This window comes from Callospermophilus lateralis, unplaced genomic scaffold, assembly GCF_048772815.1.
Source record: "Callospermophilus lateralis isolate mCalLat2 unplaced genomic scaffold, mCalLat2.hap1 Scaffold_122, whole genome shotgun sequence".
Lineage (NCBI taxonomy): Eukaryota > Metazoa > Chordata > Mammalia > Rodentia > Sciuridae > Callospermophilus > Callospermophilus lateralis.
Window position 1 is genome coordinate 529,943 of NW_027512409.1, and position 144,179 is coordinate 674,121.

At 37.1% G+C, this 144,179-nt stretch overlaps 1 protein-coding gene, 1 non-coding gene and 1 pseudogene across 2 annotated transcripts; 2 read left to right on the forward strand and 1 right to left on the reverse strand.

The window, feature by feature from the left end:
* Nucleotides 1–16,171: 16,171 nt before the first annotated feature.
* Nucleotides 16,172–56,443, reverse strand: LOC143637790 (transport and Golgi organization protein 1 homolog). Its single transcript, XM_077108045.1, has 28 exons — nt 56,311–56,443; nt 53,405–53,538; nt 49,539–49,625; nt 44,870–47,678; nt 43,081–43,284; nt 40,549–40,697; nt 34,543–34,674; nt 32,296–32,317; nt 31,297–31,385; nt 30,979–31,056; nt 30,782–30,892; nt 29,473–29,544; nt 29,174–29,275; nt 28,580–28,702; nt 28,373–28,481; nt 27,279–27,334; nt 27,100–27,190; nt 26,789–26,927; nt 22,002–22,103; nt 21,093–21,153; nt 20,943–20,978; nt 20,800–20,867; nt 20,588–20,688; nt 20,267–20,404; nt 19,423–19,491; nt 19,243–19,319; nt 17,483–17,645; nt 16,172–16,473 (listed from the first exon to the last, which is right to left on the reverse strand). Exons 1-28 carry the CDS (start codon nt 56,441–56,443, stop codon nt 16,172–16,174), a joined length of 5,757 nt encoding a protein of 1,918 aa, XP_076964160.1.
* On the forward strand, nt 37,412–37,518 carry LOC143640129 (U6 spliceosomal RNA). The gene has a single exon (XR_013154882.1). It is a non-coding gene; the product is annotated as a U6 spliceosomal RNA (small nuclear RNA).
* A 13,277-nt stretch (nt 56,444–69,720) lies between the features above and the next one.
* LOC143640115 (TATA box-binding protein-associated factor RNA polymerase I subunit A-like) lies at nt 69,721–81,710 on the forward strand (annotated as a pseudogene).
* Nucleotides 81,711–144,179: the final 62,469 nt, after the last annotated feature.

Here is a 144,179-nt window from a genome sequence, read left to right on the forward strand (position 1 = left end):
ATTAGGCTTTAGTAGAAATATAAGATAAGTGTGAGTTTTGCATTTTGTGTCCAGAAGATGATGTGATGAAAAGAATACATGAAGCAGGTGACATGCATATTTCTTCCACCTTTTCTGGGAGCATGTTTTGAAACCCTATCATTCAGAGTTTGGGGATAAAAATAGGTGTACCCTGGGTCTACGTATATAGAGATGATGCATGAATAGACCATACGGTGAATAAAAAGTATAATAGTTTACTATTTTAAATAATGGATTGAAATGATATTTTCAAAAATACATGAAATCTGGTATTCACATGCAAACATTCAATTCAACTAGTCATACATCTACTGGTAATATTAGGGTTACTAATTACAACAAACTGTGTTTGAGTTTTGCTTCGAAAATGATATTAGGACAGTACGTGGCACATCAAAAATGCTCACAAGTGTTAGCTATTTCTTATTTACATAGCAATTGCATGTGGAAGAACATTTCTTCTGATCTTTGCTCTAGATCTGTGAGCAGATGATCTAGCTGGAATAGCACAGTTTACACTGGATTGTGTGTAGTGATTTCTTTCTTATCCTTGTTAGTCTTCAGATTTTATGAATTTACTTGACTTGTTCTCATATTACACTATGAAATTGGATATGTTAATTCTTCACTTAGAAATCTTCCTTTTAATGCATTGGCTCAATTTACAACTATCATGGTTTTATCTTTGATGCAAAAACATGCACCCTTTTTCATCTAACCTAAGAGCTATAGATGGTATGGTGTTATTTTAGTATTTGATCTTCTTTTATGTTTATTATTTCTTCACTCATTGATATAGATTCTCTAGCCATTTGTTTACTAGAGCATGATAACCTCTAGAACAGAAATTCAGTCATTCATTCAATAAAATATTTCTTCAACAAAGATCTGTTTATTCCTTGTGCATACTACAAAAGGAACAGTTCCCACACCTTTCAGGATGCTTATTGTGTAGTCAGCAAGACAGAGCCAAAAGCACATGATTATGATTAGAGATGTGCACCAATGTCATAGGTTGGCAAAAAGAAGGCCTGAGGGAGTTCAATAAATCTAGCCAGATTTAGGACTCACTGAGTATGTAGGAGTTGACCATGCAGAGAGAGAGCACATCATAGACCATTCTGAAACACCTTAAATAGGCACCTTTCTATGTAATCTATGATCTTAATTACAGCCAGCTTTCTTCATCATGGAGCACAATGTTTGACACTCTACCTTGAATTAAACAAGAAATTCAGACTTGCAATCACTGCCTCCATATTAAATTGTTCGAAGCATAATGATTACATTAAACCTTACTGTGTAGTCTCAGGCAAAAAGATTGTTGGTAAGGAATGCAGCATCAGCCCTACCATTTCAACTGAAAGATCTAGATGATGACAGGTTATAAAATTGACTCACCCCAAAGTAACAACAAGTTTAATATCAACTTGGAAAAAAATAATCTTAACATCAAAAAGACTTTGAAAGCTGTAAAGCAATCGTCTTTTGACTGTCAAAAAAAGGGTAGTAAAGAGGTAAGACATAAAAGAGGTAACATTCTTGGGGGTTTTGGGGGGTGGGGTAGGGTGGGTTCTTTTTTTTGTCTTTTTTGGAACTAGGGGTCGATTCCAGGATTTTGCAAATGCAAGGCAGACACTTTGCCACTGAGCTACATCCCAACCCAACATTCTTAATATATAAAGAAAAATTTTAATTGTAATAACCAAAGTGGAATACATGAGAGGAACAGACAACATGAGCGAGTGTGCATGCGTGTGCACACACACACACACACACACACACACACACATTTAAAAATACCCGTTAAACATATAAAAAGATACTCAACTTTATTTTTAATAAAAAAAACATAAATTAAAGCTACTGTTGGTGAGTCTTAGGGGAAATAGGTACTTATTAATCACTGGTGGAAATAGAAAAATGGTACAGTTCCTTTGGAGGGAAATTGAGCATTCTCTAAGAATATATAAGTACATATTTTTTCCTTAGCAATCCCATTCCTGAGAATTTACTCTGAAGATGCACCCGCAAAATACAGGAAAAAGAGGGGGAAACACTTGCATATATACCAGATTCTCTGTTGAGGTGTTTTTTATAATGATAAAAAGTTAGAAATAATGTAACTGCCATATGAAGATTGACTGAATAAACTATGATACATAGGATGCTGTAGAAAATAATTCAGAAAATCTCCATGAACTAATGAGTGATTTTTCAAAATATATTATTAGCAGAATTTATCAAGGTAGTTCACATTAGCAGATTAAGGGGAAAGATTTCATAATGTTGTCAACAATGCAGGAAAAGTTCTCAGTTAAGTTTGAAATACAGCCTTGATTTTAAACAATTCTTGGCAAAGAACAGAAAAACATCCTTAACTTGATAAAACATGGCTACATGACATTTACAGCCCAAAATCATTTAATGATGAATTTGAACAAAACAAGAGTGTCTATTAATTCTTTTCATCAGAATTGTTTTGGAAGCCCTAGCTACTGCACTAGGATAAGAAAAATGAAATATAAAAGGGGGGATGTTCTTTATTTGCATATTTATGAATATATAGAGAATATGCAAAAAAACCTATTCATAACTCATTAATAAGATAATGCGGTTTCTGGATATAAAATCTTTACAGACAAATCAATTCTATCTCAAACAAGTAATAGTTGCTTAGAAAATGAACTATTATAATATTTATTGTAGTATTAAATAATATCAAGGACCTTATTATAAATTCAACAAAATAAATATAAGAATTTTATGTAGAAAATAAACCTTTGTTGAAAGAAAGAAAAGAATATCAAAAGGAAAAGGAAACTGGAGTAATATTGAAATTAGGGAAAAAGATGGAAGAGTGACTTAATAATTGTTATGGTTGGTGAGATGTTTAATTGTACGTTCTCTTTTACTTTTTTCATTTCTCTTGATTGAATTGTTTATGAGAATGCATTTTATAAAAACAGTGAAGTCATTATTCTTTTTTTCATTTGTTCATAATAGTTATTCTTGACATTAGATTCATTTGGACTAATTATAAATGCATGGAATATAATTTGCTCCAATTCAGTCCCTTCACCCTCCCCATCCTCCCTCTCACTGTTCCCTTTGATCCACTTTACTGATCTATTTATTTACATTTTTAAGAATTAGTATCTTATAGATATTCAAAATGATGAGTTTCATTATAGTATATTCACATATGTGCATTGGAAAGTTAGTTTGGGTTCATTCCACAGTTTTTCCCTACCCATTCCCCATTCCCTTCTTTTTCTTTTATTGATTTTATTTTTTTAAATACACGACAATGGAGTGTATTACAATTCTTATTACACATATAGAGCACAATTTTTTATATCTTTGTATAAAGCATATTCATGCCAATTCACGTTATACATGTACTTGGTTTTTTTTTGCATTACAATTCTTATTACACATATATACCACAATTTTTCATATCTCTGTTTGTATATATAGTAGGTTGACAGCCAATTTGTGTCTTCAGACATGTACTTTGGATAATGATGTCCATCACATTCATTCCACATTCATTAGGAGGCTAATCCCCTGCCTCCTCCCTTTCCCTCACTCCCCTCTTCCTTATCTAGAATCCATCTATTCATCCCATGTTCCTCCTCCCTACCCTATTATGAGTGAGCCTCCTTATATCAGAGAAAACATTTGGCATTTGTTTTTTGGGGATTGGCTAACTTCACTTAGCATTATCTTCTCCGATGCCATCCATTTACCTGCAAATGCCATGATTTTATTCTCTTTTTAAAAAGTTCATTGTGTATATATGCCACATTTTTAAAAATCCATTCATCCACTGAAGGGCATGTGGGTTGGCTCCACAGTTTAGCTATTGTGAATTGTGCTGCTATAAACATTGATGTGGCTGTGTCCCTGTAGTATGTTGTTTTTAAGTCCTTTGAGTATAGTCCAAGGAGAGCAATAGCTCAGTCAAATGGTGGTTCCATTCCCAGATTTCCAAAGAATCTCCATACTGCTTTCCAGATTGGCTACACCAATTTGCAGTCCCACCAGCAACGTATGAGTATGCCATTTTCCCCACATCCTTGCCAACACTTATTGTTGTTTGTCTTCATAATAGCTGCCATTCTGATTAGAGTTGTATCTTAGTTTTGATTTACATTTCTCTGATTGCTAGAGATGTTGAAAATTTTTTCATATATTTGTTGATTGATTGTATATCCTCTTCTGAGAAGTGTTTGTTCAAGTCCTTGGCCCATTTTTTGATTGGGTTACTTGTTTTTTCACTGCTTAGCTTTTTGAGTTCTTTATATACCCTAGAGATTAGTGCTCTATCTGATGTGTGAGGGGTAAAGATTTTCTCCCAGGATGTGGGCTCTCTGTTCACCTCACAGATTGTTTCTTTTGCTGAGAAAAAACTTTTTAGTTTGAATCCATCCCATTTATTGATTCCTGGTTTTAATTCTTGTGCCATAGGAGTCTTATTAAGGAAGTTGGGGCCTAACCCATATGATGAAGATTAGGGCCTACCTTTTTCTTCTGTTAGACACAGAGTCTCTGGCTTAATTCCTAGGTCCTTGATCCATTTTAAGTTTTGTGCATGGTGAGAGTTATGAGTTTAATTTTATTTTGTTGCATATGGATTTCCAGTTTTCCCAGCACCATTTGTTGAAAATGCTATCTTTTTTCCAGTGCATGTTTTTGGCACCTTTGTCTAAAATAAGATGATTGTAATTTTGTGGGTTAGTCTCTGTGTCCTCAATTCTGTAACATTGTTCTACCAGTCTGTTTTAGTGCCAATACCATGCTGTTTTTGTTACTATTGCTCTGTAGTATAGTTTAAGGTCTCATATAGCCATACTCCCTGCTTCACTCTTCTTGCTAAGGATTTCTTTAGCTATTCTTGGTCTCTTATTTTTCCAGATGAATTTCATGATTGCTTTTTCTATTTTTATGAGGAATGCCATTGAGATTTTGATTGGGATTGCATTAAATCTATATAGTGCTTTTGGTAGTATGGTCATTTTGATAATATTAATTCTGCCTATCCCAAGAGCAAGGTAGATCTTTACAGAAATAGTAAATGAATTTGGCAAAGGAGCAGGATATAAATCAACACCCATAAATCAAAGGCATTTCTGTATATCAGTGACAAAGCCTCTGAGAAGGAAATGAGGAAAACTGCCCCATTTACAGTAACCTCAAAAAAAAAATAAGATACTTGACAATCAATGAAAGAAGTCAAAGATCTATACAATGAAAACTACAAAACCCTAAACAGAGAAATCAAAGAAGATCTTAGAAGATGGAAAGATCTACACATTCCCTTCTTAAAAGGAGAAAGGGAGAAGGAGGGAGGGAGAGGGGAAAGAATATGATAGCCCAAAGGGTGGGGTTTTGGCTTGCTGAGAACTTCTAACTGAAGGAGATTGGAATCCCGAAAGCAACCTCAGAAGCAAAGCTTCTGCCCTCCTCCTGCCCTCCTGTCCTTCACCCTTCTCTCCCAAAGCCTTCTCTCATAAAACCTAGAAAGCGCTCTCTCTCTCTCTCTCTCTCTCTCTCTCTCTCTCTCTCTCTCTCTCTCCTCTACCCTCCCTGCTATTCCCTTCCTGTCCCCTTACCCTCCCTTCCCCCCTCCCTTAAAAACCCTCATTCCAGACAGGACCTGCCTTAGGTCCAGAAGGAAAGAAGGCTATACAGAGAGGCCAAGAAGAATCTGACCAGACAGGGCTTGCTAGGACCCTGGCAGCCTTTTACCATTAGCTCACACCCCCTTTCCAGTCATTTCTACATGGCCATCCATTCTTCATGGAACATAAACATAAAAACAGGAGTTTTCCCTGCATCTGTAGGTCTTTATTTCTGAAGGCTTTTAGGTCAAATAAACTTCTATTAAATAAATGTTATGATTTTTAATATGTAAAGATATATACTAGTTCATAAATTAGAAGAAGTAATTTATAAAGATAGACTCTTTCTGAAACTCATCTGAATTTTTATTGCAGTTCCTGGACCTTTTATACAGCTATAGAATTAAGATACTGTATTAGTGATAAGAGGATAAACAGTTCGGTAAGACAGAAAACTCAGAAAGTGATTGCCACATGATTTATGATTGAGGTGGGACTGCAGATCAGTGGTGGAAAATGTCAGTCTTTTTAATAAGTAGTGCTGAGACAATTGAGTATTTATGTGAAATTGAATGAAATTAAAGCTCCTACTATATACCATAGACAATAATTCTGTGTGACATATAGAACATATAGAATTAAGTGTGAATGGCAAAACAATAAAATGCTTTCAAGATAATACCTTTATGATTTTGGAGTGGGGTAAGTTTTCTTAAATATAACATAAAAAGCACTGATTGTAAAGGAAGATATTAAGAAATTTGATATTACTAGCAGTAAGTATTTATCATAATCAGAAGAAACCATGGCAGACAAAAGTCATTCTTAACATTCAAAACTAATACTTGGTGTTAGAATTTAGCAACCCTTGCTATCTTTTGGAAGAGTGAATTGGATAGGGTGTGGGGAAGGACACTCCCAGGAGCCTGATCATATCTTTCCTAGATCTGATGCTAGTTATACAGGTGTATTCACTTTGTGAAAGTTCAGCAAACTGTGCTAACAATTTGTACATTTTAAAATGTATATGCTCTACTTCAACAAAAAGTCTTTATAAAAGAAAACTACTAAGAAGCTATTTGTAAGACATTTGTCTAGCAAAAAAATAGAGACCTCCTACAGCTCAATAAGATAGACATCTCAATAAAAAATCGAGCAAAATATTTGAACACACTTCAGAAAAGAGGAAATCATTTATTTGACTTATTCAAAAAGGTGCTCAACCTTATTAATCTTCAGAGGAATGCAAATTAAAATGATTGATCTCTTTATACCAAAATTGGCTAACATGAAGAATCTGAGAAAACAGTACCTAATGAGGAAGTGGAGCAATGGGAACACTACTGCACTTGGGCTAGGAATAAAAATTGGCACAACCACCTTGGGAAATGGATTGTTGTTACATAGTAGGTATGGAGGTAACATGCCAGGTGACTTAGTGATTCCTCTGTTTCAGAAATGGGTGCTTATGGGCACCAGAAGATGTTCAGAAGAGTATTTATAATAGCCTTGTTAACTATATCCAAACAGTTGAAGTAATTCAAATATCTATCAACACAAGAATTTGTACATAAACTGTAGCATATTTATACAGCCATGTACTACATAATAGAATGAACTTTTCTGCAGAAAAATTCATATATAATATACATACACGTGAATATGTATGTATATAAATATAAATGTATACATATTCACATTTTTCATAAAATTTCAGAGGTGTTTCTTAGCTCTCTGAAGTTCATCCCAGATGTCCAGGTATAAGCCCCTCTTGGAAAAGTACCCTCATTTGTCAATCAAAGAAGATGCATAAAAGGTATTATGTATATATTTAATGCTATCAGCCTGAGCTCATTTAGGTTTGTTAATGCAACAGTGGAATGCAGCCTCCAGGCCTTCCCATTCTTGCATTTGTCTGTATTGTTTTCATATTTGTTTAAATTAGAAAGTAATACATTTTTAACAGCATTGTTGAGGTATAATTTGTATATCATAACATTTCCCTTCTGTAAGAATAAAATTCATTGATTTTTGACACCTCTATAGAGTTTTGCATCTGTCATCACTATACAAGTTCAGAACATTCCCATCACCTCCCAAAATTTCCTCAAGCCACATTTGCCATCAATCAAATGTGTATTTTCAAATATAGTGTGTTGATTGCTTCATTTATTTCAAATAACTCATCATTAAAAGTAGCATAACACATTGATGAATAGAAACTTGAAAAACATTAACCAAAATCTTTTGTTAAATGTATTTTGAGGTTCTGTATGCATACTTGATTAAAATCAGCTTATTTGCATCTGTTCTCTATTGGTAGTTTCGAAAAAGGGAACATACTGAACAGTTGATTTCTTCCTTCATATGTTCTTGGTGGGTGAATGTTGTCATGTTGTTCTGGGTGGGTTTTTAGTTTTAAAAATTTTAGTTGGTTTTGGGGAAAATGTTCAGTTATACAAATGGCCCTTTTATATGGCAGTCTGTATAGTACTAATTTCTGAGAATAAATCATACAAAATAGAATGAAGAATAGAAGTTAGACTATATAGTTAAATTAAAACATAAATATCAAATTGTAAATTATTCTTTATTAGGAGTAACTAAAGGAAAGAATGTATTGATCAACTCTGATATTAAATGTCTCAGACTTTAGAACAGAATAACAAGTATTTTAAAAGCTTTTCTTGTCTTTGTTCTACCACTTCATATTAAGATGCTGAGTATAATATAGAAGTACATATGGAATATAAATATTATGTGAGCATATTATACTATTATGTATAATTGGGCTTCCTCAAGTGATGTTTTTAACAAACTTTTATTATACATACTATACACTATTATTATAGAAATTATTATTTCTGCTTAAAGGTGATTGTATGGTTGGGAAATGCAGATATATTATGTGTAAAATTAAATATTTTTCTAAAAAAGTATAAATCAGATGTTCATGAATTTTGGAAATAAAAATACATAATGCCTAGCTAGTTCTTAAGAGGTAGGCTATATCTTCTGTTTGTCAAAGTATTTACTCTGAATTATTGGTGGAGCTAACTTTTATTGAGGTTTCTCTGTTGCCAGGTACTTTATTACCAAGGTTGCCATCAGAACCGGGAATGACATTACTCACTATCAGGATTGAGAAAATTGGTCTGAAAGATGCTGGACAGTGCATTGATCCCTATATTACAGTTAGTGTAAAGGGTAAATAACTGGCAAATTGCATTATGCTTTTTCTCATATGGGACAAAGTTTTTGACAGGGGATGGTCTTGTATATGTGACAACTTACTTTAATGCATTCTATAATGAGGCAAAATCCTAGAAGAGATCATAACAGAACATAGTTCTGAAGACTTACAAAATATATTTCCTACTTGCTTTTGAGTTTGTATAGATTTTTGCTCTTCAGATTCCAGCTAATGTGCGGACTAAACATACACATTGTCCTTAACAGCAGCTACAGCCTTCAGGATGTAGATTAACAATAGCACTTCTCACCTTCCATGGGTGTGTAGTTTTCTACACAAAGCCCCATGTCCTGTTTTCCCATCTCTCCTGCTTCAGCCCCTCTTCTTCCTGTGCTACTGAGGTATCTACATAGGTGAGTCCTACAGAGGCAGATGAAAATCAGGGGACAGGGAAGTAGGGTGCGTCCATAACATCCATGCCCTGAAAGCAATCCCGTGGGATGATGATGTGATTAAGGAATAAATTATACCATTTTACAGAAATAACTATAATTAGTACTAATGGCTTATTTTAATCTGTAGTTTTGCACCAAAGGAACAGATCGGTGCTGAAATTAAATGGAGGAACTTTTATCAATTGCAGAAATAAAGTCAGATCCATGGGTTAATTAGTGCTAATTAAAAGAAAAATATGACCACAAAGAAAAAGATTTATTTAAAGGACATAATCCACAGCACTAATACTGGTACACTTTTAAATTCCGATGTTACCACTTATCAAATATATAGTATACTGGAAAATATTTACATTGTTTGATAGACCATTTGTAAAACTGCATACTCATTCAGAAAGTATACTTAAAACACAAAAATATTTAATGATGTTGTAAATGTTAAGTTACCTTTGCATATGTTAAACTGAAATATTTTTATGTAAATATTTTTTAACTATTAAATGTACTAAATTGTTTTTGAGCTTTTTGAGACACATAAATGAATAACACATAAACACTGAGGAGTTATTAAATGAGTCCATGTTGAATTTCATTAAACTGAGATTTTAAAACCCAGAAAATTAAAACTATATATAACGTACCATCTGGTTGTTGTAAATTCAGGGTATGTTGTAAACAGTATAACCAGAATTTAGATAATATATATGAAAAATTATTCATTAACAAAAGGGTTTTTGTTGGCTGTTCTCATCCATTTTTGGTTCTTAACAGGGAAATTATGATAAGGTTAGGTTTAAAGGCTTTTCTAAATAAGCCATATACTTGATCAAAGTTAGAAATTGGTGGCAGAGCTCCATTGTGGCAAATTATATACTCCAGATTTTTTTTTTTTTGCATAGAAAAATATAGTGGGCTATTCCCTAAGGAAAACATGTTTGTTCTTTTTACCACTTCACTATGAAGATCAAGTTTTGTCCACTTGGCCATGTAAAGGCTTCCTTGTCCCCTTCATGAGATCTCCTATCCAGTCTATATTCATTTCTCTCCACATACCCCATGAACTTCAACAACTCTCACATACTTGCTCACACCAAATAGGAATCTCTTAGCCTGAGAATCTCCTCTCAGCTCTTTCCATGCCTCTTTAGGAACTGTAACCTTTGCAGTTTCTAGATTTTCCATCTGTATATGTGAATGCTCATAAGCAGAAACTTATTTGTTTCTCCAGATCTGAATGGCATAGATTTAACTCCTGTGCAAGATACTCCTGTGGCTTCAAGAAGATAAGATACATATGTTCATTTTAATGTGGACATTGAGCTCCAGATGCATATTGAAAAATTAACCAAAGGTTTGTAATTATCAGTTACTGACTTCTTAAGGACTTCTTAAGGACAGTACTTATCTGGGTTTGTGTTGATAGTGTACTTAAAACAAGATCTTATTTCACATAGTTATGAATATTGACTTAAAGTCAAATCAACAATTTTTTTTAAATATGAGAATTAGCAGTTGCATTATCTAGTTGTGTAATAATGTGGTTAAATATTATTTGACAGGGAAGTATTTCTCATAATACAGAGTTAAGGAAGCAGGTTCTCTAATAATTACCTTAAGTCCTTTTAGGAACCTAATGATTACTTTCTAACAGTTAAGGAATTATTTTTTTTCTTTCAATAAGATGCATTGGGTAAAAAGATACTATAACTGGCAGTTAGTTTGTAAGAATATGGAAAGGACAATCTGGGCATGGTGGTTTCAGGAGGGAGAGAAATAAAATATCAAAGGAACTCTTTTAAATTTCTATTGTAATATAGGTGCTTATTGAAACCATTTCTATAGGTACTGCTGATACTTAAGTAACTTCTGTTTTTCTTGTGGTATTTAATATTTTATATTCTTTGGTAGTTAATGATTCTACCTGTGTACATAACTTACATTCTTGCTATACAATTTTGTTGTACTTTGTAGAATTAAATGATATGGAGAAATGTCACTCAGACATGGTAGAAGAGCTTGGAGTGACAGCCACAGTGAGTTATCAACAGTTGTGTCATCAGACTGTTTGACACATGTTACTTTGTAAAATCATAGGCTTCTGGTGACACATAAGAAATGTGTGGTCTCTGGCTTATGTGGTTTGTTTTAATTCCTTAGGTGCAGCTATCTTCTTTGAATTCAAACACTACAAGCCTAAAAAAAGGTTTACCAGCACCAAGTGTTTTGCTTTCATGGAGATGGATGTGATTAAACCTGGGCCAATTGTAATAGAACTGTAAGTGACATACATATAGGATTCATACTGTACTAATGGTTACTAGTTCATGTTTCTTCTTAGTCCCTCTTATCTAGAATGTAACATTGGAGTAAATCAATCATCAAAGTATTTTAAACAATCATCTTTCTATTGTGGTTACAAATACAAGAAACCCACTGACTTTAAAAGAAAGAAATTGCAGTTATTGAGCAAGAAACCACTTTATCTTCATCTACATCAAACTTTGCACAAGGAATGATTCTGACATGAGTAATGTGGAATTTCTGTGAATTATACCACTCAGTAGAAACCACCATAGTTCTGGGTAGCATATTCATCCTTCAGGAGGCAGGAAGTGAGCCGTACCTATAGGCCAGTGAGTCCATTGCAAAGCTGTACCACAGAACTAAAGTCCAGCACCTCATTGTTATGACTCCTTTGGATACAAGGTTTATTGTAGATTTTGAAACATGTTTTTACTTTTCTATTAATTGTGCAATTAATAGTCTTTTTCCTAATTTACCACTGTTCCTACCCTGCTTCCTGGAACAATACTGCTGTAGTAGGTATGCTCATCTTCAAACTTTAAAATACAGCAATAAGAATGTGCTAGAGTTTACACATTTGCTCACTTTTGCTCCAATATGGTCTTTTGATTTGAATTAACTTCAAACTTTTGAATTGAATTGGGTAGGATAGTACCAGATTGCTTTGAAAGGAAATTGGATCAGTTATGGTCTATCTCATAGGCTGTTCCTTAGAGCTGGCCTAAATTCACCCTTATCTGATAGTTCTACTTAGAAATAGTGTGCCTTGACCAGATCAATATCTTATAGGGGAGTGCCCCCCAGATTGTAGCTGTGATTTTTTTCCAGATGACCAGATTGTTTTTCTGAAAGTAAGCATATTTTTAGTCATGTTGATTAGTTGTTCTACATCACATTGCTATTGTTTCTAGGGTTAACATTAATGATTCTAGGGTTAACATTAAAACCATCTCTCTCAGAATAATTACAAATTTTTGGGTGGGTTTAAATCATGTCATCTAAATATAATTGAGTCAGATGCTAATGAGATACTGCAGGAACAACTGCTGTTTTTCTGACAACTGATTGTGAAACCTTAAAACCTGCATACCTTGTCTTTATAAAGTGATGAGTATGCAAAATCTGGAAAGATATTCCATTTTTTTTAAATATAGGTAGATACAACTGCCATTTATTTCCTATTTAGATATATTGACATTCATATGAAAATATGCAGGTCATTAGCCTATTGTAATTTCACCATTTACATTACTTTTAACTTAATGATGAGACATAAATAAATCTTTCATAGTACACAAGGTGGATATTTGATACACAGAACATAAAGTTTTGTGAGGAGCTTTTTTGTGGGTTACATGTAGAACCCATGTATTTTAATATTCACTATTTTAAATGAACAATGCATGAAGGGAATGCAATACTTGGCCTATTTTTAAACAAGTGTAAACCCTAATCATACCATCTGTTTGCTTTTTAAAACGAATAACAGTTATTTTAGCCCTTACACTTCAAGAGATCTAGTCTTTAATTTTTCAGTTGTCTGTTAGGTCAATTTTGTTTACTAGATGAATGTTAATAAAACTATATGAGCCTGAAAGAATTCTCAACTAAATTTAGTCTTTTCTTTCATCTGGATTGGGTTAATTTCACAAGTGCAAAAATAGTTCGCTCTACAGTAGTTCTAGGAAATGAAGAATTTGCCTTAATAAAATGTTCACTCAACTGAAACTTTGAGTAGTCAAAATTTCTAGACTGTAAACTTCTCAAGAGAAGAGCCTCATCTTCTCCATGTCATGTAAACTTTCCAAGGTGCTTGGCAGCACTCTGTACCCTGTGGAGTACTCAGTACCTTTTTGTTTGATATTACTGATGTTGAAGTTGCTCCCTTAAAATCTACTATTAAAATGTAGCAAAACTGATACATTGTCCTTTGTTTTTTCATAGACTATAAAACATGTATATCAAAGTGATAATTTTAAAAAAAACAAACCTTTTTTTTTTTTTGGTTGTAGATGGACACAGTACCTTTATATTTATATGTGGTGCTGAGGATCAAACCCAGTGCCTCACACGCAACCCCAGCCCTTCAAAGTGATAATTTATATGAAGAAACATTTAGCATCCTTCACATAAGAATGCATTTTTTTTAACCTCTATTTATTTATGTGATGCTGAGGATTAAACCCAGGGCCTTGCCTGTGCTAGGCAAGAACTCTACCACTGAGCCACAACCCCAGCTGCCACCAAAGAATGGGGTTATATGAAAAAAAAGAGGATGCTTTGTATGAATGTCTTTCATCAGCATTAAACAAACTTAAATTGAACATTGTCATTAGCTTAGCTTCAATTCAGACCTGAATGACCAAACCTCCCCCGCCAAAAAAGGTGGTTTTATCTTGAAGCAATTAACACAAAACAGTCTGTATCTCACAAATTAGTTGTTTAAATTTACTTTCTAGTGTGGGAGGGGATGAGTCACTGGACAATAATTACAACTATAGCAGTAATACTTTCAGGTTGAAACACTACTGCTTCACAAATGAAATGATTTTAGTAACTAAACTCAAACACAATTTGCTGGAGAGGACTTCTAAAACTTTTGAGATACAAAAGTATAATTGAATCAAGGGACAGTATTCTCCCACAACCGGTATATGGGCAGCTACCTTGGGCTTTGCTACAGAAGTGGTACAATCAGATGGATGTAAGGAGAGGCAACTATGGGTGGGTTCAGAACTGTTCAGATAAACTATGTAGAATGCATTATAGCTTACTAATGGAATAAATACAAAAAAGGCTTTAGAGGGAAAACTACTGTTGCTTTGAATAAAAAATAAATCTGCCTTTCCTTGAAAATCTATCTTCCTAGCTGATATCACCTTTATTTAAATGCTATTTTAAAATTAGAAGTTATAGTAACTTCAGCATTGCTTTGTGTCCTGTAGAGGTTGAAAGATACATTCAAAATTGGTGTTTGTGACTTAAATTTTATTTTACATGGTTAAAAATGGCATAATCTATTATATGGTTTTCCTCTTACACACAGCTGCTGCTTCTGATATTAAATGGAGGCTATGTAGATTGAATTCTTCCTAACGGACTCAAATTCTTTTTGATTCTGAGTCATCTTCAGTAGTGTAGAGATTTTGTTTCACAGAGATTTTGTTTCACAGAGATTTTGTTTCACACTGAAGCTTTTGCCCCTATTTTGAGAATACTTAGGGGACATAAAAAGAACAATGATACGTTCTAGGTTCCAACAATCCTATTACTTTCTAGAACTTTAAAGAATGGAAGAATATGGTCTAGCAGTAAACAAAAGTACCAGGCTTTTATAATTTTATTTAAACTAGTGTAAACCTCTCAAAATGTACTGTTAAAATTGCTGTAATTAAAATTACAGCTCTGGAGAGCTAGTTCTTAGAAACATTGTTTTAAAGACAGTAGTTACAGATTCAGGACTTGCTTTAATTGATTTTTAAATAAAATATATTTGAGTATCTGTAAAAAAAAAAGAATTTAATTCAGCCCATAGTTGCTGATTAAAGACATTATAAGACTTAGAGTTTCATTCATTCTTTCTCAGAGGATTATACTTTTCTATTTTTTTTATCATATTCCTTGAAAATCAGTGGCAAGGTATGGGAAAGAGAAGAGTGTGTGTATACATTTTTTTTAAAAGAAATTTCCGTATTTTTTATAGACACAACATACCACCCTATATTTTACTGTTCTAATGCAATAATGGCAAAAGCAGTAGAACCTTCAGGTCAAACAACTCTTGCTACTAATGTAAACTCATTCTCAGAAAACCATTCTCACATGGACAGTGGTTAGAAAAAAAGTACATGAATGTGCTACAAAAATAGAGCCACAAGACTTTTCACAAGTAAAAGAAATTCCTCTTTTACTTGTGGACTTGACCAAGGTCCAGCCTCCTTAACAGTGAGCAACAGGAAATATGCTGCCAAGTCACCATCTTCAGTTCTGAGAGTGAGTTTACATGCTTCCCCAATGGCACAAAGTCTCATGACGATCCAATGAATCAACAGACACTTGGGAAATATTAATAAACAATTTTTATGAACTATTGCAACAAAGAACTTCAGCAAGAAGGGAAATAAAGTTTATGATCTTTGAGTAAACATTTTTAGCGTAACAGTCTCTGTGACCAGATATTTAAAGAGAAAAATCAAGCTTATAAAACACCATTTCTCTGTTTTCAACTGGAATACACTAAAAATAGGATAATGGAAACACATGTTCTTAAAGCATTTCCACAGGAAATGTCCATAATTATGACATTCTAAATCATTTAGCAATTGTATATGCTATATTAACTAAAACAAAGGTATTCCTTTTGCACATTTTAAAGTTGGAAGGATACTCTAGTTTAAGTGGGGGATATTTAGGGGAAAAATATTTTGGCTCCAAATGTATACTGCACCAAGGCAGCTTCATTCTAAAAACATAAACCATTTAAAATAAACTTTTATATTTTGAAGCCAATAATCCTTCAACACAATGAATAGTTCATAGTCCACTTTCTGACTAAGTGTCAGAGGTTAATTTTATGGGCCCTGTTTTAAGGCCTGTGAACAGCCCTCACTACTCTGAGAATCGGGTGTAGGTGGAGGTTCATCTTTAAAGCCTGAAGACATTAAGTCTTTTGCAGCAGGTGGTGGCCCATAGTCTTGGGGACCATGAGTTGGAGGTGGTAATGGGGCACCAGGAATGAAGTACTCTCTTGGGCCAAATGAGCCTAAAGGTCTAAATGGTGCAGGTCCTGGAAAAAAATCACAAGGGTCAAAAGGCAAATCCCGTTGTCCAGGTGCATATTCTCTGAAGCCTATTGGTGGACGCATACCAGGACCTGGAAAATAAAAAGGAAGTTATGTAAATACCCAGAAATTTCTGAACTTGGGTGATTTCAAGTATGTTAATATAGTCTTTAATTTCTCCCAAGCCTAGAACATCAACTGGTGAACATCCTGACTTGCCAGATGAGGCAAACTGAAATGGAACAAGTTTAGGTTACAGCCTGGCCAACCAGCCATGAAGCAACATATTAAGGATTTAAACATGGCTCTACCTAGCTCCAGGCTTATCTTTTTTTTTCCCTACTATATAATTACAGAATTATTTCTATCTCACAAGAGCTCCATTTATATTTGGAAGTACTATATTACCATGACAAGATGATAGATTATGAAATAAGAACTTTACTACATCAAAGAAATTTTGATAAAAGGAAATCCCACTATTTATTACTGTATCCATTAAAAACTCATGAAGTATTTCAGCATGGACTTTACACATGCCATCAGAATCAAGGTGCATGCCCTCCTGGAAAAGGTCTTCCACAGCCACCTAATTAAATCAGCAACATTTATTAGGTCACTGTTAAATCCTCCTCTTTAACACTTCCCTCTGACTGGTCTCAAGGTAAGGAGGGTTTGACTTTTCCTTTTCTATATTCTATAACTTACTGCTTATGCTTCCATTATGGGTGATTACAAACTTTGTGTTATAGGATTTTCATATCTGTGACAAAATTTTAAGTTATGGCATGTGTCTCATCCACCTTTCCATCTATTGCAGTGCATATCAACATATTTTCAACAAACATCTGCAGAAGTAATATTTCTGGCTTTTCTCTATATAGCCCCTTATCCTTGTCTATGAGATAGCTATTGCCTATCTCAGTATAAGATTATGTAGTGTCCCATATGTCCCAGAAAACTGGAGGAAAAGTTAAAATGTACTCAGCTGTATCCTTTCATTGTTAAGACCTGAGATAGCAACCAACTGTTTTAGCAAGCAATAGAAATGAAAGATGAATGTGATTTATAAGTCAATAACTACTGTTCAGATCATCATACCAAATGGTGGAGGAATTGGCAGAGGCCCAAAAGGCCCACTGAGCTGAAATGGCAGTCCATACCAAAAGGGAGGTGGTGGAGGCCGTCCCATCGGGGGTCCCATAGGGGGGCCCATGAAGGGTACCCCTGAGAAAGGAGGGGGCCCTTTCATAGCCATATTAACCTGCAATTTAAGATTTGAAAGCAGTTAAAAGTTTTAAAATTTCTATGTATTAAGACAAAGTACCAACACCGATAAAAGCTAAAACCCAAAACAGGCACCTGTCCAGAGAACACCATCAGTGCAACAAAACTCTACCCACCCCTCCTGTGTATTCCCACTGACAGCTTACAGAAGTTAGAAGGATTCCACAAGAGGGAGCAGTTTGTTACTGATTATATCTGCACAGGAAAGGGAAAGGCAAGAGGACTGGCAGAGGTTATTAACAGAGGTGATTTCTGACCAGTATGTCATGCTGTATTCACTACAACCTATTTCAAAGGGAGTTCCCCCCATCACTTCCCTTTCATCACAATAGCTCATTACTTCCATATTAAGAATGAACAGAATAAAATGAAAAATCCATTCTCTACCCATGTAATAATAGCTACTATTCAGAGTATCTTCAGTAAGTCTTTCATATATTATTCAACCTCTGAGATCTTTAAGTAGACTGTCTTGTTTTAAATAAGAGGGAACAAAGGCAAATGGATAATCATAATTTGTTGAAGGCCACACTGCATATTAAAGGATCTCAATCCTAGGTTTGCCTCCAAGCCATGATTTTCCCACCTCTACTCCTCTCTAACAACGGGTCTTTGCTCTCTTTTAAATCTTCGACTACAAAGGGGTTTGGGGGTCTTATCTAAGCTGCCCTTGGATTGCTCCAGAGATGTATATTCCTGGAATATACACTGGAACTTGAGAAGTATTTTCCAACACAATGCTATATACACAAATTAGGAAGAAAAGGCTTTAATATTTACTTTCATTTACTGTACACCATTTGAGATATTGATTTATCATTTCCTATGAGTAGTGGGTTTGAAACTAAACAATTAAAAATTTATTTTATTATAGAGCTGCAGAAGACCTACCAGATATAATAGCAACAGAGTTAAAAGAGAATGCACTTATGTGAACAAATGAGACCATTGCTTGGGACTGGCTCAAGAGGTCATTTCAGATTATCATTGTTGCTCTGAAACAGTATTACACTTTCAAAAAATCTGGTACCAATCTAATTCAAATCATTCAAAATAGGGTTTGCACAAATGGAGGAATTCTTAAATAGCATTCTTCCAAACAAAAATAAAAATGATGAATTATATAATTTATAATGAATTTACTTTGCCTTAGAACATTCAACACAAGACACCATATAAAGTTAGAGTGATAACTTTTCACATTCTGTAGTTCATTATAGTTGTACACACTTAAACCACATTTCCAAGTTAAGGAGAAAAGTAAGCTCAATATTGCATGCGGTTTAAAGCAAACAAGATCAGTGTCATGCTCTGAATATCCTTCCCAGAAATGCACAGAATAAAACCCAATTCAGTTCTCAACCTCTAAGTACTTACTCCAACTGGATGCTCAGTCAAAGAAGTAATGGTAGAAACTGAGGGGGTCTCAGGTTCTTGGGGAACAGTTTGCTTTTTAAAAAACAAATGGGATAGTACAAATAGAACACAAAGAAGGATAAAGCAAAGAGCAAGTACTGTAGGAAAGCTACATGTTCCTGCAAGACCACGTGATTCACAGTAACTACAGAACTTACCTTGCCCTCATCCGTCACCTTAGCTGGAGAAGAACTTCTGGAGCTGCTGTTCATGTGAGCTGAACCACATCCTGGGTCTGTTAGAGATCAAATAATGGATTCAGACTTATTCTAACATGAAAAGAATAAAAATCCTGCATCCACAATTACAGATTCTTTGAAATTACTTGGTCTCTTTACCAGAGGCAACGGGTTTCCCAGATGCCTCAGAAGACCATTGAGTACGAGGTAAAGGTCCATCCATTGACCCTTTGGAAAGAAAGATCAGAGCCCTTGTAAGTATTTTTCAGAAGAAATAAACCACTGGTGGACAGGTCAGGGTTCAACAATAACTAGAAAGCAACATTAAAAATGGGTTGTCCAGGGGTTGGGGTCATAGCTCAGTTTTAGAGTGTTTGCCTAGCATGTGTGAGGCACTGGGTTTGATTCTCAGCACCACACCATCTACAATTAAAAATATTTAAAAAAAATGGGTTGCCCAATACGTAAATCACAATTTATGAAGAGACTTAAGTAAAATAAAGAACTGCCTTGGGTTGATAGAACAGAAAATTAATACGTAGTGATCCTAAACTTTAAGCTACAGACTTGGAGTATGTGTAGGTTGGCTTTTCTTTAGTCTGTATAACCTGACTTCCAATCTTACCAAGACTACAGTCCTATTTAGAATTGGAAATAAGACTCAGTATTTCATATTGGAAATATGTATGCTACATAAAGTTTAAGGCTACTTTTATAATATTTGGGAAAGGAACACCATAGAGATTTAATTTAAAGATAAAGGTTTACACTTCAGTGTAAAATTTAAAAGAAAAAAACAATACAGGGACCTCCAGGAAAAAAAAAATAAATGTTTTCTATTCTAGAACAGATTTTACAGAAAACATTCACTAAGATAAAGTAAGAAATTATCTTCTATATATTGTACAGGCCCAAATTCTATGTTTTCATTAGAATATTAAAAAGGGAAAAAAAACCCAAAACCTTGAAGCAGTTTACTATAAAGCAACATGTGAATGCTCACCAAATCCATTTCTAGGCATATCTCTTTGATTAAGAGTAGCAGAAGGAGGTCTCCCAGCTGGCTCTGCTGTTAGTGGAGGGGAACATTCTCCACCACTCATGGGGGATGGACCAAAAGAGCCATTATGGCTCAGTGGACCTAAAGACAACAATGCCTTGTTACTACTTTAAGGCAGCCTTCTCCCTGACACCAACCCCCACACCTCCCGCTTTAGCAAATCATTCAGATTATTTCATAACCATTACACACAGAAATAAAAAGTAATTTACATACATTCTGCACCAAGAAATAAAATAGCTCCTTTTACAAAGTGCCCCCTACCTCTCTGAGGAGGATTTTGTAAATTTGGTCTCCCCGGCATTGGTTTTACAATCACAGGTTCATCTTGCCGCATTGCCATCTTTTGGGTCATTTCCAGTAGTCTTGAATATTGAGAAAGAATGGGCTGAATTATGAAACAGCAATCATAGATAATATCTAGCATAACCTTAAAACACTGTAAAACATACAGTAAGATACCAAAAATCACATACTTCTGTCTCAAATTAGCAGCTTCCCTTTTCTCTTCAGCTATAGCTCTTTCTGCAGAACGAGCTTTGAGCTATTAAAGAGAAAATATTCAAATTCAGTTGTGGTAGGCTATGCAAAAAATAAAGAAAAGGGGAAAAAATCTTACCCAATTATCATGAGCTTTCTTCTCATGCATAGCAATCTGAAAAAGACAACACATTAAAAAAATGTTTTTAGGGATTCATTATAATAGCCTATAATTGTCTGTATTAGATATCAAAGAATTCTGCAACTACAGGACAGTATTAATTACTACCTGGTTTCTAAATGAGCGCTCGGTTTTCTGTAATTCTTCTTCCATCTCTTCAATTCTCCGCCTAAGAATTACAACAATTGAATAAAATTTGAAACATTCTGACCATTTTCCCTTTATTCCATCAGCTATACTTTTAAAGACTTTTATCATACATAAGAAAAACATTTCTATAGTTATATGAATCCAGTGTGATCAAAACTAATACTACAGGCCAGGTGCAATGCCACATGCCAGTAATCCCAATGATTGGGAAGCTGAGGCAGGAGGATCACAAGTTCGAGGTCAGTCTCAGCAATTAAGTAGGAACCTATGCAACTGAGACCCTGTCTCAAAGTAAAAAAAAGATCTAAGGACGTAGCTTAGTAGTAAAGCACCAAAAATAAATAAATAAAATAAAAACCTAATACTAATAACTTCCTTATCATTTAATTGCTAGAGATTCTGAATTGATAAATTATAATTTCCTTAACTGTTCATCAGTGTGTTCTCAAGTAATTCTGCTAGAAATATCTTCCTCCTTAAAACTTTTTTTCTTTTTTTTTTCAAACTATATCCATAGAAGATTTCCAAGGTCTATCAAATGCCACACTTTTGTGGGTCTTGATATAACACACAGCAAACTGATTTCTTAAAGAATTACTACAACATACAAAACCCCCAGAACTGTTTGCATTGACCAAGTTCCCTATGGTCTTGCCCATTGGGTACAAGTAAATTTTTGTTAACATTTTTAATTTGTTAAGTTGAAATTTATTTTTTCTCCTGTGTGAATTGAATGTGTTCATATCCTCTTGTTATTTATACTTCCATGCTATTTTCTTCTATCTACATAATGTAAAAAAAGGACTAAAAAGAAAGCTAACACTAATTCATTAGACATTGACACCCTCCTTTAGAAACTGAACTCACTTGTAATTTTTAACTTCCTGTACAGGAGAAACCACCTTTTTATCTGCAGCTGACAGCTGCTGCTCTTTTTCTAGTCTCTCACATTCTTCTTGACTCAGTTTCCTAAAATAAAGCCAGTTATCAAATCAAAAGTTTCTCTTTGTGAATATCACTTTCCACAATTCTATAAAATGCTTAGGCACATAAAATAGGAATTCAAACCTGCAATTTCATAAATCAAACTCTGGCAAATCACTTACATTTTCTAACTTCTCCTCTTAATTCTCTACTTACCAGTAAATAAAATAAATGTGAAAACAACATGTGCCCCAAGGGCAAGTCTCCCGTGTGTAAGATAATAAAAACTCACTTTACTTCAATGTGGAAGATCAGGACTGATCAACCTAACATAATTAAACATATTAGGATAAAGCAGGGGATAATTCTTTTCTCGTTTCTGCCATGGGTAGGACACTAAGTATATCTTTGTCATGGAGGAACTCTTTTCTCAATCCAAGACTGGTACCATAATAAAGATATAGTCAGTCAAAGAAAAAAATCTTCTAGAATATGTCTTTTAGCTATGCAATTAACCACAGAACATTTTTCACACTTTAGATATCTATTTCAAAAGAATTGTAAATTAAGCAAAAAGACAAATCTGAGTTTTGATAATGTCTATCAACCAGAAAAAGAAGCCAAACTGACCCACTATCAGAGTATTATCTACTGACAAGTTTTAACTCTGATCATGAAACTCAAGATGTTCATCTACTGACACAAAGGTAACCACATTTAATGATTTAAAAAATACTATTTTCTGCTATCCTTGTACTACTTTAGCCATAGTTCCAATTCAAAAGATAATAAACTTGAAACTTAATTTTCCATAAATAAGAAGAACTACAGTAAAAAAGGATTACTGATACCAAATAGAAAAAGGGGATTATATATTCTTATATAGCTTCTCATTTAATTCTTCAGCAAGTATTTTATGAGTGGCTATAATATACTAGTTACCTTGTAAGATGCTAAAGAATAAAAGAGCTCACTGTTTCAGGTATAAATGATGCTTAAAGGAATATAATAATTTTCCCCAGTGGCTTAAGAAGGATTATGGAGAAAACTGAATCTTGAAGGACAGAGAGAATTTTGTTTCCAATTATCAAAGAGTTAGTCTGAGAGCACTAAGAACAATCAAAACATCTTTATAAAAATATAAAATTGTGTTTGAAGGGATCCAAGCTAAAAAGTCAGTGAAGATATATGTATGTGGCCAAGATCCATTAGAAAAAGGAAACTCAGAATTACAAGTAAGGCTGGCACTTTAAGGTACTCTTCTCCTATTAAAGATAACACAAAGATATGAGTCTGAACCAAGCCTTCATTAAATTCCTGGGCTTAGAGGAAAAAAAGAGGCTACCAATAAAGGGACCCTTAATAAAAGCCCTAGCCTTTGAGTTTAGATTAGAAAGTACTGCACATTTAAGTGATGAACAGGCAAAAAATCCAAAAGGAACAATACTGAAACATTGAAAAGACAAGTCATTTTTGAATTATCTTAATTGCTGACTAAGTTTAAAGTGACAATCTTACTCAAGTAACCTCAACACTTTTCTATAAGAAGATAACTTCGTCTTAGTCCTCAAATTTCATCTATAATTATCACAACAATGTTGGCCAATCAAAACTGACCAGGCACTCCATAAGACAAAATTCTGTGAGAAAAAATCCCACAGAAAAGGAAACCAGCTAATGGGGTTATCCGCACATGTTTTAAAATCACTGTGCTTTATATAGTCAAAAAAGTAAAGTCAAGATTATGAATTTCAGGGCTGGGAATATAATTTAGTTGGTAGAGTGCTGCCTTGCATGCACAAGGCTCTGGGTTCAAACCCCAGCACCACAAAAGAGAAAAAAAAAAGATTACGAATTTTGTCAAAGGATTAGAAACTATATAACCAAGAAATAGTTGGATGTGGTGACCTACCTACAGTCGAAGATACTCAGGAGGCAGAGGCAGAATTATGAGATTAAAGATAGCTTGGAAAGCAGTAAGACCCTAGTCCCTTATGAGAAAGAGCAAGGAGTCTGGGGAGGTAGCTCAATAGTAGAGCACATGGCTCAAGGTCCTGGGTTTGAGCTGTAGTACTGAAATAGGACTGGGGTTGTGGCTCAGTGGTGAAGCACGGGCCCCACATGTGTGGGGCAATGGGATCAGTCCTCAACACCACATAAAATAAATAAAATATTGTGTCGGGCTGGGGATGTGGCTCAAGCAGTAGCATGCTCGCCTGGCATGCGTGCAGCCCGGGTTCATTCCTCAGCACCCCATGCAAACAAAGATGTTGTGTCTGCCAAAAACTAAAAAATAAATATTAAAATTCTCTTTCTCTCTCTCTTAAAAAAATCCTATAAAAAATAAAATATTGTGTCCATCTACAACTAAAATAATATTTTAAACCCTGAATTTTTTAAAATCCTAAACTCAATGAATGATTTTAGCAGCAGATTTGGGAAGTAAAATAAATCCTAGCGCTTTTAACACAGGTCAGAAGAAAATATCCAGAAGAAGTAAATCCAGAATGTATGAGGCAGGGGAAATCAAATTCTAATATGCATTATTATAATCAGAAGAGAGAATGAGGTAAAATCAACATTTAGAAAAAGACTCGAAAATTCAAGAAGTGTTTAATGGTCCCAAGCAACATAACTGCAAGAGGAAAAGTGGGTGGGGTGGGGAAAACTACACCTAGGCACTTCCCAATACAACTGTTAAAAAACAGAGAAAGGACTACAGAAACTAAGGGAGGGATAAGACCAAACAACAATGATAATGGACACCTTAAAGAAAAAATTTAAAACAGATGGTAATTAATTGGATATTTTTAAATTGCTAAAACTAAGTAACAGTCAAAATTCAGTAGCCAAAAGAAAGATCCTTTAAAAATGGAAACTGGTTTTAACTCTAATCATGAAGTTCATGTCAACCTAATACAGATTATAAAGGTAGCAATATTTAGTGAATAAAATACTATTCTCTGTTTATCCTTGTACTACCTTTGATACACTAATCAAATCGATCATTAAAGGACAATGTTCAAATAGAATGAAAATAATTTCAAATAAGAAACCAACAGTGTAGAATGCAGAACTACAGAAACTTTAAATATGTGTATAAATTGAATGAATGTCTTGTGGAGTTCACAGTATATGAAGTACTAACATACAATGCCACAACAGTTATCTGATTCAGGAGCTACTTAAAGCCCATAAAAAAATAATAAACCTATTAATCTATGTCAGGTTTTTATTAAATCCAGAATATATACCATGGCCTTTAAATTATGAGATGATGAATAAAATTATAATTATATAATTATAATTCCACTATAATTTATGATTACATCAAGCTTATACAGGGGATGAGGAAAATAATTAAAAATATTTAAACTGTTAAAAAGATACAAGGAAGAAAAAAAGAAAAGGTCATCAAATAGAAAGCAAATTCTTCATAAACCACAGGCACATATTGACATGGACAGACTTATATTTTAGAAAGTCCACTCAAGCAGCTATAGAGAAAACTACTAAGAATTTGAAATAAGTTATATACAAATATAAAAAATGGAGAATGAAGACAGATGATCTAGGTTAGAAACAGAAAAGATGACACAGGCATGAACTAACATAGTACCTGGGGATGAGTAAACAGAGTACAAACCATAGATGATGACTGAATGAATTTTGGAGGAGTTGAGAAAAATAGTGCTACAATTTAATTGCATTACAAAGAAAATTAATTGCCATTTAGGTCATTCAGATTACTAGTAGGGACAGAGAAAACAAGTGTTCTTTTAAAAAAAGTGATAAAATGAGAAATGTTTCTTTGAAACAGGCCAGGAATTTAGAACTAGCCTGAACAAAAATTTGAGATTCTAAAAAGGTCACTTGGAGACCACAGAATTTTAGAAAAGTTAATGGAAAGGTTTCAATATTTAATGCATTAATTAGGCAACAGAAGTCAAAATACCTAAAAATAGTTAGGTCTGTAAGAAGGTCTGTCTTTGCTTTACAAGATATATATATGCCGAAGAGTAAAATCAGGTGCAAACATAAAATCTGACACAACCTATTTTTAGAGAATTCAAGTATTTTTGTGGGTTAAAAACTTCAAATGAACTTTCAAAAAATAACTAGCTCTACACTAAGAAGATTAATATATAAATATATACTACAAACAACTACTTCTGTAATCATAATTCCTAAGGTCCTTGCCACAGTTCAATTTTGTGTGAACATCTGAGATATTCAAGTCCAAAACTTGTACCATCAATAAGTAAATATTATTCCTTTTTGAAGTTTTTATTCTACTGAAACATGTCATTCCAAATCACTCAGTATTTTTAAAGGTCCAGAGTTAGAGATACAAGTTCAAACATTAGAATTACATAACTGATCACAATGAAAGGTAATTAAAATAAATAGGGGGATCATAGAAAGGGTCTAGAACTTTGAGAAGTATTTCCACATCAGTGACTGTTAATACCATTTTACCACTTCCTGCCTTCATATGAATTTGACAATTGATTACGATGTCCACACAGCCTTAGTTTATGGTTCCAACTACCTCAGGACTCTTAAGACTGACAATGAAAAGAAAAATGCAACTTATAGGAAACAAAACACAAAGGAATAAAGACAAATCTCTACTTATTACAACTAGAAGAAATTGTAAATAATCTTAAGAAAAGATAAAATTATCTAATAGTTCACACAGTGATAACAACAAACAATGAAAATCTTACTTTTGTAGTGCCATCTCATTTTTCTGGTAGAGTTCATTTAAAATCTCCACTTTCTGCCTTAGAGTTTTGCATTCCTCTTCCAGTCCAACTTTAGAAGACTGTAGTGAATTGCAGTCACCTTCTAATTTCTTTATTTGGTCTGTAAAGGATAAAACAGCTTATCTCTATATGTGTACAAGGACTTAAAAACTTGTTTGAGGGAGTAGTGCCAAGAAAAGTAAGAAGCTTGAAAGCAAGAAGCCATTCTTTATCTTTCCAATAAAATTTTAAGTCTTTCCATCATGGCAATTTTTTTCTCAAGAAGAACCCACCTTCTAGATTACATTTTGTGGACATCGAGGCTCTTAGCTTAAGTTGTAAAAGTTTTAGATCCTCTTCAACTACTGATATTGTAGTTTGTGTCTAAAAATTTCAGAAAAGAGAGGTATTCTTAAAAGTGAGGCACAGGAAGATTTCACAGGCACTTTGGGACTCTTACAAAGAACTATACCTGAGAGACATCCATCATCTGCTTAATTTGATCTTTGATCTTCTCATTCTGATCACCTAAAAAACAAAAGACTTTAGCTTTTTCTTTCCTTACTTTTAACTCTATATTCTCCTAACTTCCCCAAACTAAATAATGATTGTGTTCAAACACCAGAAGAAAAAAAAATCAATTAAATAACTAAACTGATTAGACTAATGAGTTTTAAGAGAATTGCAAGCTTAGATTTTTTTAAAAAAAAGAGAGAGAGGTGAATTTCAGGCTGGGGTTGTGGCTCAGTGGTAGAGTGCTCACCTAGCATGTGTGAGGCACTGAGTTTGATCCTCAGCATAAAAATAAATAAAAGTACAGTGTCTGTCTTAAAAACAAAACAAAAAAAAAGGTGAATTTCTAGTTTGCACAACTAAAATGTCATCTATGCTATTCTTGTAAGATAAAAGCTTTTCTTCTCTCTCAGCTCTATCTTCACCTGGGCAAGTAAGTGTCTTATTTAGAAAGATTCAATCCTCTATTTTCTCCCTGAATCTACTACCAGGTGTGGTTTGAAATACTTGCTATGTAAGCAATATCCAACTTGGGAGAAAACATCTGGAAATATTTTCCTCATCAGTAAACACTGTTACACTCCCTCTCTCTAGCTTCCTGATAGTCTCTTGCCTCTGTTCTCACAGCCTTAGTTTATGGTTCCAACTACCTCCGGACTCTCAAGACTGACTGTGGACCTTAAATCCACAGAGCCATAGAGATGATGAGTATCAAAATCAACTATCATCTGCATAAGTTAAGAAATAAATTTCTCTTACTGTACAATGTTCAATACTTAGAGGTATAGGATGTGACTATTGTAGCTACAGTGTACTTGCTAGTTTTCAATGGGATAGAAAAAGTCAGTGTTCTTCACATGCTTATTGCTACATTATACCCCAGCAACCCACCTCTGCCAATGCAACAGACACATCTATAGATCCAGTGGTATGTGTCTACAACCCTGAAGCTTAAGAAGAAAATCAGCCAGCTGAAACGTGGCATCTGTATAAATACTTAATTAAAGACAGGAAAGCAAAAAAAGGATTCAACCTTCCTGAGACTGATCTTACCTGCTACCTCTCCATTGGTTAATTCATCTGACTCATCTTCTCTATTTTGATCCTCAGATTCAAATTCACATTGTAACCGATTCAACTGGGTGATATAATTAGTCAAAGCCTAGAAAAGAAGCAAAAGGTTGGAAGACTCTCGATTTTAATTCAGAAGATTTCAGGAGAATTCATGAGATGAAACATGTATTTGGAGTATAAACTTACATTAATAGTATCATCTTTGTGATTAAGAGCTACAAGTAAATCTTTCTGGGACTTCTCAAATGATTTGATTTGTTCACTGAGCTCAGCATGTGATGTACTCCAGTCTTTGACTTCCTGCTGCAACTGAAAAGTCAAAACACATAAATTCCTATGGGTTAGGGAGGGGTTTCTGCACTAGATACATCAGGACTACAAGACTTAGACAAAGAAATAGAGAACCATACTCCTCGGTGGCCTGCCTCAATGGAGGGGGTTGAGACCTTGGTTAAGGAAGAGGGCAGAGTGACCCCAACTCTCACAGCTGCAGTAAGAACATCAGAGCTCTCAGGAAGTTGACCCTGTTTATTGCATTCCCCAGAAAATTCCTGCCAATTCAAATAATTTACCTCCAGCAGGAATGGCTGGGCACATATGACTGTCTCCTAAATTTAGACTCCTTATCATGTAATCTTCCCTTGGCCAGTGAATCAGTAACTACTCAAAAGAGGATCATAAAATACTTAATTTTCTGGTTTAAAAAGTTCCTTTGAGGCTATGTAAGTTAATAATTGATTGACATTTGATAAGAAAAGCAACAATACAAAAATCCAAAACAGATGGAGAACATATATATGCACTCAATTTAGGGAGCATGTGACAGCATTCCAACTTCACTTTCCCTTCACGAAGCTTAGCTTCATTAAAGACAATTTGAAGCTAATGCAAAACACTAGAGTTAGTGAATTAATTCCAAGGAAAAAACAAAGTTATACTTTCCCAAACCAGACATCATATAGTTCTCATTTTTTGCACATTTTAGCACACTTCAAATTTTTGGTCTGCAACAAAACTAAGATGTAGTATTAATATCCCATTATGCCAACTATCCCATTAGCAAGAGTTGGCAGCTTTACCTCTGAAAATTCAGAAGTATTCACTGAAATGACATCTTTAAGCTTCTCTATAGATTTCTTATGTTCCATTATCTGCCAGGTGAAAACAGAACACAAAATATGCATTAGGATTTCAGTAGAAATAGTGATATATGTGTGTGTGTGTGTGTGTGTGTGTGTGTATGTGTGTGTGTGTGTGTGTACACATATATATATATACTAAAAAAGATAAACACAACAAAATATTTGTCAAGCCATCCCATTACATTTCAGGTAAATGCAGGGGATCCAGCTTTGGACTAAGCAAAAAATCAAGAACTGAAAGAGATGAGGGAAAATGAAGTCATAAATATTTCATGGCATCCACAAACTTACTGTTTATGAGATAACAAGAAAAAAAGGTCAAAGTATAGAAAATCATAATGCAATAATAAAATGCTTCAAAGCATAGAAAATTAATTAATTACTGTTTCAAATAAACCACTTCAAATTAGTAATTTTTTCTAGTGATAGAGAAAAAAATTTCCCAAGATCATTTTTAAAATTTTCTTATCTGAAGTAAAAAATGATAAAATTTAAGGGAGAATAGACTAATCTCACATACAGAAGAATTCCAAAAAAATTATAAATATATTTGCTCCTTAAGGAAGTGGACATAACTCTGCAATCTTTGTTTGCAATGCCTGGGATTGAATCCTGGGCCTCATGCATGCTAGGCAAGTGCTCTACCATGAGCTGCATCCTGAGCTCATAACACTTCATACTTTAACTGTGGGCTGTGCATGGTAACTTCCAAAGAATATAATATGAAAAGGATTGGAAAGAATTTTTACAGTGGAGAAATCTGATAAATACTACCTCAGCTAGGTGATCAAGCTTACTTGGGGGTAGGATATTTCAGAACACACTCTCTACTATCTTTTGCAACTTTAATGTAATTACAGAAACTTATAGAAATTGAAAACGAAATATGTAAGTAAAATTTTTTTTAAGTACAGAAAATTGATTAATTCATTACTCTTTCAAGTAAAAAGTAAACAAATACTGTTCAATTGAACAATAGTTTTTTAGTTGATCTGCATGTTTCCAAGGGCAGAGCAAAGCAATATGAAAATTATCCAAGGTTGAGAATAAAAATATTTCCTAGGCCCATAAAAATAATTTGTTGTATCAGTACTTAAAAGTTCCACAAAATGGGCACAGAAGTGGGTTCAACTTCCTTGACTCATAATCTTACTTTAGTTAACAGCTGGACTAAGTTCAACTTAACCAATTTTACAAAATATTTCAAAAGCCAAATTACAGCAACACTTAGCAGCAAAACTCTTACCCAGTCGTGATTCTTAGCATTCTGTTCTCTTTCAGATTCTAACATAACATGAAGACTTTTAGCTCTCTCATCCAGAAATTCTTTAGCTTTTTCAAAAAGCTTTATTTTATCCTGGGAAAAAAGGTGTCAAGATTACTCACTCATTAGATTTACTTTTGAGTTTAGAATGTAATTCCCCCCAAAGAAGGAATTTTTACCTTATATTTAGTTGCTTCATCAGAAAGAATCATATTTTGTTTCATGGTTTCTTGGATCTGTTTCTTTGATTCCTTTATCTATGTAAATAAAGCATTCAGAATTAAGACACACAAATTATAGTTCTACTATACAAGTTACTTCCAGACAAGTGACCCTTTCCAGAAGAAAGCAGTACTTAATACATATGACTGCTTAGAATTTGGATGATTTGTAGGAAATAATGAAATAAAAATTTTAAAATACGATTTTTAAATTAAAACAGGTAGAAATGATTCAAGCTAGAACCAAGGGAGAAAGAAACAAAAAAACAATTATACCTTCTGTTCATACTTTGAAAATTTCTGTATCAGTTCTTCATCTTCTTTCATGAAATTCATTATCTTTTGGGCAATTTGCTGTTCAGTGACTAAAAGGGGAAAATACACAAGATTATTACAATCACTAAATGAAATTCAATTACTCAATCTACTAAAAGCAAAGACATGTTATATGGTACTATGAGGAAATACTTCTTAGCATAACTATTATGCTTTTAAAAAGCAATCTATGCTTATTAGCAATAAGAGTATAAAATTATTAAAATTTAAGAAAAATATAAGAACAATGGTATTTTGCTGTGCGTGGCGGTGCACACCTGTAATCCCAGTGGCTCAGGAGGCTGAGCTAGAAGGATCCCAAGTTCAAAGCCAGCCTCAGCAAGAGCGAGACACTAAGCAACTAAGTGAGACTTGGTCTCTAAATATAGGGGGTTGGGGATGTGGCTCAGTAGAGTGCCCCAGAGTTCAATCCCAGGTACCCCTCCCATCCAAAATGATATTTCAATTTAAGCTTATTTCACAGATGGGAAATACAGTAAAGTGTTGTAGCTTGATATTCCTCCCTTCTCAAAACACTTTCTTTTCAGAAAATGGAATCATTTAATTCTTTGCAAAGAAAAACAGAAATGAAAGCATACTGATTCACATTACCATTCTTTAAATTATCTACTCAATTACTTAATGCATGATTAAATCATTAGCATAGGAATACTCTTCAAATGTAATATATCTGCATTGCATTAATATTCAAAGTTAATCTGCCCCAAATTAAAACTTATCATCTCCCTATCCACAATTTGTTCCTCCTCTTTATCTCCTATCTCAGAGTTGGAACCATCATCATCTACTCAGTTATCCAGGAATAGTACCTAGGAATAGTAAAATTTTCAGGAGGTAAAAAAGTAATAGACATTAAAAGTTACTGTATCTACTTCTAACATACATAAAACACACATCAAACACCAATACAATACAAGTTTAAGAAACCTTAAAGTTTACCTTGATATACTCTATCTTTTACCTAGAAGAGAGAAAAAAGATTAAATTTGATGTCAAACATCTGCTCAATAGAAACAGCATTCCTAAAACAACAGTCAGAATCATAACCAAGTGAGAATTTAATAACATTCTGGTTCAGAATAATAAATTTATAGGATTAAAAATAAGTAAAGGTTAACAAGCATTTTAAATTTAATTGGTAGTGATATTTCATAAATAGGCTCTGACATAAAAACACTAAGATATGTACCTTATTTCACAGTAAAGATGTGTGTGTGTGTGTATGTGTGTGTGTGTGTGTGTGTGTGTGTGTACTCAAAATCATTTACTTGAGAATTCTAAATAACCAGGATAAAGTCTAGAAACAATGACTATTCAAAAGGAATCTGAGGAAACAATATTAAAGGCATAATCTTTGTACTAAGATATGCCACTTTCACTCACCAGAAAACATCTTAGAACTCCAATTTAAATTTGGCTATTGGCTGAATTTAGAAACTAAGAGGCCACATCATCTTATTCCTACAAACCACTAAATATATAGCAAAAAATCTGAAAGGGAAGACTGCTAGAAGAAAATGCACAAGCAACAAGAGAAATGACAATTAACATATTCTGGAAAGGATAAAAACAATCATTTCCTATAGACAGCAATAAACTGCCTGATAATAAAACCTAAGCAGAAATTTTTTTAAAACATCACTAAATTTCTTTGTAACTTAGCATATACTTGTCCTTTCAAATGTTATAAATGGTGATGGGATACTCAGATGTGTCCATGGATCATCCATGGGATCTTCGTAATAAGAAATTGCATTCAGAAAACTCCAACACAGAAAGAAATGGCATTTCTTTAATGTCATAGCCTTGCTAACCTTTTACTCAAAATGACAACAGAGGAAAATGGGAAGTAGCATTAAAGCAGTCATCTAAGGAAGAGACTAAAGCTCCAAAGTCAAATGCTGAAACTGAGGAGCAACAACTAGGAACCAGATCCCACATAACCTAGTGAAAAGAGAAACAGGTACTGGGGTTCTTGAAATGAAAGAAACAAGAAAGAAATATAAAGTGTTTTCATGTTTTTCCCTTCTCTTTATCCTTCTATTTCCTTCTAGCTGAGAAAAAGTTCAATGAGATTGAACTGTGAAAATTCCTCACAGGAATCCAGGCAAACGATACTTCTATTTAAGAAGGGAATACTTTTTAAGAGATTTTACACTCAATTATACAAGGAGAGGAAACTTATCTTAACAATGATATTTCTGATATAATTAAGAAATCAGAAAAAGAATACTCAGATTTGAAAAGATTTGTATCCAATGCTTTTGGCCTCTTTAACTGTTAGGCTTTTCATATGCAAAGTCCATTTACCTAAAATAATTTTCTTCCAATTATGTTAAATAACTATGAAACAGAATGACCTACAGTACAAACATAAGTATGTATAAGCTTATATATACACGCTTACACATATGTGTACATACATACACAGAGATAGACTAATTCTGCTCAGAAAAAAAAAGACTTAATGAACAAAACATTTAATGGATTTTTGGACAACACATAATCTATACTTCCAAATAAAAAGGTATTTTCTGAACACATGATCAAATCATAAAATCTGGGAAAAATATATATAAAAGACTGGAAAAATTATCTCATCTCCTTTTTCTCATTTTACTGTATTTCTTTGTAGCATTTCCCCTTGTTTATGTGCTTATATTAACATACAGTTCATCAACATTTAAATCTTAGTTTCTGCTTTTCTTTCCACTTCACATTTAATTGTGAGCATTTTCTATACCTCAAAGCTTTGAAATAGATAAATCTGCCTACTATTCCATTAAGCAAACATACAATAACCCCTAAATGAATTATGTTGTGCTAAGTCTTCAATCTAATACACTGTTCCACTGAAAAACATTACCAAAATCTTCAAAGCAAAGTTATTTCTTTAATATAGATTACTAGATATATATGCTACATAAAAGGATATTTATCTAACCTATCCCATCTTTTATCCCACTTTTAAGACTTCTGATACGTATGAAAGTACTGGTCAGGATGGCTGTAAGAATTACCAGTTCTACCAACTGCACCCACACTAAATTATTTTATAAGGTTAGTTTGACTTAAACCACTAATTTGTGTTTTAGCAACTGAAAAGGAAAAAAGTGGGGGGGCAGTGACTATATAAAATAATCCTTGTGCTTACGTGCTAAGGTATAAGTAAGTTAATTTACTCACAACAAGAACAGTTCTCCAAAAGAAAATGACAAAGGATACCAATCCAAAGAAAACAGTGAAAACTACAGGCTCCCATGGTAGTCCATAAAAATCAGGCCCAGGTTGATACTCATCAGGCAATGTAGTAAACAGCTGAAACAGACAAATTAGAAGAAATGGGAAACCTTAAATTTATAACAAAACAGTCACAAAGAATCATGGCAATTCTAAACCAACCTCCTCGTCAGAAATCCACCTCCTCAATATTTTCCAATAGTTTCTTCAAGAGAAAGGATACTGGCAGTCTCATATTTTTTGTTCACTTGCAGTGTTTTCAAGTATAATGAATCTAAATACATTTTTTAAAAATTTATTTATGTATCTTTAGTTTCAGGTGGACACATTATTTTGTTTTTATATGGTGCTAAGGATCGAACCCCTAACCCTAACCCTAACCCTGACCATAACCCTAACCCTAACCCTAACCCTGTGCCTCATGCATGCTAGGCAAGCGCTCTACCACTGAACCAGAACCCCAGCCTGAATCTAAATACTTTAAATTGAGCATACATTTCCAGTTTGTAACAGGCCCTATATCATCACATTGTCTAACACCTGGCTAGAATCCCTCTGGATCATTCTTTTCTCTTAGATAACCTGGTTTTTATAATTAAAAAAATTCATTTAAGACAAAAACTTAAATATATGAAAGAACTAATTAATTTCATGGCAACAAATAAAAACAATGAAACAATAAAAAGATTTCAAGCCCCTTTGGGTATCATTTGATAAGCTAGAAGAATACCTTACTATTCTGAAAAGTGTTTAAATGAAGAAAAGAAAACAAATATTCATCTCTTGCCTTAACTATACAAACCAAATATCTGTGTAAAGAATAATCAATCATAGCCAGGCGCAGTGGCACACACTTGTAATCCCAGTAGCTAGGGAGGCTGAGGAGGGAGGATAGCAAGTTCAAAGTCAGCCTCAGCAAAAGGTAATTGCTAAGCAACTCAGTGAAACACTGTATATAAATAAAATACAAAATAGGGCTGGGGATATGGCTCACTAGCCAAGTGCCCCTGAGTTTAATCCCCAGTACCCCCCCCAAAAAAAAAGAATAATCAAATTTTTATTTGTGTAGGCATCCCAGCCTTTAAATGAAGAAAGAAAAATCCCAGCAACTCAGACCATTGCTATTTTGCAACCTATAATATATTAGCAAATCTCACCAGTGTCACTGTTGACTAGTAGTCAACATCAAAGGAGAGGACATGCATATGTCAATGCAATATTTCCTATTAAGTTTTCATAAGAAACAGAATTGAACCTAAACCTGACTACCAATTTCCAAGAAATATAAAGAAACAGAGAGAGGCTGAGGTTGTTAGCTCAGTACTTGCCTAGAATGCATAAAGCCTGAGGTTCAATCCCCAGCACCACCAAAAAAAAAAAAAAAAAAAAAAGAGGCAATAGAGAAAACAGGTTAAATTGTTGTACCAGGGGAATTGTCATTTATTCACCAAAACTACAATATATCCTAGAAGTTCCACAAACATATTTTTTTCAATTATTGCAAAAAGTTACAACAAAAGGAGAAATCAATAGATAGTAACTTATATGAGACTTGTTCTCCCACTGAAAGTAACCAGAAAGTTGGAATATATATATATATATATTTTGGTACCAGGGATTGAACTCGAGAGCACTTGATCACTGAGCCACATCCCCAGTCTCAGCCCCATTTTGTATTTTATTTAGAGACAGGGTCTCACTGAGTTACTTAGAACCTCACTTTTGCTAAGGCTGGCTTTGAACTCGTGATCCTCTCTCAGCCTCCCGAGCCACTAGGATATTAAGGCATGTGCCACCATGCCCAGTCAGAATATATTTTTAAAGAGCTATTTTTCAGATAGAAAGCCACAAGGGACATGCAACTGTCACCCCTAAGAGCAGGAGAACAAATAGGTGAACATTCTACCTTGAGGCACCCTCTAGACCTCAGTTTGGGAAGGGGAACCCAAATGGGGCCTAACAGTCTCACTGAGGAGAAAGAGACCAGAGTTCCAGGAGATTAAGCAGCCAAAAACATGTAGAGAAAATTACCAGAAAGATGGGAGCCACAAAGAAAAAGAGTTCCAGAAATCTGCATGGAGGTGGTCTTCAGTTTGGGGCTACATTCTAAGCAGTACCTGCGAGGGCCAAGAACAACTATAAGCTAACCAATCCCACAGTTGGCACTGAGTTGGGAGAAGTCTGGATTCCAGCTAGCCAGAGAGAGTTGACATACAAAAACAGTATGGTCAACAAGCTCATGAAGAAGTATTTGATCCAGGCATGATGGCACATGTCTGTAATCCCAGCAACTCAGAAGGTTGAGGTAGGAGGATCCCAAGTTTGAGGCTGGCAACTTATCAAGAGCCTAAGCAAGTTAGTGAGACCCTATCTCAAAAAAAAAAAAAGTTCACTCAATATCATTAATTATCAGGAAATAAACTCACAAAGACATACCCACTAGAATGGCCCAAGTGCTAGTGAAGATGAAGTCAAGTGGAAGTCTCCTAAATTGCTGGTGGAAGTATAAAATGATTGTGGTCATTTTTTAGCATGGCTTGACAGTATCACATAAGATAAAAACATACATTAAATGTAGGAGGCAATTGCACTCCTAGATATGAGTCCACTTATAGGGGCATACATATGAAATAGTACTGTAGGAAAAATGAATCTATAGTTTGAAAAAAAAGTTATCAGTGGTTGCCTGGAACAGGTGGTGAAGGAACTCACTGGGAAGGATCCCAAGGAAACCCCTTTTCCAGTGAAAAAACTGTTCTATATCTTGATAATGGTAGTTTTTACATGGGTATCTACATTTGTTAAAACTCAGAGTGTGATTGCTTTGGCAGCACATATACTAAAATTGGGACAATACAGAAAAAATTAGCATGTTCCCTGAGCAAGGATGACACCCACATTTGTGAAGCATTCCATACTTTTGTGGAAACAACCCTTCAACAGATGAATGGATAAAGAAACTGTGGTACATATACAAAATGAAATGTTACTTATAGCATTAAAAGAGAAAAAAATTATGGCATCTGCAGGTGAATGGGAATATCAGGCTAAGGGAAGTAAGCCAATCCCAAAAACCAAAAGCTGTATGTTCTCTCTGAAAGTGGATGCTGACCCATAATGGGGGTGAGGTGGGTGGCAAGGGGCATGGAAAGAATGGAGGAACTTTGATTGGGCAAAGGGGAGGTAGGACAGGCGAGAGGGCATAGGGATAGGAAAGATGGTGGAATGAGATGAACCTCATTACCCGAGGTATATGTAGGACTACTACACGTGTTGTGCACAACTAGGAAAAGTTTTGTTCCATTTATGTACAATGAATCGAAATGCATTCTGCTATCATGTATAACCAATTAGAACAAATTTAAAAAAAAAAACTCACTGATATTGGCTATCAAGGAATTACTGTTAAGTTGGGTGATGGCCCGTGGGTTCATTATACTATTCTCTATGCTTTTCTTTAAAGCTTTTCTAATTAAATTTATTTTTTAATTAGTACATAGAAATAAACATTATAATTATTGAAGTAGGTAACATGACATTTTGATGCATGTATACACTATGTAACGTTTAAATCAGGTTAAATATATCTACCTCCTCTAACATCATTTATGGTAAAACTTTCACAATCTTTTCTTCTAGTATTCTGAAATGTACAGTATGTTATGGTTACCTATAGTCCCCTACTAATCTCTCTGCTCTTATTTGAAAGTTTCCATGATAAAAACACTAAAAATAATTTTTAAATTAAGATATAACTTCAAATATTTAAAGGATTTCTATGTAGAAAAGAATTCAATTTTATAGAGGAAATCATGTGGAGGAAAATTTGGAGTCAATACAAGGATGAACTAGACAACAGAGGAACATATAGCCTTGTAAGAGAGTGACTCATGCTAGGAAATACTGGTGTACAGGCCTCATAACTACTCATCAGGGCCACAGTAAAGAAAATTACAGCAATGAGTGAGAAACTAGACTAACAGCCTTCCAAGGTTTCTTTTAACACTAAGATTCTACTAAGATTCCATTGATAAATGAATCTGATTGGTGCACATCTCCCAAACACATCAGAGCCTATTACTCTCCAGTCCTATCAGATATCATACTACTTGTTTAAGATTTTACATTGACTTGTTCATAATTTTTGTATATATTTGTTAAGTCCTTTTCTTAAGGCTTTCAAAAATCACAATCATGCCTTACACCTGTTAGACTCTTTTAGTCCTCGCACAATGTCCTGTACATACTGGGCATTCAAAATGCCTTTTTGAAGGCTCCTTTCAAATCAGTCTCGTAACATTGTGCCTCTTCTTTGCCACTCACGTCAATGTCTTACCTATCACCGCAAAATCACTGACCATACCTGCACCACATTCGTGTACCCCAACCTAGACCTAGAGGAGGGCTCTGTGCATACCTAAAAATATGAATAAAGAAATCCTTCCCATATTGTGAGGCTGTAAACTTTCCAAGTGATGTTGATTCATTCTGATAATCAAATTATGACTGTGGAAGACTGCTTTAATCACTGGAAATATCATTATTGTAACTCCCTGGCTTGTACATACTCCTTACCCAGGTGGCTGCCACCACCATGAACAAACATGGAGCCAACTGAAAAATGATTCATTTCTCCCCATCACATGGTGGTCTTTCCTCCCCAGGTATTCATTGTCTATACCACCTCTGACTGCCTACATGAGAATTAGGGGGTGCGTGGGGGTAAAAAACCTACAAAATGCCAGACACCTCACCAGACACTTTACCTTGTCAAATCATTTAATTCTTATGATTGGAGTAAGCATTATCTACATTTTTCAGATGGGGAATCTGATATTCAAAAGTTTAGTTATTTGCCCAAAGTTCTAAATGATTACCTTGGGATTTGAAACCAGATCTACCTGGCTTCAAAATCTATACATTTTACAATGAAAACAACAACATCACTTTTCTTACACAAGTCTTGAAATAACACAACCTACAGGAAACAACTTCAGTTGAGAAGGATTACTGTAACAATGGCCCTAGGACCATCTTATCCTCCAATCTCTAAAAGCTTTCTCATTCCTATAATTAAACTCTAAAAGTCCAATATCAACAAATACCATGAGCGGGAGGTAAGTCCTAAAATGCTTAGATAAGCTTCTAGATGGATTAAATGTCTTGTTTGGATCATGATTTTCTTTAGAAAGGTCAGCCTTAAGTGACTCTTTCTAAGAAACAGATCTAACCTAATTCCTTTCATTCTTAAAACTTTCTAAGGATCCCCACTATTAATGGTCTAATGCTACTTTGGCTCATGACTTCCTTTAAGATTTGCTGGCCTCTCCAACAGACCATCCCCCTCCAACTTCACACTTTATACAACACCAATTATTCACCTTCTCCTGGCCTCCCCAAATATCCTTTTCTTCATGTTTCCATTTCTCTAAACACATTTCTTCTGACTGCCAGGTTCCCCCACCATCCTCCACCCCAGCCTGTCTAATCAACAACAAACCACATGTCACACTCCTGTTTGCCCTTTGCCTGTGCTTCAAACACATCTCAACTACTTTCTGACCTTATTGATCACCCTTCCAACCATAATAAATGCATTTATGGACAATAATGTTCTACCATCAAATAAATACCTCTCTTTCTGCCATTATCTTACTGTGTTTCAAGTGAATGATATTATCTCCTTGCCAGAATGAAAGGTTCTGAGGGGAAGAACCAAGATTTTACAGGTGTACAAATGTCCAGCCTTGGTAGACAGCAAATCTTCTTCATATGCTAAACTAAGTAGCCATTAAGCCACACCCCTATGGCTTTTGTTTTAGGAGCTATCTACTCAAAGGGTCAGGAGTCATTTTCATAAAGACATTTTAAGTTCTTCACTTCATGACCAGAAGCCACTTAAAAACTAATAAATAATCAACATTCTAATTGAAGAAACTATGTCAAACTTACCATCTTAGTGAAATAAAGGAAGAATGAATATAACAAGGAAAGCACGTTGTCCAAAAGGGTGGCATCTGCTGGCTCTTCCACCTTTGTCTCCTTTAGTTGGTTTTCTGTATCAGCATCATCAACAGGAGTACCTTCTGTTATAAGTAGCTCTAAAATTGAAAGGGGAAATGGCTATTTTATTTTATGCTATAGAATAAGAATTGTCTCTCTTCAGTTTCAATATTCATCGAGTGTTTCACTAAATATATGAGTCACAGTGCCTGGAATATGTGGCTCTCCTAAAGACAATTAACACAGAGAAGAAAACTTCAAAATCCTAATTAGAGATGTCAGACCCTTCAATTATAAAATGAACAAACTCCAGTCTATTCTCCACTACTTCCATGGCCATACAACTGCTATCAGAACAATATTTACTAATGGAAAATTTTTAAAACCAGAGATATATAGACAGGGTCACATTCAACAAACATGTGCTGGTGAAACTCTGTGGTAAAAATTTAAGGAAAGCTGAAAGAGAGGGAGTCTTGGTTTGCAGATTTACAGGTGGAATGAGCCAAGGCTTAACACAGCATCTGGCACCTGGCAGAGATACTCAACAACTATTTATTGAGTGGACAGATGACAGCTATTTAAAAAGAATACAGTAATACCAAGAGAGACTAAAGGGAATTGGGTACAGACCTGCATTGAGGCTCTGTGAATGAGGTAGAATTCCAGTTAGACCTGAGAGCTTGTAGGGGTGGAATTTCAATATGAGTTACATGAGCCTGGGGTATGTTTGGTTAAACAGCTAGGAGTCCAACATGCAGTTATTAAAAAGTTGGACCAGTTGGGCTGGGGATGTGGCTCAAGCGGTAGTGCGCTCGTCTGGCCGTGTGGCCAGGGTTCGATCTTCAGCACCACATAAAAAAAAAAAAAGGTGTTGTGTCCGCCGATAACTAAAAAATAAATATTAAAACTAACTAACTCTCTCTCTCTCTCTCTCTCTCTCTCTCTCTCTCTCTCCCTCTCTCTCTCTCTCTAAAAAAAAAAAAAAAGGAAGTTGGACCAGTTGCCTCTAAGTTCTTTCTCAACCCTGAGATTCCATTCACTACTATTTTTTTAAGCTTTTGCCTAATTTTTAATTTTTTTCTTTTAGTTTTTGATGGACCTTTATTTTATTTATTTGTATGCAGTGCAGAGAATCAAACCCAGTGCCTCACATGTTAGACAAGCACTCTACCACTGAGCTAAAACCCCAGGCCCTCCATTCACTATTGGTCTATGAATTTGACTGCTGGTGAAGTCTGCCCATTGGCTCAGCATCTCAGCACCTGAGACACATTAAATGACATTTGGGAAGATTTTACCTATAAAGGTGATTGACATCATTTTGTGGTGGAACCTAAAAGGCCAGGGAAATAATTCATGCTTAATTTTGTAAGCCAAGTTTTCCCTAATCTTGAAAGTTTTGGAGCATGAAAATAACAAATCTTAATGGTGCGTGATTCATTTTCAGAACCTTATGGAGTTAAACACAGTTCAGAAGTCAGTAGTGTTCATATATGGATGCAATGTCTTCTGGAAAATGGTAGAACTGATATGTTATTCCTTCTCAAATTAACTGAATCCCCCCTGCTATGAGTTCTCCTACACTCTGTGTGTGCAGATGGGGGCGGGATCAGGATCAGTGCTGCTAAGCCCTGCACTGGTGCAGGATAATGCTATAGCTATGCTTACAGACCAGAACCTTTAAAAACACAAAATACAGTAATTATGGCTTCATATCACCATACTGGATGGATAAAATAAAACAATTAGTCATCATCTAATTTACTGATAAAATGAGAGTGAGCAACACAAAAGTAGAATGCTGTTGATGCCATTATTGGGGATTTTTTTGAAAAATTGTTTCTCATCTCCCACTGGATACTGTGCACTATGATGAAGTATTCATAAGTGTCAGTCTAAAATGGATTACAGTTCTGTACTGTTTCCTGTAAGTATATAGTATAAAGATCTGGACCATTGACTGCATTTGAAAAAGTTTAATTACCATGTCCAGGAAGCAAGTCAAAACAGGACTTGAGCTATATTACATTCCATTTAGAAGAAAAGGGAAAAAACACCGAATTTATGAGACTATGAACAGTGATTCTCAAGCTAACTTGTACCAGGCCAGACTTTCCTGGAAGGCCTGCTAAACACAGATTGTGGGTCCCACCCCCAGAGTTTCTGGTGCTGTTGGTCTGGTGGAAAATTACAGTTTTAGAGCATAAGGCCTTTGAAGAATAATATTTTAGTTGTAAATGGTTTACACAAGCTAGTCATAGCTAAACATTTGTTTTTAGGTGAGTTATAGTCTCTGGCCTATTTTTGATTTCTAGTCATCTTTATTCTTGATTTTCTCTCACTTAAGAGATTTTTTTTTGAACTCACATGTACCTATATCACTCTCTGCTCTATTTTGTACCTTTGGCAACAAACATCCTTAAAAGCCTTCATTATGATAATGCCTCTACTTTGTAGAGAAAAATTGGCAAGCTTTACCTGGGTCTACTTTCTCAGTATTTGGGATCTGAGACACTTCTAAGACACCCATGTCCTCAGTCACAGGTTGACTCAAGAGGCTGGGCTCTTCAGGATGGTTCACATTTAAATGATGACTCAGGAGGCGAGGCTCTTCATGAAGATTTCTATTAAGATGATTTGTGTTCTCTTTAGGAAAATCATCTTCATGGGGTGGCTGCATCTCTACATGGGAGAAGAATGCATTGAGCCAGCTGGATGACAGTATCTACCCCCACTTAAGCCCAATGATCAGCACTCCCCCTCAGCACACAGCTCCAGATACCTCAACACTGCCCTCCATGTCCTGGCATGCGCCCATGAGAACAACTGGGCAAGGATACGGGAGGGTTAATTGTTTTCATCCCATTTAAAGGATGACTGAACTATACAGTCAAATATATAAAGAAGCCTTTAATCCAAAGTATTTCATAAACAAATACATTTATGATAGAGGCTTCAATAACTTACCTTCCCTTGGCAAATCAACATACACCCACATGAATAAATGTGCAGAAGAGAATTCTGGTCCAGAACAAAAATGTGAAATGTCTATTCTGCTCAGAAATAACAGGAACTCTTTCATCTACAAGTGTGCTGGTCTCACCGAGCCAGTATAGAGAAGGGAATTCCGTAAGTCTAGCTTGCTAATGTGCCTTTCAAATATGTTCAAAGTAACCTAGGAGCCAAATGGTGAACCTATCTCCTTCCTGAGCTCAGGACATAGACCAATAGGATCCAGAGCAAAGATTACCTCTTTACAGCTTCATATTCTACCCTGAACATTCACTTGTACTTTGCATTCTTATCCAAAATATATCTGCTTTGATTAAATGTACAACTGTTTTCTTCCCCAAATTATCAGGTAAAATTAGCATTCTTGGGAAGTAAATTTTTCCAATGGCTTTATGTCCTTCTGGAATTCTTATCATATACTCTCAGTTGAAATATTTCATTTTGAAAAACAATGGATAGAGATGATCAAATATGAAACAAGGAAACAGAAAGCTTTTATCAGGATATTGGCTCATTGTCAGTTTGACGAATATTTAATTGAAAAGCTTCTATGTGTCAAGCACTACATTATAAGGCTTGTCATCCTGGTTCCATCCTTGATTAATATGAATGCAAGGACCTTAGAACCCAGAGGAGTAAAACCAGAATAAGTGACCTCTCCCCCAAGAGACTGGAAATAGCATGGTATCCACAAAAGATAAATGCTGGGGAGGGGAATTCAGGCAAGCTATCCATTAAAAGTTATTCTAGGGCTAGGGTTGAGTGACAGAGCACTTGCCTAGTGCAGGTGAGGCACTGGGTTCGATCCTCAGCACCACATAAAAAGAGATTAAATTCTAAAAAAAAAAAAAAGTTATGCTAGGCACTCCACACCCACATGATCTAGTACAGATATTTTATGATTAAGAAATTATGTTTAATAAAGCCCTTTTATAATTTTAACATAAATTCTGTACTGTTAACAGGTCTACTTTTGTGCATTAGTTTCTCATTTATATCTTTCTCTTTAGCTTTTTATAAAATTTCTCTTTGAACATGCTAACCAATCCCAACTGTTCTAAAGAAAAAAAAGAATAAGCAATGTCCTTTCATGCTCTAGCCCAAAAAAATGAATAAAGGAACATATGGGGCTCCTGAGTCAGCCTTCTTTCTCCTTTAGGCACATGGAAACTGAACAGAACTTTACAATAACACACAAAAACACCTGGATGGAACAACTCCTTTTCTCCAGCTCAAGCCGCAGGCAGGTATTTACCTTCAGCTTTAGCCCAGATTTCCTCTAGAGGAGGCGCTGTTATCAATGGAGCAGTCTCCTCCACTGTGGAGTGCTTGTACCTCACAAAATAGATCAAGTATTGGATATCATCAAGCACTGCAGCCTCTTCAAATATGTTACTTTCCTTTATTCCTATGTCTCTAATATCATTCACATGATTATCAAGCATTTGCTCTGCTACGCTCAAAATGTGTGACTCAGAGGCACGGAAGACCTTATCTAGAACTTTTTCCACGTTATAGGGCAGGCTCTCCTGCTGTGCCGACTTCAGATTTAATGACATTTCCTGCAACATGGCTTCCAGTTCTTGGACATCAAAGTACTTCAGGAAGCGTTGCAAGGACTTTTGTTCTGTAAAGAAGCTGCGGATTATGGGCAAGTCTTCCTCCTGATCGCTAAGCTCTGGCTTTAGGGCTATATGTGGACTCTGTGGGAATATATCATCTTCAAGATCTGCAGAAGCAGGACCCTGGCTCTCTGCGTCCGTGATATGCCCTATGTCCTCAAGGTCCTCTTTTGAGATTTCTTTTCCAGTAGCCTTTTCTGTAGACCCTGAAGTGTTCAGATGTTCTTTAGGGTTGTCTTTTTCAAGATCGTCAGAATTTTTATCCTGAAATACTTCACTTATGCCTGAAGTCTGAGTGTTTTCCTCATCACTTCCGTCAAAGAGTCCCTGGGCTTCCTCATCTGCCAGAGGACTTTCCTCCTTTCCCATTTCCATATCACCTCGTTCCTTGTCTATCATGTCTAGCCTTTTGGCTGTGGTTTCACTTTTCTTAAAAATCTCCCAAATTATACTCATTCCTTGTTTGTTTTCTTTGGTTTCTAGATCAGGATTGATAGTCTCTAAAATTGCTTTCTCAAGAACGTGCTGGTTAACATTCTGAATCCCAGAATGTTTTTCTTTTGACTGTTTTGCACTTACAGCATTTTCATCCTCCAGTAGCTCTTCAGGGGGATAATGATCCTCCTCTACTGCTGCTGGCCTTTCGGTATGGAGACCCGGTACTTCTACCTCGTCAGTTTGCTCTGTTTTTTTAATTTCCTGTGTCCCCTGTGTTGCCTTATGCTGAGTCAATTCTTCAGCCGAGGACTGCTCTTTACCCTCGTCCTTGGAAAGCCCTATCTTCTCATTTACATGACTAACTGTAACAATCTCATCTCTTTCTTGTTGAAAAGAAAGATTTTTTCTGGGACTGGGCACCTCTTCTTCCAGTTCTCTTAACAAACCAATTCCATCTGGAGAGAAGAATCCAGATTGATTTTCAGTTTTCAGAACTAGTCCCTCTTTAATTTCCTGAAGTTGATGCTCCACTGAGTCTATGTGCAGGGTTGGTGTACTTACTGAACCTGGCTCCTCCATTCCATCTTTGGATGCATAATTTTGATTATCTCCCAGGAATGTTGCAATACCCAAGGATTCTGGTGGTTTACTCTGTTCTTGGGTCATCAGACTCCCTACAGCTTTATGTAGAGATTTATTCTCTAAGCTATCTTCCAAAATCTTCTCTCCAGGTGAAGAGAGTTCTTCATTCACTTCTTTTGAGTCTTTTGAGATATGGATAACTGCTTCTTTTAGGTCATTCTCTTTGTTTTCAAAGGCTGATTTTAATGTGTCCTTGCCCTTTTCAACAGCTGGCAATGAGCTGAGCTTATTGCTTTGGGGAGAAGTATATGCAATCATCCCTTCTGTCTTCTCATCCTCTAATGCTGAAACATCTTGCATCAGGTGCTTCTTAGGCTCCTGAACATCTGTCTCTTTTCCTTTAATATGAAGTTCGATGTCCACTTTTGGCTCTTCATCATTATCTGTCTTAGAGGTTTCCACAAAAATACCATATTCTTCACTTTCAGGATAAATATAATCTGTTGCTGCTTGTGGTTTCTTCTGTTTTCTATCTGGAACTAAAGCTTCCTCATCTTCTTTTTCTTCTGAATAAGAATTCCCCAAATCCATCATACATGTTTTCTCGTCACCACCTGTGCCAATAAATAAAGTATCCTCCAAGGTTGTCAGTATATTTTTATCATCATCCTTGATGCCTGGGGGCAGAGTTACCTCAACCGTATCTTCTTCATTTGATTTCTGCTCTTCACCTATTGAATATTTCTCCACTCCAAACTCCACTGGGAATTTCATGCCTTCTTCACTTATAAAGGTTAGTAACGGGAGCTCCCCAAAGCTTTCCTCATTCTCCTCTTCTTCCTTATCAAATGCATAATAATCAGCATCCAATTCCTCATCATCAAAATCATCTTCTAATGAAGTCACCAGTCTGGTCGTCTCATCATCAGACACAAGTGCATCAGCAGTAGAGCCAAATTTGGTTTTCAAGTCTAATGTCATTTCTTTTTTCAAAAGTGTATAAGCATCAGTCTTCTGTTCATTTGAGACCTGAGAACTGTTGCTGGCTTTGTTGTTTTCACTTTCTGGCACTTTCAATTCATCTTGTAGTATTTCTTCAAAGGGTTCAAATGAAGTTTGTTCACCCTGAGCATTATCTGTTTGACTATCTGCATGAGGATGGTTCTTCTGAGCCAAAAATTGTTTCTCAAGATCCATAGTGTTTTCTGAGAATGCACTTTCAATTTGCTCTGAGTTTGCTACTAATGGTTTAGGTTCAGGTTCAACGTCCTGGGAGACTTCAGGAAATTGTTCCACTTTTTCTATAGCTTTCTCAGAATCTTCATTTGCAGAATCATACAATTCCAAAAATCCTAGAAGTTCTTCTAAATAATAATTATCAAAATCATCTCTTCCACCATCAAAACAGACAAAATCTGTCTCCTGTAAGGAAAAGGAAAACATTAGTGTGTCAATAACAAAGTGTCACAAAAGCAAACTCATCCACGCTCCCAAATTCAGGATTGGTTCTAAAGAATCTTTGGGGTCAACCAGATTACCCTCCTCCAACCCCCATTGGCTAACTCCTTCTATGGCTGAGTAAATCTGTCTTTTTCTAGACTACAGTGTTAGAAAGTCTATTCTTTCTTTCTTTCTTTCTTTCTTTTTTTAACATGGGTCATATTCTTTAAAAAGCATAATGAGTAAAAATGGTGACAATTTGGTCTCCAACAGCCTGACTCTTGGGTCTCTCTCAATTTGCTCTGAGCATAAGTAGAAAAAGGCAAGGTATCACTTATAGGATCCTGCAGCTCTTAATATCTACACCTATGTTTCAGAAATTTAATTTTTAATCATTTGCTCAGGAGAAGCTGAAAGATCCTGCAGCATTGAGAAAGATGAATCAGTTTTAAAGTATCTTACTGAGATACAAGTACATTTGATGGAATAAAGAATGATATTAAGGAGGCTCCTCACATTATTACCACAAGAACAAACTGAAAACAAGATTCAACAAGTTATACACCTTCCTCTTCATCAGGGTTACACAGTCACTAAGATCTCTCTCAGGACTATCTATATATTTATCTAGTCTTCCTTCTTGCCACTAGTAAGCAAATTGACATATAAAAGAAGCCATAGTATGAATGAAAATTTTTAAAAAATTTTCCATCTCCTAATTAAATCTTTATAATATTCTGCGGGGGTTCTGGGGGTCGGGGAGCCAGTTCAATGTAGTAGGGATGAGTTATTTCCTCTCCCCATCACATGCATTTCTAAGCCATGAGGGATGCATGTAATGGGAAACATAATGAGAAGGCAGAGTTCAAAACAAATGAGTTCTCTGTAATCAGTGAACTGCTGTCACAGCTTAAATCTCAAGAACTAACTCTCTTTATCAACAATGAAGTACAACAAGCAACAGAAGTGATTTTATGGCCCCTGAGATTATGAAGAAATTTTAGGAACAGCAACAACAAACAGGATAACTTTATCCATTCACCCCATCTAATCTAAGAACTATCCTAGCCTAGCAGCTTGCATATTCTACAGCCACTACAAAGAGCTGCCCAAAGATGTTTTAATGTTGGTGGGCATCAATTACTACATAATTTAAAACTCTAGAAAATAATCAGCTGAAGTGAGAATTCTAGAACACGAAATCCTTTCAGTCACAAAATCAATTTAAGTCAGAGCACAATACAGGAATGCTGTATAAAGGAAGCAGTTGGGGCCTTAAAAGATCTGAGACTGAACATCACCTAAAACGCTCAGGTCCCCTTTTCCAAATCTATAACATGACTATGATCCCATATATGACTAAGAATAAGAAAAACTTTGTAAGTACATATTTCTAGCCTAGTATAAAAGTTAGAGTTTATTAATTTAACCTAAATATACTTAAAATGTCTAATAACTATCTAATGAGTAGTTTTCAAGTTGGAATACCTCCTTTTGCTTGTAAAATGAAATTATTTACCTCTTAAATTTAATAGCCAAGTACAAATATATTAAATTATTTATTTTTCACATATAAAACAGAAGAGAAAAGCCCTATAGTTGAGTAAACAGCCTTCTACAAGAACATCTGTTTCAATATATTAGAAAACTCTCAGATTATAATATGATCACCCTTGAATGCCTTTCAAGGTTTTTTTAATAGGTAGTCTGATTTCAAATGAAAATCTGATACACAAATGTTATAAACACATTATAAAACTTTCAGAAGCAGTTAACTGAATATAACGGATGGATTTATAAGCCAGTTTACAATTGAGAACAAAAAAGAAATCTATAACTTACATCTGTTGGAATTTGTAGCTCTTCTTTAGTATATTCACGAACTACCTTGATGAAATCTTTTGGAAAATGTCCAAAAATATGGCCAACCTATAGTGCAAAAGAGACAAATATCAATAGAAGTGGCAGGATATATACACATAATAAATAGGTATATGGGATAACCAAGAAAGAAAGTTGCTATAACAATTACACTGAGATTATTATTCCAAATAAAAATTAAGTACAGAACTGTTAAAACAACATTTCCAACCACTGAAGTTTTCTTTTTTACATTTAGCTTAATTCTCAACACAGAGCATATAAAGTTAAGACTTCTGAAGTAAATAAAAGATCTGTATAGGAGATTATTGTATATTATATGGTTAAAACTATATAAATCAAAGCTGGTTATAAATGCAATTCCAAATAACCTCTAGCAAGAATTTACCTGTACATTTTGTAGCATTGCTCATAAACCAATATTTATGTCTTTCTTACCCAATACACAACAGTCATGAAAATTAATAAGTAAAAACAATACAAAATCTCTAAAATGTATTACCACTATAGCAAATGTATTGATAGTATATGCTTTCCTAACGTTTTCCAAATCTACTTTTACAAGTACTTGGGAGAAAATAAAATTACAATATAATGCATACTAAACCACATATCAAGTTTCAGTTTCACCCAAAATAAATCCTCTGCAGAAAAGAACCCCATTTATTTTCAGCACCAACAGCTAAATTATATGAAGTTACATAAAGTGTACAAAAGGTATATAAAGTTCCCCTTGAGAAAGACACTCTTATTACTAACTACTGACTAAAAGAAACAGAAGATTCTTGCCAATAATTAAAGGAAACTGATAGGCAAATCAAATGCCCAAAAAAGAAAATTAAAAAAGGCATCTTATCACTAACTCTAAAATATCCCCATTCATGAATGTTCTTGTTATAAATAGAAACCATCTGAGAGCCAGTATTAGTGGTAGAATACTGCCATGAAGATTAGATAAGACGGAGCAATTAAAAGCTTCATCACTGGCAGATAAAGTCTGAGACTCTAGAAAACCAACAACATTGCAGAATGAAAACTAAAAACTCAAAAGGAGTATCATTTTGAAAACTAAAGAGTTTTTAATTTCCTAAGTATAACATTCATGACATGAGAGGCGAGTCTGAGGGGAAACACACTTTTCCCTTCTGATGAAAATTCTATTAAGGTTAACTTTGGAAAAGGAAAAAAAAAACAGAGATGTATGGAGAAAGGAAACACATTTATCTCTTCTTAATCTGTGTCAACTGAGACCATAGATTATATAAAGCTCCATAATTACACACTGGGTGGTATCCTATTTCTTGTGATATGAAAAAAAAATGATGCAGAATTATGGAGGCTCATGACTGGAAATAATTTTTATACCTAATTTTGCTTCCATACATCATCCCTGCCAAGGTGCTGCTGATTTGATTTGTGGGTGGGGAGCAAAGAACTGCCACAAGAGAACAAATTCTGCATAAGCTACTATCAGAACAAATGTACTTAAGTGCCACTGCCCTGAAAGGAAATATTCAAAAGGAAGATGGATTAGACAGGGGTCCTTTCCTAACCGAGTTTTTCACTTTATAGGGAGCAAAGATAAAACACAACCTGACTGAAGGCAAAGAAGACAAATGAATGCCACAGGAGCAATGCAAACAAAGTGCCACCCAAACACTCATCAGTCGGCAAAGATCCTTTCTGGTCAGGTGCTGAAAGCAGGGTTCCTCAGGAAGACAGGATGAGTGTTGCCACCCAGAATGGCAAGAGTCCTAGGGATGAACATAGTTAACAGGCTACAATGTGACAGGAGAAAATGTAAATCAAGCCCATTTATCCAAAAGCTCAAAGAAGGGGAGAAAGATGACTACTGTATGAAAAATGCCACTTAGGTACATGGAAAAACAGTTCCAAGTTTAAAGATTACGAATCCTATTTGGTATACTTGAAAGAAACAATATGGGACTGCAAATTGGTGCGGCCAATTTGGAAAGCAGTATGGAGATTTCTTGGAAAGCTCGGAATGGAACCACCATTTGATCCAGCTATTCCCCTACTCGGTCTATTCCCTAAAGACCTAAAAAGAGCACACTATAGGGACACTGCTACATCCATGTTCATAGCAGCACAATTCACAATAGCAAGACTGTGGAACCAACCTAGATGCCCTTCAATAGACGAATGGATAAAAAAATGTGGCATTTATACACAATGGAGTATTACTCTGCATTAAGAAATGACAAAATCATAGAATTTGGAGGGAAATGGATGGTATTAGAGCAGATTATGCTAAGTGAAGCTAGCCAATCCCTTAAAAACAAATGCCAAATGTCTTCTTTGATATAAGGAGAGGAGCTAAGAACAGAGTAGGGACAAAGAGCATGAGAAGATTAACATTAAACAGGGATGAGAGGTGGGAGGGAAAGGGAGAGAGAAGGGAAATTGCATGTAAATGGAAGGAGACCCTCAGGGGTATACAAAATTACATACAAGAGGAAGTGAGGGGAAAGGAGGAAAAATATAAGGGGGAGAAATGAATTACAGTAGAGGGGGTAGAGAGAGAAGAGGGGAGGGGAGGGGGGAGGGGGGATAGTAGAGGATAGGAAAGGCAGCAGAATACAACAGACACCAGAATGGCAATATGTAAATCAATGGTTGTGCAACTGATGTGATTCTGCAATCTGTATGTGGGGTAAAAATGGGAGCGCATATCCCACTTGAATCAAAGTGTGAAATATGATATATCAAGAACTATGTAATGTTTTGAATAACCTACAATAAAAATTAATTAAAAAAAAAAAGAAACAATAGATGGTTCTTTATATGGAGTACTGCAACTGGGACTCTGTCTAAATATAAAGTTTGTACCTAAAGGCACCACACACTGGGTGGTATCCTATTTCTTGTGATATGAAAAAAAAAATGATGCAGAATTATGGAGGCTCATGACTGGAAATAATTTTTATACCTAATTTTGCTAATTTATACCTAATTTTGAATCAGAAATGGCAACAAAATGAAACTAGTTTTCCCATAGGGATTACTCTTATTTTCTGCTGTGTGGTATTTTATTTAGGGTGAGAACTTTCAGAGATGCAACCCGGAATGTCTCTAAACTGGAACATTCCTACAGTCATCAAAGACCCTTGCTACCATTTTAAGTAAACAATCCACATATCACATTTTTTTAAATGAAAAGGACAATACTCATAAATCTCTCAATGAGGTCACTCCTAGTGAATCTCCCCATTTATCAAAGCATGATATAAACAATGTCATGTCTTTCATCAGAAGATCCATACAACTAGCTAAGTAGAACCCCTGGGGGAACCTTCAGGCATAGATTATAGGAAAAGCAGGAAATGGATGACCCAGAAGTTGCAAAAAAGAAAAAAAAGCACATAATGAACATAATATTCTGCTTTTTTAGAGTAAAATCAGCACAAATGATTAGGTAAAATACACAAAAAAATCAACTTTAAATATGCATGCCTGAGTTACTATATCAGACTTAATTTACAGGATTAACTCTAATGTCCATGAATCCTTCCCTTTTGAAGCAGCAAAGCTAAGAATTGTCAGGTTTTCACCATGACAACCTTTATAATGTGTAGAGCCTTCTGGAACTTGATGTGAGGGGTAGCAACCACAACCAGTTCAGTTCTGTTTCAGAAAGTCTACTGACTTTCTATGCTGTGCCAGGCCTAAGGCATGTTAGGAGCAGAGGGCCTGGCAGAGAGGTCAGGTTAACTCTACAAAGACCCCAAGAAATCAGTCATTTAAATCTACACTGCTGAAAAATGCATCAAATGTAAGAATATAACACCTGTCAAACTTTTACTTACACTTCCGGCCCAAAGTTCTGGTGATACCTCTGCCAGTTTATAGTAGACATATACAGGGTCACCTTTTTTAAAATTCACAAAACGACAATCTGAGCCTCTGAAATCTTCAAGAGCTTCACCTCGGTACATTAACACTGTATATGATCATTGAAAAAAGAAAAGCAAACATTAGGACTTGATTTTTCACAATCCACATTGACCCATCAAGAAATATGAATCCCACTATGAACAAAAATCAAGTTTTTCCAGTACTGGAATCACTTTTAATTCACCTGCTCAAAGTATCTAAAATTCTTAGAGATTTTATTGCTATAAAATACAATATTCCCTGCAATTAGACAAGGGAAAAGGAAGCTTCTCTATTTTTCTCTTTGCTGAGAAATAAAAAGCAATGTGGCTACCACCAACCATGGCTGGTTTCAGTGAAACTCTTGGTTCTTGCAGGCCTCAATTTTTTTGTTTCATAATCATAAAAAGCTTCATTTTGCAAATATGTAAATCCAAGTGTAGACACGGACAGGCTTAAGTATGGCTTCATGCAGAGGTAATAGGGAGGGAAGAGGGAAGAATATCCAGGAACCCACAAGGGGTTAATTAACTTGAACTAACCGCTAAAAGACATTACCTTTAAGTGGCTGCAAGTGCTACCATGCAGCCGTAAACACTGTCAATTTTATTTGCAGCAGAGTTGCTGTCTCTGTGTTCAGGATCTGGGTAAATTACCAGGAAATATATTTTCTCTGAGCAAATATTGTTGACTATATCCAACATTAAGATTGTTTCAAAACATCCTCATTCGTATTTTTTTTAATAAACAAAATCAAAAGTGGGTATCCTATCTGACAAGGAACAAGTTTAATCATGAGAAAAGGTCAGGCAATACCTTCATGCTTAAAATGCAGGACTAGAATCACAATTAATCTAGAAACTGGTAGAAGCAACATTTTTCTTTTGGTTGACCAAATACACAGTTTCTGATTTAAGATGAAATGCACAATAGATGTATGTAAAAAGCACAAAGAAGAAATGGAAATAACACTTTTTCTAAAAGCCAATTAGCAGTAAAATACACAAGAATGTGTGTTTTATAAAAATATATGTCTGAGGAACAAACACAGATTTGGAGAGGGTAACTTGTTTTTTTTGAAGCTAAAATAGGACTATTTTCAAAACTGTCAGCATCCTAATTCAAATATAATTAAGAGGCCAAGTTGAAGGTGAGAGACACTTTAAGGTGGGGAATTCTCATCACAAGTGGAAATGGCAATGTTTCTCTTGTTCCCCCTTAGGTCATAGAGGGTTTACAAATCTGTAATATATTAGGTGACAACATAATGCATACTATGGAGCACCTATTTAGTTCTTATTTTTTTTTTTTTTTGGAGCACTTATTTGGAAGGCACACAAGGACACCTGACATACACACCTCACTACTTCCTACAACACAACACAGACCCACCTGTTGTGTTTGGTCACATCTGTTTGGACACAGGCCATTTCTCAAGTTATGTTACCCCACTGAACCTTACCAACACCATGTCTTAGTACTGAGGAAGCATCAGTGATGAGATTGTCCAGGTAGCCCACGTAGGATAGCGCTTGATAGCAAAGAATAGCAAACATTCTACCATGCTGGAAGCCTGATTTTGTTCACCCAAAACTGAAAGGAAATATCATGGCAGCTGCTTTGCTTTTCTGAGTGTTTATTTACTCCAGCCTTAGAGTTACCTCTAGGAACTGCTTAACATATATTGGAGACATCTTTTTTCTTTATTGGAGTGGAACAAACAATTCAAATTATAAAACTTGTTTTTGGTAACACCAATTTAGGCATAAAGAGCTCAATGATAAACTTCTTGGCCTTTTTATCATGAATATTTTAAAATATGTACTGCTTACAATTTATGGACAACACGGTCATCAAGTTACAAGGTTACTAGAAACCAAGCGGGAGGCCATAAGAAGTATTATGGGCCAGTAAATATATAGAGGAAAGAGGTTCCAACAACACTAGCGACTGAGTCTAAAACTGAATTGGCTTATAAAAATCTTGGAGTATTTATTATTGTTATCGCAACAAACCTCTCCGTCTCAATCTGAATGGCTACATCCTCCCCACCGCCCACCTCCAATCCAGGACTGGGAAGCAATTCTGTCTGCTTCCTGCGCACAGAAGAGGCTGCAGTTCCCAGGTGGCTGGTGCAGATCCTTGGCCTCTTTCAAAAGCAAAAGATTACTGGCCCACCTGCTACCCTACCTCAAATATGAAGGGAGGCTTCTATGCACAGAAATGACAGGATTGAAGCAGAGTCAGGGCCGAGACCTCGGAACACATTGTGTGCCTGGACTCGGTGCTCTTCCCAAGCCTAAACTCTAGTCCCTGTTAAAAGGCAAAACCAGCCCAATCCCCAGTGCAGCAAAAGGACAAAGGGGCCAGTGAGCCTTTCCCAAGTAGCCCCACCATCAACCTGCCGCTGGGATTAGGGCCACCGGGCCCTGGAGAGCATCTGTCCTGATACCGCACCGGCCCAGGTCCCTGTGGCGGGGGCAGAAAAGCGCTCTGCTACAGCGTGGGGAGCCCCAGGCACGCAGGGCGCAACCCCATTACCCACTGAGATCCTAGTCAAATCCTGGAAGGGAATAAACTGAGAGCTGTCCCTGAGGAATCCTGTTCCCAACCCCCGCCTCAGTCAGTAGAGAAAAATAAAACACTGGCAACAAGTGGGAGTCAAAGCCGGAGGGGACACGCAGGGTCCCGAGGCTCTTGTCAGTCCTGCGCCCCACCCGTCGTCCTGCGATCCCCTAGCCCAGCCCACGGGGCTGGGGACTGGGGGGGATCGGAGCCCCATGCAGCCCCGAAGAGCCACTGCGGAGACCCGGGGCCGCCCGCCCGCCTGCGCACTCACTGCTGCATTCGTGGTCTGCACAGAGTTTGTGCTTCCAGAAGCGCCGGCCGGTGCTCGGGTCCGGTTGGCCCAGCACTCGCCAGGTCGGACAGAGCACGAACAGCCAGAAGAGCAGCCCTGGCGCCGCAGCCATGTTGTGGTCACCTCAGGGAGCCTGTGACGTGGTGGAGTAGGCTGCAGGGCTCAGGGGGCGGTGGGTAGCGAGGCGCGGAGGGGCGGTGCCCGGGAAGGCCTCAGCCTTTCCCGGTTGACACGTCAGCAGGGATATATGGGGGTCGATGCACTGGCTCTACTGGGGAAAGCACGGAGCCGGAGCTCCCCGTCCTTCTCTATTGGAGACCTTCTCCTCAACTGAAGACCTTCTCCTCTAGTCGCTGCCGTGGCAACTAGGACTCTTTCTCGTCCAATCACCTGCCTTTGCTTCTGTACCCTCACAAGCCACCCTCCGCATGATTCCATTCATCACCCACCCATCCCCCGCCACTCCACCAACTGGTCCTTTCTGGCTTTCCTCAACGTCTCATTTCTGGTCCATCCTGAACTAGCCTACTCCACTTCACCATCATTCCCATCCCCCATTCCTGGTCTGGTACCTCCTTTTCTGAACTACCAAATCCCACCCATGATTTGTGACAGCTAGTCTATGGTTTCAAGCTCCCTCCCCTTCAAACTCCTAGAGGTTCCTTGAAGCCCCACCCCAAGATCCCTCTGATTAGGAAAGGGGAAAGTGGGAAAGTGAATGGAACTGTGAGTGAGGGTGTAAACTGGAGACTATGGCCTGCTTTTTTTAAGGCGGGGACAAGTGAGGGCAGAGAGATGGACAGTAGTCTTTGGGCTAAGATCTTGAGATTCTTGTCTTTATCCATAAGGGAAGAAATTATTTAATTCAACAGCATATTTTTAACTTTCATTTTGTGCTACCATTCATGCCAGACGCTGGACAAAGCCCTAGCATGGTGTGGGAGTGGATGAAAATCATAAGACAAGATATCTGGTCCTGGTCCAAAAAAGTCCACAACATAGTGGGAACCAACAGTCAAAATTGACTGTCAGAGAAGAAAGCTATTAGCTAACATTTCTTGAACACTTTCTTTATGTCCAGTTGTTATTCTGAAGGTTTTATACATATCAATTCATTTAATCTTCATAACAATAGTACCTTACAGTAGTAGTAGGTCCTATTCCAATCCTTATTTTAGAGTAAATTGAGGTAGTCACACATCCAGTGAGTAATGGAGCTAAGTTTCAAACCCAAGGAGTAGACTCCTTTTCATCACAACCCATCAACTAACAAGCAAATGTTGTACTTTCTGACAAGAGGAGCAAAATCTGATTTAAATCATAATATAGCTGAATTACTGATATGTACAGTTAAGGGGGGGAAAGGCACAAGCTAGCCAGCCCAAGGAAGAATGTCTGCAATGCTCCCATCCTTGGTGGAGCCATTCTCACTTGTCTGTGACCAAGGGCTTGTTACTATAGTCTCTGCTAAAGTTATTCATCAACCTCCAACAATGAACCCATCAGTTGTTTCCCCAAATTAACTGAATCTTTAAAACTTAGAGAAAAGAATGTAGTCCACCATGTTCATAATGTTAAATAAAGAAAACAATGGAAAAAAGGTGTGTACAAACATTTGTCTACAGGGGTCATGAGAGGACCCCATTGGTCCAGTGTACTTCTGTGCTTTCTGGAGAACCAGTGGATCATAGAGAGAAACTGTCATTCTTCATTTCTTTTCTACCATGTATTTATTATGTTATAAAATGTATCTAGTAGGCATCTCTAACAACATGTTGAAAACTGAACTCATTTTTCTCTCAAAATCTGCTCCTTTCAGTCTTCCCTATCTCAGAAATAAGAATGACAATTTAATTCCCATTATCCAGGTGCTCAAAACCCAAAACTTACAAACCATCTTTGATCTCTTTTCTCTCACATTCCAACTCCAGTCCATTAGACAATATTATGTCTTTATTTTTATAATTTTATTGAGATATAGTTGACCTACAATAAATTGCAAATGTTTAAGGTGTACAATTTGATAAGTTTTGACATGAATATACCCATGAGACTATCACCAAAATCAAAAGAGTCTTTCATCCTTCTTTGTAATCCCTCCCCTCACCTTTTCTGGCTGTCTCCAAACATCTCCTGTCATTATAGATTTTTTTGCATTTTCTAGAATTTGATATAAATTATATAGCATTTTATTTATTTATTTTTCTGACTTCCTTCTTTCCAAGTAAGCATTTGAAACATGCCCAGAATCTGACCACTCCTCTGCATCTGCTAAGCCAATATACAGTCCAAACCCACATCATAAGTCACCTGAATGATTTCCATAGCCTTCTTCTGTCCTTGCTTCTGCCCTCATTTTCCCCAATATCTATTGTCCTGATGGCAACTAGACTGATATTTTTAAATATAAATTTGATTGTGTCTCTCTGTTCAAAATCTTCCTATAGCTTCCCATTTCCAAATAAAAGGCAATGACTTTAGCCGGGCCTGGTCGTACTCATCTGTAATCCCAGAAGCTCAGGAGGCTGTCAGAAGGATTCTGAGTTCAATGCCAGCCTCAGAAATGTAGTGAGTCCCTAAGCAACTCAGTGAGACCTTATCTCTAAATAAAATATTTTAAAAAGGACTGTGGGTGTTGCTCAGTGTTTAAGTGCCCCTGGGGGTTCAATCTCTGGTATCAGGAAAAAAAAAGCCATGACTTTATTATGGACTGCCCTGCCTTATTATGGACTGCTCTTAATCAATGTGACTCCCCTCATCCTTTTCTCCCCATTTCCTAACATTCTTCTCTTGCTCTGTTAGTTCCATTTAAATACACCAAGCCCACCCCTGCTTCAGAGCATTTACACTTGCAACTTTGCCTCAACCTTAACTCCCCAAATCATCTGACTAGCTAACTACCCCCTCACTTTATCATGTCTTTGTAACAGTGGCATTTCATGTGATAAAGGCCTTCCCTGGCCACCCTACACAAAATAGAGCCTCTTGCCATGACTACCAAGCCCATCACCCTGCCTTTCTTTCTCTTCAGACTTGCCTTACCACTTTAGACTTCTCTTACTACTTGCCTTACATTTGTTTATCTACTTGACTGCTCCAACCCAACCTCAAACACAATTTCCAACATGAGCAGGAAATTAGTTGTTTTGTTCACTACTGTTACATCAGTGACTAGGGAAATGCCTAGAATGTATGAGAGAGTTAACAAATGATTTGTTGGATAAACTCATGGTTCCAATGATATTATAAATATACTACAATATTAACCTAAACACATATATTAACTATTAAGCCCCCATATATAAATAGTACTGAGAGGAAATAAGCTATGGGAACAAGGCATTTAAGGTCCACCTCTCAGCAGCATGCATCCTCAACTCCAGGAATGTACCCCTGAATGTTTGTGTTGAATAAAAACATAGTTGTTGTGGAGAGTAGTTGTTTGGTTACATGATACTGGAATATTTAAGCAGATCTTTAAAAACTAGTTTTAATTTTTTCTTATTTTTCTTATTATAGAATATGGTATGTTGTAGAATTTTTCTTATTATAGAATAGAGATTAATGATAATTCATTGGTGGAAAAATCAGAATAGCAAAATGATCTAATTGCATATTATCTTCTTGATATTTACTTTGACTCATAATCAGATATAATTTTATATGCATAGTTAGTGCTTCCAGTTACTGAAGAACTAGCTGCTTAGTTTGTAGAGTTTTCAATATTTTGATTTATCAGTATCATTTTTTAAACTTATTGCCTTAAAGACATATTAACTAGTCTGGTGGATAATGAGAAGAAAATTTCTCAACTGGCCACAATAAGGTAGTGGTAGTTCTTTCTACCAGGATACATACAATTAGTGGATGAATCAGCATTCACTTTTACTCATAGCATTTAAATATGTGGCATTGATGTTTAATATAAGGTTATGTTAAAAACCTTCAGAAAAGTAACAGGATAGAATGTGGTGGTGATTGTTGGCATGGAGATAAATAATCTCAAGTGCATTATTCTTTAATACCTCAAAGGGAATTCTTATGGGGAAAGGGTTGAGTAATTGTTAAAGGTAAATGTATCCAGTTTGGGTGGAGGGGACATAAAATTCTAAGTATGAAGGGTTTCTAATGTCAGAGTACAATCTAAATGAGACAAGAAAAACATATCTGCAACAAATAATTGGCAGCATAATAACATATTCCATTGGAAACTTGTGAAGGCACTTGCCTAGGAGCATTCAGAAGGCCTAACGCTGCCGTTACCAGGAAGAACCTCATCTATTGTAAATGATGTGCCAGAGAATAGTGTTAAACATTATGGAGGACTAAATCTCTCCAAGAGGGGCAAGAGATTTACCCTCGCATATGAAACATTGGAAAAAAGTGGACAAAATACAAACAACAACAGTTCTCAGATATTAGATAATAAGCAGCATAAGAGTGACCTCTAAGATAAAGTTAAGCATGAGAGATGAGTGCTAGGATTATCCCAATTTATTCCCCGGAAAGAATTTTTCAGGCCACATTCAGAGAAGGGAAACTCAAATAGAAAATCTCCTGAGTTGAAGAGATGGATTTTAAACTCTGAAGAGACGGATGCAGCTAGAAGTCACAGATCAGAGTAAAGAAGAGAGTAGAGAACTGCAGAGGGAGAGAGAGTGTGTACATGTACTAGCTCTCTAGAAATCTATGGAGAGTTCCCCTGAAGTCTGTGGTTAAGTAACAATGGGCACACATGTAAGGCCAGAGAAAGAATCTTCAGAAAGGAACAGGATGGAAGGTGGTGGTGATTGTTGGCATAGAGATCAATTTTTTTAATCACCAGCTGGAATGGAAAATCTATAATAAAAGGGCATCAAGTAACATAGTCAGTAAAAGGCAAAAATTAGCCCAAAATTGAAGGTAACGCCTGTCTAGCAGAATCTTAAAAAAATAAAAATGTTTCCAAGATAGTTCAGAAAAAAGCTGTACACATCTCAAGAATATTTAAAAGAATACAAAATATGTTTCCAGGATAGTTCAGCAAAAAGCTGTACACAGCTCAAGAATATTTAAAAGAATACAAAATATCCAATACTCAACAAGGTAAATTCACAATGTTCGGAATCCAATAAAAATGTATGAGGCATGCAAAGAGGTAGGAAAATATAACCCATGTTGAAAAGAAAATTAATAGAAATGATCATTAATTACACTGTGATAGAGTTATTATACAAGGACATTAATACAGTTGTATACCATATGTTCAAGATGCTATGGAAAATCATAAGCATGTAAAGGAGAAAAAAGAAGATATAAAAGTGATCTAATTCAAACTCAGATAAAACAATGGCTAAGGTGAATCTGGGATTACAGACTCTGCCACCACCTCTCAGCAGATTCAGTTATATTTAAAGGTAGAAAGTTATAAACCAGGTGAATCCAAGTAAAGGTCTTAGTAAAAAATTAATAAAAATAAGAGCACTATGCTTGGTCACAATATGGAAAGTCAGAAAATGACAACAAATATCCATTTTCTCTCAGGTTGACCAGAACAATATCATTTCTCAATGGATTTCAAAGGGTCTCCTTCCTTCTTTCCCGGCCCTCCCTCCCTCTCTCCCTCACTTCCTTTCTGAGTTTTGGTGTGTGTGTGTGTGTGTGTGTGTGTGTGTGTGTACATCATCTTCTGTGCCAGTGTAAGAGGTTTAGGCAATGGATCAACCTTTACACCTGTGCCTAAGGACCCCAATCTTGGATCTATCTCCAAGGGTGGAGGTGACTCTAGATCCTCATTATAATCTCGAGAGTGGGAACTCCTAAAAAATAAACAGGTCTTTCTTGGTAACACCAGTTTCCTCTTTGGTAAGAGTTAGTGTAGTGGGAGGGTGGCAAGGGCCCTACCCTGCCACAAAATAAATGCTAAAATGTATTTTGGTAAAAATTGTAAACACTAAAGAGTTAAAAGTAAGATATGAGTCTTGGGATTTGAGTTAGACCTGGATAAGTACATAGGATTCAGATTCTAAAAAGAGAATAAAAGGCAAGTGAATTAAACAGCATAAGAAAGACTCAGCAGAAAGAAATATCTTTAAAGGACAGTAAGGACACCTCATTTTGCTAAGAGGAAAGGATTCTATAAAGGATGACATATTTGTGTGCTTAGGTAAGATTATGAAATTCCTTGAAAATCAAGCATAAGGATTTAGACTTAATAGAATAAAAATGCAGAAAATATTAAACTTTAAGTAAAGGGATAATATAACTTAAGTGGAATTTAAACAAGTATCTTGTCCTTAAATCCAGGGAAGATGGAGGTTTAGGCTGGGCATGACCAGTAGGGCTGAGGCATTCCCCACAATTAAAAAGTCATGTCGAAGTGTAGTGAACTAATGGGAGTGAGTCATATACAAGGCAAGGTCTTCTGCCAGCATCTACTGTTTGTCTAGCCTTGACAAATATTATTCCACTTTCAACTGTACAAAGAAAGAAACTCAAACATCTGAAATTGCCACTAATATATGGCATGTATATGAGTTCCTGTTTCTGGTTCTGCCTAATTTACCTTGGCATTCTTTTCATGGAGGTCAAATATTTGGTGTGTTGAAATAAATGCAGAACAGATATTGGGGACATGTGGCCTATACATCTCAATTTCCACAGTGCACTGTTTGGCTTTTTTAATATTTATTTTTTAGTTTTCAGCAGACACAACATCTTTGTTTGTATGTGATGCTGAGGATCGAACCCGGGCCGCATGCATGCCAGGCGAGCACGCTATCACTTGAGCCACATCCCCAGCCCCGCACTGATCCATTTAGTTTTCAGAAATATAAATTACTTCCTTACCAGAACAACAGCAGAAGTAAGGAATATAGCCAAAAGGATTGTAGTAAGAGTCAGAAGTTAATTGTGTGACTATAGGCAACTCATTAACTTTTCTGAGTCTCAGATATTTCATCTATACAAATATGGGTCAAAGTTAAAATTGTATAGTTCATTTTTTAAGAAGAAAATGAGATAATATATGAAAGATTGCCCATTTATGTGGTTTAAATAATTAAACAGCAAAATCCTGGCTGTTACAGCCAATATGGACAACTGACAAAGCAACAAAAGTCTTGGAAATAAATACTTTCATCACTAAGGAGCCATTTTTAGATAGTGCCTACTCTGGAAACTGTTCTCTTCTCACTGAAACAAAGTAAGGCTGATAACATCCTCCCAAAGTGTGCTTGGAAGATCACAAGCACCTCTTGGAGGAGACAGGGAGAGTGGAGGAGAAAATATGTTCTTTGGGATAACATATAGTCTACCAGAGCATACATTGAAGCAAAGCAAGCCCTCCTGAATCTTCAGCATTTTAACTGATGCATGCAGTATAAAATTAGAAACAGGATCATAAACACTATTATGAAGACTATACTTAGTGGGGGACACTGATCAAACATATATGGGAAAGTAAGTTCTCTGCGATTAGTATGAAAGCTCAGTCTTACCCAAATCCACATGAATTTTGAAATGGTTTGGAATACATAAGAGGATCAGTGAATGACATCAAACCCAAATGATGAAATAGAGAATCTGAACATGATCTTTCTCTTATTTCTCACTGATCCCTTAGAACCACCAATAGAAATATAATATTAACTCTACATGTTAATTAGAGTATGTAAATTAAATTTACATGTAAATTAAATTTTCTAGAAGTCATATTTTAAAAAGTAAGACAGATGAGCTTCATTTAATAATACATTTTACATAATCCAATATATTCAAAATGTCATCCTTTTAACTTGTAATCAAAATAAAAATATAACTGTTATTTTACACTCTTCACAATAAGTCTTTGATATCTGACTCATGGCACATCTCAGTTCAAACTGGGCACATTTAAAGACACAGTCATAGCATAAGAAAGTAGGGATTATAAATTAACACTAGGCCATATCATATATTTGCACTTATTTTAAAGAAAAGCCAAGTTTAAAAGTATGTTTTAGGTTTTAAAATATTTTTGGCCAACCTCTCTTGGTACTTACGCAGAAGTGAGAAAAGATGATTGAAGGTATCTCAACATCCATCTTTTTTTTTTTTCACTCAGAGGTTAAGATTTCTGTTGCAATAGCTAGGGATTGCATTGTCATTTCAGATGAATCTCAAGTCTGTAATCAAAAAGTGTAAGTCATCATTAGGTTCCTACACTTGTCATTCTTTTATTACTTTTCATTTTTTATCTTAAATATATTTACTTCTTGACAAACATAAAGAAATAAAGAATTATATTTAAATGGATAATAAAACAATTTGACTGCATAAAGTTCCTTTTCGTTTTAGGTAGACCTACTGGTACAAACAAGTCACCTGGGTGGTCTATTTTTCTTTGGTAACAGGGATTTAACTCAAGGGCTCTAGACCACTGAGCCACATCTCCAGGCCTATTTTGTATTTCATTTAGAGATAGGGTCTCACTGAATTGTTTAGGGCCTTACTTTTGCTGAGGCTGGCTTTGAACTCAGGATCCTCCTGCCTCAGCCTCCAGAGCCACTGGGATTACAGGCATGCAGCACTGCACCCGGCACCTGCTCTGTTCTCTTACTTTACTGCAACTGTGTTTTCCTTGCAGTTAAGTAAGAGACCTTGGTAGATTACTTCTTTGCACCAGGGTTTCTTGATAGAACTCTATTGGTACTTTGGTTTGGACTCTTCCTTCTAGCTGAAGGTTATATACTATCTATGGGCCTGGCCAAAAAATGCTAGTAGTTTCCTCAGTCATGGTGAAACAACAACAAAATGCCCCCAGGCATTTCTAAACTTCTCTTGATAAGATAGTATCACTCTCCCAGTTTGAGAGTCACTGCTTGAAACTTAAGTTAAACTCTGATCATTTAACAAAGCACCTTTAGTTGTAAGTATCCTATATTTTGTAGTTTGCAAGTATTCTGTATTTTGTAATTTCTCTTATCAGCTAAAAAGAAAGGATTATAAAATCAACATTTAAGGCCGGGCTTCATGATGCACACTGTAATCCCAGTGGCTCTGGAGGCTGAGGCAGGAGGATCTTGAGTTCAAATTCACCCTCAGCAATTTAGAAAGGCCTTTAGTAATTATGGATTCCCTATCTCAAAATAAAAAAATGTAAAAAAGGGCTGGTGATGTGGATCAGTGGTTAAGCACCTAGATTCAATCCCCTGTGCCCATCCTCCACAAATCAACATTTTAAAAACCAGAAGCACTAAAACATCAAAGAAACCCAAAGGCCCTTGTAAACACAACTGACTTTGCTTCAAAGGTTTTTTTTCTTTTTGTTTTCCACTTCAAGTTAACACTACCTTTAAAAAATAATCACATTTTTGAATTTACTTTTTCTGACATCTAAGAGGGATCTTACATTTTTCTACTTCCCTTTCCAAGACTATTCCCTCTTTTGCACTGTATAATCTTAAATTTAGATCTGAATTAGTTGCATTGATTTCCCTTTGTGTTAATAGTCAAATTATGATACAATTTGAATTATTGAAATGCATATGGAGGGGTTTATTTTCTTATTTTTAATGAAAACTCATGTTTTTAAAATTAGCACCTAGGGGACTATAGGTGGAGACTTAATATGTAGAGTCATCAGCATGATAATTGTAATTAAATAAACACAAATCAGTTCATGATAGCTGATTTCATTTACCATTATAATCAACTTTCTCCTCTATAAAACAGCACAATTAGTCCTAAATTGACATTCACTAATTGTATATTAGAGTTTCAAGGAAAACACTGAAGAGTTAGTGACTATCATAATGACTGAGATGTGTTTTGACATCAGTAATTATTATTATTTTTAAGATGGGGGTTTTGCTATGTTGCCTAACCTGATCTCCAACTCCTGGACTCAAGCAATCCTCCTGGCTTGGCCTTCTGAGTAGTTAGGACTACAAGTCACCAAACCAGCCCAGTAATTATTGTTTAGTAGATCTCTTTTTGGACACTAAAATCACTACTAATATGATTGTATATGTTTGAAATTGGTTTTATGAGCAACATACAGATTTGATGTAATTCCCATCAAAATACCCACAAATTGGTGTAAACATACTTTGTATACAACCAGAGATATGAAAAACTGTGCTCTATATATGTAATATGAATTGTAATGCATTCTGTTGTCATATATATATTTAAAATAATAATAATAATGATAATAAGTGTCATTTTTCCAGAACTAGAAAAAACAGTCCTGAAATCCATTTGGAAGAGCTCCATCCCCCACTGTTTTCATCTCCCATAGCACCACACTGAGGCCCAAGCCAGTAATCATAGTGTGTCTTTGGGTAACAAAAACCATGGCAATATATAATATGCTACACTCTTTCCAAAGTAGTACCATTTATATTCCACTGGTAATCTGATTAGGGTTTTCTTTTGTCAGTATGTTCCTTAACATTTGTTAATTTCAGAATTTTTTTTATATCTGCTAGTTTATTGGGTATAGTGGTCTCATATTTTTTTAAGAAAATAATAGCTTTATTGAAAATTGAGAATATAGTTTATATGCCACATAAATATACCCACTTAAAGCATATAGTTTTTAATATATTCATAGAGTTGCCCAGTAATCATCACCATCATTAAATTTGGAACATTTTCATCACCCCAGAAAGAAACACTGAACTCTCCATTTCTTCATAAGCTTCTAGGCAACCACTAATCTACTCTCTGTCTTTAGAGATTTATGTATTCTGGGAATCTCATGCAAGTGGAATCATCTATACAATATGTGCTCACTTAGCATAATGATTTTAAGGTTGCAAGTACTGTATTTCATTCCTTTTTTTGAATAACATGCCATTGTATAGAGATACCACATTTAACCATTCCATGTTTATCAATTTATCGACATTTGGGTGGTTTCTACTTTTTAAATAATATTGCTGTGAATATTTATGTTCAGTTTTATTTTTCTTGAATATGGTCTTAAGAGTGAGATTTCTGGATTATATAACTATGTTTAACCTTTAGAAGGAGCACTAGATTGTTTTCCAAAATAGCTGCACTATTTTATTTATTTATTTGCATTTTATTAATATTTAAAATTAGATTTATTTTAATGTAAACCTTCTTAACTTACAAATGTAAATTATTATTTAAAAATATTACACATTTACATGTGTAGTGTTTGCTCCCCACCAGTCTTGAGAGATCAAAGTCAAATCATGTACAGAATGACATGGAAACTGCATGAAAAGCTGAGACACCAGCGCTCACCGAACTTTAATAATGCACATTACAAGTCACACTTTGGAAAGCAAGCCCTAGAGCTCAGGCAACATCGTTCCATAGAAATGGCAGTTCAAAGGCACAGCACGTCTGAGCAGAGCGTGGAGCATTAGATCTAGAGCCAATATGATCTGCAACCCTTCCTTCTAGGAGTCCTTGTTTCCTAGCTCTACCTCCAAATGGAAATGTCAGGGACGGGAAAAAAGCCTATTTGATCATTACTGTGTCCATTCTGGGCAGCTCAAAGGTCATCCCTACAGTCAGGTTCCAGGGCTTTGCAGAATGCAGTTCTAATCGTCTCAAACACGGCTTCCTTCACTCGGAGAGACTATTCCATGGTTAGCCTTTCAGTTTGGGCCCCAGAAGTAGTGTTGCCCGAGCGGCAGGGACATCCCAGCACCCCGGGGAGAGGGAGGGAAGCGAGCGGGCAGCAAACACCCTACAGCATGTACGTCGCCCTTTCCAACCACACACCCAGCCGCCAGCCGGCCCTCCGCAGGCCGGGCGGTGACACTGGAAGAGAACCCGCGGCGGCCCAGCCCCAGGGACGCCGCTGCGGCAGGGTGTCGGCAGCGCGGGGCCTCGCCCACCGCCCGGGTACTGCTGGCCGGGGAGGCCGCAGGCTAACTCGCGGGGTCCGAGGGCGGCATCGCGAAGAACAGCGCGCTCCAGGCGGCCGCCGCATGGCGCCGAGTGCCGCTGACCCCACGGCTCCACCGCGCATTGTGGCCGGCGGCCGCCCAGGGCGCGCGGCGCAGCAGAGACTTCGGCGACGGCTGTGACACCGGCTGCAGCCGGACCCTGGGGCGGGCGACGCGATCCTGCCCCCCCCCCCCCCCCCCCGGACGCCAGGATCCCACGTCGGTGCCAGGCGGACCCGCCGCGGGGGAGGGGAGGGCCGCAGGGGCGTCGGGTCGGGGGTGCTACTGACCTGTGGATCAGGAGCTTGTGGTCCCCCATCCAGGGGATGAGGTGTTGTCATTGCTCCTGGGCCAGGGCCCGCTTGCCGTCCCAGAACAGCTTGCAGGCATAGCCGAACACCAGCAGGTCCAGTCGACTGCCCCCGCCGCCGCGGCGCCACCTGGCCCGGCCTCCTCCTTGTGCCGCCTTTCCTCTCGGGCTTGTCTCGGCCTCTGCCCACGCTGTACATGACAGGTCCTCTGCCTCCGGGCTGGTCCTTTGCTGCTCCCCGAGACGTTCCGGATGGCTTGCCTGGCTTACCTCCTCAGTCAAAGGCGCCGCATCCTGGCCACAACTTTAACACCGCAGCCATGGCGGGCCACAAAATGGAGGAAGCTCCACTTCCGGCAGGAGGGCCGCATTTCTGGCGAGGGTAGTAGCAGATTCGCCAGGGCCAGGAGCCGTTTCAGCCCTTGAAAATAGGTAGGCCTTCCTTTTCGCTTTCCTACACGCTGCCGCCATGGGAGCTGCCTTGCTCAGGAGACCCACATTGTTTTCGTGTTCTCTGGAGGTGCACGGCAACATGACGAAAGCGCGGCGGGACACCGCGCGCCCGCTTCCAATGCTATGGCTTCTGGCGGGGGCCCTCCCAAGATGCCGCGCGTGACCGCGGTGCCACCGGGTTTTGGGTCGCTTAGGGGTCTGGGTCCCAGGCACCCGCCTCGGAAGGTGCCCAAGGTGGTGAGTGCCCCAGACCCCGGGGCTGCGTGCTGGGCAGCGCGTCTCTGACTGGCCCGCGGCCTCCCCACTTCGGGCTGTGACCCAGCGCTTTTGGGTTGGAGGGTCAGGAGCTGGAGGGCCACGGGTCCTGCGGGTAGACAGCCCGTTTACACCGGGACCGGGAGGCGAACATTCCCGTTTGTGTGCCTGGAGCCCACCCCCCCACCCCCCCCCCCCGCGGGGGGCCGGGGACGTCTTCCTGCCAGGAACCTGACAGCGAGGCCGGGCCCTCGCCGGGGTGGGCGGGTCCTGCGGTTTCCCGTGTCGCCCCTTGGCTCACGTTGGTGGTGCTTGGAGGTAGCACCCTGGGGAGTGCAAGGGTACCTTTGCGCGCGCTCGGGGGGCTGCTCGGCCTGCCGGCCCCTCCCTGGTGCGAGGCCTCGCCAGGTGCGGCCCTGGGGCTGGAGGAGCGCCACCCATGCTCCGCGCAGCCTCAGGTGCTGGGCACCAACCGAAAACATGCCGACCAGCAGTACCCCTTTCTTGAAAATTCGCTGCACTATTTTAAATTACCACCATTATCAATGGAAGGGTACTAAAGTCCATGGTATCTGTGGTTTTGATTTGCATTTCTATAGGGACTAATTATGTTGAGCTCTTTTCATGTGCCTGTGAGCCATTTGTATGCCTTTGGAGAAATTTATATTTATACCTTTTGCATATACTTTGATTAAACCATTAATTTTAGTTATTGGGTCATGAATTCTTTATATATTCTAGACAGAAGTCTCTTAATAGATAGACTTAATAGAAATCTCTTAATAGGAGATATTTTGTCCTATTCTGTAGGTTGTCTTTTTACTTTCTTGCTGATGTCCTTTGAAACACAATTTTTTTTTAATGAAGTCCAATTATGTGTTTTTGCTTTTGTTGCTTGTGGTTTTGTTGGCATATCCAAGAAACCATTGCCCACTTAAAGGACACAGAGATTTTCACTTATAAGAGTTTTATAATTTTAACTCTAGCATTTAGGTCTTTAATCTATTTTGAGTTAATTCTTGTGTGTGATATGAGTTAGGAAACAATCTAACTAAATTATTATGCATGTGAATGTCCAGTTGTGCCAACATAGTTGTTGAAAACAAGTATTTTCTTACTGAATTGTCTCGGTACCCTTCTTGAAAATCAGATACCATAAACATGAAGGTGTTGTTCCTGTACACTCAGTTTTCTGTCATTGATCTATGTATTTTCGTCCTTACACCTATATCATACTGTCTTGCTTACTGTAGCTTTGTAATGGATTTGTAAAGTCATGGTATGAATGTTCCAACTTTGTTCTTTTTTAAAATTTTTAATTCTATTCTCAGTCCCTGGGATTTTCATATAAATTATAGTTAGCTTGTCCATTTATACAAAAAGATTACCTGCGCTTTTGATAGAAATTATAGGACTCTGTAGACTAGTTTAACAATAGTAGTCTTCCAACCTATGTATCTGAGGTGTCTTTATATTTATTTGGGTCTTTTGAAATTTGTTTCAACAATATTACTTTTCAGATGGAACTTTTCATCTCTTTTTTAAAACTTACACCTTTTATTTTTAGTTTTTGATGCTTTTACAAATGGCATTGTTTTCCTAATTTTATTTTTTGCTTCTTCATTGTAAATTCATTTATTGTATTAATCTTGTACCTGGCAACATTGGTGAATTCATTTATTAATTCTAATAAATTTTTAATGGAATTTTAGAATTTTCTAGACAGAAAATATAGTTTTCCTTTTCAGTCTAGATGTCTTTTCTAATATTTGCTGTAAGCCCTAGCTAAAACCTCCAGTATAATGAATACAAATAGTGAGAGGGGACATTCTTATCTTGTTCTTGATTTTAGGGAAAAAAGCATCCAATCTTTCACTATTAAATTTCATGTTTACTGTGGGTTTTTCATAGATACTGTTTAATCAGATTGTGGAAAGTTCCTAGATTGTCAATGGTCACAAGATGATCATGTGGTTTTTGTTCTTTGGTCTACTGATTTGGTTTAGATCAGTAGATCTTTATTTACATTAATAGATTTTTAGTTGTTAAGCCAACCTTGCATTCCTAGAATAGATCCCTCTTGAGCATGATGTATTATTCTTTTAACAATAGCTCAGTTTACTATTGTCTTAACAGAAGTTCTCAATACTAAACAACTTTTCTCTCTTTTTTTTTTTTTTGTTTTTTTTTTGTGATGCTGGGGATTGAACTCTGGGCCTTCACCAAATGACTTTTAAAAATTTTTTATCTTCGGGCAGATGAAAATGATTATGCATACAGTTCAGCAACCCAAAGTATGCTCAGTGACAGCTGGAAGACATCTGTAAATATTTGTGGATTGATTAAAACTCCTGGAGTTTGGGACCCTTTTGTGAAGAGTTATGTAGAGGTAAGTAGACTTTTCATAAAATTGTATTGTTTTTATTTTTGTCTTAAGCCTATGCAGAGATTGCATGCCTAATTATCTTTATTGATCAGGAGGAAATTTAACGGAAAAAATTGTAAATCTAACTAAATAAATAGAGAAAGAGTATGGCATATTTCTTTCTTGGTCTAAATAATTTGGGTTTTTTGTGGGGAGGAGGTGGTGGCAGGTACCAGGGATTGAACTCAGGGACACTCAACCACTGAGCCACATCCCCAGTTCTTTTTTGTATTTAGAGACAGGGTCTCACTGAATTGCTAACACCACGCTTTTGCTGAGGCTGGCTTTGAACTCTGTCCTGCCTCAGCCTCCCAAGCTGCTGGGATTGCTGGTGTGCATCACTGCACCTGGCATTTTGTTTATTAATAAGCTGTTGATGTTACTTTTTTTTTCATTACTGGATAAACTGTCTGGGCCTTCACCAAAAGACTGATCACCAAATGGTGATCAAGATGAAGCCTGAAAGATAGCCAAATATCTACAAAGTAAATAACAATATAATTGTAAGTGTCTGTTCTGTATTATTCTTGTTGAGCTTAAAAGCTGAAAGATCTTTTATGATTTGCTGGGATATAAAGCGAAGTGAACAAAAAAATCTGAAACTAGGTCACAATATATGAGATGAAGAATAATGGCTTTTAGAAAGTTTATGAAGATTCTCTATCATCTCACAGTCATTGTAAAAAGGCCATTTGTGGGCAGTGGTTATAGCTCTGTGGTAGAGTGCTTGCTCAGCATGTGTGAGGTACTGGGTTTGATCCTCAGCACCACATTTAAAAAAAATAGTAAATATATAAAATAATGGTATTGTGTAAAATACTTTTTTAAAAAATATATTTTTTAAAAAAGTCATTTGTCAGAGGGCTTTGATACTGAACAATTGGAATAAGTTTTCAAGATAAATCATTCTTTGAAAGTTTGAGTACTTAAAGTGCTGAACATGAAAAGATGGAAACAAAATGGAAGAAGCTATAATTGTTATGCACTCTTTTGTGACTGAAGTTATAAATGGGGCACTGAGGTTAGTAAGCATCATATTTTAGTCATTAATATTTTTGCTATGAAGCTGGGTGAGGTGGGATTACACTCCTGTAATTCCAGCAGCTGGGGAGGCTGAGGCAGGAGGATCACAAGTTCAAAGCAGCCTCAGCAAAAGCGAGGTGTGAAGCAGAGACAGGTGAGACCCTGTCTCTAAATAAAATACAAAATAGGGATGAGGATGTGTCTCAGTGGTCGAGTTCCCCTGAGTTCAATCCCTGTCCCCCCAACCCCAAATTATATATATTCTCGCTTTGAGGACATGAATTTCTTATAGGAATAGTTCTTATGTTGAAATTACTATTTTTTTCAGTAACAAAATAGCACAAGGAAAAATGAACTTTATAGTCCTCTATTTTAAGGTGATTTTTTTTCATAGATGATGTAACATATATGCTAGTGGAAGCATGTTCCTTCTGTGGTACTCTTTGTCAATTTTGTACTCAGCAATGAAGTTGTGTATTATCTTTTGTATCTTATAAAATTCAGCTAAGATATTATAACTTATTTTATATAGATGTTGGAATTCTATGGTGATCAAGATAAAGCCTGAAAGATACTTACTAATTATGCTTATGATGAAAAGTTCCCATCAAATCCGAATGCCCATATATACTTATACAATTTTCTAAAGAAGGAAAAGGCACCAAGAGCGAAACTATTAAGTGTGCTTAAGGTATAGATTTTTTATTTCACTATTTGAACAGTTTTGGAGGTTTATGTTCAAACATTTCGAGGTTATTGTTTTCTAACTTTTTATATTATAGCACTCATAGAAAATGACAGTGTATGAATAGTATGCTAAGGTATACAGAGAAAGTTGCTCCCTCTGCAGGCTCTAGGAAGACACTCTACTTCTACTGAGGAGAGAGGATCTGTGTTTTAGAAACCCTTTGCCACTCTGGTTGGAGAATTCTGCATTTTTTTTTTAAATCAACGATTGAAATTTTAACTTAAATATAGTAAGTGTACTTATTGCAAGCATATGCTTGGATATGTTTTAACATATATCCATGTCACTTTCATAATAATATGATATAAAGCATTGCTGTCACTCCCAAAAGTTCTTTATTTCACAACCCATTACCCACATATTCCTTCCTTCAGGCAGTCACTGGTCTGATTTTTGAAATCATGGATTAATTTTATCTTTTCTGGATTTTCATATGAATGTAATCTTAGTTTTATCCTTTTTTTTTGTTTGTGGGGGGTGTCTGGCTTCTCTTACTCAGCATGTTATTGAGTTTTTGCCATGATGTTGTTTTAGCAATTTATTAATGCTGAGTAATACTTCATTTTTATACATTAAATTTTTGATGAACATTTGGCTTTTTGACTGTTATGAATAATGTTGCTAAGAACATTCGTGTATTTCTGTGAGTGCACATATATTTTTGTTTTTCTTGGGTAGGTGTGTAATTGCTGAGTAAGGAAAATAGATATTTACCTTCTTAAGAAACCATCAGCTGTTTTTTGAAGTGATTGATTGTACCATTAACATTCCCACCATCTATGTTTCAGAGTTCAGCTTCTCTACATCCTGTCAAACGTTCGATATTGTTTGATATTCTATATTTTTGGGGGGTTGTAGTCATTTTAGTTATGTCTGTTTTACATTTCTACCAGCAATGCATGAGGTTTTCGGTTTTTCTACATTGTTGCCAACTCTTAACTTTTTTTCATTTTGATAGTAGCTATTCTAGTAGTATTGTATTCCAGTAGTGTGGTGTCTCATAATAATGGCTTGTGATGCTAGGACATCTTTTTATGGCCATTTATCATCTTTGTAGAGATGTCTATTCCAAGTATTCAAGTCCTTTGCCCTTTTTTGAATTTGATTGTTTGGTTTTGGAGTATTGAATTGTAGAAATTTGTGTGTCAGGATTAAGCACAAGGCCTCAGATAGACTACGGGTGCTGTAAACTGCACCCCCATCTCCTATAGTAGTCCTTTATATATTTAGTGGTCAGTTTTTAATCTGCTATTTTAGAGGAGAAAGAAGAAAGGTTCTTTTCAGCCTATACAGATGACTAACAGAAATTCTTATCTGTTAGTCTTCTTTTAAAAGTCGATTAGGAAATCAATAGGGTGAACATTTATTCTTAAGACAAGATAGACTTAGGGAGAAATGCTGTTTTCCTTTTGAGAAGTACAGTATTGGGATCTAAGAGCTCAAATTGTTGGGTTTAATAGCAGATTGGGTATGACAAAAGAGAGGGTTAGTGTAATGTGTAGAAAAAGCAACCTAAAGGACAGAGCAAAAAGGGTGGAGAGTGCAAAAAAGATTGTATTGGGGGCTGGGTTTGTGGCTCTGTGGTAGAGCGCTTGCCTAGCATATATGAGGCACTGGGTTCAATCCTCAGCACCACACAAATATAAAATAAAGACATTGTGCCAACCTATAACTAAAAATACTAAAAAAATAAAAATTAAAAAAAAGATTGTATTGGGGACTTGGTGGAAACGTCTGATACCTTTAATTGGAGTTTTGCAGGAGGCAGAAAATGGGACAAAAACAAATAATAATAAAAATATATATGTATTTGAACAGTTAATGGCTAAGAATTTTCTAAAGTTGATGGAGAAATTTTTTTAAAAAATATATTTATTTATTTTGTTATATATGACAGCAGAATGCATTTTAATTCATATTACACATATAAAGCAGGATTTTCATGTCTCTGGTTGTACACAAAGTAGAGTCACACCATTTGTGTCTTCATACATGTACTTAGGGTAATGATGTCCATCTTATTCCTCTGCCTTTTTTACCCCCATACTCCCTCCCTCCCCTTCCCCTCCCCTTGCCCTATCTAAAGTCCCTCCATTCCTCCCATGCTCCCCCCACCTCTTCCTATTGTGGATCAACATCCTCATATCAAAGAAAACATTTGGCATTTGTTTTTTTGAGATTGGCTTACTTCACTTAGCATGATGTTCTCCAACTCCATCCATTTACCTGAAAATGCCATGATTTTATTCTCTCTTAATGCTGAGTGATATTCCATTGTGTGTGTGTGTGTGTGTGTGTGTGTGTGTGTGTGTGTATACCACATTTTCTTTATCCATTCATCTACTGAAGGGTATTTAGCTTGGTTCCACAATGTAGCTAATTGTGAATTGTGCTACTATAAACATTGATGTGACTGTGTCTCTATAGTATACTGTAATCGGAGTCTTGGAAAAGGCAGGGTATAAACCAGAGTGGGATATAGCTGGGCCAAATGGTGGTTTCATTCCCAGTTTTCCTAGGAATCTTTCTGATGGAGAAATTTTATAATTCTGATGGTCTTTTATTTGATCTGGGTACTGGTCACCTGGGTGTGTTAAATTTTGTGATGATTTATTCAATGTCATAGGACTTATACCTTTCTAGTACATATATTTCAATTAAAAAGTTAAAACTAAGTGACTTGAGCCGTATACAATGTGATTTTGGTAGGAACCAAGTTTTAATAATATTCTCTGATACTGGTATGTTGATCTTTATTATTGAACCTGGTTGATTGATTTTTTACAAATCATTAAGAGAAGTTAACAAACTATTTTTTGTTTTGTTGGGAATTATTTCATTTTAAGTTCAAAGTACTTCGGAAAGTAGACAATGAATTTGTTTAGTATTATGTGTATTGAAATGAGAAATAATTTAAAATTTTGGGGTTTTGTATATTCATAAAAATAGTCCTTGTTTTCAGAGAGGAAAACCTTTAAATTTGTTCCTGTTGTGTAGAAGAATTGTTAAATTTTGGGCTGGGGTTGTGGCTCAAGTGATAGAGTGCTTGCCTAGCATGAGTGAGGCACTGGGTTTAATCCTCAGCACCACATAAAAAAAGATATTTTATCCACCTAAAACAAAAAATAAATACTTTAAAAAAATTGTTAAATTGTTTACCCAAATAACTTTAGGGTACTGTGTTCCTAAATCCAGTCTCCCAAATTGTTGCCCCTTTTTGAATTTTTGTTTTATGTATTATATAAAGGCATTTCACAATATCTTATATGTAATGTGTATATAAAACTTTGTAATCTGTGATCTCTTCTGATTGGTATTTTCTGTGTGATTTCTCCGTCCCCCCTGCCCCGAGTCCTTGCTTCTGAAAATAAATTATTTTAAGTGTGGTAAATATTGTAGCTATGTATAAGATGCAAATTAAGAATTCTCCCCATCTGTTTCCTCCAATAATCTTGTCTATCATGTTAGTAGCATTTTTATTTTAAAAAATTCTTTACAGAGAATACTTTTTTATACCCAAGTTAAAATTGGATCAAAGCAAAATATCTTTTAAATCCTTGAATAACTTACTGAGAGTATATTAACCAATGAGAGCTTTATTTGAACATAAGCTGAAATTTGAGAAATGTCTTTGTATAAATTACAAGATTTTTTTCCAGAATTTGTATCAGATTGTACCCTTGCATAGACTGATGTTAGAATTCCATATGTTACTTAGAAAATCAGGTAAACAAGTTTTTGTTTTATGCCTCTTTGTACAGATAAGCTATAGTCAAGAAATTAACCAACTATGTCCCAGTGGCCAAATTGACCTCATGCATGTATTTGTAAATCAAGTTCCATTAGAACTTATTTATTTATGTATTTTCTATAGCTGCTTTTGCACCATAATGGCAGAACTAGTGGTTGTAATAGAGACTAGTATATCTAGAATATTTATTATCTGACCCTTTACAGAAGTTTGACTACTCCTGCTATAGAACATCAGTTCCCAATTGGAAAAAGAAAATTGCCTTCAAGTTATGTAATTTCACTTTGTTTTAATGCCTCCTGGGCTTCAGTATAGAAAATAACATGCTTCTTAAATGAAAATCAGTCCACTAATCCAAATAAATCGGTGCAAAGATTGCATCGGTTTTTTACCTAAGGGAAGAGAAGTTCCAAAGATGGGAAAATAGGGCAGGGACTTTAACTCATGTTCTCCATAGTATATGAATTAGTGCATATAATCAATATAGGGATCAAACTGAACACTTGGACCTCATTAGCATGTTTGATATTATTGAGCGTTCTTCTGATTTATTTCAGGAATATGAGCATAATGAATTGTTTTAAACCATTAACCAAACTAGAAGGCTTACATAATTCATTTTGATCAGCTGTACTTACCTTTTTAGCTTTATGCACTTCTTCAATCAATACCTTATTTAAACCTGAACTGTTATGAATGTTGCAGAAAAAGAAGAAAAAGAAGAAAGTTGAAAGTATTGTTTGGAGTCCTGGATTTTGCTGGATGCACTAAGAACATAACTGCATGAAAATATTTGGCTAGATATCTGAGACAGCTCTTAATGGAGTGAGTAATAAACACAGCATTTATTTGCTTGTACTTTTGGATTTCTTCAGCTCTTTTCTTCTGAATGTCAGAAGCTAGAAAATGCAAAGTCACAAACTTAACATACAACAATTCTTTCCAGATACTGTGTACTATCAAATACTACATCTTGAAAGTCCATTGTGAGCTGGATATGTAAAAGTTTACCTATTTTTTGGCAGAATAAAGGATATCACAAAATTGTTTATATATTAATTTTAGTTTTATAAGGTACCCAGGGTAAGTGGAAACTTGTTTCAGACTTAAACTGATCTTGGGGGAAAAATGTATATCTTAGTCTATTTGGGTTTCTGTAACAAAATATCATAATTTGGGTGGCTTTTACATAACAAATTTATTTTCACAAGTTCTGGAGGCTAGGAAGTCAAAAGTGAAGGTACCAGCAGATTCACTGTCTGATAAAGAACAAGATTCTCAGTTCATAGAGGGTTCCTTCTATGGTGGAAGGGAGCAAGGCAATTGCCTGGGGCTTCTCTTAAAAGATCACTAATTTAGGTCATGATTCATCTCCTCATGTCCTAATTATTTCCAGTGGTGATTAGGGTTTTTTTATATTTATTATTTTTTTAGTTATAGGTGTACACAATATCTTTATTTTTATGTGGTGCTAAGGATCGAACCCAGTGCCCCACGCATGCTAGGCAAACACTCTACCTCTGAGTCCAACCCCAGCCCGTGATTAGGTTTTAACATGAATTTTTGTGGAGGGTGGGCAAGCATTCAGATGGTACTCTCAATGTAAACTCCTTTCAAATATAAAGGACTGTTTAAACCCCTGCTAAACCATAGGGCTTTTTTTTTTTTTTGCAGGGGAGGGGTTTGCCAGGGATTGAACTCAGGGGGCACTTGACCACTGAACCATATCCTCAGTCCTATTCTGTATATTATTTAGAGACAAAGTCTCTCATCCAGTTGCTTATTGCTATCCTCCTGCCTCAGCCTCTGAGCCGCTGGGATTATAGGGGTGCGTCACCATACCCAGCTACCATAGGGCTTTTGAAAGCCAAGAAACATAATGTTTGCTTTTTAAATTTCTAGAAGTTTTGCCACAGGAGACATACAGGTGCTAAATAAGTGTATCCTCAAATTATTGATGAACATTTAGCATTGCTCTTCAGTTGTGAGATCCATGTATTTATGTATTTTATAATAATGTCATTTTAATTAAATTTTGGTAGCATATAATTTAAGGTTTTAAAGTAACTTTTAAATAATTATGATAGCATTTATTGAACATTTGCTGTGTACCAGATACTGTAAAAGGAGCTTTATGTGAAACCTGCTTCTGGACTAGTTTAGTCCTAATAACAATGTCATGAAATAAGTATCATTTTTATCCTCAAGGAAATTGAGAATCAGAGAGGTTAAGCAACCTGCTCAAGATCAATAGTAAATGGAATATCTGAAATTTTAAAAAAATTTACTTCAGAATCACTGCATCACTTTACTGTAATGAACTGGCTATTTAGTTAAGAGGAAATTAGTATGTGGAGATCAAAGAGAATTAAAAAGTATTTGATTTTATGTTATTGCTGATGTTAGTCTGGAAATAGCTTCCTATAGCTAAAATCAAATTCTAATGTACAGATTTGTCCCCATCACTGACATTCCCTTTTGACATTTTTGTTTTTAGGAATCATCTTGCATGGGTTCAAGAAGAATGGAATTCCAGGAAAAGCTGGTGGCCAACCTTTCACTTCAGCTACTTTTGGGCAAAAAGTGATTGGAAGGAAGATACAGATTTGACCTGTGAGAAAGCTTTTGTAGCTGGAGTACTGCTAGGATAAGGTACATTTTTTATTTCTTTTAATTTTATCTTTTGAATATGACCATTCTTTGATTGTAGAACTTATCTAATGTGGTCCATAAGGATTCTGGATGCTCAAGAAATAATTGTTGAGCTGGGCGTGCATGCCTATAGTCCCAATGGCTCCGGAAGCTGAGACAGGAGGATTGCAAGTTCAAAGCCCTCCTCAGCAAAAGCGAGACACTCAGCAACTCAGTGAGGCCTTGTCTCTAAATAAAATACAAAAATAGGGATGAGTGATGAGTATGTGGCTCAGTGGTTGAATATTCCTGCATTCAATCAACAGTACCCCCTTAAACAACAACAACAACAAAAATAAAGAGTGGATCATGAGTTGGGAACTGGTAATGTGCTTATAAGGAATCCCCTAGGGTTAGAAACAGTGCTTTCATGTTGTTGATTGTGATTATTTCTCATGCTCTGACTTGGGTGTTGTTGGGGGCATTAAGATGCACTATGCAAGACTGTTTCACAATCACTGACTGCTTGGCCTTGTTGCATAGGTTTACTGAAACTGTCTACTAATCAAGAATGTTCTTTCATACCTCATTGTTCTTTAATAGATCTGTATTATATACACTTAAATGTTCCTGTAAGGAGAAAAATTCTCCTTAAGAATGCCTCCCATTAATTTGTCAAATAGTCTTCTTAAAAGGAATGAGAAATTGATTGTTTCTTTATGGAATATTTTGGCCAATAAAACTCGTACCGGCTTTGTACCACTGAAATATTAAAGTTAGCCAGTACTGAAATGAAACTGCTACAAAATGTACAGGAATGATGTGTATGATGACAACTAGTAAGATATATTTTGCTAGGGAGTTTAAGGTGTCCTAAAGAGATTCTTCAGTTCACTTGTTATCTTCTTCTACTTTATGAATTTGGAGTCCAAAGACCTGGACTAACTTTCTCATTCTCTACTCGTCATGTGACTTAGGTCAAGCAATTAACCTTTGGGATTGTCCAAAGGAATTTGGACACTGGGATTGTCCTTTGTGAAATATCAAGTGAACATCACATCAAAGGGCTTTATGAATTCTGAAGTTGTCCAGGAATATCAGGTGTTGTTATGCCTGAAAATGGGCACATCTCTTCTGTCTGGGTGTTAGTGTGGAGAGAGTGAATCTATTCAAAAGCTGAGCTTTTTTTCCCTCTTGTTCTGGTTATCATCATTACACCACAGTACTCAAATTCTGTTTGTGGTCTGCTTTTGCTTTGTGCTTAGAATGGGGTATGCTAGCTTTCTCCCCATTCTGTATGAGAAACAAGATGGGCCCCTTGCTCTGTGGAGGGACCTTTTCTTGTTAAAATTCAGCTATTTGGTTGCTTTGCTAGTTAAGCTCTCTAGTGGATTTACAAAGGAGGTGTATTTTGTAGTTTGTTTACCTTTTTCTGACTGTGATAATGCCTCTTTTGCTGACTTAGAAGCTAAAGTTGAGAGGGAAGTAGTACTAATTTGATCTTGGAGAATATTCCTTTAATGTACGAATGTACATAATAATGTGTATATCACTATAGGGTTTGGGGAAAGAGAAGGAAAAAAGCTAAAATATATGCCTTAATTATAATGGATCAAAAACATCTTTGTGAAGTAATACATTTTATTGGTGGCAGCTCTTAGAATATGTGTGGGCCATACTGGTATATATAGAGTTGAAGCAAAAATTTCAAACTATACACATGTACTTTAAAAATTTGGATGATAAGTACTAAAATTTTTTGCTCATTTTATTTTTTAGGTTGTAGATATTTTCGGTATATTTTAAAACAAGATCATCAAGTGTTAAAGAAGAAAATTAAGTGGATGAAGAAATCAGTGAAAAAATACAGTATTGTAAATCCAGGAGTCTGATATTAAATTTTAGTTATTTCACAGTTGTAGCCACACTGTAGTAGCAGTAGATTGTTACTAAATGTATTTATTTGATAGTTTAAGAAAGTATGACTATAGAAAGTATTTATGACTATAGAAAGTATTTTTGTATTTCCTTTTACTGTAAGTTATAACTAGAAAAATAATGCCGCTGCCTTTGTTCCATGTAAATATATATACACACACATATTTTTTTTTGTAATTTAAAATAAAATGTTTTTTATGGAATGATTCTCCAAGTGAAAAAATAAATATGTTTAATTAGAGAATATAGCTCTGTAGCAGTTATTATTTGCAGATAACTTGCCTCTTGCTGTTATGTAATAAAATACAACTAGTGGTGCAAAATGAATTTTTGTATTTTTAGACTCCAAATTTACCCATGTTAGATTTACCATGATGAAGAAAAATATTAGTGAGGAGTTCTGTTGAATTTTGGAAAGAGAGATGGATTTTAGGAAGCGACTCTTTTTTTTTTTTTTTTTTTTTGTATTAAGACATGGAAATTTAGGGTTGAGAATTTTTCTGCCAGAGAGAAAAAGAACCTTCTACCATGAAGGAGTAATTTGGATCAAAGAGGTAGTGGGAATTGGCTGTTTCAACTGGCACTTGCATAATTTAAAAAGGCTATTAGGTTTTGTTATTGCCTAGCACATCAGTCTTAGATGTTTCAGAACACAGGTGTCCTCTCTCCTTTCTTGGAAACTAGAATGCAGCAGTAAGCATTTGCCTGGTGGAAGACTCCTTACCAGTGAAATAGCAACCCAGCATCACACAGTTAAGCCCAGGGGCAATTTTTTGAGAACACAAGCTGGGCCTGATAGCATGTTGTGATAGTTGTTCGGGGGTTCAAGGAAGTGCTTCATAAATGTCTGCCTTTTATGCATTTTGTGTTCAGATAACCAGTAACTGAGTTCCATGAAAGCTCACTAACTTTACAGTAAGCCTAATATTTAGATGACAAGCCACACATTTTTCCCATTGTACTTTTTTATGAAGGTTACTTAATACTCAAGTTAAAAACATTTTCTGTTCTTTTCTATCTGTACTTTATCTCACTCAAAGCATCTGCAAGAAAATTGGGGGATAAATTATGCTTTGTCAATTTATAGTTCAGTATTATTTTGCACTTGATAAAAACACTTCTATCAATAAATATCCAGCCTTACAAGGTACACACAAAACAAGTAGGTATTCCAAAAGGGCCATAACAAATCAAGCTAAAGCCACCACATAATTAGGTCTAACTTTACTGCTGGGAGTGGGTGATTGGGTTGTGTAGGAGTTCTGTATATGAAAGACTACCACTAGAGGAATGAAATTCCCAGATAATGTGTTCAAAATCTCAAAACAAAAGCCAAGATAGCCAGAGCATCTATCTACTCCCTGAAACCTTTATCAAAAGCTGTAAAATGGCTACAAAATGGAGGTTCAGAATGTGAGGTGAGTAGATATAGTTCTTGGTTTGCACACAAAGCTTTCCTAGAATTTTTTTAGCATGTTCATATCTGATTTTTTGATAAAAGCAGTATGAGTCAACCCTTGTGGAAATTATTTAGGTCCACTGAAGGTAAAGCCAGTTCCGTGAATAATAACAATGGCCAGAATTTATGAAGCACTATGGACTTTACATTTCATCATAACACCACTACATTTCTATGAGTTATTCCTATTTTACCAAGGAGGTGAATGGAGCCCGTGGAGATGCGAGTAACTTTGCCAAGGTCACAGCTAGTAGGTGTTAGCGCAAGGTTGCTAACCTAATTAGTATGATTCTGAAGATCACACTGGTGCTATCTGTATCACCTCCCAGGTAAGTCACTTTTTACTACCTGCCCAGCTGGGTAGCCAGAAAAAGAATAGAAAGGGATTCATAACCCAGAGGTCATTGGCTCAAGCAAAAACTATTCTTACTCTCCCAAGCGATTGGTAGGCTTCCCATTTTGTGTCCCCACATGCTCCTATATCAGATCACCACTCCCCCTGCAACCTTAGCCTGTATCTTAGAATATGACCTTATTTGGAGACAGTCTTTACAGGAATAATGGAAGTTAAAATGCAGATATTATGGTGGGTCCTAATCCAGGATGACTGGTATCCTTATCAAAAGTTAAAAATTGGGGCTTGGGTTTTAGCTCAGAGTTGGCCTAGGATGTGTGAAGCACTGGATTCCATCCTCAGCACTACATAAATATAAATAAAATAAAGGTATTGTGTCCAACTACAACTAAAGGGGGGGAAAAAAGAGAAGGGGATTGACACACACACTGGGAGAATACCATCCCAACATGAAGCCACAGATTGGGTATCTCCAAGTCATGAAATGCAACACAAACCATCAGAAGCTTGGAGAAAGGTCTGGAACCAACCTTGTTGACACCTTCATCTCAGACATTGAGTCTCCAGAACTGAGAGGTAATTTCTATTGTTTAGGCCACCCAATTTGTGGTTCTTCGTTAGGGCAGCCCTAGCAATTAAAAATAATGATTTTTTTTAAAAAGTATGCTTCAGAGTGAGATCTGAGGTGATTCAGTCTGGTTCTAGTTTTTTAGTTCCAGACTTAGAGTAAGTTCACCTAACACTCAAGTTAAAAACGTTTTCTGTTTTTTCCTACCTGTACTTAACCTTCAGGTAGAAGATTTTCTTGTTCCCTTCCAGCCTGTTGTCATCTCTTTCCTTGGATTCTGAATAGCAATTTGTTCCTTACTGTTATCTTAGTATAATCTGTTTATATTTGGGGGTAGGGTCACTTTTAGACTTCTCAGCATAAAAGTTGCTTATCAATTTTCCATTAAACATTCCTCTTCTAGTATAATAACTTTGCACACAAAAATATATATTTGTTAAATTGACACAATATCTACTGCAAAATTAGTTATTGTGTAATTATGTTACAATCATATGCATTATGTAATTCTATCTGAAATGTAGCTCCATATGAAATACAATGTTTTAGAAACTCATACTGTCATTACATCCCATGAGCTCCTGCCAGCTGACCTTCACTTGCTAGTCTTGCAGGGAGTTTTTGCCCCAATCAATGTGATATCCATATTTTCATGGCAAAAGGAAAACTGAGACAAATGTCAAAGATACTCTCAGTTCTTTATGGAAGGAAAGAATGCATTCATTCATTCTTACATAATTCTGGGTCAGGTGTTGCCTCCTTTCTCAGAAGGTCACAGTGGCTGTGAACTCACTTGACTTAGTCCAGCTTACTCTTCGTGCTAAGGTTTACAAAGCAATGAATTATCTGACCTTTGGGCAAACAACCCAGTGGAAACTGCACCATCACTAGTGAATCATGGATGCCTTATTATATTTTAAAAAGCAGGGTCTTGGGATGTAGCTTAGATAAAACACATGCCTAGTGTGCGTGAGGCCTGAGTGCCATCCTTAGCACCACAAATAAGAAGGAACACTCAACTAGGTCTGATATTGAACAGTACAGAGCTGTATTGACAATCATTCTGAGTACTCCCTCTTTTTTCCTTGGTTATAAAGATTTGGATTTTAAATGCTGCTTGGGCTGTCATAATTGAGAGCACTGTAATGTAGACTTGGCTAGGTTGAGGCTCATGCTTTCCTCTTGACATCCTGGCAAAGGCTGCGTGTGAGTGGAAGCCAGGTGGGGTACCCTCTGTAGCAACACATTGGAACCAAGACAAACAACAAGAAGTGCTGGCGAGGATGCACTGGGAAAGGTAAACTCATACACTGTTGGTGGGACTGCAAATTAGGGCAGCCAATTTGGAAAGCAGTATGGAGATTCCTTGGAAAGCTGGGAATGGAACCACCATTTGACCCAGCTATTCCTTTTCTTGCACTATACCCAAAGGACCTAAAAACAGCACCCTTCAGGGACACAGTCACATCAATGTTTATAGCAGCACAATTCACAATAGCTAAACTGTGGTGCCAACCTAGATGTCCTTCAGTGGATGAGTGGATAAAAAAATGTGGCATTTATACACAATGGAATATTACTCAGCACTAAAAATAAGAATAAGATCATGGCATTTGCAGGGAAATGGATTGCATTAGAGCAGATTATGCTAAGTGAAGTTAGCCAATCCCCCCAAAAAACAAATGCCAAATGTCTTCTCTGATATAAGAAGGGTGACTCAAAATGAGGTTGGGAGGGAGAGCAAGGGAGGAAGATTACCTCTAGATAGGGAATAAGGGTGGGAGAGAAGGGGAGGGAGAAGGGGAATAGCATGGATGGTGGAAGGAGAGGGTCATCATTATACAAAATACATGTATGAAGATGTGAGTTTGGTGTGTCAACATACCTTATACACATACAGAGATATGATAAATTGTGGTATAAAGGTGTATTAAGAATTGTAATGCAAAAAAATAAGAGTTCATGTATAATGGCATAATTTGGCCTGAACATACGTTATATACAGAGTTACGAAAAATTGTGCTTTGAATGGATAATTATGATTGTAATGCATTCCACTATTGTCATGTATGTAAGAAATACAAAATTTTAAAAACTTGCATTTCAAAGGTAAGCTTTTGCAAGAAAGGAAATTGCAAAGTGAACTGGAAACATGGAAAATAAAGAGTAAGCTCAGGGAACCAGATGTCCCCATGGACCTGTGTCTCTATTCGTGCCTCTGGTTTTGTGGCTATTTGTCTACTCATTCAAGAAGAATTTCCAAAGGCCTGTTATGTGTAAGGGACATGTACAGAGCAAAACACATTCTTAAGTGGTGTTGGAACTTACACTAAGTGAGGAGGAGTACCCCTAAAGCTGGTATAGACTTGGCAAAAATAGCCCAAACATCCTGTGCTTCCTGGTAAAATTATCCCAAACAGTCCTTTTTGGGTCACACTCCTGTGTCTTAATGTGTCTCTCAAAATTAATATACTGAAACTAATTTGCCAGCGTGTTAATATTCAGAGGCAGGGCCTTGGCTGGTGTGTTATTCAGCTTTCCGTTACTGTCACAATCACCTGAGGTAATCAGTTTAATAAATAGGAAAGGTTTATTTTGGTTCACAGTTGTAGAGGTTTCAATCCATGGTTGGTTGGGGAGCCTGGGTCCACTATCCCTTTCAAGGACATGTTCTCAGTGACCTAACTTCCTCCACCTCCAAGAGGTTCTACTATCTTCCAGTGGCACAATGAGTGAAGAACCAAGACTTTAACACATGGACCTTAAGAGGACATTCAGGGTCTAAACTATAAGATGGGCTTGGTAATGCACACCTATAACTTCCAGCAACTTGGGAGGCTGAAGCAGGAGAATGGAAATTTTGAAGTGAGACTTGGCAACATAGTGAGACTGTCTCAAAAGATGGGGAGGGCAGGGTGCTGGGCATGTAGCTCAGAGCATCCCTGGGTTCTATCCCTGGTACCTGGGAGGAAAAACAAACAAACAAACAAACAAACTATAGCAGCCAAGGGTGTAGCTCTGTTAGAGTGAGTGCCTAGCATGATAAGGCCTTGGGCTCAATCTCCAACACACACACAAAGGTGATGCCTTTAGGATTCAATTAGGGCTTCTGTAAGGGCGCTTGAGAGTTGGTTTGTTTCACTCTGACCCTTCTGCCATGTGATGTCATGAAGATGCAACAAACAGTGTCATCAACAAGGAATAAGGCCCTAATCAAACACCAAAACTTGTCCTCCATCTTAAACTTCCCGGTCTCCTGAACCATGAGATTAAAAATGTCATTTATAAATTACCCTGTGATATTTGGTACAGCAGCTTGATTTGACTAAGACACCCTCCTCTTCCTTTACTGTCTTCTCTTTCCTCACCCCTTGCTGCAGATGCAAGACTCACGACATGTCCTTCCTTCTTCCCATCCACATACACACCTTATCAGACCCCAGGGGCCATAGGGCACCCTGGCTTCCACAAAGCTCCCCTCCGTCTTCCCCCACCCACACTTGAGTTCCCACAGTGCCTTTCAGCACCAAAGGAGCCCTGGAAGTCTGCCTTCAGAGTCTGCTGTCTGGGACTCAGTAATGTGGTGTTCTCACAGCGACTCTGGGCCACTCGGCCTGTGAAGAAATAGTAAACAAGTGTGGATTTTCCAGCCTGCTCTGCAGAATTCTGTGCAGTTTTAAGGAATCAGGCCCCTCTGCTGTTGACACTGTTGCACCTTTTGGCCCAACGACTCAGCGCTGGCTTGAGAGTAGCACAAGCTTCATGTTTAGGTGGGACGGAGGAGGTAGGGACAACTTCCTTTTCCTTCCACAAGGGACGCTTGGCCACCAGCCCACAGGAGGGACACTGCTCAGAAACCACTTCTTGGAACTAGGGGTGGGGATGGGGGTAGAAGGAAGAAAGAGAAAGGGGGTTGAGGAGCAAGGAGGAAGAGAGGGAGGGAACGTGGGCAGAGCAGGGAAGCCAACCTGAGCAAACCGCAGCCGGAGTGTTCCCAAGGCCAAAATGCTGAGAAAGCCCAAGCCCGATTTGCATCATGGTCGGTGTTCCTGGGTCCCCAGGCTCTCTCCCAGCACTGTCTGTCTCTGTCTCACATTCGTGGGCCAGATAGGCTTGCTGCAGGGACACCCCAGTGCCTGGATTATGGGCCTCCCTTTCGGCCTCCGCTGCATCTTGAGTTTTGCTCTGACTATGAGTCCTTTGGCTGCTGTGACCAGCGCAAGGACAACCGCATCACAGCTCGGTACTGGGTCATCATGAACTATTTCGATCTGAAGGGCCATGAGCTGTACGGAGGTTACATTAAAGACATCCTTTGCCAGGTAGGCCTGAGTGTAAACCCGAGGGGAAACAATGGAGCCAGCTTGGCAATGTGCCTTCCAACCCCAGCGGTAAAGGGTGCTGGGCTGCTGGCGAGTCCTAGTGGAAGGGTACTTTGGACACTCAGCCTTTTAGAGGTTACTTGCCTGCTAGGTGCCTTGCCAGATAGCAATGTGCTCTGTACACTGAGGCACAGGTGTGCTGAGTTTTGCTAGCACAGGTTCCTCAGAGCTCTCCCTCTGGGGCTCTTCCCCAGGAGCCAAAAGAATAAGAGAGGTATTTTTCATGGAGCTCTCAGAACCGCTGCTGTCCATGTCCTCTCTGCAATGATCAGAGAGCTGGCCACAGCATACCTGTGACACTTCCAGAGTATGTGAGAGAGGGAAGCATTGGCATCTGCTGGGGTCCAGCCCTTGCTTAGCTGGGTACTTTGTGCCAAGGGGGTCTCTGCTGTGATGGTAACGGTGGCAGAGATTATGGGGCTCTCTGTGGGGTACTGGCTGCCCAACACTCCAGAACTGGACTGAGAGAGCTTCAAGCTGCTGACAAGAAATGACTCAGAGTTTCTGCTTCTCCAGGCTCATCAGTAGCCAAAATCCACATTTCTGGGAGGCATCGCGTGAGTTGAGTTCAGTCTGGAAACCTGATGTGTACAGGCTGCAAACAGACTTTATGGGAAGAGGGTGTTTAGGAGTGCAGGGAGAGAGCTGAAAGAAGTGGCCATGAGGAAGGTGTACTCTAACAATGTGACAAAAGTCCAGACCGGCCTTTTATCTGAGACCCTGCTGGGCATTCATGTCCCTTGCTGCTGCCACAATTCAGAAGTGCACTGGCCACCCCAACTCCCTGCATGCTGCAAAGAGAGATTTTCTGAGCCCCTCAGAGTCCAGGCAGGAATTACCACTGAGCCTGGTGCAGAAGTCAGCCACTTGGGTGGCACTGCCCCAGGGCTGTATTCTTTCACCTGAAGCACCACCTCTTGTTGTTTCCTCTAGAATTAACTCTGGGATAGCCATGTGGTGTCAGAAGTTGGGCTTTTCTTTTTTGGACCAAGGATTGAACCCAGGGGCTCTTAACCACTGAGCCACATCCCCAGCCCTTTTTATTTTTTTATTTTGAGACACAGTCTTGCTAAATTCAGGGCCTCAGCTGACCTAAATCACAGCCACAGCTCTTGCAAAGTGTCAGGCCTGAGGGAGCTAAACTCTGCACACTCGAACCCCAACAGCTAAGAGTGTCATTTCACATGCATAGACCTTCACCCTCTACTGAAGAGAAGACAAATGAGCTCTGACTAGGGAAGTATGTCTCACAAACATCTCCTTTTCTTCTTTTAACAATTCAGAATTTGTGGAATTAGTTAAGTAAAATAAAATTGTTCTTTCTTGAAAACAGATAATCTCTAATAGGCATTTAATTTTTTAATACTTTATTTTTTTTCTTTTTTAATTTGTTCTAATTAGTTACACATGACAATAAAATGCATTTGACACATCATACATAAATGAAGCATAACTTCTCATTCTACTGGTTGTACATGTTGTAGAATTACAACATAATAATTTAATTTTAAATACTAAATACCTGATCTCTTTCCTTGTGTTGGTTCCATTCTAAGCTCTTAATATCATTCATATCCTCAATGTGAAAATGGACTTTTATTTGAAAAGATGATGATGAAACTTTCTGTACGCTTGACTCATCTTGTCTCTTTGGTAATAAAAAATATCTACTAAACTACCATTTCTCATTTCTGTTCTCACAGTCTCATCAACATTGTAAGTCTATACAAACCAAAGCACATTATTCTGACAGTGTAATCCACAGGCTGAGCAGAAGACATGATTTAAGTATAGACGATGAGCCAATAATTTGTCTTCTCAGTCTAATGATATCCCAAGAGTATAGTGTTTAATTCTATATAATGCCAGTTCATAATAGATTTTGAGAATACAAACTTATTGAATTTGGCAAAGAATTTCTACAGCAGGCTTCTTTCAGATTCCATGGCAAGTATATAAATAAGCAATGCTCTTATTTAATTTTTCTGCCACTGGTGGTTTAGGTGTGTTCTTGCCTAGGGAATAAGACCAAGACCCTTGGGAGTAAGAGCTATGCCAATTGGTGTATTTTTTCCTCCACATTTCACAGCTGGGTGTGACATACACTGAGTGATTAATAACAGATGGAGCTGTGGTGTGCTCGGTGGTAGAGTGCTTGTCTAGCATGCATGAGTGCCACAGTCCAGCTGCAGCAAAATTACCGGGGTGGGGGGGTGACGAGCAACTTGTGTACATTGATACAGCAGGAGTGGGAGCCGTTTATTGTAGGACAGGAGGGGTATATATACATTCCACACAGCTTATCTTAATTAACATAAAGTAGATACAGCAGTCAACCAATAAGGAATCTCCACACTTAATGGCTCGATGGCATTACTTCTCAAACCACTTCCTCTGGCAAAATGCCAGGTGCCATTTTGACTTGTTTACAGACCCTAGCACAATAGGTCTTGGGTTCAACCTCCAGCACTGTGAAGACAGACAAATAAATAAATAGTGTGAGGTGACAAGTGATCACTGGAAGTTTATTCTACCATATATATTCTCATTGTTTAAATTTATTTTAATAAAACAAAGAATTATTCTGTTTCAAAAAAGATCTACAGACATTTATGGTAAAGAAAACCTATTTCAAGTAACTTAAGCATTCATCAGAAAAGAAAGATGAATAACAATTGAATCCACTAGTCACTGTAAAATGATATTTTACAGATAATGGGATTTAAATGGTAGGATATCACCTTTCCTTTTCATTTCTTTCTATTTTGACCCATCAAGTTACTGGCACAGTGAATGATGTAAGTACAGATATAAACAAAGGAATTTGGCAGTTTCATTAGCTTGTCACAGTTTTAATATGAGGAAATGTGCAATATCATTTTGACTCTTTGAAATGAATTATGACTTAATAAATATTTGGAAGACAGATTTCTTTCAAAATGTGAGGGTGATGGGAGGAAAAATAAGCCAAAGGATTCCTTAGTTGTGAAAATGTTGGGTGCTAATAGCATAAAAAGAGTTGTCAAAGGAACAATCAACAGAGTGAACACCTGACTTATGGGGAGAAAGTACTCTCAATACACATATCTGACAAGAGGTTAACATCAAACATATCTAAAGAACTTCTACAACTCAACAAAAACAACAAAAGAATATCGGATAACCTGATTTAAAAAATAGGCATTTAGCTCTAGGGAGGAGTTCAGTGGTAGAGTGCCTGTCTAGCAGGCCCAAGCCCTGGGTTCTATCCCCAGCACCGGGAAAAAAAAAAAACAGACAAAATCAAAACACAAAAGCAAAACAAAATCAAATGACAACAACAACAAAAGGCAACTGAATAGACAAAGAAAATACACAAATATCCAACAAATGTATGAAAACATTCTGAATGTCATAGATCATCAGAGAAATGAAAATCAAAGTCACAATGAGCTATCTCACATCCGTGAGCGTGACCACTATTAAGTAGAAAATAACAAGCAACAGTGAGGTGGTGGGGAAACTGGAACCCATGTGCATTATTGGTGGGAATAAACATTAAGGAAATTTCCCCCAAAATCAAAAGTAGTATCATCATATGATTCCACGATTCTACTTCTGAATACATAACCAAAAAATTTAAAAGAAATAATTATAATTGTACATCCATGCTCTTTTGCAGCATTATTCATAATATTCAAGAAGTAGACAATTCAAATATCCACCAAGAAATTAGTGGATAAAGTGTGGTATCTACCCACATGGAAAAGGCAAGCTTTGTAAAAGTTAATCCTGTTACATCTACAACAGGAACGAACCTCAAAACTGATATATGCAAGCTAAATAAGCCAGTAAACAACGGGGAAATACTGTACTGGTTCACTCACAAGAAGTATCTGAAGTAGTCAAAACTATAGAAACAAAGTGAAACGGATGGTCAAGAGCTGGAGAGAGTGAAGAGAGGAAAGTGGTGCAGAGTGGATAGAGTTCAGTGTTGCAAGATGAAAAAGTTCTAGATCTGCTGTGTAGCCATGTGCATACATTTACTACTACTGGGCTGCATACTTAAACATGATTAAGACAATAAATTTTATGTAATATGTTTTTTTCTAATCACCATTAAAGAAAAAGAAAGATAGAAAGGCATGACAGACTGCCACCACAATCAAGCATTTGTGGAGCATGAATGGGTGCCCATGGCTCTACCACTCAACAGCACTGAGGTAGAGCATCTATTCCCTTCCTGTCTCATTTCCTGCCCATTAGTTAACACCCTGGCCTCTAGTATGTCCCCAGGGACTTAGATGGAAAGGAACTGCAGCCTTTGAAATTCATTCTGACTCCTTTTCCTTGGGATCAGCCTTCATGTGGGGAGCACAAGCTGTTTTGCTTTTGGCCATGTGGAAGGAAGCTCAGCAGTAAGTCTCCTCGGGTATAGGAGGCCTGTGGTTTTCTCACTCGGGCCTATACACAGGAGCCAAAGCCTCTCCACCACTGGGGTTTGTACATGGGAAGTCCACTGTGGCTGTTCACCTAAGCCACATCCTTCACCCTAGCCTCTATAATGATGACGACATTTTACATTTGTCCCACCAGCTCCATTATCTCTCTCGATGGATTCAGAACTCAATACCTAAAAACACAGAGGAGCGTCTCTTTCCTCACAGCAATTACACGTTGAGAGAGAGTGATCATATGAAAGCAGATCTCCGTCCATTGAGGGGTGCATCCTCTATCTGTGAATCACCCTTTTACCATGTAAGATTATTTTTGGAGTGTACTGAAGGTTCCAGAAAGAGAGTCAATATTTGCATTTCTATGACTAAATTTACACAGCCTCCTTTGGAGTTCATTGTAACTTTAGATATGTTCCCTGTTAGCTTTCTGTCACCATGACCAAACACCTGAGATAAACAACTTCAAAGGAGGAAATGTTTATTTTGGTTCATGGTGTCAGCGGTTTAGCCCACAGTCACTTGGTCTTGTTGCTTTTTGGGCCTATCACCAGGCAGTGCATCACGGCAGAGGCACATGGCTCCTGGTGGCCAGGAAGCACAGAAAGTGAGATCAAGAAGTCAGGGTCTCAGTGTTCTCTTCAGGTGTACACTCGAAATGAACTACTTCTTCCAACTGGGACCCATCTCCTTGTTCCATCAGCTGGGGACCAAGAGGTTGGGCGGGGTGCATTTATAATCCAAAGTGTGATGGTCATTACAGACTTTTTTAGGAGAAACTATTTCATGTGGCATTTAAAGAACTAATTACACTATGATAAATTGGAAAAGTTCTTTTTTTAAAATGCCCAAATATTCTTTTTTAATAACCTGAAACCATATTTTTGTCAGGTCCTATTATATAATGCTGGCATATTTCAGATTCTCAGTATTTTCTCAATCAGCCCCATATTATGTATCTTTTGCCCATTCACTTGCCTGTATTGTTAGGTCTGCAGACATTTTACAACACATTTTAAATTGCTTTGCACTAGATTTTCACCTTTTTCTTTATTAGGCAATAACCAGACTAATCATTCCCTTCTAGAATCTTCACTGCCAGGTGCACATTGAAAGCTGAGCTATTGGGTCTTTTCTTAAACATAATTCTTTTCTGTATATGCTGGGGACTGAACCCAGGGCCTCACTTTATCATTAAACTACATCCAAAGCCCTCAAAGAAAAATGAGGAACTGATAGAGTCACATAGAATATAATGCTACCTACATAGTGAAAAGCACCTCTTCTGAATTACGGCACGGAATATTTTCTGGATTATCACAAAAGAAATATTATCCTCAATGTGATTTTTATTATTAAATATACCCTTATTGATAATCCAGTTATTATGCTTTTTATTAAAAGAGCCCTGGAGTCTCTGGCCTCATGGAGAAACCACTTGCTCTCTGTGATTTCCTCTGTCAGGGTCTAAAGAGATGCCATCCATCATCAGATCCCCAAAAGCTAGTTCTTCTGTCTGGATGGGTCAGCTGATGTCACACCTTTAAATTGCTGGGACAACAGTGACATCCAAACTAACGCTTCATCTCAACAGCCTAATTCGATGGACACAAGATTGCATGTCACTGTTGAAAGGAAAGGTGGGATTGGGAGGAAGATGGTGGCTACAGAGACACTCCAGAGATCACCTCCTCACAGAGAAACTGATTTGGCAGTTTTCCACACACCAAACTACCTTCAGAAGAGCTCAGGAAGCTGGCGTTAGACAACATAATGCCTAATTTTAGCATAATGAATGAGAAAAGATGCACTGAAGAAGGCAGGAAGGAAAAAGTGGCCCATATCTCTGCTTCTCCAACTTTACACAGCACAGCAAGAAAAGAGATGTCTCCCCCTTGGGAACAGGGGTGGGTGGGACAGGCACAGACTGAGACCAGGCCTTAGACTTGAAGCCCAGCAACAGGCTCACTGTGGGGAAACCCCATGGTAGCCTCAGGATTCCTGTTCTAGGCCAGTACCTGCAAACTGAACCTCTGGCCCCTCCTCTACCAGATGGCCACAGGGCTGCCTCCACCACGTTAGGTACAGAGAGGAGCAAGATTCTCCCCAGCAGGTAGGGCAGGGAAGTGAGCACAGGGTTGTGTCCTGAAACTAAGGGTTGGGCTGGTTGAAACCTAACACCTGGCAGATCCTAGCAGTCTCTGTCCCCTGGCCAGGGCCCACAGCCAAAGCTGTGGCATTTGATAAAATTCAGCATTCCTTCATGATAAAAACAAAAGAGGAAGAAATGTACCTCAACATAATACAGGGCATATAAAATAAGCCAGCAGCTAACATCATACTTATAGGGAAAAGTCTTTCTCTCTAAGATCTGGAACAAGACGAGGAAGCTCACTTTAACCAGTTTTGCCTAACAGCATTGGATGTCCTAGTTAGAGCAATCAAACAAGACAAAGAAATAGAGGGCATCCAAATTGGGAAGGAGTAGCCTAATTGTCATTGTTTCTATATGATTTTATATAGACAACCCAAAAGATTTTTCCAAATAATACTATTAAAGCTAATAAATGATTCAGTAAAGTTGCAGGATAAAAATTCAACATATGAAAATCAATAGCCTTACTATACACCAATAGTAAATTATCTGAAAAGAAGCCAAGAAAGCAATCCCAATTGTAATAGCTACACAGAAACAAACAATCAAACAACAACAACAACAAAAACCTAGGAATAAATTTAGCCAAAAAAAGTAAAAAATCTCTCCAATGAAAATTATAAAACATCGATGAAAGGATTTGAAGAGGATAAATAGAAAATTTTGTGTTCATGAATTGGAAGAATCAATATTGTTAAAATGTTCATACTACCCCAAAGTGATCATACTATCAAAGTGATCAATGCAATCTCTATCAACACAATAAGCACTTTCTTCACAGAATAAAGAAAAAAGTCCTAAAATTCATACAGAACCACAAAAAACTTCAAGTAGCCAAACCACCATAAGCAAAAAGAACAAAGCAACTGTAGATCATCATATTAAGCAAAATAAACCAAAGAAAGACAAGAACTGCACGTTTTCTCTCATATATGGAATCTGACGCAGGGGTAGGAACAGAAAACGTGAAAATAGAAGGGAGATTATCAAAGAAGAGGAAAGGGATCAGCGAGTGGGGTGAAGAGAGTAGGAAGGGCTTCATGGGGGGAAAACGATTCAAGTTATATGCATGTATGAACATACCATGATGAATTCCCCTGTTCTGCATTGTCAACATGCACTAATAAAAAATAAAAGAAAAAAGCAGGAGGCATTACACAACCTGACTTCAAAATACCTTATAAAGCTATCGTAATTTAAAACAATTTTAATTTTAATGCCAATAATGATATTGACATTAAAAACAGGCACATAGACCAATGGAACAGAACAGAGATCCTAGAGATAGATAAAACCACACATCTCTAGTCACCTGATTTTTGACAAATGTGCGAAGAACATGCATTGGAGAAGGGATTTTTTTTCAATAAATAGTGCTGGGCAACTGGGTAACCATATATAGAGGAATGAAAATAGATCCCTACCTCTCATCAGTTCTAAAAGACCTCAAACCAGACTAGAGACATAAATGTAAGATCTGAAACTATAAAACTGCCAGAAGAAAAAGGAGAAATACTTCAGGACATTGGAATGGGCAAGTCATTTTTACATAAGTCCCCAAAAGCACAGGAAACAAAAGCAAAGGTACGCAAATAAGATTACAGTATACTATAAAACTTTTGCACAGCAAAGGAAATAAGTAATAGAATGAAGTCACAACCTACAGAATGGGAAATATTTGTAAACTCTATACCCAACAAAGATTTAATATTCAGAATACGTAAAAAACACAAACAATAGAAGAAAATCTCAAATAATCCAATTAAAAATGAGTAATAGACTTAAATAGACATTTATTTTTTTTATTTTTTAATTAACTTTTATTGTTGGTTGTTTAAAACATTACATAGTTCTTGATATATCATATTTCACACTTTGATTCAAGTGGGATATGAACTCCCATTTTTACCCCGTATACAGATTGCAGAATCACATCAGTTGCACAACCATTGATTTACATATTGCCATTCTGGTGAAATAGACATTTCTTAAAGGAAGACATACAAATGGCCAACAGGTATATGAAAAAATTCTCAACTCACTAATAATCAAAGAAATGCAAATCAAAACCACATTGAGATATCATCTCACTAGAATGTCAAGTGATATCTACACAGTGATATCTCTACACAGCTAAGATTATGAGTGAGTAGAAAAAAAATAGCAAGTATCAGCAAGAATTTAAAGAAAAAACACACACTGGAAGAGGTGTAAATCAGCACCACCACTGAGAAAAACAGTGTGGAGGTTCCTCAAAAAAACAAACAACAACAACAACAACAAAAACTTAACAACAGAACTATCTTATGGTTCAACAATCCCACTACTATATATATATATCCAAAGGAAAAAAAAATCTCTGTGTTAAAGAGACATCTCTACTCTCATATTTACTGCACTAATATTCACAACAGCCAAGAAATGGAAACAACTTAGTGTCCATCAACTGATGAATGAATAAAGAAAATATGGTACATCTACAAAATGGAATACTATTCAGCCTTAAAAATAGATGAAATCCTGTCATTTGAAATAACATGCATAGAATTGGAGTTCATTGTGTTAAATGAAGTAAGCCAGGCACAGAAAGACAGGTACTGCGTGATCTTACGCATGAGAAGGATCAAAAAAATTGGGTCAGTCCCTAGCACCAAACACACAAACACACACACACACACACACACACACACACACACACACACACACAAGTTGTTCTCATAGAGGTTGACAGCAGAACAGTGATTCCCAAAGGCTTGAGAGAGTAGGGAAAAGGAAGTGATAAAAGAGATTGATAGATGGGTGCTGAGTTATAGTGAGACAAGAGCAAAACATTCTGGTGTGCTATTGCACAGCAGGGTGACTACAGAGAATGATAATGAGCTTCATATTTCAAAAAGATAGAAGAAAAGATTTTGAATGTTTCCAACATAAGGAAATGGTGTTATAAGAAGTAGATATATTTATCCTGCCTTGAACATTACAGAATGTAAACATGTACTGAAACATCAAACAACATGTACTAAAACATCAAAAACCCCATAAACAAGTACAACTTTTATGTATCAGTTAAAAACAATTACAATGAAAAGAAGGAGTGGTACTAGAATGTAAGAGAGAACACAAATATCTTTCATTGTCTAAAGATAGGAAAATTAGCACTTTTTTTTGCAAAAGTACAAGAATTCATCTTTTTCATTTCTGATTTACCCACATGAATTAAAATAACTAACTAGGGTCTTCTAATGTATATTCTTGTTAATATATGTTGAAAATTCTATGGATGTTAAAAATGCTACCTGACAAAGAAGTTAACTCTTCCACATTGAAAAGGGAAGGAAAAAAAAAAGAAAGATGAAAGAACAGATGATTAAGAACTGTTTGCAAATACTTAAAGTGTAAACAAATTCCTCTTTTCCACCTTGATGAAATTGGAAAACTAATTAAAGATGCGCTTTCCAAGCGAAGTATTACTGGGAGACTTCTTTTTTTTTTTCCAAAGGGAAACTCAGAAAAGGTTAATAGACAAAGACCTTGGTACAGAAACACATTATGTGGATAATGAATTATGTAACTTTTGTTTTTAAGAAATTTGTTATGCACTGATAAGTATAAGCCAAGTATGTAGCATGCATAAAGTTATATGGAATCTACACATGACTATCAAATAATTGTTGTTAAATTTGTTTCTTCAAGATGGGTAGTTGCAACATGAATGTATTTTCTTCTCCTTGCAATAATATTCCATTTTAAATAGTAGATTGGTTCTTTAAAAAGGGTCTGAGAATTGAATCTTTCCTCTGTTGTTTCAGAGACGTTATTACTTTTACTTTGGTTAACTTTTAATGGACTGAGTTGCCCATTAAAACCACTGGGTTTAAAAATAAGGAAGAATAATTTCTTCACCTGTGGCTCACACTTTTGAGTTAATCAAATTTAACCACAGCTGACATATACTCAAAGAACAGTGACCCCCCAGGAACTTTGCAGCAAGTAGCTTGGAGCTCAAGCCAGCCCTGTTTCCAACAGCTTCTGCTGGTTCCTCACTCTCCTGCTTCAGACTCCTGAGCCAAGCTCTGGCCCATGAGTCAGAGCAGGGCTCCTGCTCCCTCCTGCCCTCATCAGCAGGCACCCTTCCTTCCACTGTTGTACACTGCAAAGGTCAACTCACAAAATGATCACAAATTAATGGTTCACGTCCTGTAAACACACATCCGGGAGCCTATGATGTTGCACATAAGGCCGTGTTAGCTCACAGAGACACTTACAGCAAAATCACACCCAGTGCTCTTTTGTATGTCGTCCACTGTCAAGCCTTCCCAGAGCTGGATCAGAGTCAGCCCTTTTTTACTGTCCAGGTCAAACACAGCATGTGGGAGACAAGAAAATGACAATGACAATTTTCATCACCATAATTATTTTACAGTACAAAACAAATAACCTCCCGAGTTTTTTAAAAGACAGACAAGATCTGGGACAAAAGACTCTGAGAATCAGCAATGAAAAAAATGTCAGAATGGGAAATATTTGTAAACTATATACCCAACAAAGGTTTAATATTTAGAATACGTAAAAAACACAAACAATAGAAGAAAATCTCAAATAATCCAATTAAAAATGAGTAATAGACTTAAATAGACATTTAAGCATATAAATGAACGTCAACTCCCTAATCAGCAATTAGATACAGAACACTATTGGTGTTGAAGAAACAACTGTTTTGACTCTTGGTGGCATTTGTTAGTATTGTAACCCACCCAAGAGTAACACTTTTGGTGAAATGATCTGAAGAAAGAAAAAAATGAAGAAAGGGAAGGAGGGAGGCAGGGGATACCTGAATGGAGAAAGGACAGGGATGACTAAAAAAAAATGTTGATAAATGGTGTTGGGTGAAGAATTACAGGAAACAAGATAGGGTATTCTGAAATGCCTAAAGGTAATATAAAAAAAAAAAGAGTTATCCTGGCCGTGAAAAACAAGAGAACCAGTCCAGGTAACCATTAAACTATGAACTGTTAAAATACTCCCTTTAAAATCTATGAAACTACCTACATCCCAAGAGGAGAGTATGAAAATCTCCTCCGGTATGCAAATCTGATGCAAATCAAACTAAGACGCTATGCTCAGTGCAAGCATGAGACACCAACCTCATTTAAACATTTAGTTGCTACATTCTGGTCTAAAGTCCCAGGTGACGGTAGTGACAATTGCCACAGCCTAACCTTAGTGGAAAGGAAGGCATCAACATGACCTTCCACCTCAGCATTCCTGTCTACTGATGGGGAAGCTCTGAGCACAAGAACCGCTTCCCTGTGACTTTTCCCCCTGCTTCTCCAGTATGTTAGGCACCGTTCCCTCTTTGAGTTCTCAGGGTTAGCTTCCTCTTTCTCAGACTTGAATGTTATGCTTCCCAGATCTTTCTTCTACTCTGGATTTAATTAATTCAAACATTATTTGCAGGCTGAGAATCTTTATTTTCTTCTTCTTTCCGAGTCCAACTCTGAACTGTCATTTTTAACGCTCCTGACTAGAAGGCTAATATCAGGACACAAAAACATGTATAGGAAAGAATGTTGCTTTTAGAGCTGGATGAAAATTACAGTTCTGCTGCACGACAGCTGCGCACCTCTTGGTGAACCTGTCTTTGCATCTATAGGCATGTATCTCGAAAAAAACACTCCCCAAGACTGTGATACAGTCAGACACAATAAGAAAACACACTCAAATTACCAGGCCAGAGACACAGCAGGGGCACGGTACAGCCATGTTCTTACTCCTAAGCAGATTAACTCATCATTTCTGTGTGAACCCAAACTCTAAAATGATTACTATCTGCAAGTGATTGATATTTTCCCCCAGAAGCAAAACATCCCAGGACTGGAGATGCTTGCCTTCCCTCTTTGCTTGATAACATGATAGATTATATAGAAAAAGGTAGTTTATACTTAAGAGGAAATATTTTAGCAAATATTCCTTTTGTTTGCACATTTTTAAAATGCTTCTTAAAAAGAACTATTTTTTAGCAGAAATGTGCTTTGATAATTTAGGAATGTCCACATATTCCATTAACTTACTTTATCTAAAATGACTTTTTTTAAATGGACATTCCTCTTTAGAGATAATGTGTCTAGAGTCCTATTCAAAATTATTTACTTTTCTCCTGAATTATGAAAAACTGTAAATTTATAAAAATGGAACAAATAAAAAAAGGACCTCTGGATTATGTTATTAAGAGCAAGCACAGAGCTGATTTAGACAGAATTAGGCATAGTGAAAATAAGGTTTCAGTAATCAGGGAGATTAAACTTACAGCAAATTGACTCATTGCTTTAAAAAATTTTAGCATCTTTATCAACCCTTAATTATTTCCCATGATATATTAGAAAGCCAACAATCTATTATTTTTAAAAAGAGGGAAACTTACTTTAAAAATATTTAGGAAGATTTCCACTTAGTGCTATAAGCTATAAATATAACTTGATAAAAATGAAGACTAAAGCCTAAAAATTACCATGAATTATTCTATTATCAAGAATAATTCTGGGCTGTGGGCTGTGGTGCATGCCAATAATCTCAGCTACTCAGGAGGTTGATGTAGGAGAATCACAAGTTCAAGCATGACCCTGTCTCTAAATAAAAAGGGTTGGGGATGTAGCTCAGTGCTAGAGCACCCCAGTATTCAATTCCCAATACTGATATAAAAATACTGAATCAAGAAAGTGCCTCCTTTCCAGTTGACTTATGGGAATTACAACATTTCAACACCTGAAATTTAAATCTGGAACAGAAAGATGACTGCAATGCTTCTCTGATCTGAGCGTCTTTGGGTTGTACCAATGGCCAACATTTTCCATTTAAGAAGAAAATTCTAGAGAGGCACTGAAATAGCTGGTGTGTTCTGAAGTCCCCCTATAAGAGAGGCAGAAAGCATTCAAGGAACAAATATAGTTCTTGGCTCAGTACAGGGTCTATATTGTAATGTGCACCCAAAGGATTAAAACTCAATTTTTACTGAGCTTCATAAAATGAAACCCAATGATTTGTACTAGGAAGAACCAAACTGGGAAGGCAAGAAAGTAAAGTAGGAGTGATGAATGTGCCCTTAACTCTGCATATAACATCCAGCTTGACATCTTAATAGTCAAAATGTAGGGATCAATAAAACTCCTCTGATGATATACTCTCAGTTACCAAGCATAGCAGTTCGATTTTGTGTGTATATATTTCCAGAGAGTTGCCCATGAAAAATTTTACAATTAGAAACATTAAATTGATGAATTTTGCTATTCATTTTACCCACAGAATCAATTAATCCTATGACTACTGATATAATACACTTTCAGGAGGTAATAAAGAATTCTAAAGATGCTTCTAAATAAAAAAGGCTGTGGCGGATATTGGAGGGAATAAAAAGGACAAAGGCTCCCTACCTTCTCTGTAATGATGTGGTTGACACACTCTTTACCAGTCAGGGGCAACGTACATTTCTCCATGATTTTGTGGACATTTCCCTGTTTGAAAGAAAGAAAGAAAGAAAGAAAGAAAGAAAGAAAGAAAGAAAGAAAGAAAGAAAGAAAGAAAGAAAGAAAGAAAGACATCAGAACAAGAACAAGAAGTTAGGGAGAAATTCTCATTTAGAACTGATGTGACCATGAGACATACAGGAACTATCAGAAAGACTGTCTCCTAGGCACAGGCTATCTTAAAATTTTTACACAGGTTAGATTTGACTTCCTTTCTGGAAGCAGCTTCTGTCTCTAAAATAATTTAGGGACGGTGCTACATGAACAGTTAAAGGCATACATAATTTCTTTGGGAAAAAAACCCCTGCCACAAATTTGGACTCTTGGGCCTTGGGTCTTTGATGTGCAATCTCACTTTTAATATCCAGCTTATTTTTTCCTTCCAGGGAATGATCTCTAGGAAAACATGTGAGCAGCTATCTGCCAAGTATAGAAAGCACACATAGAACATAAAAGCTAAGGTCCCTTTTAAAAATAATACATTTAATTTCATTCACTAAAATGCAATACATACCCAGAAAATAGCAGTATCTTGTCTTTCTACCCAACAGGAATCCATTCCTTTTTCTTTTCTTCTCTTTTCCCCCTCATTTCCTCTGTATTTCTATACATTTTCTTCTTATATCCACATTTAAAATTATGTTTACCTTGCTATTTGTGTCTTGACTAATTAATTTTATTTATTTATTTTTATTATTATGTGGTGCTAGGGATTGAACCTGGAGTTTTGTACATGCTAGACAAGTGCTCTATCACTGAACAACATCCCCAGTCCTTGGCCAATCAATTTTAAACATTACCTACTGATTTCTTATCATGGTAGAAAAGGACTTAATTCTCTTACAAATGCTACTCCCACCCCCTACTGTCCCCTCCATCATCTTCAATTCTCCCATCTGAACATGTCAAAATTTGTAGTTAACTCCATAGTCAAAATCTACATCATTCTGACCTATGACCATATAAAACTGATCACTGCTGGGCCCCGTGGTGCAGCATATTATGATTATAGTTACTTTTTTACACAGCTCTTGGCTCTTCCTGGAGTCTGTCTGAGCTTCTGTTTGCTCATTATTGAATGTGAGCTGGTCTAAATGCATGTTTTCCAACTTTCAATTAGCCACAGTACCCTTTCTTCACACATAAAACAAAAAGCAGGACTGAGAGTGGAAACCAGCTTTCTGACTTTCAGATAATTTTCTTCTGATTGTGATTAAGCTCCTTTTTAAGTACCAAGCACCAGGAACCTAAATTGCTACTTCCCTTGAGACTGAAGTCTAACTGGTGACACTCTGGATCTTCTCTTAAAAATGGCAAATGCTTCTACTGCTCCCTTCTAGATATAAGCACACCACATACCATGTCACCATTGTCTTTAGCCATCTCATTTTTAACCCATTGGAATACTTACCTGCTACCTAGTTTATATCTTCCCTGGAACTTGCATGAGACCACGTATATGATCAGAGGCAATGAATTTCTGATAACTGTGTTAAATTAAGATTTTACTTCTTGAGGTAACCAGTCAACTCTGAAATAGCATTCATTTAAAGGTTTTGATGTACTTACTCCATGTGAGGCATAGAAGGTATTCAATAAGTTTGGAGTGAATAAATGAATGAATTTATGAATGAATAGCAAAGGAAAGAGAAGTCTACTGGAAATCTTGGATGGACTTTTAAAAACGGACAAACTCTATTATCTTATTTCATTCAAAACTAGTGCTAAATACATATGAAACACACAGACATCATACAAGAAAATTTAGAGATATAGAAAGAGAACCTTACTTTCAGTTCATTTCTAATTATCTATTTTCCTTTTGAAATTTCAAATCTGGCACATATCATGGAAGCTAAATTGAACAGCTGATATTAATGATGAATATTCAAACTTCTACAGTTGTCAGGTCTTCTTACATTTAATATAGCTCCAATAAGGCATGTCACAATGAATTCCAAGCTTGACTTCAAACAAAGTGGACAATCTGTAGGCCTCTGAAGAACATTTTCTGCAGGAAGCTCTTAACATTGTTCTCATTATGTGAGCAAGGTCTACAGTACCCTTTCTTCACACACATCTGATGTGAAAGCAGCCACTTGGATTTTAATGAACAACCAATTTCATTTTAGGAAAAATCATGCTTTTCGACTGATAGCACCAACTGTGTCCTATGATAGAGACCTTTTATAGATCATTTTCTGCATAAACAAAATGACACAGTGGTAAAAAGTATGGGCTAGAGCCAAAGGACCTGACCCTTTTCCACACTATCTGTGCAAGATCCCTGTGCCCATGCTTCCTCATCCACCTTATTTCACATAGTTATTGATAGAATTAAGTGAAATTCAACTGTCTGGTAATTAGAAAGTGCTCAATAAATGATAGGTGGTATTGTTTATTTCTATACCTACCCAGGGAATTCAAGGACCTTTGTGAAGTAATCTGACATAGAATTACACATAAAGTAGCCTAAACAGAACTCCTGAGACCCACAAAACTAATTAAAACATGATTCATATTTGTAGGCAAACTGTAAAGCTTGCCTAGGAAAAGGGCGTCAAGTATAATCTCATAGTTAGAACAATGTAGCTAGATGATTCCATTTACATTTAGCTCCAAGACATAGCAGAGATCAAGGGAAGAGAGAAAATGAGATGCAGAAAGATTTTAAAATGTCACAATTGCAATATTCAACAACAGATTAGCTATGAAGACAAAATACGGCTGACTCCCACTTTAGCACACTGCTCTAACTTCACGGGGCTGAGCCTTCCAGGGTGGTGTGGCAGCTGCATACATTAGTGATTCACAAAGAAGGAACAATAGCTGAGCTTATAGCGTTTAAAAATAAACCCTAATAAAGACAGGCAGTAGAGTGTGGCAACAAAGAACAAGGACCTAAACTTTGCCGTTAGAAAGCCAGAAAGCCATTCTCTGCACTGTAGTGTTCTCTTGAAGTGCCTCATCCTCCTATGCAATCACTGTAGAAATCAAATGGAATGTTCTGGAATCTATATAGCAACATCCAGGGTTGTGGCGTTTTGTCCATCTTTATCTTTCCTCATTTTTCTTGCCTTCCTGTAGAAGAGATGTCAGAAAAGTCAGAGGAATGGCAAACGACTGCTACGAGGATTCCTCATTTCAGCCTGCTATTGTTCGCTGACTTCATCACAACCTGGATGTACACTTAGATCCATTTCTTCCACCTGCTTCCCTAGTTTCTTTCTTTCCCCTTCAATGGGTAGAGGCCTCATGTAAGACTTGTACTGACAGCATTTTAATTCTTTAGATGTCTGCATGAAATCCTAGACCTACATTCTACAGTAACGCACAACTCTGGTTAAGTGATGATAAATCCCCTTGCTATCATAACAATGTCTAATGCTGTCACAGAGAACTTGATCTCAGATAGCAAGCTCTCTTTTGTGTGACAGAATGATTTTTGCATTTGATGTTAATGGTTCATTGATATGAGGCAAGTGTATAAGCTTTGTTTAAGATGTTGCTTTATATAAAAACTCATTTCACACTCATCATTTGTGTTAGGTACTTCCTAAATATGGCTGCAATATATTTTTGTCTTTCAGGAACCATCTTTAGGAAAGTCTTAATAATCAACTGCACAGAATACACAAATTCTAGAAATCAGTTGTTCCTAAAAGAATTAAGCCCTTGTTAATGCTCACTGATACCTGGAACATGACCACCTCACGTCCCATCACCCCAGATTCAAATGGTATCAACTTCCTATCTATCTTCAGGACTTGGCTCAGGTATTATCTTCTGTGAAGAATCTTCTCCAATATCTCCTATCTGCTGCCTGCACATCAGTGTCCCAGGGGCATCTCTGGTCTAGAGCAACCTCTTGGGTGCTTCTGTGCCTCCTTCTCCCACTACCCGTGTTGGAACTGTTGACCTACAACCACCCTGCAATAGTTCTAGAGCTCCCCGAATGCTAAGACCATTCATCTTTGTATCTACAGCCATCAGTAGAGCTCTGGCAACAAAGTGATCAATAAATTCAGTTTGAACATTACATTTCTAATTCAGGAACTCCTACAGAGTTAGAGCTATGAAATACCACAGGACTACTTGCCTCTGGAGCACTAGAGGCTGCTTTCTAGTTTTTTGGATAAGTACTTGTCCATTCCCAGCATCTCTGTGTCACTCCAGGAGGAGCATGGCTGAGAGAAGCATGTGAAGAGGCTCACAAGACTTTAGGGAGACAGATCAAGGGGAGAAGAAAAGATAATCCAGGACTGAAACAGGCAATATGCAAATTTAAAAGGGCAGATGAAAACAGAATGAATTATCCTACCTCTTACACCTGTTCCTTTTTAGTCTTCAAAGTTTGCCATAATCTGCTAAAAAGAGGGGCTACAAGGGCTGAACCTGCAAGGAGATATTTAAAACTTCTCCTATTACACATGGAAGCCAAGGAAAGGCCTCTATTAGGACTCGCCAAAACATCACAAGAGAAGGGTGACAGTCTCCATTCCTGGGCCTCTTCCTTCACATCCACTGATTTTTTAAAAAAATACTTTTTTTTAGTTGTAGGTGGACCCAATACCTTTATTTTATTTATTTATTTTTATGTGGTGCTGAGGTGCAAACCCAGTGATTCATATGTGCGAGGCAATGCTCTACCACTAAGCCACAACTCCAGACTCTCTCCCCTAATCTTAATGCTAAAATCAAATGAACACACCCCCAAATATAAAATTTCAGGAAATATTGTATTAGAAAATCCATGACTGTCACCTCACTATGATGATTGACTGGTAACCAGAAGAGAGAAATGGAATTTGCTAAATAAAGAAAATCAAGGTAAACAGAATAAAAGGACAGAATGAAATGACTCATACTGAGTTCATCCTCATGGGATATTTTTGGCCTTTATACAGCACCTACTCAGTAGAGATTCTGGCAATCCACCGGGGACTTCGGTGGAGAGGTTCAGCTAACTGAGAGAACATTTGCTGTTACAAATGATCTTTATCGCTCATGCAATAACCGTTTGTGGTTACTGGGAATTCACAAGGGAAAAACTAGCCAAATGAGACAATGGATACAGCAAGCCATTTCCCTGAAAATAGTCTTCAGGGTTTTGAGGTCTTAGAATAGAAGGCCCTTTTTCTTCAGTATAACACAAAAATCATTAGAGCAGCTGAGCCTCTATCTTCTCTGTAAAGGTTGCATCCTGGGGTCTCTAATGTCCAGATGGCAGAAGTGACAAGAAATTACTTTTCCCTTCCAATCATGCATTGGTAAGCCATCTAACAAAGCTTCACTTAGCATTATTCTTCTTTCCATTTTTTTTAAATGTGAGTACTCATGCACATAAACTCAAAGTTATGAAATTTTAAGTTATCGGCTTAACTGAATTCTGGAAGACAAGTTTAAGAGCCCTCTGGCTGTTTGACTGTGTTACACCTTTTCATCCCACAGAATAACGTTTGTGGGGGAGGAGGCATTTGATCACAAGAACAATTAAAAGGAAAAAATTATGTAATAATTTGATTTCTTACTTTCATTTTTTGGTGGTACTAGAAATTGAACCCAGGGCCTTGTGCATGCTCTATCACTGAGCCACACACCCTAGCCTGCCAGGCTATTTTTTTTAATAGTCAAATTTTTTCCCAAATGGATCCTAGCTACTATATTGACTAACAAACTACAAAAGAGTAATAAGCTTTGAGGAATGAAAATAAATTAAACCAGTTGAAACTATATTAATTAGGAATTACTATTCCTAGCCAAGGAATACTTTATTTACCTTGGGATACTTTTCAGTGTAGCTGACAATTATTTCAGGAATGATTCCCAAGAAAGGATTAAAACAATAAAACTTTCTTTTTTTATTTTTAGTAATATATTTGGTCTGAAAAAATATAATGAATAAACTTGAATAAACTTTTATGATTGTTCTTCACAGAAAATAAAAGAGAAAATAGTCTTCAAGATTTCTTTAAGAGACCTGTGCTACTAGACACTGATTAAACTAAATTAGAAAATCATTCCCTAAGATTTACTCCCACCTTCTTAACAATATAATTATTATTCTTTTATCCCTTGAGAATTCAGACCTCCTACTGTAATAAAAATAAAATCTAAACCTGTTTTAGAAATGCAGGCCTTAATTATGTTCTCAAAAATAGGTGGCCAAGCTTCTCTTGTTTACAGTAAATGACAAGTGTGACTGTTTCTTTGCTTTTCTTCTCTGGAAGTTATACTCTTAGGAATACATTTCCAATACTCAAAACTGAGAACAAAACCCTTGTTCTATGTTATTCATGGTGATGATATTTGCCAGAAAACTTTAGCAAAAGAAAATTGAGACCCAGAGGTAGGAAGCACAGGCTTGGTTTGGTTTGGTTCTTCATTTTCTGCTGCACTTTTATCAGAATATTTAATCCCTATGGAATTCAGTTTGTCTGTCTTTGGAAAGGAAATAATAAGACCTATGTCACAGGCGTACTGTAAGAACAAAATGGAAGTGATAAACATGCAACATCTCAGAAAAGACCAAAAGTCCTCTGTATGTTCAAAATAAACTTCTTATCTGAATAGTTAATGAATTCAACAAGCATTCATGGATACAACTGTATACCAAGCACCATTCTGCTGAGTGCTTCTTACAGACAGGACCCCCTGCCATCTCAAGGAGCTTGATGCATTCTAGTGAAGAAGGTGAGTGAGGATCATCAGAAGAACAGTGAGGGAAAGCCTCGCTGGTATTTTGAGTCTGAGTGAAGTGAGGGAGTGAAATATATAGACATCTGGGGAAAGGTATTCCAGACATGGAGAATAAGTGCAGATGCCCCAGGGCAGGACATAGCTTAGAAGGTTCCAAAATTTTCAGGGAGTATGGCTGAAGCTAAGTTGGGGAGAGGGAGAACAGTTACAGACGGAACCAGAGAGGCAGGGAATAGCATCAAACCAGGTAAGCCCTAGAGACAGTGGCAAAGTGTTTGGCCTTGAATCAAAGCACGACGTGAAACCATAGATTTTTGGAGCTAGGAAGAAATGTCATGGTCTCATTTATGTTTCTTTAAAAGCCACTCTGGCCACTATGTGTGTATCTGTGCATTTAAACCTTCTCCCTTAGCATGTTCTTGTTCTCAGTCCTACATTGCCCTGTGTCTAGTTCTCCATCCCCTGCAACCACGCTCTCCCTCTCAAACTCTGCCCCCACCCTTCAGCCCTGCCTGGAAGTGCTCCACATGTCCCACTGTAAACTCTTCATTGCTTTGCACCCTTCTTTCTTAGGTGTTAATTCTTCTTTTCTATGACTCTTTCTCCAGGGGACTCTGAGCTGCCTAGAGAAAGGACCACATGTCACCAGCTTTTATATCCTCAGACCCCACAATATTACCAGCACATAGTAGGTCCTCAATGAATCAATACATTCATATAAGGAAATTCTATCAAATTTCAAGACAAAGCAACAAAAATATCCCTTTGGTCATTCATACCATCTATCTAAATGCAGGCATCAGACAGGTGTTGTAACAATTTTGTCACAGAGACTTAGAAATCAGGGTTCTTGGGGTGGGATCTGTCTGTGAGAAGCCCGAGGTAGGACAATGCTTTGTGTACAGTGGTGCTCAGTAAATACTTGTTGGCTCCATTAAGGCAATGTTAACTGTGCTTGGTGAAGGGAGGGTAAAGATCAAAAGGCGGCATGGGTGTCTTCAGACAGGGACTGGGAAATCACCACTTCTCTATTGGGCAAAAAGAGGAAGAACATAATTGGGTGAAAGGATGGATACACATGGGAATGTGTTGGAGCTGAAGCGGTTCTGAATCAACCCAGCAGAGCTGTCTGATAGGTAGTTAGAAATACAGTTCTAGATCTCATCAAGAGAATTCTGATGTGAAAAAAAAGATTATGAAGCCACTCAGTGAAAAATAATAGTTGCTCCAAAAATAGTAGATGGCACCTAGGAAAGGTGTAAATGGTAAGAAGACAAGAGGGCTGAGGATGGATTTCTGAGGAGTCCTGGCAGGAGGCTATAAAAAGGGACAGGGCACCTATGGACCCCAGCTGTGGTGGGGGGAAGCTATGCAGCCCTCTGCACATGGCTTACAACTTGGAGCCCAAGGGTGCTGCTCTATTTAAGGCCTTTATCAGATGGGTAGAACAAGGACTAAGGAAGTCTAAAAGTCATTGGTTTTGTCTTTAAAGGACATGGCTCAGAAAATAGACATCAGAAATGTTCAAATCCCACTGAACCAAGCCTGGTGGCATAAATGTATCTATATGCAGGGGAGTCTGTCCCTGGGCTACTATATGCCCTGGTAAAACTTGCAAGATTATAATAATGGAAGAGAGAAAGGCAGGTTCTAAGGGCACAACTGTATTCTCGGATTGTGTTCCTTTAAGCATTTTACTGATATCTATCTCACCAAAGCAAGAAGGAATTCAGCTCAAGAAAGCAAGGGCAAAGAAAGGAGTAATTCTAAAACCTGAAGCTTTCTGAAAAGAACAGACCTGGGAGCTGCTGGTGCAGAGTCAGTTTTGTAAAGAGGTGGCCCAGTTCAGCATGATGATCACAGGCAGGGACAGACTGAATCAAAGTCCTAGCCCTGTCCCTTACCTGGACAAGCTTCTGAGCCGTATATATCCTGATAGTCCTGAATGATGCTTCAGAGGGTCACTGGGAAACTGAGACTAAGCTTGCGTAGACCCTGCCCAGCACCCCACACAAGGGACCAGGGCTATCACTCCTTTCTGCTCTTCCTTTCCCTCCCAGTTTTAGAGGGCAGAAGATGGGACGTATAAAGAGATGGGGAAAAAAAAAGCTTTTTAAAAAGGGAGCATTAAAAAAGAAAAAGAAATAAAAAACCTGACTACTTCACAATTTTGCCTGGAACCCTCATTTCTCAGCCTCAGTGAGAATTATGTTACATTGCCAGTTTGATGCCTGCCCTTGTCATACATCTGGAAGGTCATCTGAAGGCAGGGGTCAATTGAAAGCAGCACCAGTAGGCAGCCAGATTTGGGGTTTCAGAAGTTGTTGGTCCCTACCCTAATGAAAAGAGCTAGTTGCAAAGGCTTACAAGGAAAGAATTTCCTTTCTCTTATTAAAACAATTACAAAAAGGCATGCTTTGAAAGGTCAGGCAATGATGTATTTATAAATAATCTGCATCTGTAACTCTACAGATGAGGGAAAAGAATGAAAAGAAAGCTGCACCTAAAAAAACTGGTGGACAGGTCCACCCACTCACAGGGAAAAAATTGTTGGCCCAAGAATATAATATTTCTTTTCTTAGGTTTTAAACCTTCATTGCAAAAATTTTTCACTCTCATGTCTTACTAAACACTAGGCATCATTCCCTTTGGCTGTGAACTGGTCATTAACTGGAAAGGTTACCAAGAGTGAGGAGCCTTCTCTCTGCCTCCATTCCAACCTATAGCCAAGTAACAGATGCAGGAAAGATGTGGCACAGGCCCCTTGTAGCCTAGAGCTGGGCCAGTGTCCATATGTTCAGGTAGATAATACTGAACAGCAACAGAACAGGTAGGTGCACAGGTAAAATTTTTAGGGTGGTCAGAAGCGACACTGTTGGTTAGTTTTCAAGGTTACCTAACTATTATGTGTGCACAAACCATTACAATTCTTTTAAACACAAGTACATTTTTTATTGCTTTGTTCAAATGAAAGTATCTAGGGAAAAATACCAAACTCCAATTCTACTCTAAAACTCAGGGCTTATTTCCCCTCTGAGAGAAGAGGAAGGAAGAAAAGGTAAAAATATTTATCTTACTTCTGTAGAAAGCTTTAATAAGGGATTTCTGGTTCAAATTATGAGGTACCATTTATTTTCCACTTTCAGAAATTCTAGCTGAGGAGAAAGAAAAGACTTAGGCAGAGTGAGAGGGAAAGAGAAAAAGACAAGAGAGAAAATGTGCTAAACACAGGCCTAATATTTTGAAAACGAATGCACAAAAATAATCCAAAGTAAGTCAGACTTCAGTGCTTATACTTCAACACTAAAGTAACAACAAAAGAGAAGTTGGAAAGAGTTTTCTCCAAATAGACATTATGTTCCAGAAAAGATATAGATTTGATTTGCAAGCTTGGCATCCTTCCACCTCTGAAATCAAGTACTTTGGATGCTTCTGCAAGGCACCTCTCAGAAGTCACCTGTGTTGGCTCCATTTTTATTGTTCCACATTTATGCACCACTGCTCATTCCCACTGTTTACTAAACAATTAATGATAATTCATATTCATTGCAGTTTTCCCAACAAAACCATCTCAAAGCACGCATCACATGGTTTTGTAACTGAACTCCCCCAGGGGAGCCAAACGAAGTGTGAATCTTCCAGCTCCATGATCTTATGCAATGTTGCATCACTAAATAAAAACAGGACAAATGTACTACAGTGTCCACTCAGATTGGCAGGTCTCTCAGGGAGAACCAGATTTTAAAACTTAAAGATGATGATAAATAGAGGACAATAAACAGGAGACATAGAAAATGAAGATGGTACCACAGCTATAATATCAGCTATAATGAAATCAGTAGAAGTTAGTGGTGAAGGTCAGGAAAGTGATTAAATTAGTTGGTTTAAAGACATTGATTTGAGAACAATGAAGAAAGTTGTAATTAATGACAGGACAGCTCCAAGGTTAGAAAGATAGGCTTTGGAGTCTCACCCAGGTCTAATCTCAATCCACTCTTACATGACCTCAAGCAAGTGATTTAACCACTCTGTGGTCATGGGTTTGTATACACAAACACTTGCAGAATGCTAACTGTACTGTTGACACACAGTGAAAAGGTCAATAAAGTGTAGCTCTGATTATTATAGGATGAAAGAAGAGAAAGAAGGTTGAAAATGAGCTTCCATGACATCAGTGATTGTTGCCCGGTCTTGGTCGCTGACAAAGCCTAGCTGTGCTTAGCACATATTAGCAATCCATATATAACCATAATTTATTAAAGTAAAATACTTTCCAGAATGAGAACACTTGCTATCACCATGTCCACCATTTTCTGACACCTTCTGGAAATGACATCTTGCAGATCTTTTAAGAGGTCATATTGTCCATCTGAAAACAACTGCTATTAAAACCTACACTCTGTTGTGCTTCTCATTTTGACCACAGTGAGCAACAACTATAATCATCTAAGAACCAGAATCAATACATCTGCCCCAATATTTTTTACTGCCTTTGAAGACATTAAAACTTGTCCTTTCAATGTGTATGAAAGGCAATTATTTGAAGAACACCCCTAGATTTGGCTTCACCCAAAGTTAAACAACCATTTAGCCAAATAGTAATAAATAACTACTTTTATTGTCATCTTTCTCTCTAAATTATAATGCTATTACATTGAATAAACTGAGCAAAACAATATAAACCAGTCAGGGACCTTGGGTGCCACATTTTGGTGTACTGTGAATTTCCAGAAGCAGGATTAGAAAAGCATAGTACATGGTACCTTTGTAGAATGCTCCATTGTGACCACCACTTTGGTTTTGGCACTGGACACTAAATCCATAGCACCTCCCATTCCTTTCACCATATTTCCCTGCAAAACAGAAACAGAAAATCAGTAACTCTATATCTTTCACTTCTGTCATAGGTAGGAGATCAAAATTAATTGCAAAAAGAAGTCACTAGAATAATGAAACACTCATTGAGTCTCCTGGCTTAGCGCATGAAACTTAACCATCTAACATTTTGTTAGCCTATTATTCTATGGTTGAAGGACAAAGTTCAGTGTACATATTACAATGCTACTTTCATTAAGCATGGTTAACATGATTTTGTTAATGCTTTATTAGTAATAAGACAATCATCAGATAAGAAAAATTTTCAGACATTTTCTAGAATTCTGGAAAAAAGTATCAGATTAAAATTCTAATACTCCTGAAATTCACTTGTTTCTTTTTAAACACTGATACCACTAAGTCCTTCATTATAGACACTTTCAAAAGTACTCTTGGATATCCTATGGATTAAAATGACATTATCCAGTAGACTGAGGCACTAATGGTGTTTCTGTAGTAACAATTAATGTGAAACGTGGATCTAACACTTGGCATGTATCTTGCTCTTGAAAAAAAAATAAAACAAACTGGAAAAAATATTCCTGTTAAGCAAAAACAGAAAATGGAAGCTCAGGATCCTATTTTTGTCTGTTCATTCTGTCACTCATCATACATTAATCAGCCACCTTCTTCTATACACCACATACTCTGAAAAATTCTCACTGTCTATTCCATCTCCTGGTTACAGAGTTTTGAAAAAAGCAAATGCTTCCAGAGATGATGAAACAAATTCTTTCTCAAGTATATTGAAGAGAAATATCTTCTAACATTGAAATTTCCTTAAAATTTTATTTATTTTTTAACCTAAATCCTCCAACTGATTTGACAGTAAACACTCAGATCTGTCTCTCAGCAGTTTTCCCCTAATTTCAGAGCTCTAAGGAGATTAGGAAAGGCACTCAAAACTTGGATTTAAAACAGGGTCTCGAATTTCATGATTTCAGAGACATTTTAGATGCCAATGCAACATTAGATGAGTGGTCCAAAGGAAAGGAGCAAAGAGTCACATGCTTTATGATTCAGAGCCAGCCACTGGATGAGATGGGTGGCAGCAGGCAATCATTAGCTGGGAGGGAGGTGTGGAGGGTCGTTTCACACATGTAAGTTTGAACTGAAGCAGAGTACCTGTGTGAAAATCTGTAATTTTAAACTTCTATAAACAATATCTCCATTCTCCATCAGCTGCAACTTTAATGAACTGAGCATCAGGACATTATATTTCTGTAGAGAATGTTGATACCTTGATGGTATGAAATATTGATAAGTCAGACATGGAAGTGAGAAGTGACCAGTGTCGGTCATAAATCCCTATGCTAAAGTTTGATAGTTTAGAGCACTGGAAGACACGAAAGCAACTTTATTATAACATGTTTCAACCTGTGATAGTAGGAGCATCCAGGTTTCCCATGCTCCCACAGTCCTGAGTGGACTCTAAGCAGGTGAGTGCTAGAAGACAGAAACAGCAGCAAAAATGACAAAAACAAGCTAGCATGCTTTAAGAAAAAAAATCCCTTGATTAAAATACACCACAGGCAAATTTTATCTCCTGTGACACAATGATTACATAGGTAGAATTTATGACAGCTCCTAACAGAAAGCTTGTCCAATTTAGATAAATCTGATGTACACATTTTAAATCACTGTCAATTAGTTAAGAAATATTTATAGAGTACCTACTAGGTACAAAAAAATCTGTTCTAGGAGGAACATAACACACTTATAAAACATGGTGAAGAACCATCTCTTTATTTCTGGTAAAAAGAACATTCTTGACTCACTGTAAACGAACAGCCTTCATCACTCCAAGAGATTCCAGTGGTTGGATGATTCAAACCCCAAAGCACACACTATCAATCTCAAAGCCCTATTTTGATACGTAAATTAGTTTGTTTCCAAGAGTGAAAAATGAACAAGATTGGGTACAGAACACCTTGAGATCTATTCTGTTAGCCCACTATGTGCTGCTGACAAAACATCAAATCTCCTTGAATCCAAGTTCATTGCTTATAAACCAGAAAGAAGAGTATCTGTTATAACATACAGCTGGGTTGAGCACTCCATAGAATAATGTAGGGAAAAGTGCATAGTAAAGTTTATCAAGGTATTCACTTACATCCTCATTTGGAAAATTCGACTTAGTGAGCATCTAGCATAAGTCCAGCAATGTATTAAAGACCATCAAAAGAGCATTCTTTTCTTTGAAAAGCTCATTATCTGGGAAGAAAAACATCCTTGAGTAATAGGAGATCTGGACCAAACTTTCTTCCTCTAGAAACAGCATTGCCTTCTTCTCCCTCACCATAAAGGTAAGAGCTAAGCACCTTTTCCATATGTTCTTGTATTTAATCCTATTACAGTGATTTCAAATGTTCTCTCTCCATTGCTCTGGATGGATGAATGGATGAATGAATACACAGGTACTTCTGAGTTCTAGCAGGACCCTGAGAAGCAGCAATGGAAGGAAGAGGCTCAGGGATTTCACCAAGGAGATTGGTTCACCAAACTAGTTTGCCAGATGAGAAGAGCAATTCTACAAAGGAGAAGAGCAGTATCTCCCAAGAGAATGCATTTCTAGCAAATAAACAGTAAAACCATCAAATATTTGGTTTTCCTACTCTTTTAACATGTTCATTGCATTGAAAAAGAAATAAAGAAAAAAAGAAAACATTTGCCTCCATTTCAATTCCCAAAGGATTTCTGAAACAGTCAGTTACTAAAAGAAGACAAGTCATTCTATCTACACTGGCAGAAAAACACAGTTATGTAAGGCATACTCATCATTATCCCTCAAACTCAGCTTACCAGGCATTCTTTTGGGACACAGCCACTTGCATTTCCCAGCTCTCTACTGCAGTTAGAGGTGGGGTTGACCATGTGCCTGAGTTATAGACAATGGAGGAAAAGAAGGTAATAGTTATGATTTCCAGGCTCCGGCCCATAAAATGTCTTATATTCATTTTCCCCTCCTCTATCACCTCTGTAATTTGGACACTGACATCCAAGGTGACTGGATGATGATTGAGCTTCCCTCATCCTGGGTCTTTCAATTACCATTTATTCAGAACCACACTGCACTATCCAATACCAATGAAAAATATATGTATAGAGTGTTAAGCCACAGAAATTAGAAGCCTTATTTATTACAGCAGCTAGTATAACTAATACAATGATGTGGTGCCCAAATGAGTTAAATGAAGAGGGGAGAATTCTGTGTGGAATTAGAGCTGTTACAGCTGCATGGCAGAAGGGAGCCTGAGCCAGGTTCTTAAGCAGGTGATTGGGTTATCAGAGCCTCAACTCAATCAGTGAATTAATCCCCTGATAGGGATTAACTGGGTGGTCACTGAAGGCAAACAGGGTATAGATAAAAGAGGTGGGTCGTTGGGGACATGCCTTTGGGATATATATTTTGTATTTGGCAAATGGAGTTTCTCTCTGCTTTCTGACCATCATGTAAGCCATTTACCCCAACCACATTCTTCCGCCTCTTCTGCCATATTGTTTTGCTTCACCTCAAGCCCCAAGGAATGAAACTGGTCTTCTATGAATTGAGACCTTTAAAACTATGAGCCCCCCAAATAAGCTTTTCCTCCTTAAGATTGTTCTTGTCAGGTCGTTTAGTCACAGCAGCGAAAAAGCTGACTAAAACAGTGGGTGTGTATACTACTTCACAAAGTAAATGACTATACCAGATATTGTCCTAGGTACTGCAATCCAAATGTCCAATGTACCACTTGACATTTATAGTGGCACAATATACTTGTTCAGCAAATGATCGAGTACAGGAATAAATGGAAGGGATTTTGAGAAGCTAAAATTAAAAAAAAACTGAAAAAGATATAGACACCACCCCCTTTCTCATCTTCCTCCCCCCAATTCAACATCCTTTTCAACATACACAACCAGAAGCTTATAAAACAGTGAGATTTTGGAACTACAAATATACCTTAAATAAATCACAAGAGGAAAAATGATACTTGGAGAAAAATAGGCCTGTAATGAAGAAGAGTTATGAGCATGTTTGAAGCACTGGGCCAGGGTGACACAAAGTGTGGCTTTCTTTAAAATCTCATCAGCAACCATACATTTCTTCAATGGTGCAACTCTAGCATAATGAGGAGATAATTGCTGGATCCTAAACCCATAGCCAGCTCATCTTTTTCAGTTAAGGAATGACCCTGATATCAAGTATGAAGAAAATACTGCAATAAAATGAGCCAGAGATGCAGCACACTCTGGTATGACTCAATCACATAACTTTCTTAAGAAGATACTGATTCAAGTATTATCTTCAATTCACAAATAATTTGTCAAGGTCTATACAAACCAGATTCCAAAAGAGGAATTAGAAATAACAGATGAATCTGAAGCCAGGGCGATGGTACATATAATGCCAGCTACATGGGAGGTTGAGGCAGAAGAATTGCAAGGTCAAGGCCAATCTCAGCAACTTAGTGATCCTGACTCAAATTCAAAAAGGGATGGGGATGTACCTCAAAAGTAGAGCACTCCTGCGTTCAATCTTCAGTACAACAAGAATGAAAAGAAAAACAAAGATGAATATGATTTCTACCTTTTCTGTAGAAAACAGATCTAAATTAAACTCCATATTCTCTGTATGTCTTACCTACTTTGATCCTATTTGCAAATGCCAGGATTTTAAAGGAAGTAAAACTGTGAAGGCAACAATATTAAATACCTCAACATATCAAAGTACAAATATTAAATTAGATTCACAAAGAAATAGTAACTGAAGGTTTCAACATGACCTTTATTTTAAGGATTTTACCAAAAGGTAAAATGAAGACATTTGAAAAGAACTGTGCAATGTTATTTAAAATAAAATATAAAACACAATGAAAATTACTCTTGCTGCCACCTTTTTCATTAGGACAATAGTAGCAAAGGCTCACTTCCAGATTTGTTACCTCTTAATATTCTGGTCTTAAGTGAGAAACAATTTATAATATGTAAAAACAATTTTAAAGCATTTTAAAATTAATGTTATGTGCCACAGTAGAAAATGTGAATCGATTGGAAGTAAAAGGCGAAGATAGCCATGGAGTGATTTATTAATAAAACTAGGGCTTGTTGCTCAATATTAAATACCAGAATATTAAGTTCCCACCTCAACCCAAATATAAACCTCTTTATTTCTGTCTTCCCCATTGTTAAAAAATGCTCTAGGAAAGAAAAGTCCCTCATAATATGCTCCTAGCTAAAGAACAGGAGTGAGGCAAACTAAGGATAATAATAACATTTGTTTAAACACACAGAAAACTGTTTATAACTTCCTTAGAGAAAATAATTGATTTGAGATTTGCCTTAGTTTAGCAAAGTTGTTACAAAGTTACATCAGACTATTTCCTTTTTTGTTTGTTTTCAAAGCAAACAAACAAAAAGTGATTTTCCCTTCACAGATTAACTGTACACCCTGGGTGAATAAATTCATCGCATGAACCAACTAATGTGGAACTAGAAAAATGTTTGTTCTCTATTTCTAGGTAAGTTAACAAAATTGCATATAATAAATATCAGTTATACATCATACTATGAGTTTTTAAAAAAACACATCACAAAAGCAGAATGAAATAAACCTGACATTTCATTTCAGAGAGCTAAAATCTGGTTTCTGCAGTGACTCCCTTCAAAATGAGAAGTACCATAAATTACCCCTGTAATAGTGAATTGCCTGAGTCAGTAGACACCGTGAGAGTTTATCATATTCCTGAAGTGATCACTACATTGCATTCCACCTACTCCCTGAACCTGTCCACAGAGAGGCTTCCAAGGCATCATCCTGCCTGGTTCCTCCCACCTCTCTTGAGGCTTTTAGGCTCCTCCTAAGTACCCTTTTTTCAAACCACATTTGTCTGTTGGCCAAATTAAGAGTTCTCTCCTTGGCCTACCATTTTCTCTACTAGTTCTCCAAGAGGCCTTCATCTAGCCTCAGGATAGACTTCCTCTGTCTCTCACACCTTCTAAAAGCACATTTCCAGCTCAAGTCTTCCCTCTGAGTTTCAGACTTCGGTGTTCGTAAGTCACCCTGTGGCCATCTGTGGGATGATTGCCAAAGCCATTTCCTCTTATTCCTGAGCCCATAGGTAGGCTTCCCAGACGTCTTAAAGTTAGAGTTGGTCATGTGACTTAATGTTGGCCAGTGGAAAGCAGAACAAAGTGATGGGTGAGATTTCCTGGGCTGGACCATAAAACCTTGCAAGAACAATCCTCCATATTTTTCCATCTTCTAAACTACAAGCTGAAAATGGAGGGGCTTCCAAGGAGGGAGCGCAATCCCAAATTACCACACAGGAGAGGCCTACTGCCTATATGGGATATTCATTTTAGTTCTAGGTGAGTAAAAAATAAAAATTGATTTAATAAATTAATATCTGCCTTGCTCAGTATGATCCAGACTAAATTAGCGACCTTTATCAAGGCTCACCTGTTAAACTTCCTGGTTCAATTAATGGCCAACCTCTGCCCCCAAGATCCACATTAGGACTCCCTTGTCTTTTGTCTCTCCCCCATATCCACAACCAGCCAGGCATTCAATTGCTAAGAACTCCAGTTTTCCCAATACTTCTTGAAACTGACCTTTTCCTGTCCTCACAATTCCTCCCTCACAAGCTGTAATACAGCTGAGGGTGTAGCTCAGTGGCATAGCACTTTCTTAACAAATGCAAGGCCCTGGGACAGATCCTGAGCACTGTGAAAGAAAACACAAAGTATAAAGATTGTGATAAGCTCCATACTGGTCATCCCAAGTTTACCCTTATTCCTCTTGAACCTGTCCAGTCCACAGCTATGAAAATGAAATGATTTCTCAACAAGGAGCATCTGGTTGTGTTGATGTACTGCTTTAAGTCTTGTAGTGGTTCCTCAACACACTTCAGGGTCACTGCCAAGCACCTCTGCCTAGCGGACAAGGCCTCTGATGACTTGCTCCCATCCCTATTTCCGTACATCCCACTTCCATTCCAGGACCTGTGAATGGATTGTACGTAGCATATGGCTTCACACTATGTCTTAAGATCCCACTCTCTTCCCATCTGGTGAACACCACCTTATCCTTTATGTATCAAATTATTACTCTTCCAAGAAGTGTCCACAGACCTCTGTCCCACCTCATCAGCAAGATGGGATTAGGGAACTCTCTTGGGTGTTCTCATGGCATGCTCACAAATCCCTCTTTTTTATCATATTACCTTCATTAAAATAAGGGCTGTTGGCCCACTGGCAGGTAGTGGCACAGCCTTACAGGTATTTACCATTTAAATGATTTCTTATGACAGGGACCTTTTCCCCTCTCTAGCCATCCCCACATTATCCAGCAATTTAAATCACAATAGGGGGCCTTGGAGACCACATCCAGCTACCAGTACATCTGTTCTTATTCTTCAGCCTTTGTGTCTCAACATCCCTGACTGAGTTCACCTGTCACAGTGTAAGGCATTGCCTTATCATTAGAATGTAAGTCTCCCATCCTGCTGTTCAACTCTAGCCCCACCATGCAGTGACTGACACATGACAGGTCTTTTTACTGTATGCTTAGGTAAACTAATTTTCAGCTTCAATCAAAGCTTTATTTGCAAAAATATAAGAGGAGAAATGAAGAACTAAGGTGGACAAATGAGGCTGATGAAAACTTGGGGCTTTATGAGCTGGAGCTGGGCTCAGCAATAGAGTGTTCACCGAGCACATGCAAGGTGCTGGGTTCAATCCTCAGAACCACATAAAAATAAACAAATAAAATAAAGGTGTTGTGTCCAACTACAACAAAAAATGTTAAAAAAAAAAAACTTGGGGCTTTACCTACAAAAAGAAAAAGTTATAGAGTTTAAGCTATGACAGGAGGAAATAAGAAAGAGACAGAAACTAAGCTAGGCGGAAGAGGGGCCCAAGGTCAGGATACCCACCGCTGACCCTGGCTGTGAGCACTGGGTGGACCCTTTCCTCTCCCCGGTCTACTTTCCATTTCCAGAAGAAATCAGTTAACTTCAAATAAGAAAAACAAGTTCTGTTCTTAGCTATTAACCACACTGAGTTTCTCATTTCATAAAAGTGTAAAGACCATTCATGAAGCTATTCATAGTTCTCTTTTGAAACCTTAACACTCCAAACAAAGAAAAAATACCAATATATATAAAACTGATTGCCATTAATTACACAAAGGCCTTTAAGTCACCTTTTTACCTGAAATTAATAAGCATTCATTAAGTGAGTAGTTAGAATTATGAAGTTTATATCTTTTCCTAAGGTACAATGTGTGACAGTTTTATTGTTATAAATGGGGAATGTTGCATAGGCTAACGTCTTTGTTGCAAGGTCAGACGGATGAGCTTCCTGATCTATTTGCTGGATTAATAAAGTGAACAGAAGAGAAAACTGTGTTATTTCTAGCTCTGTTTTGAAGTTGTGGTTTCAGTTTTCACAAAGTCTATTCGTAATGCTGCAGAGATGAAAACAAACATCAAGCAAACGGCTGAATTCACCTTGTTTTCTTAGGCCTCCTACAAAAATGCTTCTAAGTAAAGTACTGAAGCAAGTATTTCAGGATAGACATAAGGGGATTTGTTTTCATTTAAAATGATTATTACACTGTAATAAGCAAGTTATTTGATTGAATTTATTAAATATGGCTTAGCACTGCAGCTTCTGGCCTTGTATGTTACAGAAAAAGAATAATTACTGTATTTAAAAACCCAAAGATTATTTTTCCCTTCCATTGGATCAGAGAGAGAAATGTAATAAAATCATAAGAAATTGCCCACATATGACCACGCATGATGTACAAACACAGGAATTCCACATACTTGGTTCTACCTAATCTCATAAAAGCAGAGGGTGGGGAATGGTGGGGGTAATAATAGACCCCATTTACTAACACAGAATTGTTTGAAATTGTTATTTTTAGGAGATTCCTGTATAATCATTACAAAATGACAGCTAAAATACTGATGGAAAGCTAACAATCATTTTTATGATCCTGCAGGTACTTAAATACATCAATCCCAACTCATTCACATGGAATGTAAAATTATTACTATGTCTTTTGCAATCAGAAAATAGCCATTCTCAGAAATTTTATTTTCTGATTTCTCAAAGAAGGCGTGGGTTTTTGATTCCTCAAAGAGGGTGTGAGAACTAGTACCATGGGCAGAAGCACATTTGCTCCATCACCTCCTCCCACTGTCTGCAAAGCTCTAAAGAGCACAATTATGGAATTACTGTAATTACACTGCCATCTCTGACAGCTAGATGGAACTTTTACAGAGAGAGACACAGTGACTGAAAGAACATTAAGAAATACATCAAAATCATTACCAGTGTTTCTAGGCACTGTAGAAAGGATCAAAAAATAATATAGAAGATAATTTAAAAGTTAAAAAAAAACCACTAAGGGCAATTGTGAAACAGCATGCTATATATACTAAATATTGGTGCCCTAATAAGCAAGTATTAAAGGTTTGAGTGGAAGAACACACCACCATTTTGATTTTACATGAAATTAATAATACCTACTCAGGTGTCCTCTGGATTCAGTTGATGGTCCAGTTTAATGGCCACTAAGACCCTACTGGAGGTCAACAGCTATAAACATTCCTGGCAATTTTACACCTTTTTGGTCATTGTTCAAGAGTCCTCTGGAAGTTAGGTCTAATCTCTGGTTGCTGAGAAAGCCCCACTTTCAGGACTAGGGGAACCTAGAAAACATCTTTCCACCCAGGACAATGGAAGCCTAAGTGCCCAAAGGGAAGCGATCATCAGAAGAAGGAAGCACAGAGGAGGCTAAAGAGCCTGAACCCTGGGGGAGGGACCCAAGACCACAGGCAGTGCCCAGTGTTAGAAATTTAAATTAATGCTCCTAGAAGATAAAAATGGCTTCCTCTCAAGCTGGGGAGGATAAGGTGAGAAGAAACAACTTTTTCAAAGAGTAGAAGACAGGTTAATAGAATTACTTTGAGCTATTTGCCAAAAAGTTAATATTTCTGAAAGATGTAGAACAATGTAAATAGAATATTAGTTTCTACCTTCTTATCTTTTCAAGCCAAATGTGTCAGAGGTAGGAGGAAAATGTGAATTATTTTCAGAGACAGTAACAGTAAAACACATAAACTTTTTGGTGAATATCTCAGTGATGTAGAAATAGAAATACTGAAAGCAGAATTGAACCATGAGAAAAATATCAGAGAACCCAAATGCGGGACACTTTACCAAATGTCTGACTAGGACTCCTCAAAACTGTCAAGGTCACCAAAAACCAGGAAAGATACCAAAGAGGAGATTTAACAACTAAATGTAATGTGGCATTCAGGATGAGATCCTAGAACAGAAAGCAAGCACTAGGTATAGAGTTCACAATAATGCACTATATACTTAAAAAGTAAGAAGGTAGTCCTTTTAAGTTAAATATTCTTACCATATGCAGGGTAGAGGGGAAAAAAGAAGAGAACTGGAAGAAGGTGATGGCTAAGTTTATAGTATTGTTTATCATGATGAATTGGCAGGTATATACTTATAGACACACTGATCAAAACATACACATCAAGTATGAACCCCTTTTTGTATACCAACATTACTTTAAAATTTTCAAAAGGATTTAAGGAAAAACTAATAAAAGCCAAGTAAATTATGAAGTTTCATCAGTAAAAGAACACCGAGACAAGAATAAAAATATAGAAATTTTTTTCCAAAATGAAATACAAAGATGGTCAGAAGACACAAGAATATTTCAAGACATAAACCTCAACTCAGTTTTTGATATGTCAGTGTTTCAACTCCCTGAACTTCACAGATAAACTTTTAAGTTTTAATCTTGATGGTTTCATTAATTTTCTCTCTTCACTGTTTATAGTACCAGAAATGGATGTAAAACACATGACTAAACAGTAATAAAAGCCAAGTACTGTGTAAGTGAAAACCTGATACTTCAATTTCATTTTATGGTCCAAAGAAGAACATTTTGAATTCAGGACACTCTTAGATGAGAAGCAGGGTTTTAGCAAACAAGATTTTACTACTTTAATGCCTCAGCATGGCTGAAATGATCTTATAGCGCTTAATCATAACAAATATTTAAAGGTTGGGCATATTTAACTTTAAAAAATCAATATTTTCATTCCAAAGTGCCATTTGCTAGCCCTACTACTAAGAAATTGAAGACACAATCCATTAATACCATCTTGAAATATAGTTAATCAGGAAGAAGTTTTTTTTCCCCTCTACCTTCAGTGAGCAGGTCTAAAGGTGGAAAGTTTTTTATTGTTGTTATTCAAAACTATTAGTATGGAGACATCCATTACAAATCTGTTCACTGAGAATACTTAGAAGCAATGGTACCCCACAGTAATAAGCACACCTAGCATCAAGGTCTTAGTATCTAAATACAATTCTCCAGTAAAAGAAAAGACATATCTTTGAAGAAATAGCTGATTGTATGATTGTAGGGGGTGAAATATAGATAGATATAGATATATAGATATGTGAATATATAGAAATATAAATATAGGTATATATATATATATAGATATGTGAATGATGAGTATCTTGTAGTGCTTAAGAAAATATATAAATAAAAAGAATGGAAGCATGCCAAAAAGGTATAAGAGCCAAACTGAAGGAGCTCCCAAGGACCATCACTAGAACATCTGAGCATGAAAATAAATAACATGGTGTTTCATTACAACTAAAAGTACCAAATACACATGAGTATATATTGATGCAAATAAACGACTAAGTCAATAAATAAATGAGAGAATAAATCTCTTTAGAGGAAATGCAAAAAAATACATACTACTTCCTCAACTGTATACTCCTAATACTTCTGATAGCAAATGTATGGGGTTTTTTTTCATGCCAATGAATTCTTCAAATCACCTGACACAAGCTGGGTGTCAATCAATTCAATTAACTTCTGACCCTAACTGCCTGGTGTAACTGCAGCACCTAAAGACTAAGGATTCAGTCTCATAAGCCTGCTCCTCTTCAGAAGCCAGCCGCAAATCTGGAAAACACATACTTCTGACCAACCAAGTAGGAAGCCAGCAGGTTTCCATGATCTCCTCTCAGGTTTGACAATTTGCTGAACAGCTCCCTGAATTCAGGAAGATGTCTGACTTACTGTTATTGGCTTATTATGAAGGATAAAACTGAAGAGCAGCCAAATAGAAGAAGTAAATAGGTATGGGAGAAGGGGTGCAGAGTTTCTGTGCTCTCTTCACCCTCAAGTTCTTGAACACCATCAGCTAGGTGTTTTCCTGATGTTTCATGACATGGGCAAGATTGATTAAATCAATGGCCACTATTGATTGAGTTCAATCTCCAACCCCTCTCTCCTAGAGGTTATGGGTACGACTTACCAACCTTCTAATAATACCTTAGTCTTTGAAAACCAACCCAGTCCTGAAGCTATCTAGTGGCATGCCCAGTCAACTAAAATTAGCATAAGTTCAGGGCCTGTGGAAAGGGACCAAATGATGGCTTATCAACCCATCATAAAATTCCAAAAATTTGGAAGCTCAGTATCTAGAACCAAAAACAAAAACAAAATACATATTTCTTATCACATCTCCTCTCCAAGAGGTAGAACCTAATCTTCCTCCTGATCTTTGAGAGTTAGCTAAATGTATTGAATTGCTTCCAGAGAATAAAGTAGGAAAAAGGAAAAACAATAAATTAATAATGAACACACTTGGTAAACACTATCATAATCAAGTGATAAAGATTAAGCTACGTCATATGGATATCCTATGCTCTCTGGTATGGTAAAAAGGGTACTTAACTTTTGTAGTATTCTTTTATATTTTTTTAAACTGGTATACAAAAACAAAAATTGTATAAACTACAGGGGTAACAGGATATTTCAATACATGTATATATTATGTAACATTTAAATCACATTAAACATATCTATCTCCTCAAACTTTCATCATTTCTTTATAGTGAAAATTTTAAAAATCCTTTCTTCTAGCTTTCTGAAAAATATAACATACTACCATTATCTACAGTCACTTGATTGGACAGGAGCACACCAGAACTTCTTGCTCCTATGTAACTATAACTCTGTACCCATTGATCAACCTTTCCCCCATCCTCCTTCCCATCTGCTCTGGTAACCATGATTCTACTGATAATCCAAGTCTCATCCTAAAACAACATCAGACAAACCCAGATTGAGGGCCATTCTTCAGGATCCCTGGCCAATAATTCTCAAGAGAAAGTCATAAAAAAAAAACAAGAAAAGACTCAGAAACTAGTACAAACCAAAGAAAACTAGGGAATACATAATGAATATTTATGTCATTTCTTTCTTCTAATTATTCTATTAAAGATGTACAAGGAAACAATCTGCTATGATTTTATGTCAGGGTGTATCCTGGTATTGTTCATAACTAAAAAGAGTAAATTTTTAAAAATAGATAATGAAGGGCTGGGATTGTAGCTCAGTGGAAAAGTGCTTGCCAAAGCATGTGTGAGGCACTGGGTTCAATTCTCAGCACCACATATAAATAGATAAAATAAAGGTCCATCGGCAAAGAAAAAAAATACTTAAAAAAATGGATAAAGAAAAAAATGCAACATGGTACCCTGAGTTGGATCTTGGACAGAGGAGGATACTTATGGAAAGACTGATGAAATCCTAATAGAGTCAGGGGTTTGACTGATAGTAATGTACCAACGTATCCTTCTTGGTTTTAACAAACATACCATGTAATGTAAGATGGTAATAATGGGAGAAATTGGTGAGGGGGCATAGGAAACTCTCTGTATTATCTCTTAAACTTTTCTGTAAATCTAGAATTAATCTAAAATAAAAATTTTAATAAAACAACAACTACTCGGTATGTGGCCTGTTTCTCTGGTTTTTGTTTTTCCATCAGAATGAAAAACACAGAGAAGAGTGCTGAGATTTCCCTCTGCAGGGGTCTCTCCCCGTAGTGACTCTTTCAGCTTTGCAAATCTGACTCGAAAAATAAGTCAATTTATGACAGTTAGATATATTTGTTCTCTCTATTGAACCATGATCCATTTTCTGGTAGTAACTAAACTTTATGTTGCAGAATCCAACATTTAGCAATATTGAGTGTATAACAGAAAGGCATGAAGTAGTTGCTTAATAAAGAAGCAGAACAACAACTCTGAAAACTTCATGTGTGAACTTTTTGGGTTCTGTTTTATTTTTCCCAATGAATAAACTTTATCATACAAATCAATATTGATTGGATTAGACCATCCTGATGATAGACATCTTAGATGGCTTCATAAAGATTTAAAAAACAAAAAAAATATGGTAATAAGGACCTTTTAACATAAACCACATTATTACTGGCTTCAAAAACTAAGAATACAAACTGGACAAATAAAATGTTATTTCTCTCTTACTATTCTTATTTCATTTTTCCTGTTAAGATTGACTTTATCCATACTTATTAGTTAAACAGTATTAAAAAGAATAAGTATAATACACTTCCATAAACAAAAAAGAAAATAGAAAAGTTAACTGAATTAACCTGAAGTTACAGAACAAGTCAGGAAAAAAAGAAAATGAAGTTTCTTCTTCAGCTACAGGAAAGAAATAATCGAATACCCATAAAAGATGCTTCCTATTTTTAAAATACTGATTATGTTGGACTGATGGCACTATCTTTCTTTCTCATTGTTTTTAACCTCTTGGATGGTGTTAATTAATTTACTTGAAAGGCAGACAAAGAATCTAGAGATGTCCTGTGTAGCTTCAGTTTAGACGATTTCTAAAAATACAGTTAGATTCTCCTTGATTAAAATTACAAAACTACCCAATGTACGTATAAACAAACCATGCATCTTACACAAACGTGAAAGCTCTGATTTAAGAAAATTAAATTTCCTAAAATATGCGTAGTTATGAGCAAAAGTTACATCCTGGATGGAAATATGTTAACTGGTAAAGCTCCTAAGTGCCAGAAGAATATGTCTATTTCTCATAATGTTCTAGCAATTTGAAAAAAAAAAGGAAAGAAGAGAAAAAGAAAGAAAGAAAAATATTGCCTTCATTAAAGAAGCTACTTCTATTTTACTTATGGATTAAGTTTTCAGGTCTGATTACTTAGATATGTTTAAGCTATAACTACAATTCAGAATAGGCAAAACAGACTAGTAGCTAAAACATAAGGAGTTTGTGTCAGACTTTATGGAAAAAAAATTGCTCTTTCTATGCACAACTGTAACAAAACTGGGAATCTGATACTACATCCAAAGTTATATTTAGAAATTAGTACTTACATGGGAAAATTTGGATAATCCAAAAACATACGAATGATCTTATTCTTTACTAATTCTCTTTAAATATAGTTATTACTACAAATACTTCAAAGACCTACTGAAGTTATTACTTTAATACAACACTGAGTTGACTGGATACAACCAAGTTAAACTATCTGCATTTTACTTAGGGAAATTCGAGGGAGAAGACAGGTGAGAGAAAGATAAATGTAAAATGGTAATGATTTTGCCTGGCATTGTATTTGGATGGTAAAAGTCTAAATGGGAGGTGGAAAACCCATGTTCACTCAATCCTGACCTCATATCCTCTCATATGTAATGTGAACTTGTTATGGGTTGGACGTGAAATGTCCGACGAATGTTCATGTGTGAGACAATGAAAGAAGGGTTAGAGGTGAAATGATTGGGTTGTGGCAGTCTTAACACAGTCATTGAATTAATTGGGACAGGGATTAACTGAGTGGTAACTGAAGGTATGTAAGATATGGGCTGTGCCTTTAGGGTATATATTTTGTATCTGGTGAGTGGAGTCTCTCTGTCTCTCTGCTTCCTAGTACCATGTTCCCAGCTTCTTTCCTCTGCCATACACTTCCATGATGTTCTGCCTCATCCCAGGCCCTGAAGAATGGAGTGGGCTATCTATGAACTGATACCTCTGAAACTGTGAGCCCCCAAATAAATCTTTCCTCCTCAAAATTGTTCTTGTCAGGTCTTTTGGTCAGAGCAATGAAAAAGCTGATTAAAAGAGAACTCATTAGAAAAACTCTAGGGTTTAAAAATATTCATCATCATTTCATATGGTTCTGAATTGGAAGCCAACTGCTCTACTTGACCGTTAACAACAATAACCACAATCTGATCTGGCATTGTTCCTGAGGGTCTTACTGATACACATCGAGTGCTAACATGACCCCGCACTGGACGTCCTACAGTCGACCATGGGCATCACACTGGTAAGGTATGCAAGCAAGCAGGAAACCAACAATGCACTATTTCTGCTAATAATTAAATCATTTAAGACTCTCCATTTTTAGAGAATAATTTTAGTTATAATTCACAAGTTTTGATATAAATTTCTCATTTTCATTAATTTCTAAGTAATTTGTAATTTGTAATTTCAGATTTGAATTTTTTGTGTTCTACAGCCCCCTGAGGAAAGAATATGTGATAGATTTCATGGCTTTACCCACATTTGATGAAGAAGTAAAGCATACTCATAAGCATAATGTGATTTTTACCTTAGGGTTGACTTTTAGGAGCTAACCCTCACTAAATAACTCCACATTTCAAAGCTTTTAGATTATCATAGCCTCAATTCTGAAATATAGATGATTTCTAGGTCTCAAAAATGGTACAAGCTTGAAAGAGGTGGAAAAATTTTGGACTTTTACCAACTATTCATATTTTCCATTTTGTCACAGTATTTTATGAAGGTATAAAACCACAGCTTGAAAGTTAAGATTTTAGAATTGGGTTCCCTTAGGATTTTTGGTGCCCAACTTTAATTTCACAGATTAAATCTGAACTATCCGATCAGGTAGTCTAGTCATATGTGGCTATACATCTGAATTAAGAAAAATAAAAACTCAGTTCTTCACTCACACTAGCCATATTTTTAGGGCTCAATGGCTAGTGGCTACCATATCTTACAAAGCACCTCTGGAGTATTTTCACTATCACAACAAAATTTTTTGGACAGTTCTATATTATGCCAAAGGAGAGAAAATAGCTTGCATAAAATTACAGTTCACTAGTAACAAAGCTAAAGCTAGAATTTAGGTCTTTTAATTCCCACTGTTATTTGCTTTCTATGAAACCATAGCCTCTAAGAACTAATAAAGTAAAGGATCTGGGTACAACAAAACTCAATGCTAAGCTTAATCGAATACAAAATTGCCATACACTCATATAAAAAAGAAGTTTAGAAAAAATCAAACATGTATTTGGTCACTGAAAAAATATATTCCCAAAAGAAGTACAAGGAATTACTCCCCAAACCTTTGAAATTGGATGGGGGGGACTCTTGTAAAAAATTCCTGAATCAAAACTGAAATGATGAATTACCTAGAAAATAAGAATCTTATATTTAAGTTTGTGGAAAGCAATTAGAATTATACTCAGGAAAACATAGAGATCCTTAAATGTTTCTAAATTACAATTACAAGACTGTAAAAATAAGTCAAATATTCAGTTTATGAGTCTAGAACTAGCATCACATAAACCAGAGGATAGAATTAATAAAAAAGAAATTAATAAATCAGATATTTCTTAAAGTAATAATTAATTTAAAAACAGTAATTTTTGCAAGCCTAAGAGAGAAAATGAACATCTATAGTATAGGGAATGAAAATTTCATAATGAACATCTATAGTATAGAAAATAAAAATTTCATTATAATAAGTTTATAAGAAATTATATAAGAATATTATATGTTGTTTTAGACTGGTCAATTAAAGAGTCCAAAAGACATGAACATTTTCTAGAAAAACGCAGATTAACAAAATTACTACAGGAAAGATCACAAAATGTGAGAAGATCATAATAAACAACAAAAAAATACATTACAGATTAAAAACTGAATTTATTAAAAGAATAACAATGGGCTGGGGGTTGTAGCTCAGTGGTAGAGTTCTTGCCTATCATGCATGAGACACTGGGTTTGATCCTCAGCGCCACATAAAAATAAAATAGAGATATTTTGTCCACCTAAAACTAAAAAAAAAAAAATTTTAAAAAAGAGTAACAATGATTTTTACATCTATCAGTTTAAATGATGACATTAACAAATTGAAAGTGGAGAACTTTTGATCAATAGATGAAATTACACTTAATAAAATTCAACTTCCATCAGTTTAACAACTAGAAGCAAGGATTGATGTCCCACAGTGTTGCCAAAAAAGAAGAGCCTATCTGGTACACACGCCTATAGTTTCAGCTACTCAGGAGGCTGAGCCAGGAGGATCCTAAGTCCAGGTCCAATCTCAACAATGTAGTGATATTCTGTCTCAAAAATTAGCCAGCATACCTGTAATCCCAGTGGCTTGGGAGGCTGAGACAGGAGGATCACAAATTAAAAGCCAGCCTCAGCAACTTAGTGAGGCCCTAGGAACTTAACAAGACCCTGTCTCAAAATAAAATATAAAAAAGGGCTGGGGTTGTGGCTCAGTGGTTAAGTGTCCCTGGTTCAATCCCTGGTAGCAAAACAATAAAATAAATAAAAGCAAACTTTTCCTTATACAGTGGAAAGAGCATCCCCGTAACACTGAGACGGGAGATAAGTTCCAGCACTGGCTTAGTTACTAACTGGTTTGGGGACGTGGGTTGAGTCACTTCACTTCTCTGCTTTCAGGTTTTCCATCAATGAGGTCAGGTACTGTATGGCTGAATATTAATCACCTGCACCCTTAATCCCTTACTTACAGATGGGATAACAGAAAAGGTAATCCTTTTTAGGAAAATCTGAAAGGAATCTTCCAGAGACAATGTAAAAATGTTTCTGAATCGATCAATATGATGTGTAGAGTTTGCTTCATAATAGTCGGGGGCAGGGGGGCGGGAATTGAATAAGAGTACAGGCAAATAAGACTAACTGTGAGTCGACAGCTGTCTAAGTGGATAGATGCGTTCCACTATTTACATGTACTTCCAGTATGCCACTCTTCCAATATTCTATTTTTATATATATTTAACATTTTTTAAAACTGTTTTTTTTTTATCTAGATGGTCTCTAAACCAAAAGAATAAAGAGATGAAGATTTAACCAATTGGAAATGCCAAATTCAGTGATTTAATAAAACTTACTCTTCCCGAGTCATTAGCCTGTAGCTGCAGGGTCATGTTGTCACCAGCTCTTTGGTTTCATTCCCTGCAAAGTCATCTCAGCAGCACCATTATTTGTCATATTACTTAATAATGGGTTTCTAGGAGGCCTCATTTATCATTTTTAATGTTTCTTCTCATCCTTTTAAGTAGACTGTTTAATGAGAAGGGGCTGCCACAGTCATACAAATACATCATTAGCCAAAGGGATATTATTGCAAATATCAAACGCACTCATTGTTCAGTCATTTTATAAAGAGATAGAAGAGAGAGAGAGAAAGATTGACTGATTCAAAAATTAACAAACTCCCACTATCTGCAAAAGAAGTCTGCCTTCTGACACCAGAGGAGATGGAGATTATTTAATCAAATTCTTACAAGAAATTCTTGGGGGCTGTGTAGCACCATGGCTTGGAATCAATCAGATGTCCAGTGCATCATTCATTTAATCTCTAGATTGAATACATTGAGTCCCCGTGAATAGTCAAAGTAGTTGTTCATGAAACTCTTTCTTTCTTCCACAACAAAAACAGACTCAAATAGCAATCAAAAAGCAAAATCTTTCAGTCAACTGAAAACTGAGATAAAGAAAAGGTTGTTTCCCATTTTCTTCTTCCTTTGCGTACCTAAAATGTTAGCATGTATAGGCACGTAAGCTGGGAGAGCTGACTGCTAATGAATTTGCTTTGGTTTCTTTCTATTTTCAGCTAATCTTTTTTAAAAACTTGAATACAGTATTCCTTTTTGCAATTGTCTCATATTTCTACAATTATGCTTCAATTTTTCCCATTTAAGTTGTGCTAAAAGCTGATTTTAGGAAAATCAAATATGCAGTAAGTACAGGGGAATGCAGGTAGGTATGACTCTCATGGCCCCTGCCTGTAAAGAGTTTACAGTCTGGCGAATAAATGAGATATGTGGAAATAATTAGTATACATTGTGAGACATGGTAAGATATAGGCTTAAATAACATGCTATGAGAACCCAGAAAAAAATGCCCAACCTGCCTTGGGTAGTCATTGAAAATGTCCAGAGGAAGAAGGCAGGCTGAATCACCTGAACTGGAATTTTCAGAGTAAAATTAGGCACAAGGGTTTGGTGTGTGAAAGGGGATGGATTTTTAGGGTAGAAAGCTATCTGTAGAGTGCCTGTTATCTTCAAAGAACAAGTAGTTCACTGTGGCTGGAATATAGAGTACATAAGGGGAAGTGTTAGAGGATGTGCTGGTTAAGGTGGGCAGGGGCTAGATCACAAGTGGATTTTCATGTCTCAGTGACAAATTTGGGTTTATTTTATAGCTGGAGAGCACTTTGGCCAGATGCCATTCTAGAATGGTGCCATAGCATTGATATGGAGACTAGACTGGAGTCTAGAGACCTAAGATGGAGACTCAAGTTAGGAGCTATAGCCCTGTGGGGAGTACTGGGACTTAAACTGAGGTGGTGGTAGTGGAAATGTGGAGGAGGGAGAGGGAGAGGCCTTGGGTTATGTGGGCTCATGATGAGGATAAAAAAGGGAGTGCTGGAATTATGTTCTGATTGAGTAGATGAGGATGAAAATCACCAATTAAAAGTTACAGACAGGTAGGGGTGAGGGGCTTTCTTTGAAATAAAGATCAATGAAAAGATTTGGGAAATATACTGTCACATGAGTCACAATTTCCCATCTCCCAGAGTTTGTGCTGTATCTTCCACTGGGAATGCCCTCTCCACCATGCTTCTGCAAATTTGAGAGCTACAGTAAACCTCCTTACATTCTCAGTCAATAATAATGTGTTTAGTGCTCACTCATGTAACGCTTGTCTTTTGAGAAGCAGTGTAGGATAGTTTTCAGAATATAGATTCTGGAGCCCAACTGTAGGTTTAACTCTGAACCTAATTTCCAATATAGTACGTATGTGGCAAGCTTATCTGAGTATTAAATGAGTTCATTCAAGCAAAGCAATTGGAGCAGTACCAGACACATAGTAAGTGCTCAAGAAACACTGACTGTTATTATCCTCCTTCTTACCATGTGCTGTGTGCTACTTAATGTAAATATCTTTCTCCCTGACCTTACTTGCAGCTCCTTGAGGGTAGGATTTTTTTTTAAGTGTGCAGTATAATGCCTTACACAACAAATCTTTATTGATCTTTTGTACTGTTGATTTTGATCATAGAAACTTTTTGTTTAGAGCAAGTAATACATTTCAAACTATTTTTCCCCTCAGGCTTGAAGCATCATTCTAGTATTTTAAATAATATCAGTGTTTGTAGTTGATTGTAAGACATGTTGCCATACATATTTATGGTGACATAAATATAATGCTGAGTGTTTGGCTGGGACTGCAACAGTCAAGTATTTTATTTTTATGGTGGGAAATATAATCCTCCTATGACTTGGTTTCCAGGAATGGTGAAAATTGAAGACTATTTGCACTTTTCCAAAGAACATTAATATACATTGTCCTGCATCTCATAATTCATTAGTTTTTCTGTCTATTCCCTGGTACTAAGCCAAGAAATAAACTTACTATCCAATTGTCCACCCATGTGATAATAGTATGGTCTAATAATTCTAGGCCTGTTTTACCAATTTAATGGTAAGTGTATCTGAGTCAAAGTCTTGTTTGTAGTTAGGCTAGTCAATAGCAAAAAAAACATGTTGTCATCTTGGTTTAGTCATGTCGAGCCTTTTATGCAAGTGAGCTTTCCAGGTAACTGAAGCTTTGCCTTCAGGTGCCCAAGGTATTTTTAGTTAAATTATATTTATTAGAAATTCTCTAAAATAATGGTTCCCTTTTTGGCTTTCTTAAACTTAGTTATCTTAGACATAAGATCAGTTTTCACTGATAATTTATTAGTTCACAACTTCTTTTTAATAAACCCTTATTAATCACTGTACCACATGCTAGGTGTGGGAGACCCAAGCCTAATGGTGTGCATCCTAATTATTATGCAGTGCTATTATTATGCAGGGATGGCCTTGGGGGGTGTTGAGTAATGGAGGATTATTTATCTGTGCACTAAATGTCTCTTATCTGCTTTCTCCTTTTAGGTTTTCAGCTGTACTTCTGTTTTTGTTTTTCCCAGCTTTTCCTCCTCTGTCATGCTGGGTCAACCACTGAGTTGTGCCAGCCGAGCACCATTCAGGTCCTGGGATATGCAGTCACATCAATCCAGGCCAATGAACATGGCAGTGGAGGCACAGACTTTTCTCTCAGGGTCTCAGGAAGACCACTGAACAGCAGGGGAAACTGAGGCTGAGGACTACACACAGCAGGCTCAGAAGAGCATGAGGACACTTGGAGACCGCAGGCTCAGAAGAGCATGAGGACACTTGGAGACCAACAGCAAGATATGTCGCTTGCTAAGTTGGTGAACTCAGCTGATCCGAATTCTAGCCAGGTAGCTTCTAGTTCCAAAGGCTAGCTCCTCTTCATTTAAGGGACCTTAATTTTCGTGGTCTTTTGCAGGAAACAGCTTTTCTGGGTTGTGCTGAGGCTATGATTGTGGATTTCCTGTGTTGGCCTCTATTTACTGATGCTCCAAGCATTCTTCCAGAAGTTTCTCTTTCCACCTTCTAGTGCTACTGTAATTATCTCTAGATTAGAGAATATTTTCTATCTATTTTTGAAAAATATATACAAAGAGAGGGAAATAGGTTCAAACCTTGGGTCTATTTGTAAACTACATGAGATTTAGTCTATTGACTTTCTAGTCTCTCTCTTTTGCGGGGAGGTGGGGTATCAAAGATTGAATTCAGGGGCACTCAACCACTGAGCCACATTCCCAGCCCTATTTTGTAGAGACAGGGTTTCACTGAGTTTCTTAGAGCCTCACTTTTGCTGAGGCTGGCTTTGAACTCTTGATCCTCCTGCCTCGAACCTACTGAGCTACTGGTATTATAGGCATGCACCACAGCACCTGGCTATAGTGCCTCTTTTGATGACTTTTCTCAGTTGCTTGGTTTGTCTTTGTCTATTTGGTGGAAATAGCTAAGGTTACCAAATAAATGACTTATAATCGAATGAATTATTACCATCTCTGAAAGTACTGCTAATGTGATTCTTGCCAGTATTTTTCTAGGAATATGCACCAAGATTTTATGCTTTCATTTTTCTTTGGTTCTTTAAAAATAAATATTAAATATTATTTAACACTTTTGACAACTTCATTTTTCTCTACTTCCTTGGGAGTTTTAAGAAACGGTGGTTGGTAACACTGATACAGTCATTTCAAATGCTCTAAAACATAGCTCATCAGGGTGTGTAGATTAATTATATTTATCTTAGTAAAATATGGTGTTTCAATTCCCTCTTATTTTCCTTTTTTTTTTTTTGCTTAATCTTTCTCTTTTTATTTTCTCTTTATTAGCACTTAGGCTCATTAGACTCATCTACCTCCTTCCCTCCTGTCCCTCACCTGGTGTGTAGTGAGCACGTACTACTGCTAGGTGCTCCCTGCAGGAACTTACATTCTAGTGGGAAGGACAAGAGGTACAGAGATTCCATCATGAAACACAGAAGTGTCTAAATGCTATACAATGTGGTAGCCCTTAATTAAGTAGAAGTGGTTCCTGGTTGAGTGATCATGACCATGACTAATCTCCTATGGAGCAATTGTTTAAAAACCAGGTGGGAGACATTGGAACGAGAAAGGACAAGGTGAGAGAGGCAGGGTGGAGACAGAAACTGGAGGGCCCTCAAGGGCAGATCAAGGACTGAACACTGTCAGCACCTCCGTGCTGGGCTTCTGATGAGCCTGACACTGTCTGGGAGCACAGTCAGAGCTGGGAAGCATGAGTTAATTAGATCTGAGTGGGCAAAGGATAGAATCTGGGCTGAGGAGTGGGCCAGGCGGTAGGTGCTGCCTCTTCCAACCAGTCCGCTGACCATGTGACCTACTGGGCTGAGCAGCCTATGACAAGGCAGAGAGTTCATCAAGAACATACCAGTGGTAGAAAGAAGACAGTCACCGGGTGGGAGGCCAGAGCAGGGAGTCAGGTGGGTTGCTGCTTGGTCCAGATAAGTCCCCAAACCAGACATATCGCCTGGTATGTTCCTTCTATTTTTTTGCCATGTGCTCTTGCCTCTTTGAGCTGACCTCTGCCCAACATGAAAGACCTTTGTTCTGCCTGTTGTAGGACCATCTCTGTCCAGGGTGCCTTTCTCTTTCTTCTCCTCTGGACCCTGGAGTGGAGAAGCATTCTTTGCTAATATGGGGATGTGCATATGCTGTTCTGGGGGCCCCTTCTGAAGCTATTTTCTTCTCTTCCCAGATCCCACTCTAAAATTTCTGTCGTTGGACCCAACCTCATTCTTGACCTCAGAAGCCATTATTGACTTTCAGACCTGGTTATTGCCTGTTGTATATTCTCAGACTATGCTTACTGGCTTCTGCAGCTTTTACTGGTTGACTCTTGCCATTCTCTGCTTAAAGAAAGCGAAACTGAAGGCAACACCAGCCTGATAGGCTCCAAAGCAATGGCTGTCCACTGAGTGATTTTGGCAAGGTTTTATTATTGCAAATTGGGTTGAGAAGAAGAAATGCCTGGATGTAACAGGTAGAGGTCATGGATTCCATGAAAAGTCTTACAAGATATAGCATAGTCGCCACTCCCCACTGTCAATATTACTGAGATTAAGCCAATCCCAAAAAACCAAATGCCGAATGTTTTCTTTGATATAAGGAGGCTGACTCACAGTGGGATAGGCAGAGGAGCATGGGAGAAATAGAGGAACTCTAAATAGGAAAGAGGGATTGGAGGGGAAGGGAGGGAGTATGGGGTTATAAATGATGGTAGAATGTGATGATCATTATTATCCAAAGTACATGTATGAAGACATGAATTGTTGTGAATATACTTTGTATACACCAGAGATATGAAAAATTGTGCTCTATATGTGTAATAAGAATTATAATGCATTCTGCTGTCATATATAAATAAAAATTTAAAAAAGAAACCCTTATCTAAAGGTATTTGTCTTGGAGCATGTAGCTAGAGTGAACATATAAATAATAAAAGGATTAATTAAAACTAAATTAAATTGCAATCAATTAGGGAAAACATTGGGGAAGTCTTGAGATGGCAAATAGAAAATGTTCCTGCTTTAATAATGACAAAAATAATTTATATCGCATTGAGTACTCATTTTCACTGATAAGGATTATATTCATTAGGTCTCCCCATTTCTCCCTACAACTGTGAGTTTGGTAGTGGAGATATTTTGAATATAAAGAAACTGAGGCACAGAGAATAACAGAACTCTTCTAAGGATCCCATCCAAACAGAGATTTAAGGATTTTTTTTATCCAAAGCAAAACCAAAACCAAAACCTACCCCCCCTAAAAAAAATTAAAATTAAAAAAAAATACCACAGGGCTATTCACACAGCTTAACTGGAGCTATAATGGCAGAAAATAAGGGCAGGAACCAAAGCTGCTGCCACAAAGAAAGGACTCTCACAGTTCTCTATTTGGTATTTAAAAATAGGAGAGGGAGCAGCAGAGCTTGAATCTGAGATAATGCTTGCTGCTTTGTGAACGCTCTTACAGTGCATCGCCTTCGAAACAAATTGGCCCTCGTCTACAAAGCTTTCTTTTTTGTACTCTTGCAAACTCATTTTTAATGGCTTGTGTGGCATCAGTTGTGCCCCTGGGCTGTAATGAAGCGCTCTGCAAGTCACTGCATGCAAGTCAGAACTGAATCTCACCGAGAGGAAAGCGCTGGAACGTTAATAGGTTTTAATCCAAGGTAAGCAAGCCTATTGAGCCACTACCACGTGCTTTAAAAAAAATCTAAATGTCATGAAAATTTCAGCGGTTTTCCCTTGCCTGCAAATCAGTTTTGGTCCAGAGACAGCTGAGTGTGGGATCAGAAGGAAAAAATCTCAAATGTGCATAACTGCCCAGGAGCACACCTTGAGGAGTTTACAAGCACCATCCAGGCAAAACAAAGAAATAATTGATGGAGCGGGAGCGAAACTGGCTGCTCTGTCGGGCCAGCATCTGAAAAGCCCGTAAGTGCAGCAGACATCTTGCAGTAGTATTTGATCCTATCTTCAATATCTGGGGTAAAGAAGTGGGTGTTGAAATCTGAGGGTCTCTGTTACATGGGTTTTCCCCCTAGGTTTTCACTGAAGTGGAAAGGCAGTATATGTATATTTTGCTGTATTGCATCGATCCTTGACAATTTACTGAGATTTAATTGCTGAACCCCCAATTTTTAACTTCATTTTGCATAGTACCTTGGCAGTTTTGGATAGATGCTTAACCATTCAAAAATTAGAGCCTCTGAATATTAAAACAAAACAATTTGGCTTTTAAACTGGTGAGACTTTCTGCATGTGTGGAAATGTTGAGGTGAATTTTGAATTTTTCCTCAGCTGGCCAGTGAGTGACAATGAAGTATAGAGATAGACTCAAGGCCTCACCCTCAGGGCCTTGGTGGCCAAGGCTTCCAGCCCCACTTCCAAGCTTCTTGCAGATGTGTTAATTGCTGTGGTAACTATGGGGATGTTCCTTGCATTTGAGATAGGATCTTTTTTCCCTCATGAAATGCAAAATGTGTCCCTAGTCATAGTGCCACAAACTCAATTAAACTAAGTTATAGGAATGCTGAGGCTCAGTAAAGGAAATTTAAAATTGTAACCATATTTTCAAATTTGCATTTGGGTATCTTTGCAAAGCTTACTATATGCAAGGTATGATTCCAAGGGCTTTTTAGCTTTGATACTCATAAATCATTCTAAAGTAGGCTCTGTTATCACACCTGTTTTAAATGAGGAGATGGAGGCACAGGTAGGTCAAGCAATTTGTCCAAGGTCTCACAGCTTATAGGAGGCATCAATACAACTTAAAATCCAGAAAGTTTCTCCTTGGAGCATTTTCGTACTCCTAACCACTCTGATACACTTCCCACAGCAAGTAACATTAATGTGCCCCTACTTAATACTGAATTGCAGAAGTTTTGAGTTCTTTTGTGGCATTTTCTTATTATTTAAACCTATAAAGAATTTTCAGCTGCTCAAAGAAAAAGAACAATGGGTTAGCAGAATTTTAGGCCCCTCTTGAGTGCATTCTATGTCTCTCTCCCCAGACTTAGCAGTCTGTATATAATAAGAATGTTAGTTCTTCCAACATTTTATGAAAATAGAAGCTATAGATAATTCTTAAGCGTATAGCCAGAAGTTCTGCTACCCTGGGATATGGGTGGGAGAGTCAGAATAAACACATAATAACCTTGAATGTGTCTTCCAAAACTCTGCCAGCTTATAAACTTAGGAGTCATCAGTAGTTCCAATGAAGATCTCCATCTTGTGACTTTATAAAGCAGAGGCAATGAAAAGAGGAAGATACAATTCAGAAGTCCCAGGATAATTTTTCCCATATTTGAATGTGCCTATGAGTCTCCCAGAGTTCTTGTTAAAGTCCAGTTTTTTTTGTGTGTGGGTGTGGGGTATGCCTGAAAATTCTAGCATTTCTAACAAACTCCTAGTGATTGTTTTTGCTGCTGGCTTATACACCATACTTTTAGGGCAAGAATTTAGACTTGACTGGCAACATCTCCATCACCTGAAAGCTAGTTAGAAATGCAGATTTTGGGGTCCCACTCCAAGCCTACTGAATCAGAATCTAAATTTTAATTACATTAAAATGAAATGTCCAGGTAATTTTTCAGGCACTTGAATTGTTTTAGAAACACTATTCTAGAGTATTTCTCAACTCACAGAGATGCACCTAAATTGTTAAATGCATCTGCAAATGAATCAACTATGGTGTGGCCAAAGACAGACATAATGAAAAATTCTCAGTAGAAGTTCCATTCAAGTCTTTCAAGTATCAATTTTCCTTGTGACCCCTTCAATAACTGAAAAATTCCTTGGGATACCCCATTCAAAGCTCATTTGCAAAAGCTTATAGAATGTTTGTATTCTAGGGGAACTATTCGACTTAGATTGTTTCTCCTTTAGGATCTGTCTATAACCCAAACACTTGAACATTTAGTATTTGGAAGAATGACAGGAATCTTTCCCATTATCATCTCTATCTCCGTATGGGAGAGTTCTAAATTCGGAGTCTCCTGTAGAATGCACTGTGGTGTTAGCCTAGATTGGAGATGACCACCACCTTTCTCTGTCCATGGGGCTTGCCCCCAGCTCTGCCCCTTCCTGCATCAGTGCAAGGCTCTTTTAGAGGACAAAGAAATATGAGTCTGACCTTCTCCCTCCAGCTGTGGGCTATAGGCCAGCTGGTGGCAGTCATGAGGAAGGCATTGGGAGCCTAAGTCCAGGCTGAGCTGAAGTCCTGGGAGGCAGGAAGCAGTGGGGACTGGGAACTCATCCCAGGGAGGAATAAGGTGGCAGGACTGAGACTTCAAGTTGCCCCCAAATGCATCATTGTCTCATTGAGTTTTACTTACAAAACACAAATTTAAACATCAAACCATTATAAGGATTTCAAGACAGTGACCGCACAGCATTAAACCTCAACTGCAGGACACTTTGAGCATGAGGCTGTGGATAACTACACTGGCCACATGCCTGGGAAGCCAGGCTTGACTCTGAGAACTGTAATCTTTGTGTTTTGGGCATTTACTCAGACTTGCTTGTGCTGGCTGTATCTGCAAAACAAAATGATGTTTTTATGCTTATCAGGTAGTTTAAGGCAGTGGTTCTCCAAGTCTGGGCCTGGACCACGAGCCTCAGCATCACCAGAGAAATTGTTAGAAACCCATATTCTTGCGCTGTACCTCAAAGTATGGGACCAAAGTCTCAGGGAGTGGGGCCCAGCAGAATAACTTCTGATGATCTGCAGTATCCCAAAGTTTGAGAACCACTGATCTAATAGCTTGGACATTTTCAGCCAGCAGGGGGAGAGGGAGAGGTTCTTAAAAAAAAATCTTACAAATCACAAATTGTTTCAGAATTCCTAGTGATTATTTGGAGGTAACACGGCATTGAGTTAATGGACCACATGGTTATTCTCTATGTTTGCATGTTTTTTTCCACTGGAAAATCTGATGCAGCAGCTCTGATGGGAAGCTTGAGTCGCAGCGCACCTAATAGCTGTTTGGAGATGCTGGGAGGCCTCATGGATTGAAGTAAATGAGGGTCTGGGTAAAAGAGACAGAAACCTTAACCTGGAATTGGGTCCCATCAGTTCAAATCCCAGCTCTCCTGTGAGATCTCGGGGAATTATTTACTGTTTCTGATCCCATTGGGAACAGTGACTTTGGCCGTAACATGGAAATAGTAATAACAGTGACATCTACTTCACTGGGTTCTTGTGAGTTGTAGCTGAGCTAATGAGCAGAAGTCCAACTTATCCTAGTGTCTGGCTTATAGTTGCATTTAATATTCACTATATATTATTTAGGGATTAAAATTACTGCATATGAATACAATTATATAATGCAGTTATCTGTGGATTTGATTGGTCTGATGACTATTTGATACAAAATGAAATATTCTGTGTCCATCAAAGTCAGTGGAATAGGTATGACTTATAGCAATTCTGTTATGGGACCTTCTTAGAGTATTTTCAGGTATCCCACCGGTCTCCTGGAGGATTAAGTTTTCTCTTTTCCTGAAGGACTCAAAGCTTAGTTCTTCCCCAGTATCAGCTTTGCTTTTGTGCTGAGCATACACTATTGGAATTTCATAGGCTTTTTTTCCTCCTAGCACCCATATACTTTCTAAATCAATGATTTGCAAAGTAGAAAGGATTCCCTTCGGTAAATGTTTGCTAGGCAGATCCATCTTGCCCTTCTTTCTGAGCAGGGGCAAAGACTCCCTTGAAGCCTGTTGTGGAGGAGGATGGTGGGGTATTGATTTGCTGCTGCTGCATGCTCCATCATCACATCAGTTATAGGAACAATGGGATTCTCCCTGCTTAGACACATGGGCCTTTCT

Excerpts from the sequence above, each read along its gene's own strand:
- LOC143637790 (XM_077108045.1), bottom strand. The coding sequence starts at position 56,443 with ATGGCTGCGGCGCCAGGGCTGCTCTTCTGGCTGTTCGTGCTCTGTCCG. Across the intron at positions 30,893-30,978 it reads ATGAAGCAACTAAATATAAG|GATAAAATAAAGCTTTTTGA; the intron begins GTAAAAATTCCT and ends CTTTTTTCCCAG. Across the intron at positions 20,868-20,942 it reads AGAAAGCTCATGATAATTGG|CTCAAAGCTCGTTCTGCAGA; the intron begins GTAAGATTTTTT and ends TCTCTTTAATAG.